Source organism: Dicentrarchus labrax, unplaced genomic scaffold (genome assembly GCF_905237075.1).
Source record: "Dicentrarchus labrax unplaced genomic scaffold, dlabrax2021, whole genome shotgun sequence".
Taxonomy (NCBI): domain Eukaryota; kingdom Metazoa; phylum Chordata; class Actinopteri; family Moronidae; genus Dicentrarchus; species Dicentrarchus labrax.
Window position 1 is genome coordinate 26,316,788 of NW_026136718.1, and position 137,559 is coordinate 26,454,346.

Consider the following 137,559-nt stretch of genomic DNA (forward strand, 5'->3'; position numbering starts at 1 on the left):
CATTCACGCCTCTCATTTCTCAAACAAACATCTACTATGTAAAACAGATCTTTGAAGGCAGTGAGATATTACACAAGTCAGGTTATCGCTTACAATGTTTAGCATTCTATAACATGCAAAAGTGAAATATAATCGTGGTATATCGCGCAATAAATGTAGCAATCGTTCCCAGCAGAGAGGGGCTGGAAGCGTTTGTGTTGGTCAGTGAAAGCAAGGTTTCCTGTTTCTGGGTGAGCACGTGAAATCACCGCTCCGCCCACATCCCAGTTCTCCGTTCCTGTCCATCCACAGACACTTTACCCACCCCTCCTCTGGCAGGCACACAGCAACAGGCAGGCGCTCAAGCGACTGCCACTATTTACAGGAGGTTCGGTGACTCTGCACTGATCAGTCGGTACCCTTATCGATCGATAATCCTCCCGGATCCTTCCGTGACACCGAGTTGCCATTTTGTTTGGAACAACTTAACAATAATCTTTACACAATGCTTTTAAAAACCCAGGTGGCTAACGTTACACATCTTGCAGGCAGCAGGAGACACAGCGGGCTGTACTTTTTGCATGAAAGAAATAGTTTCGAGCGCCTTTCTCTGCAGACAAGCGGACAGTAACACGTGTAGGCAGTGTTTTGACCAATCAGTTGTAGAGGCTCGAGCAGAGGGTATAAATTTGAGGCGGTTGCCGTAGAGACGTCTGCCACTGAAGAGTTGAACGCAACAACCCGTGATATCGCGCAAGGTAATGCTAGCCCGGTAATGCTTAACTGAATGCCATGTTTTATAAACTTCAGACTTCTATTGAGGCGGTTGGTGTATTTCTACTAATGAGTGAATCCTTAGTGAAAGCTGACATAAGTCGGCAAAGAGCCCATTCAGTTAACGCAGCCACATCCGAAGAGCTAACGCTAGTACCGTTGGCTAACGTTACGTTAGCTGTGATGGGTGCTTTCGTGAAGTGATTCTTGAGTGAAAATGCACCGGATAGGACATAACGTGGGTAATGTTAGTTAACACACAACAGTACAAATGGCGCTAAGGTTAAAATAACTAGCCAGCTAACGTTAAGTTGTTGCAGTACCGACTGGCAGATAGCTAAGCTAGCTAGCAGGCTAAAGTGGCCAGCATTTTTCAGAACCGCTAATGTGACTGCGTAGGTTACCGTTACGTCATTTAAAATAACTCGAAATTTCAGATCGAAACTCTGCTAACTACGGTTCACCAGCTCCACTGCCCTCTCTTATATCATTACTCAGCCATGTTAAAGTTAACGTTAGCTAATCAAGCTAAACCCATCGGTGGGCGTGGTGGTGGCTTCACGTGTTGGCCCGTGTACTGTCAACAGTGCAGCATGCAGCCATGCTTTCTGTTCATTTCAGAATAGACCATAATGCAGCCCATCACACTATGTGTTTTGTAGTACCTAACGTTAGTAGTAATGGCCGTTATTTTAAAGGGTTTAATTGATCATGGGAAGCTGAGTATGTTTTTAAAGACAGCTTTATGTATTGACATGTCTCCTTCATTCTAGTTATAGGTTTAAATATGCTGGTTCTATACTATGAATAGTTTTCATAAGACGCATTTTTTTGGTCTGTTCATTGGTGCTTTACATTGCTCAGAGACTGCTGAAGCCTACATTTTTACAATGAACATTTTGTCAGCCATGGTGATGTGTACCAAAAGAGATGGCCTTGATCATCAGGTTGTTTTTCTTCAGGCTGAACAGTGAAAGTGTATTTTGGTGTGTTGAATCTTTGACTGGAAGTGGAGTCAAACACGTTTATATTTGCATTATGTAACTTTTAAATATTTTATAGTGAGTTCAACAGTGATTTAACCCAAATTAATAGATTGATTTGGAGCTAACTCTGGATAAGTGGGTTTTTCAGACAAAAACTTTTTAAGCTCTGCAACAAGTGATTATTTGCATTATCCATTATCTATCATGTTTTCTATTAGGCTATGCCCTTCATAATTGTCATTACCATCACGAATGATGGTGCTTTCATCTAAGAAGCTGGGACCAGTAAATGCATGGCAATTTAACTTGATAAATGACAAGAAAACAATGGATTTTTAAAATGGTTAATTTTGAGTACTCAGTTCATTACTTGACAAATTGTTTCGGCTGTAGTATGACCATCAATATAACTATGCTTTGTCATAATCCATTTTCTATGAAATAACTGTGAATGTCCAGTAGCATATGACCCGTAATCTTGCAATTGAATGACAGCCGACAGTGTGACCAAGACGTAGGAGGTCATCATTTAGTCGCTGGAGTGGGGGTCATGTGCTACTTGAAGTTTACTTTGCACCTACATGCACTCAACAAAAACAAAAATATGGTGAACAGGATTTACTGGATTTATTCATGTACCAAAGTATTGTTTCATTTGTCATCTTTAAAAAATAAATAAAATGGAAATACGATACAGAACTTGCAATGTAAATTTATTTGGGCTGGGTTTCAAGTGAATGTAAATTGATATGTATGACACTTTTGATTTTGAAAGTGACAAAAATGGCTCTTCAATACAAAACTTTTATATGTAGTTGGTTTTTGAATGGGATTGTAAGGACAAACTTGGGTACAATTTTAGAAGTACAAGAGAAAACAAAACATTTTGGAATAATATTAAGAGTGTATATATAAAACATCTTTCAGAAATGTATTATGACCCCAGGTAGGGCAAGAAGAGAAAAATTCAGAAAAAATGGCTAAATCGTAAATCAGGTTTTAAACTGGATTTTACACTGTGGGATGTACAGATGCTAAGGACTGTAAAACAATCCCCAGTATCCTTGAACCACTTTGTACATAATTATATAGCACAAACATTGTTTATGGGACATACTGTCAGTTAGTAGGGCATTACTAGGCACATCCTTTATTACTGTTTGAGTACTTTACCCTTTGAAAATTAGTGTTTGCTTGAAAATAATATATAGTGGTCCCCTTTTTACTGAGCTATAATGCTGAATGGGAGAGATGCTGTAGGTGGCAGTATTGCCCATGTTTAGATGTTGAGCAGGAAAGCTGCCTCTCTTGAACATCCACTGTCATTTTTAAGCGTGTTGATTGTTTCAATATACTGTTCATGTCGATCTGTAATTATGAGTAAGCAGTTTTCTCACCATGCCAGGTCAGAGGTTGGAGACGAGCGCTGATGTTTTTGTGCTTCACCGTTTTGATTTGTTCCAGTGGATTTCAACCTGCCAGTGGGTGTTTTGGACCAGTTGTTAAAGGGCATTATAGCACACGATGCAGCCCATCTGCAGTCTTATTGATCCTCAATCGGACTGTTTTATGAGAGAGAGCTCCTAAAGTTGTACCTAATTTAAACCCTAAGCTGCTAAATGCCTTTAGTTCAATACAAACAACATAGTTTAACTTTTTAATGAAACATCTGGTATAGTAGTATTTTAGGGTAGTAGCTTGATTTTTTTACTTTCAAATTTAAAACCACAAATGAGAAAATATGAATAACTTTTTAGAAGCCTTAGAACTTATTTTTAAATTGTTCAGTAATTTCCTTCCCCTTCACCTATGTAAAATATATATGTGGAAAGGGTTAGGAGAGCAGGTTTCAGAGCTTTATTTGTTGTTTGGCCACAAATAACAAAGATGGTAGTAAGCTGTATAGAAACTGCTGTTTGCTTTTTTCTATGAATCTAAGTATGACGTTAGTAATGGATATAATGGGCTGATATTTTCAGAATATTGTGCTTTCTTGTAGTACTAGAATGTTTAAGGGGCCCTCCTATGGGATGACAATACCAGCACTGGCCCCAAGTCAATTTGAGACACCTGGTATAAAGCCCTTTTGTGGCTCCAAGGGAGCTGTGCAAAATTGGATAAATTGCCTCAAGTGCCATACTTGAGTCAGCGTATGTTGCAGCTGAGGATTGCAAGTTGTGAAAATGAAAAAAATCAGGATATGTGGAGTTTGAAAGAAGTGAGATTACAAGACATCTGTAGCCCACTCCTCATCTCTGCTATCTTTTCAAGGCTACATTAGCCACTGCTAGCATAATCCATCTAAATGTTGAACTGAACTGGCAGCAGCTGCATTGCGGGTGATATAGACACCAGGTTTTAGAATGTCAAATATAAGACATAAAGGCAGAACAGGTTGCAACACTGATGTAGTATTAAGGAGAGACTGTGACCTGAATACTTATTATTTGTTTTTTTTTTCCAAAATGTCTCCAATTTTCACTTTTACTGAAGCACTGGAAACTACTCTCCACTCCTTGTTTAGGGAAACGTGTGATGAGCACTAGTCACAGCAAAGCGCACCCTTTGGACAACACAATGTCTGATGTGAAAGTCTGTCCCACTGTGAGTGGAAACCCCCCTCCGCCGGAGGTCATAAATCCTAAGCAACCTGGACGTGTAACCAACCAGCTGCAGTATCTGGAGAAGGTGGTGATCAAAGCTTTATGGAGACATCAGTTTTCGTGGCCCTTTCGCCAACCAGTTGATGCAGTGGCACTGCATCTCCCAGTAAGTAAAAAAGCATCACAACCCTACTCTAAAATGTGTTGGTGCTGTAGTATTTCAGTGTTTGAATCTAAAATTAGGTGCATCCATCCTGCACGCTTTGTCTTGATATATAAGTTCCATTTGACTGATCTGGGAAGGAAAGACTTCAGTGTATTCATGTCAGTGTCTTTGTTGTCTTTCAGGATTATTATACAATTATTACAAATCCTATGGATCTGAGTACTATTAAGAAGCGTCTTCAGAACAAATATTACTGGCAAGCACTTGACTGTATACAAGACTTCAACACCATGTTCACCAACTGCTACGTGTACAATCAGGTAAGAACACTTTGTGGCGCTGTATAACACACAAACGGGTATGTACAACTGCAAACTGCATCTCAAACTGCCTGCGCAGAAATAATAGACAGAAACATAGCTATTATGAACTTTTCCAACGCAAAAGTAGGTCTGTGAATGGACCGCTATTGCTGTTCTGTCATACTGTAATGCTGAAATTCTCTTAAAGTATTTATTTAGTTTAATGGTATGATTTTTGTGTCCACAGCCTGGAGACGACATTGTTTTTATGGCACAGAGCCTGGAGAAGCTTTTTTTGCAGAAAGTGTCCCAAATGCCTAAGGAAGAGTGTGAAATTGCAGCAATCACCATAAAGGAACCATTGAAAGGGAGAAAGATGAATACAGGTATCTTCAGTCCCTTAAGATGTGGTCAAATATTGCACATTTCTTTTTTTAGAATTAGTATTTCAGATTTTTGGTCTATACCGTATAACTGGATTTAACATTTATCTTGTTTGTTTGGAACATTTAATTGTCCTTGTCAAATATATCTGCAACCAAAAACCCTGTCTCCGGTTCACCGCTTTTCCTTCCTTGGAGCACTTTTGTTAGGTACTGACCACTGCAGACTGGGAACACCCCACAAGAGCTGCAGTTTGAGATGCTCTGACCCAGTCGTCTAGCCATCACAATTTGGCCCTTGTCAAAGTGTCTCAAATCCTCATGCTGCCCATTTTTCCTCTAATACATCAACTTTGAGGACAAAATGTTCACTTACTGCCTAATATATCCCACCCACTGACAGGAGCCATGATAACCAGATAATAAGTGTTATTCACTACACCTGTCAGTGCTCACAATGTTATGGCTGATCGGGGTATATTGCCACGTTAGAAGTTTGCCTCTGCTAATTTGACCTTTTTAAAATGGTATCTGATTCTTGTGTATGTGTTCACTTTACCTCCTGTCATGCAGGTGGAATAAAGCAAAGATCCCTTGTGTCTGAAGTTGTTCTCCAGCAGACAGTGACAGTCATTCCTCCTGATGTGCCTCAATTTATCCCTCCAATCCAGCTCTCTGCACAAATTGACGCAGTAAGAATTTATTGGTTTGCAAGCAACTTGTACACTATACATACTGATCCATAGCTCATTCTGTGGTGGTATGACCAACACTATGTTCATACCACACTACAATAAATGCTTTCTCGTGTTGGATTCTCATTAGTGAAAGTGTTTCACAAACTTGAATTATGCTATGAGCATTATTGCCAAATACTTATGTTAAATCACATTGCAGATTCCATAGCCTGTTCTTTGAATCAAACTTTTAAATGTCAAAATGCTAAAGAAATTGTAAATTTTTTTCTTTCTCTAACTTTATGTAGTGATTTACTGTTTCTGTGCAACTTTTTACTAAATATTCAGATTAAAAAAGGTTTTAAGAGGAAAGCAGACTCCCCACCCTCCACCACCTCAGTTATAACCAGCAGTCAGGCATCCCCTGCTGAGGATCATTCAGCGCCCTGTACATTATTCTCCAGGAGAGGCAGTGGAAGGCCCATCAAACCTCCTAAGAAAGACTTACCTGCCTTTGAGAGTAAGAAGGTCAGACTGTCTGAGCAGCTCAGGTACTGCAATGATATCCTGAAGGAAATGCTCTCAAAGAGACACTATGCGTACGCATGGCCCTTTTATACCCCTGTTGATGCAGTTGCTTTGGGCTTGCACGACTACCATGACATCATAAAGCAGCCTATGGACCTCGGCACCATCAGAGTAAGATGATTATATTAAGTATATAACTTTGATGATTATATTGAGTATATAACTTTGTTCTTTCAAATAATTTGAATCATAACAAAGTGTTATTTCCTCAGAAAAAAATGGATCAACGAGAATATGCAAATGCAAAGGAATTTGCCGCTGATGTCCGACTGATGTTCTCCAACTGTTACAAATACAATCCACCTTCACATGAGGTGGTCTACATGGCAAGAAAACTGCAGGTATAGATTTTCTTTTGTTGTTCCATCAAATCAGTATAGCACAACTTTAAGGCACCACGTGGAGCTAAAATATTGTGAATATCCTTAAAGCCTAATAAATGTGTTTAATGTATTTTCCTCTCAACATTTGCAGACCCATTTGGTATTGTTGTATTGTTTGCATCCATGTTTGCTTGTTAGCAGGCTCCATCTTCCTCGCATTCATTGGCACTTTGCTGCATTTCTTGGCACATTACCACCACCAACTATTTATCGGTGCAATAGTGTGAAACCATCTGCAGGACTGTATATCCAGTGTTGTGAAAGTCAACACATCACATAGCTAGCTCAAAATTCAGTTCACACAGATTAAAATGAACTAGTTACTGTTCTTAGTTCACAATTTTGAATTAAATTCAGTCTCAAAAACAAGCTGCTTTACAAAATGCTGTGGGTTTGATTTGGGGGGAGGAACTTTGCGTCATCGTTTCCTGAAGAAGTCAGCTTTCCAGTATTTTGTGTTCCTCTCTCTTGACGGATGTGCCAATGTGATAGCTGGACAGTTACGCTTTAGTATAGATCCTTTGAGACAGGTATGTCAGTATAATGGTTGCAGCAGGAATGTTTGAACAACCTCTCTATAAGTTTTTAAGTGTTGTTGACGACCAACAGGAGTGTTTCACAGGTGCACCAGTACAATGTTGCTAAAACAGTGACCATTTTTGTGGGGAAATCGTCCCTGTTCTCTTTTCCTGTGTTTGCATGCTGAGAGTATGGATGTCTTCAGTGAATGTGTTCACTGTTTTTTCGTTTGATTGTTTTCATCACTGTGTAATATGGATTGGGCTTTATGTAACGAATTCTGGTAAATGACAAAATGCATTGACATGTCCCTCTACTGTTTGTGTGGATAGACCTAGGCCGTCCCTAAGTTGAAGCATTAGTGTCATCATTTTAATTTCTATTACAAAATACTCCTGCACTGTTTCTATCAACAGGACATTTTTGAGGCCCGATATCTGAAGGTTCCTCAAGAAACGGAGGGTTGTTCCATGCCTCCTCAGCGAGTTGACAAGAGAAAAGGAGACAGAGTTGGAAGTCTGTCGACCTCGGCAAGTTCTGAAAGTGAAAGCTCGTCAGAGGCAGAGAGTTCATCCGAAGAGGTGGCCTCACAGCTGGCCAGTCTAGAGGAGCGGGTTGGTATATAAATGCCAGTAACCGTGCAAATGGCTTTTTAAGAAGTTACTCACTTGACTGCATTTTACCTAATTGTATCATTAATGGCTGGCTTCTCAGTTGAAAGCTGTCAGTGATCAGCTGAAGAGACTCACCCAAGATCCCATGATGAAGCCAAAGAAGAAAGCCAAGTTGAAAAAGGAAAAAAGAGCCAAAGAAAAGGATATCGCGAGACTAAAGCACAAATCCTCAAAATACAAATCTATTGTAGAAAAAATGGCCAAAAGCAAGAGCTCTACTTTGTAAGTAAGCCCCACTTAATCTTTTGATATGGCTTATATTTTATACTTACGTTATTACGAAACATGTACTATGGCTAATATTAGATCCTTTGTGTGAATGTCTAGGCATGGCAGACACAATATTCATGGAGCGTTACCTTTAAAATGTGAGGGTGAGGTCCCATCAATACCAGTGACCTACCAGGAGAAGAAGCAGTTGAAACTGGACATTGACAAGCTGCCTGGTGACAAACTGGGCAAGTTGGTGAACATCATTCATGCCAGGGAGTCCTGTCTGCGCGATTCCACTCTAGAGGAAATTGAGGTTGACTTTGAAATTCTCAAGCCTTCCACACTGAGAGCCCTGCAGAGGTTTGTTGCAATATGTCTGAAGAAATGTAACAAGAACGTCTGCAGTAAGTACAGTTCAACCCTGCTTTGCTTAAAGTCCCACTCCACTCAAAAATCTTGTTCATACAGTTTGATCTTCACTGTTTGAATGATGTATGTGCGGAGTTTGATACTAAAGGATGTTTTCACATTCATCTGCTAAAAGTGGTAAGTTTCTCTTTTAAGGAGTGGGGCCTACGAGCATGATTTTTGATATCATAAATAGTTTAGATGTCACAGATGCCACCAGAGCACATCCACTGACAATGGACCTTACAGTGAAGTAGAGACTTCTTGTGTCCAGCAGGAAAACTTGAATAGAATTTGTATATCCACAGATTCTGGAATTTTTAATGAGGTAGAAGGAATAGATAACTTTTTTTTTTTTAATGTGGAAATTAAACGTTTTTGCTGAATAAACATATCAGACACACATTATTCTTCCAAGCAGACTATTTGTATAAATGTCTTAATACATGTCTGACAAGGATCTTTAAGCCTCCCTCTCAAAGCAAATGTAGTTTTTTATTTTTATTTTTTTCAATTAATTTTACAGATTAAATCTAATGTAAATGTTGTACTTCTTGTAGCTTGTCCTTGCAGTTAGAACGGAGGGTTATTATCTATTCTGTCTGACAGAGAAAAAGCTGGTGAAGCCCACAGGAGGAATGCAGACCGGAAAAGTAAAGGAGACTGAGAGATCTCAAGTTGCCAGCAAAGAGCAGAAACCGATTAAGAAAAAAAAGCCACTAGGTAAGAACTGAATGTAATTAACACGGTTACGCTTCCACGTATGAGCCATCAAGTGTTAAAATTACTTTTACACTCAATTACTTTTTCTTTCTTTCTTTCTTTCTTTTTTTTTGCAGCTAAAGTCATTGCATCTCCTGACCTCAGCTACCCTTCACGCCTCAGTGAGAGCAGCAGCAGCAGCTCGTCATCCAGCTCTGACAGCAGCAGCAGTAGTAGTCATTCTAGCACTTCTGATAGCAGCGACTCTGAATCAGGTTAGCTGCCCTCCCCTTAGCACTCTGCCCTCGCCTACCTTTTGTTTTACCCTTACCTTCTCTCCTTTTTTAAAATAAGAGATAAGCCACGGGCCAAATTCACCTGGGTGCCTTGCTACTACGCTTCAAATCCCATGGTTGCACTCTAAATATTAAATGGTTTCATATTTTTGCACATTCATCAGGTGTTTGCTCTTTGTGTTTATTTCACACACACTTTTATTAATCTATTTACATGTCTGTCCCAATGACACCTGACACCATTTTTTAGTAAAATATTTGATAGAGTGGTTTTATTGTAGTGGACTTTCATTTATGCCTGTATGCTGCATCAGTGGCAAGGGCATTGGATAAGTCAAGGCATCAACTAAAGAGTGAATTAATATCATAGTTTCACTGCCCTCTGTGGTTGAAAGTTTCAAGTTTCTCATTGAGTCCGTCCGGTGCAACACAAGAAATTCAGATCAAACTAGGCATTGCTGATAAAATATGAATCAACATTCTGTTACTGCATTAACTATTTTTCGCTTAGAATCTTTTCAGAAACGTATTTTAGTGTACTGTTTATCTGTAATACAAGAAGGTTTGTGACCAGGGGCCGATATATTTTCCTGCTTGACAACAGAGCCAAAACCAAGCACAGACCAACTTGCAGTATGTCACCCACCAGCTCCATGCTTATATGCTCAAATATGGTCACTTCTGGCTCCAAAAAAATCTAGATGGCAACAGCCATAATTGTTGTCCACAAACCAATGCGTGACGGTGCATTTATGTACACTTGGGGTATACACAAATAAGGGATCTCTTAAGGGCCAATATGAATAGCAAGCAAAAACAGTTTTATTCTACCTATAGATATACGAGAACTGTTTTAAGACAAACTTGAAAACAACTGAAGCTACCCTTTTAAATTGCACTTCAGTATTTGTAACTTTTTTGTGGCATTTCATCCTCTTGGATGAACAGCACCATACCTCCTAGCTGCATTTACCAAACCATTCTTTACGTTACACAAATATGCTCACAAGGTTTAAGTATTGTTCCATGCTCTGCTCAATAGAGACCTTGTATGGAACACTTGTCATCTTTTCTCCAACCACTTTGTAAGAAAATCTCTGCTGTCTGTGCAGTGGCATAAAGCAGGTTCAACAGTTTAAAAGCATTTTACTATGGTGCTGTGACCTATTGATACATCTATCTATTGATGATATTCACGTAATTACATAAAAATCAGAGATCATGATTTTGGTGGAGTTGGGGTGTGTGTAGCAGGTGAGTGGTGGTATACTGAAATCTAAATGGTTAACAGAACAAAAGGTTCACATAATGTTTGTAAATAGTATATTGTCATTTTAGAATAAAACTATTAAACAGTTGAGTTGTATAAATTAATTATACTTGAAGTAGTTCTCTGTTGTCTGTTATCTCTCGTTTTTATGTTCTTTGGTGTTCCGGAAATGGTTGATTTTTAGAAACTGGTGTAAATAGTTTAACATTACAAATGATTTTGTTATTATCACGTACGCTAAATTACTAAAGATAAACCGTGTGAAAAATGTCTGTCTGATTCCTGTAGACCATGAATTACTAATGTGCATGTCTTTCAGTGCCAAAAACAAAGAAGCCGAAAAGCAAAGACTCTTGCCAAAAGGTTAAGACGAAGGTAAATACATTCAGTATTTGCTTACTGTAATCAAGAGATTCACAGAAAGGCAGCCTTGCTGAATGAAAAGTAAGTATGTAATTTCTTCTTAAGTCAAGGGTGACTCGCACTGCCTGTAGTAAGCAGATATCGGGGACTAAAGATTTGACAAAGGCCTCAGTCAAGGCTTGTCACCCTCCTCTCGCTGTGCCGTCCTCGGTAGCAGAAACCAAAGGGCTCCCAACACACCCTAATACAGACCAGACCTGTGATGAGCTGACTTTATCACCTCCAGGTACTGATTACATTTATCCTTTTATGTCCCTCAAGTAAGTAATAGCAAAATTAAAATTTCTCCAAAGAATCCATTCTTTTCACTTTCACTAGTCAATTTTTCAAATGCATATACTTTTCTCTTCATGGTGCTAAAGGTAAAACCTCAGATGCACGTTTTTTTATTTTTTATTCAGCATTATCTTTTCATACTTTCCCACTTTGTAGCAGTCCCTTTCAGCAACCTCTGAGACCTAGTGCCACTCCAGCATCAATGCCTCCTAAAAACCCTGTACCCACAGATCAACTCCATCAGCTTATTGAACTAAAACCTCATTGAGGTTCCTTATTCCTCCTTCACTGCCAGTGGCTCCCCATTATGAATAGTACATCTAGCGAACCTTCCTCTACCACCGCCTGTTCACCTCAGGCTGCCTGTTCCCCTGTAATTGTCCTATATGCTCAGTGTCCTTCAGAAACACAAGTTCAGGAAGTGAAAACTCACTCTTTGTTCTAATAGGGCTGAACAGGAAGGTAAGGGATCCCCCTCCCATTGCTGTTGGTTTTATATATGATGCTCCTTATCTTTCCTTCAAACTCCATCTCATTCTGCTTCTTCCTGCCTTCAGTTGGTTTTACTGCACACTAGCTCTTGTTGTATGTTTGTCTATTGCCTTTGACATAGTTGTGACATGTTGAAGATCAATATTTGCCATTTCCTTTTTGACAGATTTATCTGCCCTTTTATCCCCAATGGCATCTCCTGGAGTTTCACTGGACTGGGCTGCAGCCAGATTTGAGGTACTTCTGAAACTGTAACACTCCACAAACATTGTTGGCTTTGATGGTTAAAAAACTGGTGACACACTTGAGATGACATGTTATTATGAATGTCGTACCTTTTTTAAATGACTCATGTAATAATAGGATCACACAGATCTGTTTATTCATCTGTAACGATTATATGTGTGATTTCTCCTTACTGTTGACTTATTGTATCATTTGTGTGAGTTACCTTAGAGTTAAATGAAACGGCTTGAATCAAGCATGTTGTTCTCCATTTAACTGGTTTAACACATTTGGACCATCAGTTTAAAAGGGTTTGGTTTAGGAAGCATGACCTATAATAGCAGACTGACTACATTGCTGTAAACCATTAAGGACCTAGACGTTAAAACTAAATCTCACCTTTCAGCAGGGCCCAGTGCTGTCCCCTCTGAGAGACAGCCCACTGCAGTCCAAAGATGAAACAAGTAAGTCACTAGAAGAGCCTTACTTTGACATCACCATTTTTTAACATTACTAATACAATATTTTTAAAGTTATTATGGCAGATTTCAGATACCCTGAGGATTTTCCTGACAGTCAGGTGACTAATGTGCCTTACACCAACTCATCAAATAATTCTACCGAAGAGGAAAAACCACAAATTCCCAAAAAGGTTGGCATTGTTTAACTAAGCTCATTACTAAAAAAATTTAATATCTTGTTCTTGAGTTGTCGAAGAATATTTCTGCAGATCCGGATGCAGGGGGAGGGTTGCACCAACGAGGATTCTTTACTAATTACTATGGGGACAATATATAACTTTTAAAAATCTAAACATTGAGACACAGTTCCTATTTCATCCTATATTTTTTTATTTTATTTTTTATTTAATTTGAAAGTGCATATATATATATATATATATATATAGTAGCAGTTCATATTTACATTATTCAGTTTATCTTTCTACCACCAGAGGGTATCAAAGTATTATCGATGATAATTAAATACCATTTGATGTTTGTTTTTCTGCCCTCTAGAGGCCATAAATCAATGAATAAAGGTCCAGTGTGTAACATTTAGGAGGATCTATTGTCAGAAATGGAATATAATATTCATAGGTGTATATATTCATTAGTGTATAATAACCTAAGAATAAGAATTCTTTTGTTTTCGCTCCCTTAGAAGGAATGTTTTTATCTATGGAGGCCGCCATGCTTCTACAGTAGCCCAGTACAGACAAACCAAACACTGGCTCTAAATAGGGCCTTTCACATTCTTTTTGAGTTTCGTTTCTCCTACACACTTGGAATGGGAAGGTGAGGTGAGGGCATTGTAATCTGCAACTACACCACTAGATGCCACAAATTTCTTACAAACTTGACCTTTAAAGTTAATCGTAGTTGGTGCTACCCCCTCCTACCACATTTGACATTAATTGCAGATAAACTTGAAAATGATCTTATTTAGGACATTGTTCTGAAAAATGCTGAGTCTTGGGCGAGACTGGTGAGGCAGTCAGTCACTCCAACTGCAATCAAGTCCTCAAAGGAAAGCTTCCAACAGTTCCGTAAGGCTGCCAAAGAAAAGGAAGAACGTGAAAAAGCACTGAAGAAGAAACAGGTGGACGGAAACAAGGAGAGGGAGGCTCCTGAAAAGAGGAGGTATTTAGCAAACGCATTAGATCTGCTTCAAATTTTATTTTTTTTATTAATTTTACAGGCTAAAATAAATGATACACAAAAAGAGAGCGACTTCCAGTTAACAAGTACATTCTTCTTCTAGCTTACCAGGCCCATGTAAAGCAGAAGCAAATCCACAACCTATTAAAGAAGATCCTGATTCACCAGAGAGCATTTGCACAGAGGCTACCTTAGAGGCACTTAAAGATGTTGAGCAGCAGTCTCCCATAGAAACACAACCTCCAATCACACAGTCCTCAGTGGATAGGGAAAGAGAGATGGCTCGTAAGAAGGAGCAAGAACGGCGGCGGCGAGAGGCTGTGAGTACCTTCATCCATATGTTAGGGTTATATTGTTCTAGTATTAGTAAAAGGGCATTTTAACAACTGCTCTGTGGTTTACTTCTCTCTTTTATAGATGTCTGGTATTGACATGACTATGCAGCGGGACATCATGACTACATTTGAGCTTAACCTGGACTAAAAAAACAACTGGGATTAATTTGGGATTTAACCTGGGATTAAATGGCCGTCTGTGCAAGACTTCTGTGTGTCGTCTCAGAGAATAACTCGAGCTGATAGTTCTTTCTTGGGCGCAAAAGACAACTTCACATCAGCCTTATGTACCTTATGTATGCTCTTGAGACTTAAAAAATAAAATGTTAATTGTGAAAAAAAAATCAATAAAATGTAAAAGGGTCTTGCCCTTAATTTGTATTTCAAATTGATGGTTAGTAAATGTCTACACTGACACTGTTGAATTTGAGAAGATTGGGATGAAGCACTGTCAGAATTCAAACCGTAATCAAATCTTTTGTGCATGTTTTTCTGTTTTCACATTTGGATGAGTCCTTCCACGGCTGACACTTGTGTGTGACAAGCTATGCATCCATACACTGGAGTTAAAACGCCACCTTATTTTCTTGTTTGCTGAAATGTGCAGTGTTGTTTTGTTCTGTTAAGTTATGATGAACCCCTACCACCATGTTTTAGTTCATCCTCACTAAAAAATAGATACTAAATATAGACAAAACACTGGTTTATATATATGTTACATGCACGTGTGACTTTTTTCTTTAGAAAACATTCTTGCACAGAAGTAAACTCAAATTTTGGACAAAGATTGATAGGTCCTTGTCAAAGTTTCCAACATGGAATGGAATTGATTAATGTCTGTTCCTTACTTGCTTGACTACTTGAAAAAATGCCATACATTGTGTTTACTGCACACGCACTGCACTTTGTTGTTCATACAGTTCTGGCTGTTCCAAAGTTGTTTATTATCAACATATTCTGTATGTTACAGTTTGTATAAGCTAAAATAAATAAGTTCTTTCTTTTTTTCTTTTTTTTTTTTTTTTTTTTTTTTTTTTTTACTCAAAATAATAAAGCTATTTTCACTAAGCAGAATGCATCACTTTGTCACTACATCCAGTTATGATGGCTGTGTAGTGCAGACACACAGTAACGCATCTGAAGCAGGTTCTTTTCCACAGCCCCATCTAAGAATGGTGCGTGATCTGTATAGAGCTGTGAGTATGTATTTTTATTTTTTTCTTACTCCGTCCTGCAAATCACTCCACATTTTGTTGGGGAGCCCTATTGAGGACTTTTGGAGCCTGGTTCTGCCAACTTCTGCAAGACCCACACTCGGCACAGAATGGTAGTTCCTACAATTATTAGTGATATTTGTTTAAATCTTACTGTGTTTTTCCACTGTCCTGTAGGTCATCTCTTAATTACAAACTAAGGTGACCAGAGCAGGCTAGAAGCAGCAGCAGGTGATATACAAAGGCAAGGAGGAAGGCCTACTTTCTAGGATAGTGAAAATCAAAATGGAGTCAAATGTTTGTAGTCATACATTTTGTTTCATCCAATTACCAAGCAGGGATGGAAAGAACACAACAATATTTTACTGAAGTAAAAGTACTGTGAGGATCAACTGGGAAAGGCTGGCTGGAATTGCTTGTAAAGGGCAAAAATGCCTCGCCACCCCAGTTTGGTGTCAAATGCTGTTCAAATTGTCTAAAGCTCAGCTGTGGCCACATTTTAGACTCAGTGATATTACATTTAATGAAAAAAAAGACTTATTAAGAAAAATGTCTGAAGATTTGGAGATAAAATAATTTGATTCCTAATGCCACTTTTAGACACTTCTATGCAGTGCTTTACTAATGTTCCACAATAAAACAATGTTTTTAAGTTCAAATATCTTCATTTGGGGGCTTTTTCCAAGCAAATATTAATATATATGATTGTTTGCAATTAAATATATGTCTGCCACCCTACCATGTCTCCATGCCACCCTCTTGCTACCCCATGAATATTTGTCTAGATCCATCCCTGGAGAAGAGTAGAACCCATTTTTGAAGTTTCTAATTTATTTTTCATACACTGACTGATGGTAGGAGGAAAAAGGGCATTTTTGATTGTTATCCTTTAATTTCTTTTCACTCTCCCATTTTAATTATTTAAGTGACAGCATTACTTATTAATGAATGCAATTATATGTTCACTTTATTTTGTCAGCTCCGGGGATCCATATTCCGGCGCCGTATGAAGGGTTTAATCAGTTAAAACTACGTGTCCAGTCACGTGAGGGATTAGGCTAATCTGAAGTTGGTGCTGTGTGTGTGTGTGTGTGTGTGTGTGTGTGCGCGCGCGTGTGTGTGTGTGTGTGTGTGTGTGTGTGTGTGTGTGTGTTGTCTCGAGTTGTGTTTTCTAACAAAATAATTGAGCTCTTGGCTGTGCGTGATAAAAACGCACCTGTGACCGCATCACAACGTATTAATTAAAATATTAATGCGCTGCCCAGAAAAAACCGCAGTCATAATCAAGTCGCATTAGCAGGCATTTCTCGCTGAAGAACCGGTCAGTGAGACAATAGAAAGTGACCGGATATATTGTATTGATTAAGAGCGGAATCATTCCGAGCACGTGCATGTGGCGCTGTTGCCATAACAGCGGCGTGAAGCCCCGGTGCTTTGCAGTGATTTTCGGGGCTTCTCTCTCTGCCTAACAGCGCCTCTTAGCTGCGCTGAAATCTCTGTAAAGCTCCGCACCGAGTGGCTTTCTGCCTGCTTTTCGGACTTGCCTTGTATAGTCAACAACACCGTCTCCCGCTAAACAAGCACTGCTGTCACACGCAAGCGTGAAATCTGACGTGATGCTCTTGCCACCGTCCCATTCAACCGTTTGTTGGGATCCTCCCTTCAGACAGTCGTGCGTATGCGCTGGTAACGAAACAACGGCATTGTCAGAGCAGTGTTTAAACAGAAACGAGCGATTGACAGAGGGAAATCAATAGGCAACTTGATCGGGATTGATTTCCTGCGGCAATGTAAAGATGGCGAGAGTGCTCCACAACTTGCTGTTATTTCTTATCAGACTTGCGCTGAAAATCAGAGTTTTGGGGTATTGGTCGTTGATATACGGTTATTGTGCTCTTTGCACCATCGTAGCCCTGCTGAAACTTTGGTGGAACATCATCTTAAGGCCGACAACAACCTTCCAATGGGTGATTCGTGAAACTCCCCCGGCTTGTCTGAATGACACGTCCTTGGGAACCCACTGTTATGTTAGGATCAAGGTAAGACGCACACGCACATGCACTTAGACATGAAAGGTTTCTGGTCCCTGCAAGGGGGAAAAGCCCATTGTGTGTGTGTGCGTGTGTGTGTGTGTGCGCCTCTCTTGCTCGCTAGGATGTTACAGTGCTACAACACCTTGCTCGTGTCGCGTCGTGAAAAAGAGAAACAGGCCTGATCTGCTCACAGATCATGAGGCGTCTGTTTATTTTATTTTGCTGAGACGTTTTTCGGTGGAGAGAACCGTGTCTCGGTGTGCGGGCGCTGCGCTCAGGTGGTGCTGGAAGAACAGCTCCTCCGCCTCACGTCTCAACACGCAGGGTATATGAGCGGCGGGCTGCCAGCCTCTAACTAACAACCTCTGTGTTCAACATTATGTAATTAAATACTAAAGCATGTCTGCCACAAAAACCTACCGAAATCAAAGTCCCGTGCGTGTCAGCGGCGGAGGAATTACTCTTATAACTGACTCGGTGGAACTACTGCAATATAAACATTGACAAGTAAAAGTAGCCTACTGCATCTAAAATCTAAAGTAAAACAGGAGTAATGTCTACTTAAAGTATTTTAACTTCTGTGTAAGGCAATGCATCATATTTGATAAACTGATCACATGTTTTGTATGTAAAATCTTAATTTGCAAAGTAACTACTTACTATAGCTGCTGGGTAGATTTACTGCAGTGAGAAGTAGGCTACAGTATTTTCTCCTTAAACGTTGTGAAGTAGAAGAACAAAGCAGAAAAAGTACCCCAAGACTGTACAGTACTTGAGTAAATATACTTAGTTGCATTCCTCCAATGTCCAGTGGTATTTTAAAGGAACCACCTCATGGGTGCTGGAAGTAATAATAATAAAAATAGTTTATAAAGATGTTAAAATGTTCTCTTTTTTTACTGGATATACATGTGTATAGTCGTATTAATGTCAGGAAAGAGGTTATGCCATGTTGTTTATCAGTTTTATCCACTAAAAAGTCATACAATTTGTACAAAAGGTTGTTAATAACTATTAAATAGGCTATAAATGGCCATTCAAATGAATGCAAAAACCATAAATGTCGTGCATTTAGCATTAAGTATGACATCACTATATAGACAGACTTTGTCTCAGCACCCCCTCTGACTGATACCAGCGTCCCTCATGTTCTACCCTGAGCTGCAGGCAGCAGTCCCACACTTCTAGGTTAATTACAGCCAATGTTATTTTGCATCACCTGCAATTTGATCCTAAATGTAGCTGTAAAGCCACTATATCAAACAGATCAGGCTTAGTTACAGTGGCAGTTTATTAATGATAACTCAAGAAGCTTCCTATTAGTCCAAACGCCTTGTCTGTGACACTGGAACTTACACACTCAGAATGTGTTTTGCTTATTGTGACTTCGCTGTGCGGAATGATGTATGTGCAGAGTTTGACACTGCAAGGTTGTTTTATACATTCATCTGCTGAGGTTTACTGGTACTCTTATTCTGATGATATAATATTCTAGCAGGAGAGTTTGTGATGCACCGATTCTCACTTATGTGTTGATTCAGAATTAAGTAAGCCATTCCTGCATTGTTTTCCTCATAATTACATTATTAAGCTATTATTATTTCCATGCAGCTACAACCTGTAATAGTCATTTAAAAATGCTGACCTGTTCTATTGTGTGCACTAAGTGGCTGTGAAAAAGGCTGTCAGCTTGACGTTTATATGTGTCTTCTTTCTACCCAGGAGTCTGGCCTTAGGTTTCACTATGTTGCTGCTGGAGAAAGAGGAAAGCCACTCATGCTGTTTTTACACGGCTTCCCCGAGTTCTGGTAGGTCAAAGGGAAATCAGGGTGGGTGGGGGTGTAGTTGCGGTAACAGTATTAGCTCCACTGCACTCAGCAGCGGCCAACAACCCCACTGTAAGATTATGCTTGTTCAGTTGTTTGGTGTTTGTTACTTCGGTCACCTCTCTAAGATTTCCCCTGACTATGAGAAATGCTCGGCTGTAATTTTTGAGCTTTACTGCTAAAATCTCTCTGCGGTCTGGCTCCTGGGCTGCAGAAACAACTCCACGCCAGCGAGGAGACCTCACTCACTGACATGATTTGCCATCGGGAGGGGGAAAAGGGTCCAAAGCATTCAAGATCTCTTCCTCCTGATATGAAATGAAAAACGTAGTTTAGCATTGCTCCTGGATTGGGGCCAAAGAGGTTGTCAAGAGCTGTAAGCCTGTCCATATCTCTAATATACTATCTAAGCTGCTGACAGGACAGGGATTAATTAACAGTAGAGGGGAGCTCTTTCTGCCTCACTTGCTGTATTCTTCACAGGAATGATGAACTGTGCTGAGAGTGACATGGTTGGATAGAACTCTTCACACTTTTGTAAAATGTGCTAATTCCCTCTTAGAAATGAGAAAGAAGAGTGTGTGTGTGTGTGTGCAGAGGGAGGGCGGAGGGGTCCAATGGGCTTACTTTGCTTTAAACCTCATCTATATTCTAAGATCTTAGGGTTGAGTGCCGGGATCTTATACTGACTCATCAGAATCACAGTCAGGGCTCTGCATCTTGCTTCCCCCGCTCGGCTGAGGGCGAGGAGGAGGAGGAGGGGGGGATTTCAGTCCTGATGAGGAGCCTATACAGCAGACAAGATCTTCAATTAGGAAGTCATCCCAGTCCACGTGATCAGTGGGCAGACTGGAATCTAAAACAGCTTCTATTACACAGAGGTGACCTTCGCTCAGCTGGTAAGAAAGCTGAGTGCTAGCTTTAAAAAAAAAAAAAGTTTGTGAAGTTAGCTCGTAAGTATCTCAAATTTGTATGGTATGAGCACTTTTAAAAGGGGCACTCCACCGGTTTTGCATATAAAGTTGAGTTTAAATGTCATGGGAGGTACTGCTCAACCCAGCTGTATAATGTGTAGTGTGGCTCTAAAGGGAGATTTCTACAGTCTGAAAAATACCCCTAATGATATCACCAGGGTTGTCCGGGTTTGGGCTTAGAGACTCAAAATATTTAACTGAAAACCTGTGTTACAAACTGGAGGGGAGATGGAGGGAATATATATATATAATGAATTGCATTATGGGGAATGTAGGAACCAGTGTTATTGAGTCAAGATATCTCGACTTCTGCTGCATCGATTTTGACAGTTATTATTTTAGTCGGTCTCTTGCAAGTTCCCCAACTTTATGGTGGTGCAATACTAAATGGCTGGAGAGCTCTTTTAAAATGATAGCAGGCTGTAAAGCTGAGTATGAAAGTTATTAACAGAAATTAAGTCATCTTTGCGTCTGTTCCTGTTCCTCAGGTTCTCCTGGCGATACCAGCTCCGAGAGTTTAAGAGTGAATTCCGTGTTGTGGCCATCGACATGCGGGGTTACGGGGAGTCCGACTTGCCCCTCTCCGCTGAAAGTTACCGCTTCGATTACCTGGTTACTGACGTCAAGGATATTGTGGAGTATCTAGGTGAGAACTGTGTGTCTGGAATCTTAAAATATCTCCAAGGAGTGGACGCTGCTTTGACAGCAACTTGAGTCAAAAATAAACTTGTTTATCAGTCTCAAACCGCGGACAGCCCTCAGGCCTGCAGCATGGCATGACAAACTTCCTGTGACTCATTCCTACTGAACATGGGACAGATCCCACAGCCAGCTGACTGCATGCTAACACTAGCAGGAAGTTAGCCTGAGGCTTGGGCACACACCAGCATCCACTAATGATTATCTGGCCAGAATGACAGTTTGTGCTCTCTTGTTAGCTCATGTTGGCACTGTTCCCATGCTGTATAAGATAACCTGTCTTAGAACTGAAATGTCAGTGAAGCTTCTCTAATGACTCCAAGTACAGTAGATAGTGTCTGAGAGCTCTGTCTTTGTTTTCTCCTTCACACCTGTCATCTCGTATTCAAGCGTGTTGCAGCTACTGTTTCAGTGCTAATTACAAGAAAACAGAAATAATTCACATAGCCGTGTCTCGATTTTGCAGCTGTCCCCACTTGGTCGGTGTCATTTATTAAAAGATTATTCTGGTTCATTACAACTTGGGTCTGATTTTATAGTATTGCCATCACTCCAATCAGTTATAATAAACAAGTTAATTGTTGAGATCTGGGATGCAGAAAGGGGCGAAAAACACAAGTAGTCAGCTAATCAATCAGGTTTTAAATGAAATCCTATGTTAGCTGAACTTATTACTTTATATAACTATAACTTATTACTCAAACTGTGAGGTACTGTAGGCCTATTCGTCGTGCACAGACACAGTTGTCTTGTGTATAACATTGTGGGTGCACTTATTTTTGGTTCAACTGTTCAGCTTGTTTCTAATCTTTCCGATTATGTGACTGCTCATGTTTCTTGCTCGGCTGCATTGGTGCCATGTTGTCAGATATCATAAATTACTACAATACAACATTATCATAACCAATAGAAATGAAGGCCAAATCTACAAAACGGGAACCAAGTTATAATAAACCGCAATTGTCTAGTAATCCATTGATAGCAATAGGGTTGAAATATTATCATCTTATAAAGTTGTTGTGGCCAACGTGCTAGTAAACCGTTCCCTTTTTATGCATTTAGAACACACAACATAGGCTTTTATTTGGAGTTGCATTCATGACCATCTGGCAAGTGCAAAGCCAATATTCTCTCTCCTTTTAGCTCTGCTTTTGGTCTCCACCTTCTGCTTGTCTGCTGTTTGGTTCTGAGCTTTTGTTCAGACTAAAAACAGCCAGCCTACTGCATCTGGAAACGGTGTTGGCGAGAGAAGTGAAACTGAATCCAAACAGTAAGGGTTTGGGCTCAATGTTTTGTTTCAAAACCAAAGCAGTTAGCTGAAAGCAGCTAAAATGCTCTCGAGTCAAGGGGAAACTGATAATTGCAGTGATAATTCTCTGTCACATAGTGATTCGGTCCATTGTTATTAATATAATATTGAGTAGAGCAGCTTTAAGTAATGCCACAGCAAGTCTATGTTTCACAGTAGTTACTAGTAACCTAATGAAAATACAGCCCGCAGGCACCATAATGGCCTGTAAACATCCTCAAGCAGTTTTTGAACACCTTCCTTATTAAAAATTTACATTCTCATAGAAAGTGCTTTTGAGAGAGGTCTATAGTTGATGTTTTGTAGCTTCTTACATTGTTCTAGCTGTCACTGTTAATTTCTTAACAGGCTTTCAGGAGCAAAGCATTCAATAATGCATATTGCTGTGCAAATGATTCACTTAATGGTCATTTCAGTGGAAGTGAGAGGCTTGTATTGATCACATGATAGCTGCTGTACTTTGATCTGTGATTGGACTACAGAGCCCTGTTAACACCAACCCTTAGAGCCCACATGGTCCACATTGCAGACCACATTTACAGTCAGTGAATGCTGCGACACTAATCAGAGGTTTGGCCCTTACAATGCATAGCAAGTCACATTGCCCTTTCCTCATTTAAGCACTCACAGCAAACACATAAAGGCCGACAGCAGAAAAAACAACTACTCTACTAAGTAGCTCCGAGACTTAGCTATATGACAATATGTGATATCAATGCTGAGATGAGGCTTGCTAGTATGAATCATACCAGTGGGTGTAAATGGTGCTAGCACAGGTAAGGGGATTAGGTTGTAGGGATTGGAACAATAATGTGATCAGAATCCCTTCAGATGGATGCCCTGACCTTGATCTGCATTTGGCTGTATGTCACGAAATACATCCATTTGATGGGTGTAAATGTCTTCTGAGGAAGGAAGCCAGCAATGAAGAAACAAGCACAGTATTGATTTTTGGGCACAGACATGCCTTAACACACAGCACAACATCAGCATGAACATCCAGCTTCTATTGGAAATGTCTTCTGCTACAATAACAAAGCACTGCCTCATGTGCATTTGCTTTTCTTTCAAGGATACAACAGATGTTGTCTGGTTGGCCACGACTGGGGTGGGACCATAGCGTGGCTGTTTGCCATTCACTACCCAGAGATGGTGACAAAACTCATCGTCCTCAACTGTCCCCATCCGTCTGTGTTCACAGGTAGGATTTCACTATGTGCAAACAAATGGACCCTCAGACATAATTCTTTACGTTGTGAGAGAAAACCAATTTTCTTCATGCTAATCAGACAGACTCTGGTTTGGCTCTTGGATTATTACCGTAATTATTATTATCGTTAATTAGGAAGTAGTATTACTTCAATTTGATGTTTGCATCCATCTGGCAAATCCTCTTCTGCCTTAAGGGGAAGATGATGAGAAGCTAATTACAGGAGGCTAATGTGAGGCTGGAACAGCTGGTTTAACTGGTGCAAACAGAGAGGCAAAGTCATTGAGAGTTATCACATCCACGACCCTGACAAACTCAGCTTTAATTAATATTGAACAGCTGAACTTCTCCTTTCCTCTCCTCTCCTTTCCTCCAGATTACGCTCTGCGTCACCCGAGTCAACTGCTGAAGTCCAGTCATTTCTTTTTCTTCCAGCTGCCCCGCTTTCCGGAGCTCATGCTCTCCATCAATGATTTCAAGGTAGTGTGTCATGTGTGGGCTTAAGGCAGGTGTGTGTTAACGGTCAGGGACTCGTTTTAAGTGTTTTGCAGAGAAACAGAGAGCAAGAGTATTTTGTGAGTAAACAATAAAACACAAAATAAGGTAGAGAATTAAGTAGAATTGAAGTGGTGAAATCAGAAATGACCCAAAGAATTAGAAATATACTCCACCACAGTGTATATTGAAATAATGAAAGTAAGTAATGAAATTCAATGTTTTTTGTAGTACTTAAATGTTGAAGTGGCCCTCCTACGAGATGACAATAGCAGTCATGGCCCCAAGCCAAATGGAGTTTAAGACCCATGGCTTAAGGGGTTTCAAGGTCAAGGTTGTGTGTGTTGTGTGTTGTGTGTTCGTGCACGTGCATTGGTGTATGTTGCATGTTATTACAGTGTCAGGCTATTTTTAGTGTTTGCATCAGTGCGATTAAAAATAACCTGCTGTGAAAGAGGTTAGTGCTAGTAAACACATACAATCAACTAACCCTGTAGGAGATGTGGAACGATAGATTATTACCAAATCATGTAAAAAGTGCAGAGTTTAGGTTTTACTGGTTTTAGTAATTACAAATAAAGTACAAATAGAAAAACGTTTTTTTCTTTCAGTTTAATTCAAGGAATAATTTGACAGTTCTAGCTGAGAGTTAGATGAGAAGATTGATACCACTCTCATATCTGTCATTAAATATAAAGCTACAGCCAGCAGCCGGTTAGCTTAGCATAAAGGCTGGGAGCAGAGGGAATCGGTTAATACCATATACCAATATACCAATAACACATAATATACATTTTTTTAATCTATACAACACCCCCCCATTTTATACTTTTTATGCTAAGCTACGATTAGCTAAGCTAACTGGCTGCTGGAAGTATTTGGAAGTAGCAAATAGCATATTTCCCAAAAAGTTTAACTATTACTTTAATTTTCTTAAAGAACCAGTGTGTAGGATTTAGTTGGCATCTAGTGGTGAAGTTACAGATTTCTACTGTTTGAATACAACTCAGCCTACCGAGCTGGTAGGAGACACTACAGTGGCTGCAAAAGGCCCTTTCTACAATCAGTGTTTGGTTTAGAAGAGGACCCGCTCAGTCTGTATATAAAAACAGCTCATTTTAAGGTAACAAAGACACAATGATTCTTATTTTCAAGTGATTATACACTAATGAAAACATACCTATGAAAATTATATTCCATTTCTGACATTAGATCCTCCTCAATGTTACTGGACCTTTGAATCTAAATGACTTATTGTTAAGCTTTACAAGGCTTTTTTAATTTCATCTAATGTTCGGGGTGAGATGTAGTTTAAATATTTGCTAACTAAATATGCAGTTAGATAATGTTCCTTTATGCTTGTGCTAGAGGTTTCAGAAGCAAAAGCACAGCACGTAATGTCGTTGAGCCAGCAGTAAGTCAGGGCGCCAGAGCTGTGGCCCAAGGTCATGAGAGCTGATTTCACCACTGAAGTACCTTTTCTGACTCATATTACAGTGTCGTGGACGTCCTTCTGTAAATGTTTTCTCAATAATACTGTCGCAGTCCCATAAATTCACTCTGCTGTTTGCTGCTGTCTCTGCTGCAGGCTCTGAAGGCCTTGTTCACCAGCCGCAGCACAGGGATTGGAAGGAAAGGCCGGTGGCTCACTGCAGAGGACTTGGAGGCCTATCTGTATGCACTCTCACAGCCGGGAGCTCTGACTGGAGCCCTCAACTATTACAGGAATGTCTTCAGGTGGGGAATAGTTCACTCAACAAAAGATGATGATTATTATGAAGATTATGTCAAAGGTTTTTTAGACATTTTATATGGGGATTTAGAGTGGTGGAAGAAGTGTTCCAATCATTTAATTAAGTAAAAAGTACCAATGATGCAATATGAAAGTACGCATTGTGCATGTCACTTAAGTAAAAGTATTAGCAAAATGCACTTTTAAGTATCAAAAGTATTCATAATGCAACAACTGTTGCTGTTAGGCTGATATACATTTTATATATTATATATATTTATATTTTTTTAGATTATAATTACTGGCACATTAATGTGTAGGTACCATTTTACTGTTGCAGTTGGAACTAATTTGAACTATTTAAAAAATGGCTGTGTAGTTTTATCTCTAACTATATAAGACGAGCATTATACAGTAGCTGTTGGAGCAGGTATGCTGTTGCCATAGGAGACCACTGGTAAGGCAGGACTTTTTTCCTTCCACGTTTATTTATTCTGTTTTACGCTGAATATTTACAGCAACAAGATGCTTGTCACAATCAGTAGGCTGTCATGATCTAATAAAGAAGGTAAAATGAATGAGCAATACTAGCAGTAAAATAATGATAATAATAATCATATGAAATATTACATCAATAAACAACAGAGGAAGCAAAAAAAAATAAAGAAGTAAGGATCAAGTAAAACTAGAATAAACAAATGACAAAATAGGGCAAGCATCAGGGAAAAGATAACACTGAATGTGTCAAAAGGAAGCCTAAGTATGTATGATTGTTTAAAAAAACATAACACAGACAGAGAATTGTGTAAAAAGGTGCTAATAATATCAGAAAAACTCATCTCTGATCAATATTCACAGCAAATAACTTCCTGTCGTTATTGAGTTCACTGTTTGGGTTCATTGTACAGTTTGCTCTCTACTGTTATGCATTGAATATAATATGAAATATCCATATATTATGTCACATACTCAGGGGTTGAAAAGGTTTACTTAGTGATAGAAAAATGGCCCCTTAAGGAAAAAGGTTGGGAGCCACTAGTATAGTGTGATCACACAGTCACTTTATGTGTAAAACTTTGTTATATATTGAGTGTTGTTCATATAGAGACTATACAAAATGTTATTTATTGCAGTAATTTAGTAGCGCCATCTACTGTTGGAGCTCTGAAGAGGCAGAACACTATACCCGTCCCTCTGTCAAGGCCACGGTGCAGTCAAATATTTACATTTCCATATACCTTCAGTCTTGCAGTGTAAAACTAGCTGGCCGAGAGTGATCGGCACAAATCAGATCAAAGAAAGTATCAGTGCATGCTTCTCTGACATGTGAGCAGTACATGCATGGCTGAGCGCGCCATCTGCTCCCTTCTCAAGCAATGAGTTATCTCAGAATAGCTTTTATATGCTTACATAAAAGAAATATCACTGACCCATACCCAATTACACTCTCCACAAGCGCATACTGTACCTAAGCACAAGGGACACAAATACATTTTTTATATATATATATCCACTCATCCTGTCCAGAGTGGTGAGGGGCTGGAGCCGATTCCACCCCACACATAGAGCAACATGAAATTCCTACTGCAAATACTATAAGTGGGAATTCTGAAGACATGATAAAGCACAAATCTGAAGAAATTTTCAAAACTGGTCAAACTGTTTGGCTGAAAAGTGAATTTTCTCATCATACTATATTTAGTATTTGGACACATGGGACTAGAGTTTTTGTTTTCCTAAAATGGTAGAAAATGTCCCAGAATAAGCAGTAAAAATCTATGAATTTTCATTATTTCCAGTACACACATGTGAGGGGCTGCTATCTGTATTAAAGTTGCTATGAGAACGGTTATTAGTCATAAGTGCATCTACACTGCTAGATGCTACTTAATGCTACACACTGGACCTTTAAATTGTTCATATGGATTCCCTTTAAAATCTCTCATATAACAACATTTTGGATTCACTCAGGTTTTTCTCCCTTTTCTCCTTAGCTCCCTCCCCCTGAGCCAGAATCACGTCAGGTCTCCGGTGCTGCTGCTGTGGGGTGAGCGGGACGCCTTCTTGGAGCAGGAAATGGCCGAGGCATGCCGCCTCTACATCCGGAATCATTTCCGCCTCAACATCATTTCTGGGGCCAGTCACTGGCTGCAGCAGGACCAGCCCGATATCGTGAACACCCTCATATGGACCTTCCTCAAGGAGGGAGAGGGACGCAAAAGCTACAGGAACTAAATCCACAGCGAGGCCTCCTCCAGCACTCCCCTCCCCCGCCCTTCTCACTTGCCACACCCGGAAGCCTGGAATATGCCTGTGACACCAAGCAACATAGTGATAACGCAATCATTCTTTAAATTTTTCACATTTCAGATATTTTTTAACGGCAGTAGAGATAAGAATCAAAGCACACTTCACTGGAGAGGACACTGGGCAGTACGTGTGACACATATTCAAGATGTTTTTTGCACATGACATCCGCCTTAAAGTTTGTCAGTTACAGCATTACAAATGTGTGGCGAAATCTCCTTGTGACTTGTATTGTGTGGTGCCTTTTAACTTTCGAGTTGTCGCAGTGTAAAGATGTCCTGAGAGACTGGGATGTGGCGTCGTCTGCTATACTTGTGTTTCACTGGGTCGCTCCGCTCTTCTTTAGGCACAGTCCTCTGGGAGCCGTAACTCTCCCATTCCCTTTATCAGGTAGTGTTGTCTAAAGGAGTTTTCTTTTTTTGTATTTTTTCCTCAGAGATACTTGCTCAAATGTAGAGAATGTTGTTATCTTGATCTTTATGTATAGAAATGTCAGTGATTGTTGACTATTGTGCTATTTTGTATCTATTCCTACACACTGCATTTTGAAATTCACTGAGCCAGGTCTACACCATTTGATTTTATAAATAAACTAAGTGTCAATCTGTTGGACTACACTGGTCTTTAACATTTCCGGCCTGTTTCAAGATAATAATAACAGTGGTGTGTTTGAGGCTGTGCTTCTCATGCCCCCATGTGCTTAGTGCTGTCTCTGAACCGTCACTTCAGGCTTTTACACAGGAGAGATGAAAAAGACCAGAAATAGAACTAGTGAAATATAGCGCACAGCTGAGTGACACAGTATTTGACGTTGGTTATTTTGGGTCTACAAACATTTTTATATTATTTTAGGTTTATATTTATACCTTCCCCACATGGTTGCATGCCAACAGAAATGTTGATGTGGAACTACGCCGAGGTGTGTATTCATCAGTCTTACATAAACAGCACACAGCCGCACGCACAAATCAACTGCTGAGCTATTTAGACAAGACAACTTTCAAACCTGCAAAAACCATTTTGTTTTTTTGTTTTATTATTTTTTATACAAGCACTTTTTAAAAAATGTTTTGACAGAAAAGAGTGGACTAATTGTGTAAATGTTGTCCTTATTAGTGGCTTATTGTTTATAATTTATAAAGAGAGGATCAATTATTTATTAAACCCAAACCCCAACCCATTGGTTGCAACTTAACCCTATAAAGTATGGCTTATTAGAAAGTTATACTGATATTGCATCAAATCTCTCTGCAGTAGATGTCTCTGTCCAACCAGACTGCTCATCTTTTGTGGCTCCAATGTTGATTCAAACATTTACAGTTACATTTGCACTGACATCATAGGATTAGAGTAATGATGAAGGACAGGACATTGACATCACCCGCCAGCCAAGCGCAAGCTCTTTTGCTGCCTTCATGGCCAGTCGGAAATATCTGTTGTAGCAGTTGAGGGTATATAAATGACTCTAGGTGAAACTGGAGAATATTTTTGATGATCAGTGATTTCCCCCTTATTGTTATTATCTTTAGCTTTTTTAATAGAATGTTTTGTTTCATTCAAACAGAAATTAATGAGACTGAGTTTGTGTGACACTGTAAGATTAATTAACTAGTGCCTACTTTTTATGTCTATTTTCAGTGCATTTTCAGTGTGTTAAAGTCTTAATCCCCCAATCCATGCTTCACTTTATTTATCTGCTATAGCAGATAACTAGAATAACTATAATCTGGATCAAGGATTTTTAATGTCATTCACAACAAGGTTGTTGAAAGCTCCTATTATGTTACCTCCAAAACACACACACACACACACACACACGCACACACACACACACACACACACATATATATATATATATATATATGCTCTGAGACAGGAACTCCGCCACCAGGGGGCGCCTATATAACATAACCAAAAACAAAAAGTGTTTTTGTTTTGAAAGTTTATTTTGGAATTTCGAGACTGGTCGAAGTACCTGAAAGCATCATTTGAGGGCACGGCACCTTCCTCCTCACTGCGCAGGCGCCACAGCTTCCGGGCTACGGCGACCAACTTGTCCGGTCCATCTCAGTTTGGCAAACCGTGTCCTGGTGGGTGGTGGACAGCGTGCAGCAGTGATGTCAACAACATCGGTCAGTGGGTCAGCCCGTTAATGAAGATATTCCGCTTATGTTTGTTACCGAACCTCATAACAGCCCACTCTCGGCTGCTGTTCATTGCTGTAGCTCTGTGTCCTCCCCCAGGCAGTCAGGGTTTAAGGTTCAAGGAGACGACTAACTACTAACGACAGCCCGTGTTAGCTAGCGTTAGCATGCTAGTGGCGAGATGAAAATGAGAGTAGTATCAGAGCCCGTCTGCTAGTGTTATCTAGCTTACGGCACAGAGCAGCAGAGGCCGAGCAAAGACGTGTGTTAGCACAGGTATGTGTGTGTGTGTGTGTGTGTGTGTGTGTGTGTGTGTGTGTGTGGCAGAGTGTGTTTTATTCTGGACCAGGGTTGCTTTTGAATAAATGAAACTTGTCTTGAGAGAAACTGGTTATACTGGGTGATGTTATCAGTGGTGTGTCCTCCTGGAAGCTAAGGGAAGCAGGTCGTGTGTCATTGAAGCTATTGTTGTTTTAATAATAATACGCTTAAATCATTTTCTAGGTCATGTAACAGTTTATGTATTTGTGTCTGGTAGTCGCTGTCATCTCTTCCCATTTTAATTGATTTTTTTTCTAATTGGGAAAACAGCGCCTCTCCAGGTTGCAATGCTGCTAGACATGTCAAGTCACCTAAGGGCGTCCTCTTTATATGTTTCTATTTAGTCCTCTTTCTCTTTCTTCCTCTGCTTAACCAATTCACAGGCTGAGGTCTCTGTCTTGTCTCTGTCTTGTCTCTGTCTCAGAGAACGTAATGAACCATGATCACCACCGAGGCTGCGAGAGAGTTCCAGGCCAAAGAACGCAAGTACAAAGAGCAGCTGAAGAGATGTTTATCATCTGCTCTGTCTGCAGACCTAAACGGGTAAGGCATGTGACAGTATGGGCTGAACTGCAAAGGCCTGCAAAGGTTAAATGCTGATCAGTGGCAACTGTCAATAACAAAGACCTGTGTCTTAAAGTTTTCACACTGCAGTCAAAGCAACATGGGGCTTTCACTTTTTCTTGCTGCTTCTGCAGCTTATTTTAAGGGCGCTTGAATGGTCTGCCATCCCCCAGCCAGTAATAGTGAACCGGTATAAAGTACCTACTGGTAGATCCAGTTAAATCCGGGTCAGTGCTGTCATAGAAAACACCATTAACAATTGCTTGACAAAAAAATCTTGGCTCAAATTGCAGTTTTTAAGCTTTTAAAGAGGAACCACTCCATCGTTTTACTCATTAGGTTCACAAACAGTAGTAGCTTGTAAAAAAGTTCTATAATGCAGTGTTTTTCAAAGGGGCCCCCCTTGGGACTGACAAGGGGGCCTCAGAAAATTTGAGGTAAAATGCTAAAATAAAATAAAACCTAATTATTACCCTATTATAATATGTATTCTAATATAATTAGTAACAATATATAACATCAAAATCTCATTGTATATAGTATTGTCAATGGGTTTTTAAAGACGTCTTCTTCATCTCAAAAGGGGGGGCCTGGCCATAAGCTAATGCAACCTGGGGGGCCTTGGCATCGAAAAGTTTAGAAACCCCATAGTGCACTGGTTCCCAACCTAGGGGTCGCCAAAGGTTCACCGGGGACGTAGTGAGGCCTCCTTGATTGTCACATGTAGAAAGATCTATTGGCAGAAATGGGATATAATATGCATAACTATGTTTTCATTAGCGTATAATAACCTGAAAATAAGGACCCTGTTTTTGCTACCTTAGAATGAGCCATTTTTATATACAGATGCTGCCGGTTGCTTTCTGAGGAGGACACCATGTTGAACTGCAATGTTTCTACAGTAGCCCAGAACGGACAAACCAAACACGGGCTCTAGACGGGGGCCTTTCACGTTTTTTGCGAGTTTTGCAGCCACTGTAGATTTCTTCTTCATGCTTGGAACAGGAGGGTGAAACAAGTGAATTAGCTACACTGCTAGATGTCACTAAATCCTACACACTGAAAACTTTTATAAAGTATATATGTAGTAGGTCTACATCTCACTATTTCATTCATTACTTGTTTAGATTTAGACTAAGTTTAGATTATTATTTAAGATATAAACTAATAGATGTAATAGAACAATGGCCAAGTGTCAGGAAGAATAAATCCCTGAATCTGTTGAAAAAGATGCATATTAGGTGATGACGATGATGGAAATCAGGTCAGAGGAAAAAGGTTGGGAACCACTGCTACCATGTCCTCTGTGGCTCTGGAGGGTTCCAAAGTCTGAAAAAATAATGATGTCATCAAGGTTATCTCAGCCCTTACTGAGAAGGAAGGAAGAAACCTGCATTAGAAACTGGAGATGTGGGGCATTTAAGAGGCAGGGAGGTCTATTGTTTGCATTATGGGAACTGTAGGGTCCAGCCTCGTAAGAGTATGATCCATAGTAGGAATAAAAAGTCAGGATATCTCCAGAGGCTGCTTCAATTTCCACCAATATTTTTTCAAATTATTTTTTGTAAATATGTGGAATATTAAATAATCCCTTTAACCTCATCTTAAAGTTCTTCTTTTTGTTAATTTTAATAATATTTATTTGTATATTATTTAGACCTCCACCAAAGGGTTAGGGATAGGGTTAATAAATACCATACACCAACATTTGACCAAAAAATTAAATTCCCTAACTGAGGAAAAAGGAGTTGAGGAAATGTTGTGTGCTAAGCAGGTTAAATACAGCTTTTAGTCACAAAATATGTCCTAGAATATACAGAGTTTTATACCTTTGTTACATGTGATAGTATTAAAATATCTAAGGCTGGTGTTTTTCCTCAGATAATAGGATCAGTGGATCTGGAGTATGAAACTCTGCATAGAGCAAAGTTACAGTAACTGTTATCACACAAGAAACAAGCTCAAGTGGATTTGAGCCTGTTCATTGGGTTTTAGTCGACAGGCATGTGAGTGTCCTCGTTGCATGAGTGGCTCATCAATTTGGGCACTTTTCATCAGAGGGTTACAGTAATGGACACAGTACCAGCATTTGAACTCATACCACTGCTCAACTGGCCTTAAGCTGACTGATTTCTGGGTCACCCAGATCAGTCATTGAGGCGGCGCGAGAAATAATGATGGGGAAGACGAAATGGACTGCCTCAGGACTGTGCTTGTGTTGTTCTGAAGTGGAAAAGTAGGCCATCAGATTAATCTTTGAGTCTCATAGATCGTAGAGGTTGGTTAAGAGAGCCTTTGTTTATTGTATATTTTCTATGTTGGCTTTCAAACGTACTTTTAATATGAACATTCTGTCTAGTTAATGTCAGTGCATTCCCACTGATGGGGTTCATGCAGGATTTGTCCTTTAATCAGTGAGTGAAGGTGAATTTAGCGTGGCAGGCCTCTGACACAGTGTGTAATGTATTTCCTTAGGTTGCTGCAGGAGGAGCTGGAGGCTGATGTTTCTCTGTATGCTGCCTCGGGCTCGCTCCGAGCACACAGAGCCGTACTGTTGGCCAGAGCTCCTCATGTTCTTGTGGGACAGACGCACAAAGATCCCACCATCATTCACCTGCCTGGCTATGAGCTGTCCGGGCTGAAAGATTTCCTCAGGTAGGCAGTGGGTTCAAGGGATGCATGTTTATATATTTTTTCCATTTCTATTCTATTTATCCCTGTAGAAGAAAGCTTTCATATTTTTTCTGAATACCATTCAATAGTTTAACATAAAGCCTTAACTCTGCTTTGTACTAGAGGATGTAAAGAGACACATTTAACCTACTCTCTTAGTGTTACAGTTGCACAGACTCTCTGACAGAGGGCGCCAAGCACTCCATCTTTAATGTGCAGGATTTGCTGGTGTTTGCATGTTTATTTCAAGGAGCATTGCAAATGCTGCAGCTATTTAATAATAAATTGTGCATCGTATTTTCATCTTAGTGTTGAGACACACAACTGCTAAACTGAATGAGTGTTTATAATCATCTGCTGTAAGTGTAGTGTAGCAGTTGTGCAGTTTTCCTCAAGGCTCTGCAGTGCGGTCTCTTAGACTGCACAACCCTTTGATCCACCGATTTGTGTCTCATTAGAAATTTAAAATTAGGACTAGAGTAAAGAGGCGTCCTTGTTGGGTTACACTAGCATGGAGTCTAAAAGTTTGTTTAAAGCTCCTTTTACACATAGAAACTGATACAGTGCTGAGTTCAGGTATCCAGGCGAGATAGACGTGGTTGGCATTCACAGGTATCCTATAAAACTGATTCATGTTGAACCTGTTTATGCAGAGCACAAACATGTTTCAGGTTAGCTTTATTTTCTGCTTAACATGACAGCAACATACTGAAAAATCTAACCGTGTGAACAAAACAAAAAGTGACACAAAACAAAATTAGTTGATTGATTAATTGATTGATTCAGGCAACAGAAAATGAATTGAATATCTTTTCAATGCCAAACAATTGTTGGTAGTAGCTTCTTAAACGGGATTATTTCAATTTTTCTCTTGTTTTATATGATTGTACATTGAATATCTTTGGGTTTTGGAGTCTTGGTCGGACAAAATGAGGAATCCATATCCACCTACGCTCTGGGGAATTGTGATGGTCATTTTAAAAATCTTTTTGACATGTTATTCACAAAACATGTAATCAGTTAATTGTGAAAAGAAGAAGAAGAAGAAGAAGAATTGACAATAATCTTTAGTTACAGCCCCAATGAGTTGCTCAGTGATTCCAAAAGGCCCTGGTTTAGACCCTCTGCTTCTTTATACTGAGAGAACTGGGGATGTTTGTGCACATAGTGAGGTTGCCCCAGGCTGGGTTTGGGTATCACTGGAAATGTGACTTTGTTTTATTTTGTAGTTAATTTGTATAGGGACAAGTATGTAGCATAACCAAATGCCACACGCCACAACATTTATAGTCTAAGATAACTTGCAGTGCCTGACCATAAGAGTTACATTTGTTACCAATATCAAAACAATGCTCCTCTCAATTCTTTGGTTTAGGAATATAAACATGTATAATGAATAGACAATTTTGCATGTAAAAATATGTCCATCTTCTCACTGCATAAGTGTCCATGGACACAATTTGGTTGGTATCTAGAGGTATACGGTAAAGGACTGAAACCCAGGCTTTCTCCAGGCTGCCTCCCTTTGCAGATGTGCTGGGCACAACTGATTGGGGACCCAGGACTCACTGGAGGCCTGAGATACCTCAGCTGGCTTAGCAGCATTTGAAAATCCTGCTGTAGGGTCTGGAGGAAGCTGCTGAGCAGAAAAGGGATGTTTACGTTGCTTTGCTCACGCTTTTTGCTACATGACCAGGACAAGCAACTCGATAATGGAAAGATGTATAGACAGTGATCAACAACACACTTGGCAGAACAAGCCAGGATGCTACAGCGTGTTTCACAAGCAGATTGCCTCTGATACGGAGTGACTTTATAAGGTTACCAGTCACTTTATAAAATGCTTCACTGAGAAAAACAAAATCCTTCACATTTCAGGTGCCACTGAAATCACAGTGCATAAAATGAGACTTTCATTTAAATAGTTGTGAAAGGCCTACCTTTAATTAACCTTTAGAGTCTCCCCCCCCTGCAGGCGAGTGTACACAGCAGACCAGAGAATGCGCTCGGCTGAAATAATCCCAGACGTGGAGGGCAGAGTGCCAGAAAGTAGTCCGCCTGTTCCCGACCCAGCAGACCTTCATAGTTTCACTGACTCAGGTAAACAGATCAACGCGCTTTTCCATGGAGGGTTTATTCTAGGTTATGTGACCGTTCAGCTGCCCCCTCCCTCCCCTTTCCTCACATCATGTCATCTCAGCCATAATCCACTTAAGAGTTAATCGCATTAGGATCTCTGTTGTCGTTACTGCTAATTGCAGCATGGCCATGCTACAGATAATGCAGCTGTGCTTTAACAAACTTTTTTCCACTATTTATAGTATTTTAAGTTAAGTGGCTCAATGATAGCATCCTCTGCTTTCTCTCTCTCTCTCTCTCTCACGCACTCACTCACTCTCTCACAAACACACACACACACACACACACACTCCACACACACACACACACACACAAATACCTATCTTATGTGTCTTACACACTCACACCCTTTCTCTCATCACTCTCTCCCTCCTGTCCCTCCTCATTATCCATCTCAACTTCACTCCAGACGTTGTTCTGGAGCCAGCCTCGGGCCTCGGAGCTGACTTGCTGGATCTGTACCAGAGGGGAGAGCACTGTGACATCACTATTGAAGTGGCGGAGCAGGTCTTCTCCTGCCACAGGTAGAACTATTTTTAGTTGCCTCCCTGCTTCCTTATTCATACATTTGTAATCAAAAAGCACTTTCTGTCTCTTAAAAATGACACCATCACACATCTGCTGTTGACTCTTGCCAGTGTGGAGCAGTGGTGGGTGGTCATTCAGTGATGCAGAGGTAGTAGTAGCAGCTGGTAACCATGGAGACAGGTTTCTCCCAGCTCGTGCTCAGGGGAGCAGCCAGCCAGCGAGAGCTCGTCAGAGAGCAGGAGCTCGGCTGTTTTTTGTTACTCTGCAGCAGTGATCTGTATAACAGCTGCAGGGCCCGACACCCATACTTCTACTTTACTGTTAATGTAATGTTAATGTCTCTTGAGATGCATTATCCCCTCACAAGAGACTACATAACACATAGTCACAAAAATACAACATTTACATATAGCATATAGCGCAGTAGCATAGGACCAACAGTCACATTCTGTAGGGTTTTCAAATGAACATAAATAATAAACTAATGCAAAAAATATTCTATACTCTCACCGTTTTCTCAACATCATGGCTTGTAAATGTATAGTATTTCTTTAGGCATAGTATTTATGGCAACCTGTATATAGTCAGTGGGTAGGAAAAATCCCTCATTTCAACAGCTGCCTGAGGGTCTATGTGCCGGTGAACATTCTCCATTAGCCTATAACCACATTTTTATTTTTAACTTCACTTCAGTGTCTCAACAGCGGACTCTAATCTGCTGTCTGCTGACTTTGCTCCATTTGTGTTTGTCTATGAGAAGGGGAGAGGCTGAAGCATGATAATCAACACTATGGTCTTTATCCCGGGGCTTGTTTAATGCCTGTTTTTTTTGGTACATCAAAGGATTTTTCTTAATAGCGTTTCAGGCAGCCTTTTGCAAAGTGTTCATAATGCATGTTCATGTCTCTGACCCACTCTGAATTCTAAATGTTCATCTATTGAGAGTGCATGGCTATGTGCTGGATTTTATGTATCTGTTGGGTGTGGCTGAAACACCTGAAATCAATAATTAGTAGGGCTTTTGGCTGTATAGTGTTGCAGCTCAGAGGTATTGATTATGCTAGTGAGAGACCAAATCTCATGAACTCGCCCATACTCATGAACAGGTGACATTCCACAGGTTGTAATTAGCAATTTACGACATGTTTTGTGCAGAGAGAAGAGTTTTTTGAATCGGACATGGAACACTTGTACAAGTAAACTTATTATTATTACTTAAAATATTCACAAAAAAAATATCAAACACTAAAAATAAAATGTAGAGATGAATGGATGACACAATCAAGCCTATGCTGAAGTGAGTCTGATGCATGCATAATTCAGGACAGATAAAAGTGTGGACTGAACAAGGTGTTTATCTTGGAGAAAGAATTTCTAATAATGAATATAAAAAGCTGGTATGAGTTTGTAGAAGAAAGCTCACTTCTAACCAAGGTTGCCACTTGGATTTGTTCCTAAGAAAGCAATATATCTGCTACACAGGAGTAGAGCTTGGCAGTGAACTTAATACAATATCCTTGTATTGATATAATTTATTATCTTTTTATCATGATCATAATATCGAGGTATGTTTTGAGTGTAGTCAGGCTTTTTGAGGCTTTTCAGAACTTGTGTGTTGTGAGTGTTCTATCTCAGACTACAGCTAGAGCAAATATGTTGGACAACCCTTACTATAAAATCACATTACATGAGTGTTGTCCAAGGCTTATTTAGTGTGTAGTTATTCATCTGGAAATGGTTTTTCAGTTCAATTTTTGGAAAATATCATACAGCATCACGTTATACTCAGATGTGATATAAATGACTATAAAATTACTTATTATTTTTAGATCATTTTAATCAGTTCTGTTGGAAGAATTAAAGGATGAAAAGGAAAGGTGTACAACCCAAGGTGTGAGGTAGAGCAGAGAGAAATGTCATTACAAAGTTGCTATTGCAGAATTATTGCGACTGACTTCCATCACACGAAGGCTATATTTCTTTCTACAAAATATTACGCAAAAAAAAATTCAAAAATGCATCTCACAGTACTTTCTAATGTCCGCACTCTGTCTATGGGTCTCAGACACACTGGTTCCTACTGAAGACTTAAATCTTTCAGAAACAGGTCACAAATATACTGTTACATAAAAAGAAAAAATAAGTTATTTCCTTAAACACCTCAGTAGCAGTATATTTCCATATCAGTACAGTACAGTCTTGTGAGTCAGGCACAATAGAAACACTGTCTCCAGAGACTACAGAACGCACACTATATTTTTTTGTCCTCCTGCTAGTCTCTTCAAAACCACTTAAACACACACAAGCCCGTTGGATGACATGTGAAATATTAAAACAGTGGGTGGATCTGACATGCAACTGCCTGCTTTATTGGGTTTCTAGGGCAATCCTGTGTGCGCGGTCTCAGTACTTCCGAGCCATGCTGAGCGGGAGTTGGATGGAGAGCTCCAGACAGTGCATCACTCTGCAAGGGTAAGACTGGTGCCTCAGCATCATCCAGCAGCAGGGATCAATAATACACCTCCACTCCTGGCCAAACAATTCTACATTTCATTCCTGAACAATACAGCTGGATTACTGCATGTGCTGCATCAATTATTCATGCCTTGCAACAGAGGTGGCTCTGTACAGTATGGGGTTTCACTCACAATGCCATGTTTTAACTCCACATACTCAAACACACACACACACACACGCACGCAGCCACCACCCACTGCCAGCGGAATCTCAAATGGCTCGCTCAGATTTCTACCAAGCAAGGTTGCGGTGTTTCCTCTGTGAGGTACATAAATGTCTTTTCATCCAATGCCTGTTGAAGAGCCCTCACCGCCACCACCCAGCACCCCCCCACTACCACCCGCAGTCTTCTTACAGAGCGGCAGAGGCAAACGAAGCATTTTTTTTCCTCCAGGGAGAGACGTGTCACTCGCCTCAGCATTACTGATCTGAGGGTAACGGGGGAAGACACGGCTGTCAGAATGGAGAGTGGCAGCAATGATGGGGGGGGGACCTGTGAAGTGGTCCTCGGGCCACAGTCACTGATTGCTGCATGATATATGGAGTTTGTTTACAGCATTCTTAGTTGTGTTTGCATCGCTTCTGAAAGAAATATGCAGTATAGACAAAACATTCACATAGAGAGTGTGAGGCTGTGATGGGGGACAATACCATATGTTAACTTGACTTATGGCTTGTAAACAGATTCTTTTGCTAACTGTTTCAGCTTAGGGCCAGATGAGATGGAGATCTTGCTCCAGTTCATGTATGGGGCTATTGTGGATCTGCCACCTGGAGCCAGTGCCAGGTACTGTGTGTGAACAGACTGTCCAAAATTAGAATACAGGCCCAGAAAGGAAACTGACCTGTATTTGGTGTCTCCTGTCCCACAGCCAGGTGGTGTTGGCGGCAGACATGTTGGGTTTGGAGGGGCTGAAAGACGTGGTGGAGATGGTTCTGACCCGAGACTACTGCCGCTTCTTCCCCAAGGTCAGCTATATAGAAGGAATACTAGTGAATACCTTAAAGGGGGATTTCATAGGCCTATACCTTTCTATATGTACAGTGCATATGGTTTCACATATGGAGCATTTTTGATAAACAAATTAGACTTTATTAGACCACCACAGCATGTAACCAGATAAATAGATTTAATACCTACGTAAACAATGTCCTTACATTAAACCTGCATGATTCCTGTGTACTGGAAAATATGTTGCCTGTTCTCGCAACAGAGTTTATGAAGCAAGAACAGGTTAATAGCAGTCTGCTTGAAATTAGGGACTATCGCGGACGATACTGACCTTATTAAGTGGATTGGATATTAGCTGTAAAGTGATTGATCCACATTAAGTACAGTCTTTGTCATAAAAAAATCTGTGTTTTAAGTACCACTTACTAGGGCTGCATGATATGGTAAAAACATTATATTGCGATTATTTTGACAGATACTGTGATTGCGATATGATTCATGATCAGTGTGGGAATGATCATTTTTGCATTACAAATTGAATTTTCACTGAAATATAAATCAAAATCATAATGATGTGACTTTTGTTGGTGTCTGTACCAAATAAATGTTTTCTTAAATCTGTAGAACAAGATTTGTAGGCCAGGCCATCTCTGCAGAGCTACAGTACTTCATTATAATTCTGTTTTATCATATATTTTAAATTTATCAAAAAATTTGCAGCTTCTACGATTTTCATATTGCACTTGTCTATACTGCGATTTCACTAATATTTCAATTAATTGTGCAGTCCTAATGGTTACATTTATTCAGGGCCACAGAATGAGATTTTAGCACCACAGGAATCCCTAGCCTTACAAGTTACCTTACATCAAAATGATTCACGGAATGGCAGGACGGCAAAACAATACATCAATACATCATGCATGATGATATGCTGAAATGGTGATGCTGTATTGTTTATTTAGTGTATATTATTTTATGTAATTATTTCAATATTAGCTTCTTGTTGTCCAGATCCTAATGCTTTGGACGGCAGAAAGTTCAAATATTTTAATGCCATCTACCATCACCTATATTCTCTGCCGGCCTCACCTAATTTTACCATCCTGTTCTTGTCCACCAAAATGATATGTGCTTGAATGTGAATGCAGCATGTTCCATGTAGTGAGATATACAGAAATACATTTGGTGTAGAGAGCACTGGTATTGGATCACCACTCGGTACTGGCAGAGGCCCTGAGTTCAGGTGCCTGGAACCCATATCAGGAGAGAAAATGTTTGATCAGTGCATCCTTGAAAGGTTGATTCACATAGCACCAATTCTTACTGTGAAGTGTCATTATTGCACACACTCAAATGTAATTGATTCTAAATTATAATTATAATTTTCCTACTAATAATTTTGCATTTGTAGTTAAGTCAGATCACTTTCCTTGTATTCCAGACCAACAGTGATTTAGCAGTATGTGGAGTATGACAGCTGAAGACACCAAGAACAAATCCCATGTTTATTCCTTTGGCTTTACACTTACTGATTTTGTTTGGTGCCTGCATGCTCAGTGTCAACAATAATGTTGTCTCACTCCTCTGAACACTTTTTCATTCCCATTTTACTATGTGCTAGTTACTAGTTACCATATTGGCTGCTGTACATCACAGAGCCTATAACTTCCTTAAATAATTGTATGAATATAAACAGCTTTTCTGTTTTCTCTTATGTGTTTGCAGACGATTGACGGGGTTCAGAGAACAGTTCTTGAGTGTCTGTCCCTCACACACGCCTTAGGCCTTCAGAACCTCCACATGCTGTGCAAGAGGTGAGTGTGGGCACTCAACACTAATTCCACAAGTTGCTTTTTTATAAATGTGTTGCAGCTTGAAAATTTAAAATACCTTATGTACACAGTTGGAAAAGACCACATTTGAATTTATTAACATTTTTAATTGCTGTCAAACTCGACCTCAAAACTTAATTATTGATGTAGTTTGGAAAAAGTGCAGCACATTCCAACCTGTTGCCATTCTTGTGGCTGCAAGTTACATCTACATCTTGTTGCTAGGTAACCAGCATGTGGGTTCACACTTCTGTGTAATTAAGTACCTTGGGGTCAGGGTTAGGTAATGTGGTGTGCTTTAATATGCTTTAAAACACCACCCTGTTGTAATGTAATTGATATTTGTTATCCTATTAATTCATTTCCCCTTAACCTTTTTTTCACATTTCTTGATTTTTTTGTTTGTAAATAGGTTGAATTTAAATGAAGATATGTCAAGCTTAAGGCACTTCTAAAGACACTAGTATATTGCACTGCCTTGAGAAGCTTCCTTGTGCCGTGCAATTGGATCCGTTTTTTCCATTCATGTATCATGTATATTTCAGTATGCACAGCTTTTATCACATCCTTTCTATACAAACTCTTTCTCTATGAAGCTCTATTTCACTTTGAGTTTTTCTGTAGCTGATACTTCTGCAAGCTGACTATGCTCTAGCACACTGCAGTGAACGGGCAAGAAGTGTGTGAATGTAGGTCAGGGGGATAGGATGTGTGGAGCGAGGCTGTGAGCTGGTTCTGATTTGAAGTGGTGTGTGCGTGTGTGGGGAAGCAGCCTTTCCATGTTGTGTCTGCTGAGTCTGATGAGTCATGCGAGTGTGACGGTGAACCGAGCTGCGCTGCACTGTGCAGCAGTGCATTACTGACCTTCTCATCCTCAGTCATTCTGTTGTTCCCTCGACCAAAGCTCTGCCCACCACTGCTTAGAGCCTCCGACCCGGAGACTCCTCTGGGTTACACTGCAGAAACACAGAAAAGGCCTCTATGAGTTTGGTCATAGACACTGAAATGTCCTGTTAAAATGAACCCATCCAGCTACTCTTTGATGTTTATTTTCAGGTGGGTTGCAGATCATTTTGTGAAGAGCTGGTGTGAGAGAAACTTTTCACTCTTGTCCCCCGAGCTGCACAGAGCCTGTCTAATGGCTGTAACTGAAACCATGGTGAGTTCCTCCCTCGCAGAGTCATCAGCCATGCTGTATTCATGTAATTGCACAAATACCATCAACCCATTCTCCAGTGTTTTTTCCACAGGAAGGAAAGTCAAACATGATCTAATCAAAGATGACCTTTATTAAATTCTCAGTTATTAAAGAGAGACTAATTTAGGAATATGATGTGGATGTGGACAGAGTGCTGGGGAGTGCGCCGGCCTCGTAATTGATAATTTAATCTCGAGTCTGTCTTTCATCACTACAAAGGAGGTGATGCACATTCTGTGAGTAAAGCAAGACAGATTGTTCACTCTTGGCAAGTACTGAAATTCAGAGCTGGCCAAGAACCATTACACAATTTGGGGACTCCCTCCCTGATCAATAAGTCTTGGGCAGAAATAAAAGAGTGCTTTTTGTGTGGGATTGTCTTCATTTGACTTTATTTTGTGTTCTCACTTAGAAGAGTGTCTTTAGCTGATAGATGTTTCCATTCAGACTGTGCAGAATGCAGTAACCATGCTCTGTGGCACTGAGCAGTTGATTGGCAGTCTCCCAGAAGTCAAGTGGGCCCAGCAGGTGAGGAGCCTCGCCACAGAGCTGCAGGAGGAGAGTCTCGGCGTCATTGTCCAGCATCTCCCCAGAGTCATCCGCACTCAGGCCTTCCAGGAACTTTGCAGGGTAAGGCGGTGGTGTAGCCACGCTAAAGCACTAATGACCTTGGGAACATTCAGTATAGGTTTCTATGGTGTTCTCATTGTCTGTTACATGTTGGTACAGAGGGAAGAGTTTACCCGAGAGCCCACATTGTTGAAAAAGCTGTGTTCAGCCATCAGAGAAGGTGTGACTGTGGACAACTGCTGTGACCTTTTCACTGCTGTGTACGATCTGTGTGGAGATGACATAGAAGAGGACACTTTCCCGGAACAGGGAGGGCAAACACAAGAAGAGGTGAGATGAAGCAGACTCTCTCTACCGAACCCTTTGTCTCTTCAAAATCAGACATTATACTGTGACCATTAGGCTGTGCTCACACCTAATTATGTAGTTTCTCATTAAGTCCTGTTCATTAAGGCCAGTGAGAACGATGCCAATCAAAACCTGAATGCGGACAAAACATCCACATTTAAACCCCTGTCACACTGAACAAAACAACCCACTAACAGCTAGTGTTTGACTTCAGTGGGAAAGGGTACATTAATTCCAGAGTCATATAAGTAGCCATGGGTATTCATTGCGCGTAAATAGCCAGGAACATTAAGTATTGTCGTCTATGGGAACAAGATGCAACAGCAGTTTTACTCTTCGTATAGTGGTAATACAGCGGGGTGAGAGAGCTTTGAAAGAGATACTGAAGTAAAAGATACAAAAAAGTAACCACTGTAACTGTCACTGGCCTCCATGCAGCTTTCTACTGTTTATTAACCCTGGTTTATATTGCGTTTGTGACATCGAACGTGACACATCAGAAAAAAACAGACTCATCCACTGGCAATGGGAAAGGAGTCAGTCGTCTATTTTGCTGGGGTTTACCTGCATTTCAAAGACCCGCATATAAACACTAATGTTGGTGTAAAACAAAAAACAAGAAAAAAAGGGTGTAAGAGAAAAAGTTGTTTTTGTTCTGCGACTAAACAAACTATTGCAGTTTGACAAATCACTCTCAACCTACTAGCTTTTGCCAGGGCTTTTAACCACTTCTACTGATTTTCCTCAATGCACTTATTTTGGACTAACTAATTCCAGCCATCAGAGTTCTGTCTATCTCCATTTTCAGAAGAAAATTGTGAGATTTGGTTAAAACTTCTGAAAAACAATGATATGAATTTTTTTCTGTCCCCCTGTTGTTATTTAAGACAGATGAAGGCCATTTTCATTTAATGCTCATATCAGTGAGTGTGTTTATTTGTGAGCATAGTGAGCTCTTTACAACGACTAGGGGAGAGACTTTCCAAGTCACTAGAATCATTTTGGATTCACCAGTGATCTGAATGAATAAGCAACCTTTTGGTCCCCTTAACTTATGTTTGTAATAAGACAGTTTGAGCCCTAGGCAGACTAATATTAAACAGCAACAATGTTTTTTTGTTGTTTTTTTGTATGGACCAATTGAAGCAAACTACAGGTGTGAACACAGCTTTACCTTTCTGTTAGAAGTATTTGCACTTTGTCAGTTTGTCTCTCTCCTTGAACCAGAGTTAATTGAAAATCCTTTCTAACAATTATGTGCTTTCATTTTCTTTATCATCATGTGTTCTACTTCATTCTGAATGCAGGTTAGCATACAGCTTTGGAAGAGCAAACTCCACATTTACTTGGCTTTTCAGACCAAAGCAAGGACCTTGGGGTAAATATTTGTTTAGGGTTGGTCAGTGGGTCAGCATGAGTTGTCTCCAACATGGCTTTGCAACCCTGCTCCTAACCAGGATGGGATATGGGTCTGACACTGCTTGGCTTTGGTATGAAAGGGTGGACAAGGGTTTTTGTAATGACTGTTAAGTAACATTTTTATAACCCTATAATACTTTGTGGTGGGGACTTCTTGGGCTTTCAGCCATGCATTCAGTTTTTCTCAATCACAAATATACTTGAATATTATTGTATACTGTGAATTGTTGTATAAATTAGCAAATTAGGAACCAAAAATCCTGCAGTTACACCACTTGACACTGTCTGCCATGTGGAATTTCACTTAGTACAACAGTACAATTAAAAAGGACCACAAAAGAATTGAGTTCACATTTTAGCGCTTTGTCAAGATGAAATATGATGAGCTCTGAAAATGTAACCTGTTTAAATTAATTATTTTGTGAGTGTCATTTATCAATGTTTACAGATACAAAATTTTAAATTAGTGTTGCCCCTCATTATATACACAGAAAATTCAACTTTTCTGGGTTGTACATGAAATAACTTCCTGCTACTGTGTGAATTTAAAGGTGCCCCGTGGAGTTTTTTTGTAAGCAAACAAAAGTAATGTTTACATTCAGTGATTATTTAGGTATTTTAAATCCTGAATTGTTTACCTCCATGTTGACTTGCTAGCAGTCTCAGTCTTTGTCCCTGCCTTAACTGGTGCATTGCTGCGTATATACCTATAGATCAGTGTGGAAACTATTGGCAGGAGTGTAAATTGTGTCACACATGTACATGTGAGTGCCCATGCACATGCAGGGACCCACTCATTGAAAAACTGCTCCATAGCTCTTCTAGAGGTCTAAAACTCCACAGGTCACCTTTAAGAACACGACACAAATGACGCAGCTACCCTTTTAGCCAGTGAGTAACAAGAACGTCATCCCTCCCTTTGACCTGTAGCAGTTATGGTTATTCAGAACTATAAATGTTGGCCTTTTTATTATTGCAAGTATGTTTATTTAAATGCCAGAATGCCTCATATCCTCACTATCCAGTTCTACTCTTCACCTTGGATGTCTTTAGATATCAGTTTAAAGTGGCTGTATTGTTATTATGAAACAATGCATCAACAAGTATTGAAAGGTTTGCATATGGCAGTTAAGTATAAAATTTAAATTGAACAGTTGCAGTTATGTTCAGTATTGGTGAAGAGACTTTAAATCTAATCAGTCAACAGTTAACAGTTAAGAGAATACAGGCTAACAAAGTCTATTGTGTGAGCAGGCAGGTTGGGCTTAAGAGATGACTTCCAGGGGAAAGTGACCTGGCTGCGCAAGTTAAAGCGCATAACCCCTGTAAATACCGTACAGTATGGCAGAATGGATTAAGCTGAGGGAGACTGTGATGCGTGCCAGCGGCCTTCACTAATCTGGGTGTGTGTGTGTGTGTGTGTGTGTGTGTGTCTGTTGATGTGGGGTGTGTGGTTAGTGCAGAGGAGGAGGTTGGGAGGAGCTATCTTCTTCCAGCCCTGTTTTTATAATCAGGCGTGGAAACAAGAGTATGGGCATCAGCCGCTGACATCACTGATTTCGCTCAAGGGAGCTCAAGTGGATTCTGCAACAGAGATAGAGGGGGAGGGTGGGACAGAGAAAGGGAGGGAGGAGGGAGGGGTATTTGTTGCCATGGCGAAAGGTTCTTCAAGCAGCTGCTGATTCGCCTGTGCTGTAGCGCACCCCTTTCCATTCTTCTTCTCTCCCTCTCTCTTCTCTGTGTTACCGCCAGCCGTTCAGGCGAGAGATTTGTACGCTACGCGGTCGACTGTGGACCTTCCTGCTTCAGACCTTCTACGCGGTCCGCCACACGCAGGGATGGGACAGCCTGTCTTCCAAACACAGAGAGAGGATACTGGCAGGTAAGGAAGGATATTCTTGTCTCTAGTCACACACGGGATATTCATACTGCGGCATGTGTGGATCTATGTGTTTTTTTTTCTCTCTCTCTAACCCAGCCTAGTGCTGAAGCAGTGGCTCTGCATCATTACAGATGAACCGAAGCCCTTGGAGCATATGTTGTTGGCTGATTCAACACTTGATGGCTTCTTTCTGCACAGCTGCCTAACTCATTTATTCTTCGGCCTGTGCTGCTGTTATAATTGTTTGTTTTATGTGAGCTACCTTTTTAACTGTCTCGGGCAGATGAGTGGATGCTTACATGGTAAATGCACCAGACGCGCCATGCTTGTTTAAATGGGTGGGAGTGGAAGGCAGGATTCCTATCTTTGAGGGTCTGCACATGTTTAGAAGCTTTCACAAATACAAATAATGTACTCTTTCCTCACTGCTACACTAGTAATGTGTTGAAATTCACTGCATGAATAATTGATTTGGCTGGTATCAGTGTGTGCCTATTACTGGTACATTTCTTGCCAGTGTAATCGGATTCCAGGTCTTACATGCAAACATTACAAATGTACTTCAATGAATAGAGTTTAATCATTTAACTCATTTAATTTTGATTAAATACAGTAAATCATAAGGCTCTGAAATTGTTTTTATTTGAAGAAATGGTTGTGCTTAGCGTGGAATAGTCCTTGCCCGACATGGCTGACTGATTAATCCATTGATTTAATGTTTGTTTCCTAGTGTTCAGACAACCAACGGGTAAACACAGGGTGTGGAAATGAGAATTTGTGAATGAAAAGAATGGCTCGTCTAGCTCACATAATGAAGGACCCAGGCAGCGTGTTGGGAAAAAAAATGCTGCAGCCCTTTTCATCTGTGTTATGCTTGGTCTTGAATCATCTGTTTTGCAGGCAAAATACTAACTGGCTAATTGATGATTTTGTCTTCCTTTTATCCTGTTCTGACAGATGCTATTGATAAAGGGGACAATCGAAGACTTGGTAAAAAGCCTGTATTCACTAGCTCACAGGTAATATTATCATCCAACGATGCATTAACATTTGTTCTTTCAGTTGTATTGATCACTCAGAACTCTGACTTTGACTTAGCTGATCTGTTTTAGTTCAGATAAACTCATGTAAGTTTGTGTAATCCCTGACTGTGATTACAGTCTGAGTCTGTGGCCATCAGATGCCATATGTCATAAATGCCCCACCCTCACAGCAAAGATACAGTATGAATTGAGCTGCAGGGCCTCTCTAAGCAGATGTATAGCTAAGATAAGCCTGGCTGAAGTGATCCAGATAGGGACTGCCAAGGTGTTAGGCATGAGTGGTTAAGAGCTTTGGAGCTCCCACAGATCTCTCAGGAAGTGGTTTGATGCAGCCAAAACAGGAACTTTGCCTGTCTCTAGGCTTTTTGTGCTGATTCTCTGAACCTGCAAGACGCAGTTCACTGATATAATTGTTCCAGTGACACTAAAAGGCAATTATGAATTCCCAGTTTAAGTTGATTTGTGAAAGTTCACAGAAGCACCATTTCTTCTATATATTCTATACATTCTAATATTTGAAAGTAATAATAATAGACTGTTTAGAGGCTGAGGTGATGTTAGACAGCATCTTTTCTAGTGGTACGCTCCAGTGGCTTGTGGTAATCTGCACTGATGTTATTCTGTTTCATATGATTGCGCTCTGGTTATTTGCTGATTAATCCAACCTTACTTACAGTTACATCACTAATGTGGTTGTATTTTTTTCCTGCAGTCAAGGGCTGTAAAATGCCCTCCATCTGCACCTGAGAGTCCTCGTGTGCACAGGACCCACAGGGTGTCTGACAACACAACTTCTTCCTCCCGTAGTGCTGCATCAGCCATGAAGTCTGATGGACTGGGGACAGCTAACAAACAAGGTGATGGTAACACATCCAAGACAAAGAATGTGAAAAAAACAGGAGACCGGAGTGTAGCAGCAAAAGCAAAGACAGCATCAGCTGGCACAGCAGTTGTCAACGGCACAGGAGCTGCCGGAGCCAGGCGGGATGTAGCCAGTGCCAATGGCCCCCGAAGCTCTCAAGGGGCTAAAGAGCAAGAAAAGAAGCCAAACCCAGGTGCACGGCCTAAAACATCTCCCCCGAGCTGCACATCTACAAGCCAGACAACGGTAATGAAAGCTCAGAAGAGCTCAGCGGGAAAGGCTGACAGCACTGCTGGCACCACCCAAGCTCAGCCTAGCGTTTCATCCACATCGGGCAGCGCCTCGCCAGAGAACGGTGCCAGCAGCCCTCGCACCGACACCCACTCCATCCCAGGTTTACACTCTTTATTGACTTCTTTACATTTCATCATTGTGACTGACACCAATTACAATATAGGACATCGCTGTAGCCAAGCTGAAATGTCGCGCCAGGCATAATACTGTAGCTGGGGTATAAAAGGACCTGTGGTCTAATTAGTATGATAAATGCTGTGCTATGGCCAAGAGGGATTTTGGGAAGACAAGGGCAGTGTTGTGTATGAATGTTGATTTATCAGGAAACAAAGCACATGAGGCTGTCCTTGGCAGCCTGCTGGTATCAGTGTACAAACTTACAGCAGAACAGCAGAGGTCAAAGCCTTATACAGCTGCCTCACAGGGGAGTGTGACTGATCACTTTGAACTTTTGTTGTGAGGATGGTTTTAGGGAGGTGGGGTATTCCGGACTGATATTAGCGTCAACGGCTAAAGTGGGCCTCAGCTGTCTGCCCTGCTGGTACAAGCGCAGCATGTGTCCCTGTACCGCACCCTGAAAGTGATCTGTGAGCTCACACACTAACAGCACATTACCCTACCCCTACCATGTGTCTCTGCTACCCTGAAGATTATTTGGTTTATTTCATTTTATTGTGTATAGGACTTATGTGTAGTCTTGGTGGATTTTTTTGAAATCTATCTCCCCTGACAAAACTTCTATTTACAACATTTGTGCATGTGGTTCATTTTCTGTATTTTAGGTGCAAAGCCCAGACACCAGGCTAAGGCGGTGAACAAATCCCCTCTGACAAAACCTCCTCAGAAATCAGATACAACAAAGACCAGCAGGTGAGCTTTACTCCTAGCAGTATGGTGCGTATAATTGTGGTTTCTCCTTGCTTCTTGTGTGTTTAATGAAATGCTAGGTGTAACATTCAAAGGCTGTCTACATCCTCTTGGATGTTCACTGTGGGTGAATCAATCTTAAGAGCTATTAACACTAAATGCCTCAGAAAAATGTAACTCAAGTGAAGGGGAGATTCTTTTTAGGGGTTCAGGGAGCAAGTCAACAATCCATCAAGCATTTTGATTGTTAATAATTTCCTGTACACAAGCCAACATTAATGAATTATACAACTGCAAATGAACAGTACTCAGAAAATAAAGGACACATTTTGAGATATATCTAATTTTTGCGACAAATGGATTGCTTACCACTCTGGCTCTGCCTGGCAATCCACAAGTATAGTATTATATGTAAGTCCTACACAGACACAAGCACCAAGGGGCAGAGGAAAGAGTTGTGTTAAAACGATTAAATGGTATAAATGATCTCAGAGGATGGATGAAGGGTGTGGAACTTGACTTGCTGAAAATATATCAGAAACGACTGAGCCCAGATATAGATCATGAGAATCCAAATCTTGACGCATAGCTGATAAATTTCTGCACAGATTCTTTAAAAAAATACACAAAACCACATTCAGTGCATCAGTTCATTCAAAACATTCAAACAAGAAAACATGACCCTGAAACCACTGGTATTACTGTTTGTATTAGGTTACAGCCTATACAGCTGCAGTCTGAACTTGAATGTAGTCTAAACAACAAGTGCCATGCATCCTCACTGCAGTTTTAACATGCCAGGCCTAGTTGCAATATGAGCTCAATGCCAATATATCCAACCCCATTAGCTTAAAGCATTCAGGGAATGGAAACAAAACAAACATACCTTAGACTGCACGCTAATGTAATGTACTGTAGGACAAATAAGATGGGTGTTGCAGCACAGTATCACCTTGTTGTTTTTTAGGCCACATGTGGCTGTCAGGGGGATAAAAGCAGTTGTCTAGTGTTTTATGACAAGCCTCTTATCTGTCCTTCAAAAGTGTTAAAAATACCCATTTCTACAATCAGCATCATTCAGAACTCCATCTGTCCTGGGAGCATATTCATATTTAATAGTCTCCCTGGAAAGAAACCATGCAAGTTAGCCAATAAATAGATGATAGCCTAATAAAACACATTTTGCTTGCTTCTTTTGCAAAGATGGCAACAATTCATCTATGTAATATCCACATTTTATGCTTCTGGATTTTGGTGCTCCTGTCTGCCAATGTTAGTTGTATAATTGACGGGTAACATTGAACTCCCCTCTAAAATTACGTGACAAAACTGTTTACTTTCACATGATGTATTTTTTAAACCTGGCCTGTAATATTATCAAATATCATGACAATCCAAGGTTCTATAAAACTGTACTAGGTAAACTCACTATAAGATGTCAGATAATAAATATGATATGAACAGATATAAAAATCCATCAATCTTGGGCACACACCAAAACTATAAAAATGTGCTTTCTGTTCTCTTGTTCCTAAAGTGAGATTTAGTTCAAAACCAACTTAAAACCAGGGAAGAATGTCCTTCACAAGGACACAGGTGACAACTTGAAACTATTTGCATTGATAATCAGCCCATGTCTCAGAGGCTTGACCTTGACTAAATGGGAGAAAAAACTTTGCTGCTCCCTGCTGGTGTGAAATATGAATTCATGATTTACTGTTCCTGCAGCTCCTCCTTATAAATATTTATACTGATAATGTGAGCCAGAGGTATTAATAAATTGGAATATTGTGGTAGAAATATTTGTTGTTATATGGTTTGTTGTCCGTTTTACCAATCACAGTCCCAATAAGCCAAGTGTGAGAGAAAGTAGCAAAGCCAAGACTGGTGCTGCAGAGAAAGCATCTACTGGAGTGACAGCAGCAAGAGCAGACACCAAGGGAAGAGGCACACCAGACCACCATGGTGAGCTGTTCAATGTCTGCTGGATTCGAATGTCTGTCAATATACTATAGCAATGTATTAACGTTCTGTTCTGATTTTGGTTTAGTCTCCAAGCATGGGTCCTCTGTGAAAAAGCCAGCTTCCCCCAGGAAAGAAGACAGCAAGGACGGGTTGAAATCCTCAGCACCAGACAAAGCAGCTAGTGAAGCTTCTAAAAAGAAGATCACAAAACCCGTTTCAGCGACTGGAGCCTCGGCTAAATCCAGTGCTAAACCATCAAAAGCCTCTTCGGCCTCCTCCAAGCAATCTTCTGTAGTAGCTGCCAAGTCTGGACCAAAGCCAAAGAGTACTACTGAATTACCTATGGAGAAAGCTTCTATAAAATCTGGAGGCACTTCTAAAACCTCAGCTGCTGCTGCTGCCTCCAAGAAGTCAGGAACTAAAGGAAAAGAGGCAGTGGGTTGTAAAACTGAGCTTGCTCCAACTGAAAACACTGGTGGTGTTGCAGTTCATAAAGATAGTACAGAGGGAGCACACTCTGACCAGCCTGCAGCACACACACAGCCAACAAGCCAAGGCGGAGGAGATTCACTTAGCCTAGAATCAAGCCCTAAGCAGAGGCTCCAGAAGACAGAAATACAGTCAGCAAATGGTTCAAATGAGACCAGTGTCACACCAGCAACTAACAACATCCCTCATATCAAATCTGCTAATAGAGGCACTTGCAAACAGTCTTCAAGCGGTGTCATCCCCGCTCACATCGGCGGAGGGCAAGTTCATGAGGTCAGCTCCCTGAATTCTCCAAGAGACACTGACCGCCCCGTAGATACCCCCTGTAGCATGGGTAGCACTGACACTCCCTTAGAGGACTCCTGGAGCGGCATCCACCATCAGGTCAGCCCAGAGTCTGAGACTGGCAGCACACACACCACTTCCTCTGACGACATCAAGCCCCGCTCAGAGGACTATGATGCAGGAGGCTCGCAAGATGACGACTGCTCCAACGACAGAGGCGTTTCCAAGTGTGGCACCATGCGCTGTCATGACTTCTTGGGTCGTAGTAGTAGTGACACAAGCACCCCAGAGGAGTTAAAGATGTACGAAGGTGGGGCGGGGTTGAGAGTGGAGGTGCGGCTACGCGGGCGAGAAACAGAGACCACCAGCGAGGAGGAGGGAGTAAGACAGCGTCCTCGTTCCTGGTTGCAAAGAGATGAGGTTCCTGTAGAGGAGGAGCACTCGGAGGTTGAAGCCACAGTGACTGTAAAAAGCGTCCCCGACCACCAGCTCTTCTCCTCAGAGGAGGAAGACGAAGACGAAGATGAGGAGGCAACAGAGGATGAGAGGTCTGAAGTTGAGGTGATTCCAGGTCAGGCTCCACTGCCACCAACTGAACCCTCGCCACACTTTCAGGGGATTGTCAACCTAGCTTTCGACGACGAAGGCGTGGACCAGGAGAACGACCAGCCCGACTACCAGTCGTCTTCTAACTTCCGTCGCTCGGTGTTGCTTTCTGTTGACGAGTGTGAGGAGCTGGGCTCAGAAGAGGGCGGCGTCCAAACTCCACCTCAGCAGCATGACGACGCTGTGACTCCCTGTGATGTTTTCGAGTCTGACTCTACAGTTACTGGCGACCAACAGAACCACCTGCCGTGCCATCTTGAAAACGCAGGTATGAACCACAAACAACATGACGAGGAAGAAGAAGAAGAAGAAGAAGAAGAAGAAGAAGAAGAAAAATCCTCCATATTCCTTACAGAGATCCAGGAGCCCGTGCAGGAGGAAAGTAATCACATCCAGGTGGATGGAGTGAAGTCCAGCGGGCCTCTCCTGGACGCTGACAATAGAGACCTCCCTCCCCAGGAGCGCCCATGCCACCTGGATCTGCGGCACACTGAACAATACAACGGAGGGCTGCGCAAAAATCACACCAATCCCTCAGAAAGCAAGAAAGCTGATTTACATCTAGACTTAAATGAGCCTCAGCTGACAGGGGAGTCTCCTGTACATGCTGCACAATCTCCAGCAGGTAATGTATGATCTACGGACCCTCCCTAGACCCCAAATCTGAACCCATCTCTTGTCCCTAAACTCCATCAGTGAAGGTTTACTTTATCCCTGCAAGATTCATTCTCCTCTGCTCTGATTCCTAGACCTTACCTACATCCAACAAACACCTATCCCTCTTTTAGAAAAAGGATATCATTGAGCATACTAGTTTAGCAACTAGTTATAAATAAAGTTCAAATTCAAATGTAATCAGTGGTCATCATATTTTCATAGCCAAAAGCTTCCTCTCATTCCAACCCATTGATTGTGTAGCTGTTGTAAATTTGAATTTGCAACATCAATATCCTTTTAAAGATGGAGATTGGTCTCATAATAACAAATAAACTGTACATTTTAAACAACTGAACTACCTTTAGTCAGAGGCATTTAGGCCTTGGTAACTCAGTTTACACAAAAAAGGGGAAAACTGATTATAGAATTGTATTTGTCAAAAAGAATCTGCCTTGTGACAAGGCTTGTGACATAAGTATACCAATGCACTTTTATGTACATAAAAATAAGATTTTTTGATTATTTTTGTCATTTCTTTTATGCAGTGGAACAGTCGTTGGCCTTTTTAAGCCATAGATAATTTGACATATTCCGAGGTGCTATATATAGCATTTTAACATCAATATATCGTTGCCAAATTAATAGTGGCTTATTGGTATAATTACTATTATGGTTAGACCACTGTTGAGATAATGTTATGCCATGCTACTTACACTGATATTGATAAAATTAATATTTAGACTACACTACCTATAAAACACATTGCTTCTTGTCTCACAAGATGTTGCTACAGTAGCTCTCTTCTTTCTTCCTTGCGTTTTCTTTAGCTTGATTGTAAAGGATAAATATGTTTGGCTTTTCATTTATTACACTTTTGCCACTTTAAGAAACACAAACCTGCACCCTGTGCTACACTACATCAGCTGCAGTGCAGCGTCACTAGACGCTTGACTTCTCAGTGATGGTCTTTTTGTTTCCAGTAATTTTACTAACATCTCAAAATTAATTTAAAAGATGTGTTGATGTTAAACTACCATATATAGCACCTTTAAAATTTGTGTTCAGGTAAATTACAAGCAAGTAATGCTTTTTGTCAAATTTCTGTAGAGTGAAGCCACTGCTTCTCAGAAAAGTGTGTTATACTGGGAAACTTTTCCCTTGCATCTCCTTGCTGTTTATTTTTATTGGAGAATGTACCTGTTCCTGAGTTGTTTTGTTTGTTATTTTTTATTTTTGCACTGCACACATGCATGCCACTATAAATTAATTTGTCATTCCCCTATACCATCCATCATTTTTGTGTTTGTTTTTTTTATTATCCATTACCTTTTGTCATACCCAGTAGACTTGTGTCTAGATACATAGACTTTTTAAGAAAACTGTGTTCTGTTGTCTATAAGCTTTTGTTCAGTAGGTTTGTGTAGTGTCAGTAGCATCCTCTGTAAAGTATGTGATGTGTATCTAGAGCAGCTGTCATTGGTTCTGCCATGTCTCTCTTTTTTCACTATCATATTCAGAAAAAGAAATCCCACTGCACCATTACTGAGGGTCTGTCCCGATGCAAACATGTCAATTATTTTGTTGTCAATATCAAACAGCGATCAGCTACTTCATCGTTTGCCTTTTTGAAATTGTTAAAAACAGAAAACACAAAGAATGTCAAAAGAAACTTGGTGGTGTTTCATCTTTTGTGCTACTAGGTTAAAGCACTGTTGCTTGCGTTTTACGTTTTTGTGACAGTATTTAAGTATGTTCGTTAGGTCTGCCCGTTCAAAGACCTGCACGTAAATCTCAAAACACATCACTGTTACTGACAAATGCAACGTTCACTCGTGCTGGCAATGCATGGCTTACTTTGTTTGAACAGGTGGATAAAGAGATGCATTCAGAAAAGCATTCCTCTGTGCATTACCTTTAAGGCAACTGTGCCCTTGTCATCCATTTTTGAAGTACTTGGTGAATTGTTAACTAATTCATTTAAAATTGGTACTGATAATGGTATTGCCATCTAGCTGACCATAATGTGACTCATCAATCACTGTCACTGCTTTCCGCACTGTGCTGTCCTCACCTAACTTCACTATGGAATATCTTTTAAAGGTCGCAGTTGCATTAAGCGTAAACTTTCAGTAATCAGTGTTTTATTGTAGTAGGCAGTGACTAGTCTCTGAAATGAAAAAACAACTGTGGAGGAGTATACCAGTTTGTCATTTTGCAGTATTGTCAATTGTTTTTAGGGGACAATGGTTGTGACAGATTGGATCAAACCTGCAAACATGACCGCCGACCATCCAAAGCCCTCTCTCCCATTTACGAGATGGATGTGGGAGACGCCTTTGAGCACTGCTCGGACAAGGACAGGAATGTTAAACTGAAGGCAGAGAAGGAAAAGCAAAGAGGGGACGATGACAAAAGCAGCGAGTTTGCAGAGCGGGACTGGAGCCTGCTCCGGCAACTTCTCTCAGACCACGAGTCCAATCTGGGCATAATAAACCCTGTGCCTGAGGAGCTCAACCTAGCCCAGTACCTTATCAAGCAGACACTGTCCCTTTCACGTGACTGCCTGGACTCGCAGACCTTCCTGTCCCCAGAGAAGGAGACCTTCAAACGTTGGGCGGAACTCATCTCTCCCATGGAGGACTCCTCCACCAGCATCACAGTGACCAGCTTCTCCCCAGAAGACGCTGCATCTCCACAAGGAGAGTGGACCATCGTGGAACTGGAAACGCATCACTGACTGCACAGAGGAGAGCCTGCCGAACAGTCAACGCCTTCACCATGAACTTTAAATGTCTTTACATCAAGTTTGTCTTAATTTATTATAATTTATAAAATGATTCTGTCTTTCTCTTTTTGACATTTATTTTTTCCCAGACTCTGCAGAACTCTGGACTTTGCAGCAGCTTATTTGCATTCCCCATTACGCCCCCTGGATTGTTTCTTGAAACAAATGGGCTGTTATGCATGCTGATATTTTTGTATGTTTGACTTGTTAAATTGATGTTGCTTCGAAGCTCTAGAAAAGAATAGAGTAAGAAAAAACTTTCTTTCTCATGGCAGTCTTCTGATAATATGGTTGACTGAAGTTTCTTAAAGAAAAATAATTTTGGCCTACTGGCTTGCATTTAATGTCATACTGAAAATAAAGATTTGTGTTTCTGGAAACAATGTGTTCCTCACTGTCAAGTCATGGAGTGATTATTTGTTTTGCGGACACAGATTTATTTACATGGAATTGGGTTCAGGTTTATTGCTTTTTTGTAATTTTGTCAATTTTTCCTCTTGGCTTTTTTTATACAGCACACAATAGACCTTTTAACATTACTCAACAGACTGTTTGACATGACATAGCTGGAAAAGCACCACTGTAATAGAACCTTTTCATAGCAACCATTTTGACATGAAATAGGGTAAACACAGGTGTTACCAATGGCACTAATTGAGGTCCTCTTTTATTCAGGTCAAACAGAGTCAGGATGCTGCTATTGTGCATGTTGGACCAGAAAGGCTCTGCTACACTAAATGGAACAGAACCTTAATTGGTATGATTGGTAACATGTTGTTACCCGGATGGACCATGGATGCTGTGAAAAAGGTCTATGAATAACAATTAAAATGTGCTCACTCGTTTGGCCTGCAAAGACAAGACCAAGACCAAGAAATAAACTCACCTGTAGAAAAAAAATACGTGGCTCGTTCCAGGCTTTTACCATTGGTTTTGTTGTTTTTAATCACAGAGCAGCCAGAAAGTGTCGTCACATGATACCGCAGCGGCCTCTCGTGGCGTCCTCACTAAACTGACGCTCGTGCTGCGTTCAAGCTACAGAGGCGGTTGTCTCGTGCGAATGCGGCGCGAGTACGGTATCGATACCACGAGCCGAAATCAGTTGGAGGGTGTCACTATCAGAACTGCGCTGTTAATTTAATAATGGCGACAGAAACGACTTGTCAGTGGAAAACAACAGTTATCGTCAGCACATCACTCCGGGTGAGAGTTAATGACTCTTGAACTGTCAACATTTACAGTTTGCTGAATAAAGTAAAGGATATGGTTTTGCTAGCTATCTAGCTAACGCAAGAATTGGTAAAATATTACGCATTCAGTCTAGCTGTGTTGGCACTGTTAATTTATTTCTCTTTATTTGTTTTACTAGAACCATGATACAACCAGGATGCTCAGCGCGCAGCTGCACAGAATCAGGTTTTCAGACAGTGTTGAGTCCGGAGCGTTTATATTTCCTCTGTCAGGTAAACCTGCGGTACTTCCTCCTGTTAGATACCCCCATAACCTTTTAACATGGGCTTTCTAGACACTTCTCCAACACTTGTCTTAGCGTATAAACCCAGTATGCAACAGTAACTTAACACAAACAGTATCTGCTTTAATTAGCAGTTATTGAATCCTTACCTGAACTTGAAAACACAGACTGTGTATTTTTAATACGCCTTTCTGTAATGGATGTTGTGACCACAGCAAGTCTCACTGTAAACAAATGATGTCATTTTGTGTACAACAAGAACTTGTGACATTTATCACTTACTTGCCTAGGTACTGCATTTCTGTTGGTTGACCCTGAACACCTCTCAGGGTGTTTTGAGGAATCTGGACTCATTGAGAGGATAAAGAAATTTGTGCAAGTACACCGGAACAGCTTTCTACTTCTGCACGCCCCATTCAATGGGACAAAGGAACTGGAAATATTGACTTTGATTCAACAAAGGTATATAAATGGCTGCATTACAAATTCTATTACGTCTCCAAGTGTGTTACCCCCTTGTTTTGCTGTTTGACTTAGTCGTTTTTCAACTTTTACTGGGGCACCCACCCCCACCCCACAATGTTTATCAAACAAGTACAATGATGGGGAAGAAACTAAAAAAGGGAATTCAAGTCTATTTTTAGTGAAATAAAGGTCAGCCCGACAGCATCCGCAAACTCTTTTTGTTTATTTTCCCTGCATAAATCATATTCATTCAACCTAGTTTCACTCCATATTTTTCCCCTGCTCATCCACAATCCCCATACAGTTGCTTTATGTCCCCCCCCCCCTGGCTGACAGTTTAAGAACCACTGCACTGATGTAACCAGGATTCAGATTTATATGATTTTTCTAGTTCTCATAATTGAGGAAGTCTGTTTCTCTTTTAGATTCTTTGGCAGCAACCTCAGGATCCTGCCTGTGCGAAACAACACTGAGATTGTCCAGGGAATGTTGACAATTGCCAAGGTAAAGATGGAGGCAATGCACAAGCATATTATTTGGTAATTCCTGATAATACATTAGACATGCTGTTGTTGTCTTGTGATACTTTGAAGTAACCAGAGGCTCATCTGTTTGCAGGCCACCAGTAAGCCCCTTGTAGACAGCATCCGGGACCGGATGTCTCTGGCTCGGGCTCACGTCATTGAAAGCAGTCCTGTGTGGGAAATGCTAAGAGACATTCTGTAAAGCTCAGCAGGTGATCCAGCATGTTTTCACAAACACCTCTGTTGCTTTTATTTGATGAAAACCAGTACAAGCCTTACTTGTTGAATACAAAAAGCAATAATATATGCACATATGTTTGTTTAATTTTTGACAACAACTTTGCCATAGAAAAAAAATCACACTTTATTTATTAAATGCAATGTTTTTTATCAGTAAAACAGAGCAAATAAAATAAAACACTGTTTAGAAAAATAACTCGGTGGTCCGAGGTGAAACTTGAGCACACCGTTTAGTTTGGGATTCTCAGCTTTTCCTCTGTGATCTCCTTAATACGGACGATAAGACTCTCCATCAGGTCAAATGTCACCAAAGCACTCTGCAACACCTGTGACACACAGGAATATTCAGCTTGCTACTCTTATCAAATCAAAAGGGTAACTATTAGGAAAGAGAGTTTCTGTACCTGGTGCTGGACCTCTGGGGACATATTGGACTCATGTTTCACCGTTATGCTTTTGACTAATCTGGTGGATCTAGCTGCATCTCTGGCTTCTGGAGGAGGAAGACAGAGATAGTTCACAGTATGAAAACAGGCTATTGTACCACCATTTATGCAAGGTTATTCCAATGTCATTTTAATGCACAGATTAGCAGCTAATGCCTACCTTTTGCTTTTAGCTTTTGATCCTCCCTCAGTGCTTTCAGTTCAGCAGAGTAATGCACTCTTGATATGCCGATACACACGCGCAGCATTTTAAGGTATTCGTCTTTGATCCTGCACAGCTCTTCCCACACATCTGTCTGAAAGTAGTAGGAGTAGTTCATCAGCTTTCGATATTAACCAGGCTGGCTGGCAGAAGAGCAGTGTAGTGTTGAATTATTAGACTTACGGTGCTCCTCAGTTCTTTGTCTCTGAGAAGGAGATAGCGTAGAAGATTCAGACTCTCCATTATCCTGGATGAACAAAGATAGGGCATTACTTAGTGGCTCAGTCTGGATGAAGTATCTCAGTTCCCACATTTACTAATTTTAGTTTTCCATGTATCTTACTTAGGCCAAAAATTACCAGAGATACATGTCTAGAGTTTGCATCTAGTGTGTGTGTGTGTGTGTGTGTGTGTGTGTGTGTGTGTATTGTGTGTGTATGTATATATTATTTTTTTTTTTTTTATTATTATATATTTTATTTTTTTTATTTATGTATATGTATATGTGTATATATGTATATATATATCTATGTGTGTGTATGTGTGTGTGTGTGTGTGTGTGTGTGTGTATATGTGTGTGTGTATGTATATATGTATATATGTATATGTATATATGTGTGTGTGTGTGTGTGTGTATATATATATGTATATATGTATATGTATATATGTATATGTATATATATATGTATATGTGTGTATATATATATGTATATGTGTATATATATATGTGTGTATATATGTATATATGTGTGTATATATATGTATATATATATATATATATATATATATATGTGTGTGTGTGTGTGTGTGTGTGTCTTGGATAGTCAGACTTGCTAAGGGACTCCTGGCAGGGTGCATCATGGCAAAGTTTTGTGCCATTTGGAAAATATTATAAATGCAGTGGTTCTCAAACTGTTAGGCAACCCCCTGGTGGTGCATAGAGCCACTGCAGGTGGGGTGTGGTTGATTAGTGGAAACATGAGTGAAACTAAATTGAACGCATGTGATTTCAAATTTTAAAAAAAGTTGGGTGGTTAACTTTTTTGGCTTCTGGAGGAGGGCACGCCAGAGTAAAAGTAACAAATGAGCAGACCTGTCTGATAAACCATTGTTCATGTTACTTACCTGTCCATAGTGTTAAGCAAATCCGTCTCTGCACCTTGTGGCAAACATAACACCAGTCCCAACAAGGAGAGAAACTCCTCTCCAAGGAACCATTTATTGGCATTACCCGGCTGGAGGAGAGTAATCACATATTAAACAAAGGCAGGACATTTTAAATTCTTATAAAACATAGTAATTTGATGTTTTTAAGACCAACTCAGTCATCTTTTATCTCACCTGCATAGAAAAATCTACTTGATTCCTGATGTTCTTCACTATATAACTCTCTACTCCTGCATGGTTGCTGGTTTTTAACATGCACCTGCAACAGAAAATGGGACTTTGTAAATAGACCTCAGATCAGTATAAGATGTAGCTGCTGAAAATACTGACTGCTGACAAAGTTGAATAGACTGAAATAAAATTCCTTATGGTTTTTAATATCGGGTAAAAAGTCTTAAATTAAACCTGTTGAAACCTGCAGAATCCCTGCTAGAGCACATAACTGATATGTAGATGAAAAGTAGGGTAATGTATGTTTTACAACACAATTGGATGGAAAACAGCTGTCATTTAAACTAGGAAACATTCAAAATTTTATGTGAAACTATTGTCTATAAGTAGATAGCAATATATGTAGAAGTTTCTAAATACATTTCATGGTGGAATATCTTTGAAAATAAATTTAAAGCAAATACACACTATCATGTGCAAAATGTGAATTATATTTACACAGTCAAGTTTGTAAAAGCATATAAACAATATATGATGTATTTGTGCCATTGGCATGCATCTCACCTGAAGAACTTGTGCTTTGCTTCAGCATCTAATTTATTGATGAAGAGCTGGAAAAGCTGCAGTCCTGATTCTCTCTGAGGAAGTAGTGATCATACAAGAAAGAGAATTCAACAAATTAATGTGTCTCACAGTATCACAGACAGAGAATACATTCCTCTCATCAAACATAATTGTATACTCACCAAATGTTGCATTGGGCAGTCGGTAAGAAGGTGCCGCAGGTTCTGTGAATGTCAGTGCACCACAGGTCACTGATTGGTCATAAGTACCCATATACTGTAGTTCATTGACTTGGATCTACTACATCTGTAGGTCACCATGCCAATTGGCCCATTGTGCTTACTGATATTCTAGTCATAATAATTGTAGTTGTAGTAGTAAAGAGTTTTTGCTTTACATTTTGTGAAAAATATTATATTTACAAAAAGCTTGATCCTACAACCGATCTACAGTTTGACTATGATAAACCAGTTTAAGTGTCATCACCTCAAAATTCAGATATGTATGTAATGGTATGTAATAATGCAACTTGAACTGTAAAACTGAGCCTGATGACTTGCTTGTCTTACCCGTGGCACACTGTAGAAGCTCTTCAGTTCCAGTAGACTCACTGGAAGGCTGTTGTCCTGCACACTCTCCAAGCTTTTTGCATACAGTGCCTGACAATACACACAAGCTAAATTACCTCAGTTTTCTGCATTCGCACTTTGTCTAATCTCATCTCTAAGAAATATTTCTGCATGTTGATGTAGCCTTACCAGTCCTTTGAGCAAGTGTGATTCCTTTTTGCTGTTAAAAACACAACATAAATTAGGAAATCAATCACTTTAAAACAAGAATTATATTCAGCTCATATTGTGTTGACAGCGTACCTACTGAGTAGTTGATTGATGTGTTCCATGTTGCACTGAAGAACAAATACAGGACTGGAACAGCAGGAAAACGGTACAATGTAAATAGTTTGTCACAGTACAGTAACAATAAGGCATTGTTTATTCTGTGTGTCGGAGAATTTGCATCATCGGTCAGTTTTAATTTCACCTGAATACTGCTGGAAAGCTGTCTATGGTGATGAGCTGGACAAACAGTAGATAGGCCAGACAAGCTCTCGACTCCTTGGACTGACTGTTGTCGGTCTGTTTCTTCAGAGAGTTGAAGAACAGGAGCTCTGAGAGGGACTCTTGGATTGCCGGTAGCGTGACCTGATGCATGGCAACATTGTTAAAGTAATAAAAGCACACTGAAACATCGCACATTGTTCGACTGCTTTCCCATTGAGAGAGAAAAGGAAGAAAAACTTGCTCTCACCATTATCTCTGTTGCAAAGAGCCACAGTGAGGATCTTCTGTCTCTGTTCAGTTCAGCCTCGAGCAAAGGATCTCTCAAGCTCCTCATGCAGCTGCAGGTAATCAACACTAACCCTTTTACAACTGTTTTAACATTAGTGCTTCTACTCCAAGATGATTATTTTAACCTCCATTTAAAAAAAATAAAAATAACATCTGAAACTGAACTAGCTAATTCTAATTGTCTTGTCTAAACTAAAATAACACGTTTGCTTTTTATAAGCTTTTCTTTACTACAACAGAAATAACTACACTAAAAATGAAAATAATATAGCAAATATTGAATCTATTACTATTGAATATAAATAATAATGATAAAAATAAGCACATAAAAAAACTAAAATAATAATTTAACACCCAATTACTGTAACCCAACCAAACGCAGAGACAGAAACCTACAACTTGAGGAGCACAGTCCTCAGCTCCTCATCCTCAGAACTGGTCATGTAGTTTCCATTTTTCCTCTTCACCTCCTCTACGAATGGCTTTGTGAATGCAGCCATGGCGTTGCAGCAGCGACACAGACCGTGCTCATCATCCTCCTCCTGCTGCTGACTGTAAGGTACAGGCAGCCGGGACAGCTGCTTCTGCAGGGCGGACAGAGCCAAGCCCAGATAGGTTGACTTTCTGTCCTCCAGCCGGAGCAGCACTTTTTCAAGACACAAGGTTGCTGTTAGTTAACATGAACATACAGCAGGGGGAGCCAAACACCTTTTTTTAAACAGCTGCTTTGGCTTGATCAGTAAACCATCCATGAATACATCTGAAGTAGTAAGCAATATAAAGGCTCATCAACTCTTCATTCATTGTGCAACAGTTGTCAATGTCATTGAAAGTGTAATTGTGGTGCTTTTTTTCTCTGTGGGTTGAAGATGTGTGATAGCATTGCATCAAGAGTTGTGTTACCTGTTTGAAGATGTGGAACAAGGGCTAAGATGGTCTCAGAAATGGCTCCTGGGTCAATGTTTTCAATTAGTTCCAGCAAGCTATGCAGGAGTTCATCTGGGCTGCACGTCTAGACAACAGAGCCGACATTAAGCATATTGTAAAGGAAGCATGTCCCTTTATAAAGATGAATTAGTGGTACCTACCTTGGTCAGATATGTGATGGCAGCCTGGCAGTGATCGAGACCCTTTCTCTTTCTAACAACTTCATTCACAAGAGGTGCCATGAGAACACAACCCATAGACTTCACAATGCCCTGAGTGCAAGAGGAAACAATCATCATACTTAATCAGTAACCAGAGAAACAGATGCTGTTGCTGAAGGTTTGCCCAGCCCTTCCTTCCCATTTGCATGCGTCGCTGCATAAACAGGTGCATGCAGCAACAACTGCAATTTCACACTTGGTTAGCATAAATACCAACTGCAACTTAAAGTGTGCTATAACAGATTGAAAAAAAAGCGTGATGATGTGTGCTAGGAGGGTATCTTCAAGATGGTAGAGCTGCAGAGCTTCTCTAAGCCACCAACGCCTACAATTAATGGACCTAAACAGCAGCTCTTGGTATATGCATGTAGAAAATGTTGGATGGCTGAGAAACTATTTAATTTCCTAATATTTTGTTGTCTGGAACGAATATTATAATTTGGTACTAATTAGAGGGGAAAAATACTAATGTCAAAAATAAAGGTAGCATTAACTCCAAAGTAAATATTAATTCATCATATATATTAAATTGTATACTACAATTTTGACATTGTTGCATGTTCAGCTAAACTGTGTGCACTGACTGAAACACTCTAGGTTACACGATTAATTAGAATTTATCAATTAGATGTGTACAAACTGAACACTGAAAGATCTCATATATTCCTATAACAAATCAATAAATTCTGTTAAATCTTTTCTTCAACAGAAATGAATTATTTGTTTTCCTGATATTTTTAGTAACCTTTTATAAAATGTATTTTATATATATATATGCTTCTTTTTTGACAAATTCAGTATTGGTTTTCTAATACAAAATGTGACTATATCTTGTGGTCATGTCTTCAAAGGTTAGATCTTAAGTAATAATCTTAACTTTAAAAAATAACAATCTTATATAGGTTTCCTTCACAGAAATAAATGAAACGCTGAAAAATAGGCCTACTATGTGTTTTTTGTTTAGATTTTCTTATAACCCTTATAACAAAAAAAAAAAACTATGAAGGCCTTGCGACTCACAGTGAAGCTTTGGCAACCCCTAGTGGGTGATAGACATTCTCTGCACTGCCTGTATGTCTCTCCATGTCCAAGTTTCATCCTCTGTGTCCATGTTCAAAGCCAGGGATTTCTCATTTGGTAATCAATCATTTGAACCCCTAGAGATTGTTTTGGTCTCTGAGAGAGGAAGGAGTAAGAAATGACACATGCTTCTAAAAGTAAGCTACACACGACTGCGCAAAGCGTGGAGAGATGGGACAGCCAAGGGCACTTAGAGGAGTGCCGTATTGAGGAGGGTTATCAGTGGAGCGAGAAATCTGACTGAATATCTGCTTGTTTCATCCCCACACCTCCAGGTCAAGAGGCCAGCAGACGCAGAGTAGTGGCTGCATGTTCATGTTTAGCATAGTTGGGTAGCAGGGAAGTGGCTGCTGCTCGCTTCAGTGGCTGTTGTTGCTCAGGAGGCTGCAGTGTGACTGTGTTTGTGCTTTTAGTGCTGTTTGACAGATTAACACTGTCAATCTACTGTCACTTCCTGTGTGTAAGGTGTGGCTACCACTAGTTTGGATATAGAGCAGATCTGTCAGTTGTGTTGGTGGTGGAGGTGAAATACCTGGTTCTTTTCATCCTGAAGGAATTTCAGTAGTTGTGCGCTGTCACACTCAGTGAGACAGGTGGATCCCAAACTCTTGAACTGCTGGTAGTCCTCTGGCTTTAAATCGCCTTCTGGAGTATCTCTCTAAATACGGAACATACAGAACACCCATCAGTTATCACCATATGTCATCAGATTTTCATTCTCAGAATAAACCGTAATAAACATTTAATGAAATAGATTTTAGGTCATGTTAGTGAATAAGCAGGATGGTATGAGATACAAATATCCCAGCTCTTGTTCACTTTGATGTCAGCAACTAACTAATAGTTGTTATTTGGTTGGTTTCAAGTACACTTCAAAAGTTCAAAAGTCCCCCTCCCTCAAAGGTCATATTCCATGGCATCATTATCAGAATCAGAATCAGCTTTCAAGGAATTTGCTCTCAATATACCTAAACAAAAATAAACATAACAGCTAAGAACAAGGACAACAAAGCTGAACAAATAAAGGAAATGAATACATATCACATATGTGAATAAATAGGTGTGTATATATAGATATTCATAAAAATATATATTAAAAGCACCAACGACCAACAACATAAATAAAAACTATATACAAGCCAAGTTCTTTTGTTAATTGTACATTTACAAACCCTATTAATTATAGTTGATAGTTGAGTATGATTGCCTCAGTTACATTGTACTACAGAATATTGTTGTCTTACCCATCTCTGTATTATGTCATTCACCTGATCTTCATTCATCATCAGTGTCTCCTCGGCCCTCACTGGCAATCCTATTAACAATATGTCTTTATTTTCAGTGCGCCACAACAGACGCTGCAGCAACTATACAGTATCAAAATGACCAAATGTGTAGCTCTCCTGGTGTCTCGAGGGAGAGAGAGATTCAGACATAAACCTCTTATCTCCCTTTGTGCTCAACGTGTAATAGGATTAAACCAGAGCTTTCTGTGTGGTCACAGAAAATATGGAGCAGTCTGGAAGGATCCATTCAGATAACACTTTGAGTACCTTAAAACAAACAGTGCAATTCACTTCATATACATGTTTAACCATTACTGTGGAATGAAGCTGTCTCACCTTACAGTCAGCTTGTCTTTGCCTTAAAGACAAATCAAGTAAACTTTAAATGACTTTAACCACTCTTCAAAGCATGCAGAGGTGTTAGATTGTGTTTCCCCCACCGTTTCAGCAGTCATTGCTTTCCATTCATTTTACTTGCGTATTTAAATCAAACTGTATGGACTTGAAGGTTGTTAGGCTTTGGTGGTTGATGACAGCACATGACGTAGTCCTCCTGAGATGAGCTGTAACATTATCTAGCTTAAAAAAACGCTTCCTTCTACACGATACGGTTGGTGGGAGTAGTTCGGTAGAAAGAAAATAGCTCCTACACAAAACTGCTCCTAACAAGGTCTGTGGATTATCTGGAAGAAACAGGTCATGATTTCTGTAAAGAGACGTTGCTGTTGTGATTCAAATGTACTTTTTTGGCACTATGAGCACAACAAGTAGAGTGCCATCTGGTTCCATTATATTTGAGAGAAGGCAGACTCTTCGACTGATATCTCCAAAACTCAGAAACTAACACCAAAGCAAAATAGATAGATAAATAGCACCAAATTACCAAAAAGTTTATTTTTATTTTTATTGCAGGGCAGTTTTAGACTTGTTTTAGACTGAACCTATACCTAATAAACTGGCCTCTTAATGTAAAATGCAATTTGGGAAAATGTCAACAACAACAATAATGTGATGTAAACATGATTTGTGGTTATTGCACAAAAACAAGTTATTGCTATGTTCTTCAGATCTATAACATGAGCAGCACTGGTCTGAGCCTTATTGTAATTTGAGGCTATATTAGACAAATAAATCCTCCTTCTCTATATAATTAAATGGAACAGCCTGTTGTACAGAGAAGGATTAAGAATGCCTCTCCATGATTGCTTAATGACAACATACTGCTCCTCTGTGTCAACACAAAGGCTTCAAAGGCTCGGATCATGGTTTCCCCCCAGTGTTGGTGTGCGTGTGTAATATAATATAAGTACAATCACTGACTTCCTGCTCCAGCTAGACAGCTTCAGTAGAGGAGCAGCTCAAGTCCTGATTTTAGATGAATAGGGAGAGGAGCGTGTTTGAACGGTCGGATTTAGCTGACATCTGCCGCTCAGGTTTGCTCTGTGTATTGCTGTGTGATGAAAGCCTTAGACAAAAGACACAAAGCAAACACAGTGTACAGACTGCCACTCACTCCGTGTTTGTCACTGATTTTGTCATAGGTAATTGCTGGCTGATGAGGTTTTATTTTGACAGCGGTTCAAGGTGCAGGAAATGCAAAAGTAAATAACACCTAGGATCAGTGTGTGTTTATGATGTTGCTTGTCTTCTTATGCTTTCAATTGCTGAAGTGCAGCAGATCGAATTAATGTTTTTGTAACTGTTTTAATCAAATTAAAATAAATTATTTTTAATACATATTTCCTCAGCAAATGCTTGTCTGCTGAGGAAGGCTTTTGAAAGCTCCAGAGATAGTAAGTAACTAGGTGGGCTTTGTGTTAAGATTAAAACAAAACAAAACAAAACAAAACAAAAAGAACTTTTATGCTCAATGAAATTTTATTTTTTTAATCATTTTTAACTCTGAACGCAACCATGTGTAGTGAGGATCCTCAATTTTCATTTATGACGGCTGTAGCCTTTAAATTAATTATATTCGTTTAACATTCATGGTCATGGATACAAAATACTGAAACCATGCCAGAAAAAAAGGGAAAAGTAGTTCAGCTTACAAGAAATAATACTGCTCCATATTAGTACCAGTATTGGATCTTTTATTTTTCAGTGCAGTCTGATGAGGGAGTACAAGCAGTGATCACTTTCCAACTCAGGAGGGCACTGTTTCTCTGGAGGGCCATATCTGTGACTGTAGAATCAATCTATGGATGAAATAAGTTTTATACTTAAGCACAAGTAGAAATACCACAATGTAATCCTACTCCATTACATGTAAAAGTCCTGCATTTAAAATTACACCTAAATAAAAGAACATAAGTATTTCTCTGTAACCTCAAAAAAAACACATCTTGATTGAATTTAAAACTCAAAAACTCTATTAATCTGCTTCATCAGTAGCGTGTGGGTGTAGTTTGATCTGATTTGATTAACAGTAACCAAACAGCCCACTATCATCAGACTCTGATTAAAAATGTTGCATAATCCAGATTGATGCAGATCGCCCTTTCCCAGCTATGCCCCACCTACTTCAAACCAGTGATAAAATAAATAGAGAAAGCTCTCATGTGAAATAACCCAAACTGATTCACATATATTGTTGTATTTCTATGTGACTTTGTTGTAGTATACTGACTTGTGTACAGCTTGGCTTAAATGTTTTGTCACAACCTTCTTTTAGATTTGCTTTGGTCTGATAATGAAATGGGGAACCGCGTCTGGTGTGGCCATTGATGTATATTACTACCTGTATCATTGTGTCAGGAGGTAAAATGTTCCAGTGTGAAATCTGACACACGATCTGAAGCTTTACACCTGCAGTTTATCTTAGAGCAGCAAGTAAATTTATGTGGAAGCCCTGACTAAAGTATCCATTTCCATTATATATCCTGAGCAATCTTCAGGTCAGGTGAAGATACTGTATGACAGTCCGTGTGCAGTCTAGGCATGTGGGGAGCGGTCGGCGGTGTTTAGAGGCATACATTTATCTCAGGTCACTGATATCACATATCCATTTATATTTAATTTGCTGGACGACAACAACACAGTTGTGTAACAAGGTGTGTAGAGGATGGCCTTGTTTAAGTTCCACCTGCAGTGAATGAGTTCAGGATCATAGTTTTATTCATTTGTTCAATTAAATTTGAAGGTACAGTTATTTATTTAAATGATATGTCCTTATAAAACACAAATATAGTGGAATTACTTTTGTTCTTTCATTGAAGGAAGCAGGAAATGAACAAGACTGACTGTATCATTTCAGTTGTGCAGCAGATAGTGCAGTATTTATAGAGCAGTCTAGTATACAAACAGGCAGCAATCCTATGAGAGCGAGATAAAGCCCTCTCCATTTTCCCTCTCCATCCCATATTTCCTTGGTGACCTCTTAGAGAGCAAGAGGTTCTAAGTGAACTATTTATCCAGTCGGCTTCCCCCAGAGGCCTCCGCAGACTGCTGCAAGCTCTCCTGTCTGCCCAAAACCTCCCCAGGCCCTGCTGTGCTTGTCAAGAAAAACTGCCATGTTGAGGGCCTCTCCCATGGGTCCTGCTTCAGCTTCACTGCTGCTTTCTGAGGCGGGCAGTTGAATTTGATTTTAAGATGTTTTTGTTTTTTTTATTCAGTCCAGATTTGCTTTTTGTGATTGCTGCTATACTATTTAAAACGTTTCATCATCTGAATTTGAAGAGTCAGTTCACCCAAATCACACCAAAAAATATTTTCTTTTTTTTGAGCTGGTTATTAAACACTCAAAACTGCAACCTAAAGAATGAAATTACAGAAAAACTACTGGATGGAATTTTGTCCTTTATGTCATCTGGGTGTTAAAGGGGTATATGTGAAAGCAGTAGTGTGACAAGTATTCAGATTCAGCAATACCATAATATGAACAGACTCCATTACAAGTAAAACTCCTGCGTTCAAAATCTTTCTTAAAGCTCCTATGAGACTTTGTTGATCCTGGCACCCCCTGTGTGTGTTTTCACCGCCTTGTTTAATTGATTTCAAAATCCAATGGAATTCGACCAGCAGCAGGCATTGAGAATAACTATATAGAAATAGGCTTCCTCTTCTTGCTGATGGTGTTGTTTGTTTATGTAGGTCATATAAAGGCATCAGTGTTAAATTGAATTAAAATTGAATAAAATTGAATAAATTGTTTCATAACCAGTTAAAAACTGCTTGTAGTACATTTAAGTAAAAGCACAAATATTATCAGAAAAATGTAATCATAAATGAAATATGCAAATCAAAGTTGTGACCTCTTTCAGAGTGCTGTATTACGATCATAGGTTAGTCATTGTGTCATATTTTATATTGTGGTAATATCTAATATCTAATATATTGTATGCAAATGTTTTATTTGCAAAGTATCTATTGATTATAGCTGTCAAATAAATGGAGTGGATTAAAGGGTGAATAGTGGTGGAGTTTAAGTCTAAATTAGCAATAATAAAAATAAATAAAAGATAGATATTAATTTGTTGCTACACAAATGTCTGATTGCCTTGCTAAGTGCTATGCTAATTATCTTAAATGGGTTCACCTGTGTCTTTGCTGGTCGAGTGGCTTCTGTGCTGCATATGAGACACTGCTGAAGGCTGGGTGACAGCAAATGTTTTTGTCTTCTTTTTCTGTGAATTAGGTGACTTCTTGTCACCCCTCCTCTCGTGTCAACATTAGCTGAAAAGCATTGAACAATTACTCAACTCAACAGCACTGTTGTTTTTCTATTTACAAAGCCCAGGTTACTCCGTATAATCCACAGCCCTGGGTAACAAGGATGTTTCTGGATATAGACATTTCTGTTGAGTTTTCAAATGTTTCAATTTGGCAAAAGAATTATTATCACAAGAAAAAAACACAAATTAAGTTCCATTCACCTCAGTAGGCATTTTTTCACAGGAGACATTTTGACATCAGCGTCAGTGTTACTAATAGCATTAATGATGGCTCTATTATATTCAGGTGTCCCAGTGAACCATGACAGAGAGCCAGCATGCACAATACCAGGACCCTAAAACTAAAATGGAATTCAGTTGTCATTCATTTTATTATTTACACCTTGGTTTTCCTACTGTATATTTATTATTATATTTAATATTTATAGTCCTGTTGGGGTGGTTGCAGTAATCAACCTCAGCAGGTAAAACTGAAACTATCTGCATGGCTGGATACCACAAGTAGAAAAGTATGTGTCCCAGTGACATGGAGGTCAATTATCTGTTTCTTCTTCTCTCACTGATGGTGCTAGTCTGGAAGTGGAACTAGAAGCAGAATATATTTTTATTGTGAAAGAGATACCCCAGTGAACTGAGAGCTAATGGAGATGGTGGTCTCACAAGGGAAAATCTTGACCTTGGCCCCTTTTTGTAAAAGCTTTGCCCCTGTAGCAAACAATTGCAGGGAGGGGCTGTGGGGCTGCACTCTGAGCGTGTTTTGTGAACATTTGTTTGTGCTCTGGCAAAGGCTGTTGCTGCAATGTAGTGCAGTCTTTTTCACATCTTTCAACATGGCTTAAAGCTGCTTTATCTACCAGTGTACTGTGAGGTGAAAGCTCCCAAGGCGAGACAAAGGCCCAGGCCGGACGCCTCAGTCTTTCCTGAACTGCAGCATCTGTCTGGTTTCAAGCACCGCTGGGGGAACTACATCAACAAATCCATACTGCCTGGACAACGCAGACTTCACCACCGCCTGCTCAACCTTTTGTAAATCGGCATTTTGATGACAATTCCCTGTGTCGAGTTGTTCCCAATCAATACACACAGAGCGGACGCCTTAATAGACACAGATAACTGCTGCTTGCCCGCTGTATCTCTGGGCTGTAGAGACTGACACCCTGTCTGACTCTGATCAATAAGTGGCGCGTGGCGCACTGCACAAGCTCGGCCCTGCCCACTCTGCTATCACACACGGGGCTTGGTTTCCCCCGGCAGCGGGGAAAAACTGCCCAGCAACTCCCCAAGGTGGATGAATCGGAGATGTTACATGTGAACTGGCTGTCAAAACGATTTTGTCATCTTCCCTTCTCTCCGGTGTTTAAAGATGCTGACACACTGTGTTTAGGGTACCAATGTCTTGTTGGAAGTGATGGAGGCTTTTAGCCTTTTTTTTTTTTTAAACTCCCTTTATCCGTTTAAGTGTTCACTCGAGTGTTAGAATTTCTATTTCACCTGCCACAGATGTCTCCTGGCACTTCCTGCCCACTCACGGCTTCCTTTCAGGTCATCTGATCCGGACTCTTCTTTGAATTTACAGACTTTACAACTTTATATGGAATCTTTTGTTTCACTGTTATGATGGTTTTTTTACATACTGTATTAGTTGTTAATTTTCTAATTCTCTTTATTTTGAGATTACGTAACATATTGTCATTTCGCTTTGGGTTAATATATCCAGAAAATTACACCAATATTTTGACACAACTAATGAATAGTTATTTTATATTTATCTCAGTTGATGAGAAGTGAAGTGAATTTTATCAGTGAGCAGTCCTGAGTAAAGATAAAAAACACTAAGTAAAGAAGGCCAGATCAGATTCAGCTTGGGGTCATTAATGTTTCAGAGGATGCCAGAGGGAGAATGGGAGAGTCTCTGCACTGCCGGGATCCATTTCCTTTGACTGTGGCTTTGTCATTTTGGATCAATCCCACCGTGTGCAAACCTATTGTAAAGTGGCTCGTCTCTAATGGATTGATTGGCAACAAAGTGGTACGTGATAAAAAGAACTAGAGATATTGGGTTTTAAAGATAGGTGGGGTAATGATTCAGTGCCACCTAATTACTGGAATAAATAGGAGGGAATTAACTAAAAATAGTTGTTAACACCTTTTCTCCTGCAGGATTTTAACATATTAGTATAGTAATTATTTACCTCCTTTCTCACCTCATCCTCCTCAGCCATGGCCCAGTGTAAACCTCTGGGGCTGTGGAAGTACTTACCACCCTACTCCTCTATGCTGTGATCCCCACAATGGCATTACTCCACTTTGATCCTGCTGCAGTTTGACACATGACCACACAGACCCCTGAATGGGCATTAGCGCAGGCTTCAGCAAACCCAACATCTGTGCCTCCCAGCACTGCCACTGCTCAAATCATTCATTAAATCAGAACACAAAAAGTAACTTTACTTGAATGCCTCAGCATAAATATTTGATCATGGCTGAGAATAAATCTTTGTCATTTTGTTCTCCTTCCTCCGGCTGTGGGCTCCTCTTATAGATCTTCTTGGCCTCGCTCTCTCTTGCTGTTTGGATATAGGCACATGCTTGGCTTGGTCATTTGTGAAATGGATCTTATGAATTTTTTACAAAGATTCATAGCTGCAATCAGGCCTGGTTAAGGGGGATGACTGTATCACAAAGTAACATCTTGTGCTGCCACGCTCGCTCACAAATCATATTCTGTTTGCATAGATAATGTACACTGAAAGAGGTTTTGTGTGTTTATTTGACAGAGCTACTAAACATTCCTCTGTTATAACACATCTTACTACTTAATTAACACTTTGGCTACACGACTGTGGGTAATACTGTACATGGTTTGTTTATTTATGAATAGAGTCCCTTTAGAGTGTTCTCTCATTAATTTGGAAGTTTTATTATTTCACAATATGGAATTAGGATTTAGATTACATAGATAACTAGATTTAAAGTGGATTTTTTTTTTACATGTAAAATTAAGTTAAGTGATTTCAATTAATTACAAATACAACATGCACAAGTATTCACCCCCTCCAAGTCAGTACTTAGTAGATGCATCTTTGGGAGCAATTACAGCCTTATTATTATGTGTGGATAGGTCCAGGAACCTTTCCACTTTTGTTTCATCTATAACCTGACTTGTTACTTTTAAATACCCTTGGCTACACACAGGTGATCTCCATCTAACTGTGTGACCTCTAAACCCAATTGATTGCACCAGTGAGGATTTAGGTATGTCCTATTAAAGGGGTTGCTTATGCAAACATTTATATTTGTAATGTAGAGATCCGTTTGTTAGCGGGTCTGTTAATCAGTGTCATAAAAGCTGCATTAAATCTACTCTGATTCAATATTGCAATACATTTAAATCAAATATGAAAGCCTACAATAGGGGTGAATACATTTTATAGGCACTGCAAGTACATTGTAATTTTGTGTGTTTTGCACTTTAGACTGGTTGGATAATTGAAATCAGCATAACTGTTGAACTCTATATTGAGGGTGTTTTGAACTAGAATTTCACACAGTGTGTTGAGGGCCCTGTATTGTTTTTAAATTTTCAATAAAAATGAGGGATCCACGACCTCATTTTTAGTACTGATCAGTATCTTACTTTAGATATATAACATGTCAAAGAATGTTTACTGAATACAAACTGTATAGGTACTTTTCTTAAAATAATGCAATCTAAAATTGGAAAAATGTATTATTTAAATCAAAACCTCTCTGATAAGGGTTTAAATAAACAAAAGGGAAAATCTGAGTAGGAATTTTGTGCCAAATTTGATATGTGACTTTTTTTAATCCTCATTTCATGGACGCATTTCCGTATGACAGTAGTATTATATTGTAGCAGCACAGCCTTACTCTCGCATTACCTGTATCACATGCAAGGATTTGTGCATGAATCTCACAGCTTTACACTCTGCACAACCAATTGTCGGCGATGTAACACCTTTTACGAGTGAACGAGAATATCTGCTACACACTAAAAGGCTACAAAGCTCTCTTTCTTGTCACATGTTCAGAAGATTTGCTTTTCATCTTTTCTTTTCCCCTGAAGAGAAGAGAATATTGTGTTATGAAGCCTTTTAGCCTGAGTGGATCCTTTTAATGTCACGTTCAGGATTCATTTGTTATTAGACATGACTTCAGATAGAAGACAAAACCAGGCCAACAAGGCAAGAGCGTGATCTAGGAAGCAGAAGCGGTAAAAGGATTGAACACAGGTTCTTTTTGTATATTTGAAGAATATAAAATGATATGTGTAAAACCACCCAGAGAGCAGGGGGCTGTGACACTGACACAAGTTCTAAGTGAGCGGCCGGCAGAGCAGCCTTTTTGCTCCTGAGTGACAGCTCACATCCAAATTGTGTAGTGATATGTAATGCTAAATGAACCGGATAAACATGTCTTTAAATGAGCGGACAGCCTTACCCCCCCCCAATCCCAGCCAGCCCCCACACATCCACCCCCACACACCGCCGCCAGCCCTCCATGGACTCATGCTGTTCAGGGCCCCAAGACCCTCGGAACAGAGCCCGGCTAATGGAAAGCTTTCAAGGCGGCCAGAGAAAAATGTCGGCTCTCATTTGGCCTCCACCATTTTCTGATGTCACTGGTGTGTGTGTGGTCACAGCTTTAGAATCACACACACGCACAAACACCTCAGGACACGCCATTATAAACAGGAAAACTGAAAACAACAACACTGTCCACCCCACACAGACACCTGCATGTGCTTGCATGAATGTGTCACGTAAAGAAAATGCTTTATACAACATGTCAAAACAGACAATGAACAATGAAATACAAAAGAAAACAGGAAGAAATAGACAGTACAAGCCTAGAAACCAGTGGACTGGATAAAATAGGTAAACTAAAAGGAATTTATTAAATTCAGGCTATACTATAAAAGTATGATTTGAGAAATGATTTTAAAAAAGGTTGTGTATAGTTCAAAGGTGTAGCTAGTTGCCTGGCCATGCAATGCTTTAGAGGCCTAGTGTGTAACATTTACAAGGATCTGTTGACAGAAATTGAATATAACCTTAAAAGGAATGTTTTCATTTCTGTATAATCACCTGAAAATAAGAATCGTTTTATCTACAGATGCCACGGGTTGCCTTCCATGTTGAACTGCCATGATTCATTTCGGGGCAACCTTAGTTTGTGAAGTGTGAGGGGTTTGCGATCTGCAACTACTCAAAAGCTGAGCAATCAAATTTTTAAAATCATTTCTAAAATGAACAGGCAGTGGCAGCCAGTGTAGAGAAGCTGAAACTGGTGTAATATAATTCCATCTCTGAGTTCCAGATAAAAGCTGCGCATTTGGTACAATCTGTAGCCTGTCTAAAGCTTTTGGTTTTAGGCAGGTGATCCATCCAAGATGAGAAAAATGAAGGGGTGTGTGTGTGTGTGTGTGTGTGTGTGTGTGTGTGTGTGTGTGTGTGTGCGCGTGCGTGTGTGTGTGTGTTTCACTAAATTTAAAACCAAGTGTAGGTTGAATCTTTGCTTTGTTGGTAAATTAATAAAAAGATTGAACTATTCTAGTCAGTGGGCTTTATTGGAAGGTGTCATCAGCATAAAAATGAAATGAGAAGTTAAATAATACCCATAGCATCCTATAGTATTGAAACTAAAACAAAAGAAACCATTGAAATAAATTGCTTTATGTGTAAAAAATCTCTAAAACAATATAAAAGTGATAAGCAAACCTTGTCCTTGTCCCATGCCACACTGTAAAAGTATATATATATATATATATATATGGTGTGTAAAAAAGGGACCGGGGGAAGTGTGGCACTCCAGGAGGAAGCTTGTTAGCCCGGAGAGGCCGGCTCTGCTCTCCCCACACGTGTTGGGCCTGTCAGCTGCCTCACTGATGTCTCTTGTTATTATTTTCCTCTCATTCTACTGCCTTTTCTTTGCCGAGTCATGAATAATTTGTGTCTACGCCTTGTTGCTCGATGACAGCTGTGCAGTTGGTTTTGCAGTCTGTTTTTCAGATCAGGTGAATAATGAATAAGCCTCTGCAACAAAAGAGCTACGTCCTATATGAGCCCTGCTTCTCTTCGCCTGTCCCGGCTTAGCTGGCGTGTCAACCACCGGGGAGGGGACAGGTGAGCAGGAAAAGTCTCTCTGATGCAGAAAGTTTCCTACATGAATGCAGAATGTATGAAAACGGTTTTATTTGGATCTTCCAGGAAGTTTTCCCCATCTTTTCCTGCATCCAAGCATATTAATCAGTGCTTTTTCTCAGAATCCTACCGTTAGAAATCCACTATCTCTCTCAGGTAATCTCGCTTTGCAACCCGTCAGACCTGTGTGAAATCTGCTGAACGAAGCGTGAGAGCAAATACCACATTATTATTACAATATACACAGTAGGTCTGCTCACCCTCAGGCCAATAATCACATTTGTTCTCTCTCCACAGTGTCCTCACTACCCTCTCTCTCGTGAGGAGATCAACACATTAATATGATCATTCACCAGATGTTGCTGATTCTAGATATTGACGCTCAGCTTGCGTGGGTGTGATGTTGATCTCTCTTTTTTTTATCTGTGAGGTATTGCATGCAATATTTTAATCAGAGGATTTCCTTTAGTGCGTTGAGCTATCACAGCGGTAGATCAGGAGACGGTTTCAAAAATTGTTGCGGCTTGTTGGCCTACAGTTTTTAAGTCCCATTTCAAGAGTTTGGTTTTGGTACATGAGAAAAACTATATTTGTAGGTATTTGTAGACTCTTTCAATCCAATTCCATCTGACAATAAAACCTACAATAGATATTCTAACTCAAGTCCAGATTGGAAATTCAAAATCAAAATGAAACACCAAAGAGTGTCTCTAAACTCTCTCTTTTATTATTCATATGTAATTTTAGATTAATAATGAATCATCCAAAACCACAAAACCCAGACACTGAACTTTCTAATTGCACAAATATGTCTGTCAAGAAAAATCAACCCTGTCCATACCTCTCGGGTGGATGCATGTGTGTTTGTGTGCACAGATGTGTGCGTTTTGCACTTACCATGACGCAGGCCTAGATTTGAGCCCTGGACTGCAATGCTCTGATTACTCGCTCACTCGAATCGATTGAGCCATATTCTATTCATATTTGATATGCCTCGGGGCAGTGGGGTAATGCTTTAAAAAAAAAAAACGACCCATGCCCTTGGAGGAAATCTGGTCAGCCTAATGGTTCGTTTGAAGATTTTTCATCAGAGAAGCTTCTCTGAGATTGTTCTCTCAGAGCAAACCATGCAACACCTTATTAGGTCATCATCGGTCGCATACCATTTGGTTTCAGAATAAACCATTGTTCAGGGGCTTCAAAAAAAGTTACAGGAGCTTTGTGTCAAACGCTTAGTTGCAGTCTACCTGTTATGCGCAACAGTGAGACTTAAACACCTAAAATCGGGCCGATGGCTTGGGGCTGCCTCAGAGTGTTGAAGGCACTTAATGGCAAACTCAGCTTCATTCCAACAGGAGGAAACTCCCCTGTGAGCAGATTCAACATCACTGAGTCTAAACAGAGAGTTTGCCCTTTTCAGATCTCTGCGACGCTCTGTAATTTCCTGTACAAGCTGCACATTTCCTGTTAAGTGAGCCACTCTCTTTTAAATGGCACTTTTAACGCATATTTTTAAAACTAAATTTCAAATTGGAAATGTGAGGTTGGTGCACATGATGTTTATATATATTTCAAGAGAATAAATGTCCAATGCAGCACCGAGGTGCAATGCTCTGTTAAGTTGTGCTCTAAATGAGCTCGCCTTTTCCTGTTCTCCTTCCGTCTGCTCATCTTGGGGTTTAAAATATTCAGTACTTTCGCAGGCCTGGATGTTGTACGATTTTGGGGGAAGTGAGGCAGAGAAAATCCTTGTGAGTCAGTGATTTCAATCAATGTTGAGGGAAGACGACTAACTGATTGTTCCTCTTTTTTTCCCCCTTTGCCTTGTTCGAGTCAGAGAAAATGAGATGATGAATCAAATGATGGCAGTAATTATTGAGACAGCTGCAGTGAAGGAGGGTTTTCTATACAGAGTATGGCTTGAGTCTAAAGCATCCATACAAAGTACCAAAGTGATGCAGGTTAAGTGAGAATGATGGTGAAACACTATTCATTCATTTGGTTTCTGATGCGGTTCATACAAATATACCAATATTGATGATAATTCTGATATTGATGACGATATCATATAAATAATCCAGCGCCTCTTACTTTCCGTTTCTTTCTGCCCACGCTTTGTGGTTCACACGCCAACATAGTAGGCAACAGTAATGCACCTTGAAGCTGGGTCCCAGCTGACTGTAGTTAATTTGCCAAAGAGACAAAACGCACAATAAAAGTTAAAGATGAATTCATTTTTTTCAAATTTTAGATGTTGCAATAATATTGTTGAATTGAATATTATTGAATGCTTTTTGGCCTAGAATATCGTGGAGTGCAAATCTGATATTGTGGCAGCTTAGTTTATACCTTCTGATGGTGACTGAATTGAAGTACCACCATACTTAATGTCCATATTCTACCACTTTCTTTAATTTGTTGAAATTTGATCCACTTTATTGTCAATATTTTAATAGGATTTATCATTGTCTGATTTTAAACTCTACACCCTCATGTCCTGTAATCCACCAGAGACCTCAGATTCAAGCCCTTTCACAACATAATCATAATAAAACTCAACACCAAGCCCTCAGAGGATCACAGCTGCTGCATGTGCTGCCTTCTCTGCCAGCTTCCTGTTAAACTCAAAAAAACAGCCATGAGGGTAAAAAACATTTGGTTAACGGTTAAATCTGCTCAGACTGTTTAAGGTTCAAACACATGGCTGCAGTGGTCAAAACAAACAGCAGCCGCGGGGGCCTCTGGGCAATCACAATCACGGCAGCAAGAAGTCCCAGCCCTTTGTTTTTGTGTCGGCCTCTGGCTTTAATTAACCTAAACAAATATCTTATTGTCGTATTGTGTTGATTTGTTGGTGGAAGATTATAATAAAGCAGTTTAATCGAAGGGTAACAATAAAATAGCGCGTAATAAATGACACTTGACGGCCTGTGGGCTACAGAGGCTGCAAGGTGTCAAAAAAAGCCCAATTATGGCGGTGAGTTAAATGACCAGTAAGTTGACTCGTTTTATTCAGTCTCAGGAGATTTCCCCGCATCCCTCATTTGGAAAAGAAATCACCTTAGATCATTTCACTTTTAGATTTTATTGCATTTTTATTTTTATTTTATTTAAATGATAACCACCCAGAAAATAAAAAAAAAACCTGGAGGGAAAAAAAAGATATTTTAAAAAAGTTCATTCTGACAATAAAATGTGCAAAATGGAAAAGTGGAAGATAACAGCTTGGTGAGTGAGGCAGCAACCCTCCTGTTTAAATCACACAGAGAGAGGAGGCTGTTTTGCCAGCATGTCTCCGAACTGAAAACAAAATGCTTCTGTTCTTTGGGAAAGCGCAGATTTTCATCTCTGTCCGCTTTTATTGTCGATCCGGTTATTTGACTGAGTACAAATATTTGGGGTTTAAAACCACTTGAGCTGCTTTATATCACGTGACAAGTTGATTTTATTTTTTTTTTTATTATTTTTTTTTATCATGCTCCGTCACATCATGTCTCACAGTTCACAGCTTATCTCTGGTTCTCTGGGCCTGTAGAACAATCTGCAGGAGGGTGGTAAAATATTTAGTGTTGCCGATGTCTTCTAGCTGCAAAATGTCCGTCTTATTATTAAGTCTTTCTTTAGTAAAAATAAATAATCTGAGATAACTATATATATTTCAAATACACCTTCACATAAAGTCTTTACAGAGCTAAAAGTGGATCAATCTTGAGCCATGAAATGTCCTCAAACTGAGCGATTGGGGGGAAAAACGCAAATGTCTTCTGTCTAGAATGTCTCTGTCAGATGTCCTCACTCGTTTCGGGACTAATAATTTAAAGACTGTAAAGTCATAATACATGACATGATTGTTGCGGTGGATTTCGCCTTCACTTGAGTCCGTGCTGCGTCTCTTTGTGCCGCCTCAGGTCCACTTTTCTCTGGAAGCCTTTGCCGCACAGGTCGCATCCGAAGGGCTTGTATCCGGTGTGTTTCCTGCTGTGTGTGATGAGGTTGGAGCTCTGGCTGAAGGCTTTCCCACACACCTGGCATTTGTGTGGCTTCTCACCTGGAGAAACCAAAACACACATTTAGGAACATTTTAGTTTCTCTTGAACTATTCTTATTTTCTACGCCTTGAAGATTCCGGACTTTTGCGCACAAATTACGCACAGATTCTCAGGAACAGCAGACGTTCCAGGAACAATTCTGTGTTGAGATACAATCTGCCCTTTTTCTCCACTTGCCTGTGTGGATGAAAGTGTGTTTCTTCATGTCTGACTTCTGGTGGAACCTCTTCCCGCAGTACTGGCACGGGTACGGCCGGGTGTCGGAGTGGATGAGCAGGTGCGTCGACAGAGTGGACGACCTCTTGAAACTTTTACCGCATATTTTGCAGTCGAAACTTCTTTCCTGAAACGTGAGCAGAAGGCGGGTTTAGTCGCGACACTTCACAACGACAGAAAAGCGGCCGGACAACAAGAAGCAGATACAGAAGAGGTGTGAACTGCAGGATGTGGTTTTTAAAACGCCTGGCAAGTCACCTGAGAGTGCACAGCTTTGTGTTGTTCCAGGCTCACTCCGTGTCCGAACGTTTTGCCGCAGATTTCGCACGCAAATGGTCGGGTGCCGCTGTGCGACCTGCGGACGTGGACTTCCAAACCGTGCGGAGTAGAAAACACCTGGTGGAGAGAGGAAAGAAAAGAATTAAGCTTTTGCTTGAAAAACATATATTTTTGGTGAAGAAATAGTTCATTCCAGTTCGGGAATAAAATAAAGAGGTCAGAGGTCAAGCACAGAGCCATTTCAGCACTGTGTGTTCTCCTAAAGTCACATTTGGATTATTTGATTCACAGGCTGCAAACATTTTTTAGTGTTCTTTTATTTTCAGTGACCACCACCTGCAGGTCAGAGGCTGTGTAACCCATCATGCATTTATAGGATGCCCCTCCATCCTCACCTTGCTGCACTTTACACACTTGTAAGCACCATTGAGGATCAGACTGGAGCACAGCAGGTCAGACTGGGCCTTCACATTGTGGGTTTTTCTGTGCAGGCCTCCTTCAGGGAACAGCAGAGCAGCAGCGTGCTGCCTGTAGTCCCCGAAAGCCTCCTGGCCCAGAGCCCGGTCTGCGTACAGGGCAGAGTGGGCGCTCCTGTCCCCGTAGAAGGCCATCGCCGCCGGGCCCCTGTCTACCTCCACGCTCTGCTGCACCAAGGGCCTCAGCCCGGGCCCGTAGCTGCTCCAGGCATATGGCCGGAAGGGAACGGTGAAGGGCTGGGTCTCGTCCACCAAAGTGGACAGGGACTTCTCAGAATCTACTGGAGAGGGGAACAAACAGAGGCCGGATGAAATTTTAATGAGACCTGTGACATGGTTGAAGCGAGGTGTTTTCTGAGGCCCCACAGGGCCTGACAGGAGTCATGCAATGTTCTTTTAGTAGTTACTGTTGGGGAAACCAGGAATATACTATAATAAATAAAAAATAAAAAGTGTTGGAATAAAGTTCTTTGAAGGCCCAGCACATTTAAACTGCCGAGACAAAAAGTAGCTTAAATGTTTAGTTGTGAAAGGATACAATGTGACAGCATTCTTACCAATAAAAAGCACATGAAACATGTAAAGTCTTTATAGAGCGGTCTACTGCAAAGGCCGCTTATATTTTTAAGTTACACACATGAGATCATCGCAAATAATTCAGGAAGTAGCCTATTATACTGCTATAGTTTCCAAAATGTGTCTGCGGTGTTTCCTGTTAATAGCGAGTTTATCACCTTATCTGTGTTTTTTTTTTTTCCTCCTTAACGTCTCATAGTTGCTTGATCATTAAGCAGTGTGTCTGTCTGTGTGTTTACCCGGTGATGCAGAGGGGGACGGAGGCCTCCAGAAGTCCTCGTAGTCCGTGGAGCGACCGCACAGACTGTCGGTGCAGCTCAGCGGGGACTTCGGGGAGAAATCGGCGGCGTCAGCCAGGTGTGAGTCCGGAGAGAGGCCGTACCTGTCCACCGACAGCTCGGTGTCTTCTGGGAGCTTATCAGCGTCTGAGTGGACACACGGAGGACAGTCAGCATCTCAGCGAAGAGGAGGTAAGAAAAGCCTAGTGTTGATTTTAAACGAATACCACTGCACAAATATGTAACTGCTATAATTATAATGAAGGTGTGGCACTTATATTATGGCTCTGGGAGAAATGTCCAAATATAACAGTATTATTAGGTGTGTAAAATCACAAACGGGTAAGGTCAGCATAATCTGACTTCTAGCAATAATACAATATAATAAAAACAATAAATAATAATAAAAAATGCGTCTCTATTAATATATATATATATATATATATATATATTTCGTTAGTGTGAAACCTCTACCGTAAACATCAGAAATTGCACTTTCATTTTTGTTTCGGCATTTTTATAAAATTATATATAATTAAAGGCCCATTTTAATAAACTGCACTGGCGCATTTGCAGCCATTTAAACTGTAAAATCAGATCAGTGAGAGTTGTTTGCATGCACTGTCCCGTTGTTTCATAACGGATTATACCTTTAACAATAATAATTCTCCTGTAAAATCAAAAATGTTTTAGTTTAAATATATATATATATTTACAAACGGAATAATTTTGCACAAACCTGAGCATATGCGCTCCAGTATAGCGTCCAGCCTGCTGTAGTCATCCTCCAAACTGCGGGGCTGGTGGTAGCTGTGCGCCTTCTTGCTCTTCACCATGAAGGAGCGAGGCATCTCTGATCTGAGAGCAGACACAGGGGATGGTGATGATGATGATGATGATGATGATGATGATGATAATCCGGCTGTAGAGAGGCGTCCTCGTCTCGCTCTGAACCCTGCAAAGATTTGATCTGCACTGGTGGCGGCGAGATGCGGTTCCAAGTGCTTTAAGAGATTTCAACCTGACGACGGAGCATGCGCACAGCGTCCCGTCCCGCCTGCCAGGTGTTGTGTGCGGACAGGTGTCACTGCAGCGGCTCCTGCGCTCACTGCACTGCAAAAAAAGAGCCGCCTGCGGTGTATTAGTATTAGTCAGCTGCCAGTGTGGTTGCAGGTAGCTGGAAAAGAGTCTGCAGCGGGGGCGACTTCTTCTCACACATCTCAGCTAATGACGAAGTGCTTAGCTTTTGGAAACACCCGTGGAATTATTAGGAGTTATTTTCATTTATTTTTTTTATCTTATTTAAAAAAAATAGAAAAAAACATAAATCCGGACTTTTTTTTGCAGTGTTGCGGCCCACCGCCCGGAGCTGCTGCCGCCCCCCCACCCCACCCAACCCCCCCCAGATCAGGCTGCAGATCGTGTCTCCAGGAGCCCGTGGCAATCAGGAGAAGTGATACAGGCCCTTTATCAGCTCCTTACTCAATCTGACAGGGGGAGAGGAAACGCGGAGGCGCACCCCAGGGTGTCAGTTGCTCAGAGCCTGTATGTATACATGCAATGGTAAAATAAAAGGGTGGGGGAAAGTCTGAACCGACAGTAGCACCTCATGCTTAATATAGATTCACTTAGAAATGTAGTTTCAACATTATAGCCAGCACATCCCCGCAGTGTGTTTGCTCGGATTCTTCCTAAAAAATACAAAGGAATAAAATAAGATTGAACTATAATAATATAGTTAATAACTCCGTATAAATCCTGACTGAGTTCAATTCAGAGTTTGTCGGGGCTCCGTCCCGGTGTGCTGCTCAGCTGGGCCTCAGACTGTTATTATGTGACAGACACTCTCCGTCCTCGAGCCCGCGGTGGCAGTTTCACGTTACCCTGGGTATTATGCTCAGAAGAAAGACGCCCATAACAGAGACAATTTGTTTTCTGTTCGCCCAGGACGCAGATTGTAGCGCCGGTTAAGCGTCATTACGCACCGAACAATAGGACAGGAGTCGTGCGTCCTTGTGCCTTTTATCCGCTGCAGGTGCAATGAACGAATCCCCCAAAAACCATTAGAGTGATAGTGATAGAGAAAGAGGAACTCTGATTATCATAAGGAAAAAAAACACCATTAATGTTTGATTGGAACTGAGTGTTACTGAACGGAACTGTCTATGTTTAAGATTATTGTATTGTAGTTTTATCAAGAGTCAAAATGAAGATCATATTTTTAGGCCACAGAGCTGCATTTTATATGAACTTAACATCTTCTACACCCAAGTTTACTTATCACAATAAATCAACTCATGCCAATTCTTCCACAACTGTAAATATTTCAGTGTTGAAGACTTAGCGTGAGGACAATTTAAGTGTCAGGGCAGTCGGATACAGGCGAAACCAGCCTATCAGCACACTGAGGACAGGAAATCAAAGCGCCACATGCCCCGGCTCGATTAGACTCACAACGGCCGTAGCATCCGGACACCGTGTTGGTGAAGATATGAAGCCTGAACCGATAAAAAAACAGAATCAGCAGACAGGTCCTGCTGCCCGGAGCCAACCGATAGGCCCGGAGACAGGACGCTGCGTAACAGTTAGCAGCTGTCCCACCATTACAACAAAGAGTTAAACAAAACCCGAATAACAACAACAACAACAACAATAATAATAATAATAATAATAATAATAATAATAACAAAATAATAATAATAATAATAACAATGACAGAAGTGTTTTTATTACCTGTTGTTCTGCAGGTCCATGTGTGCTTAGTTTAGTCCACCGCATGGACATAAATTAATTTCATTATTGTTTCTGCATAATTTGGTCTTGCTCTCTATTGAAATTCCACCTTAAAAACGCCTCCACATCTGAGAACACCAAATGATTCATGCCTCCCACAATGGCACCACACTCTCAGATTTTAATGCGCTCTTACTATGCGGAACGTTTCAGGACACACGTACAATTTGGACAAATATAAGGTTAGTGAAAATGAAATCTACTCATTGAAAAAAACCTGTACTAATACAGGTATGTCGCGCTGGGGTCATATCTGTTCAAAGGAAGGGGGGTTTAGCTCCAACTCGGGTTATGTTAGTTGTAAATTCAGACTTACCGACTGAGGCCGAATGATAGAAATCGGATTTATATGGCATCCGAATGAGGCACGACTCTGTCTCACAGCTACAGCAATGAGCTGAGGTTGTCTTACAGGGTCCAGGGTCCAACCAGCCTGCCAACATCTGAATGAACTAAATGCACGTTCAAAATATCCGCAAACATCCTCAATCACTGCAAAATAAAATGAGTCTCAGCTCACAGTAGCCTGACCAGCACAGCCAGACTCTGCTAAATGTCTAATAAAAAACCCATCTTAAGCTGCATTCAACAACACAAACCTGGTTAATCTTTCAGTGCCCGAAGAGAAATGCTCTTTTTAAAATGTGGTTTTCTGCATGAAATGATTAGTAGTTGAGGCTCAGCTCTGAAACCGCGAGAAATCACTTCCTGAAAGCAGTCAATCTAAGCAAAGCATCTTCACAAGAGGAAGGCAATGTTGAGACCAAACATCCCACATGTGTTCACAGTCATCTCAACACATCTCAGTCTGCCCCGAAGAGGCTCAGGTTAGAGGTCTGCTGCCTACGTTAAGAAGACACGTCAGTCAAGGAGTGTATCAAACATTTTATTGTGAACTCATCACACACACACACCAATCTCACTTAGTCTCCAGAGTGTGCCGACTGCTCCATAGTGTTGCCATGTGTGTCCTTTACTGCACTGCAGACTCTGAAAGTGCCATAACGTGTTCCTCTCCCATACCACACAGGGTATCTTGTTCATCAAAGGGACATTATCAAAGTCAGAACCTTTTCTGTATCCTGGGCGTGACAGCGGCACTCACTTCCAGTCTTTCACTGAATACAGGCGTTAGTGTTCAATACAGACATTCAGAGAAATTCTTACACATCCAGGTCCTTGTGTGTGAAATGGAGTGGCCTGTGGATGAGCACAATATGGTGCTTACTTTGGTAACACTGGACAGCTCCTGATTCCTCTCCAGACTCTGTTATAAAGTGTACAATGTGGTGTTTGTTAGCTTTATCTCCCAGTTCAAAAGTTCCCTAGGACCGTCATCCATTTCCGTGCAAATTTGTGATACACAAAACATATGGTAGACATTACTCATGTTTGACTCATCAGCAAACGTGCGATATGTGCTGAACTGACTTACTGGAGGGGGGGTGAGGGGCCTCATTTTGAAAGTAAAGCCGCTATCCTTTCAGAGAATTCAGCACAATAACAACAGTAGTTGCGCTGATGAATCATGTTAACTTGTCTGAAAACAGTGAGCTGAAGTGTTTTAATGAGGAGAGAACAGTTTTTCTCTTCTCAGAAACAGGATCTGTTAACATATTAAACTAACTTATATGTCCCTTTTTTCTCAATTGTACAATATATTCTAAACATCAGATATGCAATAGATACATATTTTCAAGTTCAAAAGGAATTGAAAAAAATACATAATACACATTTACATATCTACAAGTATGCAGATGTCACATTGACCTTTAGTACACCAGCCCTGGTGAAAGGCATGCAGCATGTGCTAAGGCCAAAAAGTCACGTCAGCGCTGGTTAATAGCAGCCTCTGACCAAGTTCATCAAGACAATAGATATATATATATATACACACACACACACACACACACACAGCACTGGTACAGTTCTGCCTCTGCACAATGGACACTTAGTAGTAACGGCATCAATACAATTTTTGATGTTCATTTATAAAATGCTTTAAAAATATAAAAACACATTGGATGAAGAGTGTAATATAGCGCAAAAGGTTTTATTGCACAGTCTCTTTCTCTGTGTTGTACCTACAGCAGGGGGCCAGAGGAGTGACAGACACACCCACACCCCTCCTCTCTCCTACATCAACCCCCTACAGCCTCCTCCTCCTCCTCCTCCTCTGGTCATTGTGGCCCAGTAGAGTTTAATACGCTCCACTTTATTTAATTCTCTGCTTCTGCCAGTGGTGCTCAGACAGACGGGTGTTTGCTGCCCTCAGGAAGAAAACAAAAACTACAAACAATCTAGATCAACTAAATCTTTAAGTGTGATTCTCATGATATGAAATGATGGTGCGTTTCCTTTCGGAAATTCAGAACTCCAGATCCAGACTTCCCCTCTGAAGTGGCTGCTGGAAACACCTCCTCTTCCTCAGCAGGTGCTGACGGCCTCTGTCCCAACTCTGGCAGCCCAGCGGGTGCTGGTCACACGGTGGTGGACTTGTGGCTGCTGCTCTGAGGTACAGAGAGTCGCAGGGCATCCTCATCCTCCTCCTCGCTGTCGGTGTCCTGGAGGTTGGGGCGCAGTCTGATACGACCCCGGCTCCTATGCTGGGAGTCCTGGAGGGTGGGGTCCTTGACTCCATCTTCGTCTGAAGACTGGTAAGAGCCATCATCCCCCACATAGTGATTGACAATGTGGATCCCATCAAAAGTGGGCTGACTGGCCAAGCCCCTCTGTCCTTTTAAGCAGCAAATCTGTGAGAGAAAGCGGGATGAGTATTGGCAGCAACGCAAAGTATGTTCAGTCCTGCATGCAATAATGAGCCAAACAAATATATGTAACTCCCAAGGGTGAAAACAAAGACCAACAGATATAACACATGCTAACTGTTAAACACAATGGTCCAGTCTTTGGCAGTCAGTGATATTTAAACACTATCACTGGCACAAACACAATGAGTCCTTTCATAGATTAACATGCAGGCACCAATTCAACCAAAAGGGAACAATGTAATAAGGTATGAGCTGTGCCTGAATTCCATACTACATACAGATTTAATAGTGTACAGTTGTGCTTACTGTACACTTTTGCAGTGTGAATGAACTACACACTCTAAACTTTCTTAGAATCAGTATGTAGCATGGATTTGGGACCAAGCTATTGTATAATAAATATTATTATTAATTATATTCATGGGTGAGGCCTAGCTCCATTTGCTTGAGAGCCAGTTCTGAATGTGTCCTATTGAAAACTTGTGGAAAGTGGCTGTACTCTGCAGTTTGTCACAGGTGGGCAGTTAACCCAACATATATCTGCCAAACCAACCAGTTAGTCCTCATCCTCCAAGAGTTTTCTCTTATAAAACCTTATGAAGCATAAATCTCACCTTCATGTGGTTTGTTCAAGCAAGTTTTCAAGTACATCTATAACTACTTCGCCTCTTTCTATTCTCCCAAGCTGGAATAGCCTTACTGCCCCTTGTGGCTGTGGGGGGCAAAAACACACATTGCAAGTACTGTTGAACTGCAGTTGTGGTGGGTGGTTTTTTTCTTCCATTAGCCACAAAGGGGAGTAATGAGATAATTCAGCAACACTCAACTAACAAACTTTGACAAACCATACAAAAATGATATCTATAACTTCTCCTTAGTGTTTTCTAGCAGCATGTTTGGGTTTTACCAGTGAAAAGACTACAAGGATAAGGACTAACTGGTCGGTGTACATCAGGTTAACTTCCCCACCTCCAGCTCAGAGCAGCACACGTCGCTCTCTAAACATTTCTATGGAAGCATCCAGAACCGTCTCCCACGCTGTGAATTAAACAAACCCAAATGGGGCTAGGGTGGCGGGGTTACACGATGGTCAGGGATAAACCACGGGAGGTTACATTGTACATCTTTACCAACTCACCTGAGTCGGCCTGCCATGAAACAGACAGACATGTAGGAAGAGATGCATTCAGAGGCCAGTTGAGAGCACAATACACAGTAAACAAAATCATAATAGGCCTTCACCTTTCTAAACTGTCTACCTTCCTGTTTATGCCATGCAAAAGGGAAATTATGATGTAATCAACATCCGACTAGCAGTAGTCAGAATTTCCAGAAATATGACTGAAGTATAAGTGAGGAGGATGGTGGGACTTGTTACTGAGCCACTTGCTACTTTCAGGTTCGCTCACTGCAGACACACTCAACTCAGGATGACCACCACACGAAAACCAGGTGAGAGGGGAAATGGGTCTGTCACTGCATTGCCTTGATGTAGAGTGAGAAGAAGTTGATGCATGCAGCTCGACTGAACCACAATTCACCATCTCTTATTGGTCACGTTTTTGTGTTCTTCCTTGTTTTGATTCAGTAAAAGACACAGATATCAGGATATGATGTTCTTCCTGCAAATAACTGATGTGCTGGAAGACAACAAGGACCCCTATCTGCAGTTTTAAAAAAAACATCTCCACAAAAATGATAAAGTTCTTAATCTTTAATAAGTAGAAAGTCATCATTAGAGGACACGTGTTCAACCCATGACACTGGACCTTTTTGCATACTACATGCATCCAACAAAAGAATCCAGAGAGGACTAAACAAAGAATAAAAGTGAATGTCTACGGTAGAAAGATTATCCGACGTCAGTAAAATGTACCAATAATCACATTTTACTTGCTCTTTACGATTAAATCTTCATTCATAATGCTTAACCTTGAAATGTAAATCCATCTTTGTTACCTATCTGGGCTCTGCTTGGTAAAATCTTCTTGTAGAAACATCAGTAGGCTATGTCTGTGAAGGTATCTGCAAGAGGTGTAAACTCCACACAGGAAGTCTCTGGGTGTAGTTAACACTTGTACTAATCTGTTAGCCTCAAAGTAAAACCATATCTGAAAGAATGTTGTGAAATCTTCTGAAATGCTAGATCAAAGAAAAGGCAACAACAAAATCTGAACCTCTACAAGAAGAAAAAAAAAAAGCTGCAAATTAAGTCAATTTGAATACTAATGAACCTGACGCTTAGGTGGTTCACAATGCTCACCTCGTGTTTTAGCTCTCCTATCTGGTCTTTGAGGTCGCGGATGTACTGGCTCGAATCTGTGTGGTTCAGCTGGCCTTGGACCTTTCCTTCTTCTTTCTGTTGGTAAAAGAGAGCATAAAAATAAGCGACGGTACTCAGTGATACAGCTGGCTTTTCCTAAATACTGATATTTTGGCAGAGTGATTAAACTTATATATATATATATATATATATGCAAAAACCCATGAATACCCAGGGATATGAATGGTTGTGAACTACTGTACAGACAGGACAAACACTGGCAGGTACTAGAGCCCCACTGCTAAAAAAGCATCATCACAATGTGCCCTCCATGTGTGGCAGGAGACCAAAGTGACAGATGTCAGGGGAAACACAAAACGTTGTCATTTGTGCTTGATTTCCTCCTGGGGCCCTGGGGAAGAGGCTGGTTGTTAGCTTTAACAGTTAAACAGCCCATGTGATGTTTACATTCCTCACTGAAGACATCTGCACACAGTGGAGACAAAAACATACTCTATTTCAAACTTCAATCACACCCTTGAACCTGCCAGTTCTACAGTGAGACCAGTGCATGGCGCACAGAGGATTTCAAACCACAGGCTACAACACGAGACAAAAAAGGGAAGATGTGTACACAGCACACAGCAAGGGGTGGGGTGTCGAGGTAGAGAGGTGACACGAGTCACAAGTATAGATAGGTTTTCTGATTCCTGTGGTAAGGTGGGGTTGAATATGGCAGGTCCCAGTAGGGTTATTTTTCACACAAAGGAGTCTAAACAAGTGAGATTATTCCAAGAATCTGTTGTTTTTGAGGTTTCGTCGCTCCAAAACACTGCAACGATAATGGGCAGGCAGTTAATGGGACTTCCTCGTGTTCAGCTGCGTGAATCAACAGGTGTCAGGCTGTGGCCGGGGACGTCAAACGTCTCACAGAAACGTCTTCCTGACATTCCAGCACCCTAAAAGTCTGTTAAACTTTACTTCTAACAGCAGAGGAGTTAGAAGGAAAGGGGGAAAGGGGGGCAACTACCTCTAATGACAGAAAAGTTCAATTTGTTTACTGCACCAGCCGCAGTGAACTGAGCAGCTGATCTATTCTCGACCTTTGATCATCACAAACATCACATCACATATTGAGCTAGTGAGCAAAATCACAGCTCATAAAGACATTCCCCGCAAAATGCACTGGAATTTGCGTCATATGCATTCACAGTATTTTCATTCTGTCTGTGTTTCTTGATGTGGCAAGACGTACAGCTTATTTTGAATCTGCCAAGACGTCTACAAAAGGATGTGTGAAAATGTATGATTCATGTTACATTTTTATTATGATTAAACTTTTAGTGTATCAACTTAGCTACCTCTCACTGAAGAGCACATATGATTTGTATACATTTACTATTCCAAGTGCCAGGATGAGATTTTAAACTGTTGTCATTTGGCTGTTTTGAGCATATTTACATCTGTGAGATTAATAATAAAGATACATTTTCTCCAAACAGATCACACATGAAACTGGCTAAAAACATTTAGTATAAATCTCTGAGCATGTCATAGAAACCTCAAAATAAACCATGCATATCACCTTTGGTAGAGTCTCTGCTTCAAGATGAGAAACCACTTCCTATCAGCACAGAGACTGTGGAGCTGTGGCGTTAAACAGAGGCTATGACTGTGGTAGCGAAAGAGTCCTACACACACAATCCTTTCTAGACATCTTAGTTTCAGTGACAACGTTTGCCATCATTATTTTGCAGGTGTTATCGTTAATTTATATCTGTTCGTTCAATCACTGCGTTGTTACTATAAACGATAAAGGTACACGTCACCTTAATGTTCTGAGTGACTGACTCCTTGATATGTGCGTCTGCTGCGTCTTCCACACTCACTATTGAGACTCAGACAAAGCTAATCTGATCGTACGGTGACCTGTCACATCATAAAGCAAGCTGCAAACTGTCACCATCAACATGCGTCACACCATCTCTGACGAGCAAGGCAAGAAACTGATTTTCTTTTTTTTTTCTTTTTTTTTACATTTTCTTGTAATTGAAGCAGTTTTCACCCACAACTTATAGAGAGGGTAACCAAACCACAGACCAAGAAGCCAACACTGGCACAGTGATTTTGGCTCAGACACAAGTTCGATTTATTACCCTGCCTGCTCCTGAACACATTTTATAGACGCAAATCATACAATAAAAAGAAAAGGCTTCTGAATATTATTTACATACTCAAATGAGAGTTCATTACGCAGATTCTAAAAGGTATGAGGGCGGTAGTGGTGAATTTCTGGTGTTGCATGTTTTTGCTCCATCACTTAGTAACAAAACCTCAGACCACACTGTGTGATCATGTGTGCCTCTGAAGGGGAAAAGGGGGGAGGTTTTTTTGTAGGTGTCATACTTATAAATAGTCCAGGCTGTGAGCTTAGATTATCTGAAACACCTTAAGCTCAGGAATACATTTACAGCAGTACTTTAAATAGCATACTGGGCAAAAGTCACAACTGTTTCCAACAGACCTGTCTAAAACTCAAGTCAAAGTGGGCCAAAGCTTTTGGTTTAACGCTCAGCTGACACTGAACCATGATCTGCAACACTTTACTTCTCCTCTCTTTGTCTTTATACAGCAGCCTCCACTTATGAGTCCCCATAGGAGCAGTTATAGATGTTGACAAATACATTAATAAACATATATCTGCTTATATCTACATTATAGTGTTATAAAGTCAAACATTCCAACTGAATTACATAATATAAGCAATAAATACTATCCATGCTATATTAATCAGTTTTAGCAATAATGTTGATATTAATACTACAGATGTATAAAAGGATGTCTAGTATAGATATACCTGGCACCTTGAGATAATCGCCATCAGCCGATGCCTACTCTCACATGGCCGATAAACAAAAAGTGTCAGCAGACACATCTGCGGGCGGCGTTGTCAGTGTGGCTACTGATAGTGAAAAAGTTGTTGGCGTAAATTTCCTCAGTCACCACCATCTTTTCTAAATGTTAACACGTTTCTCCTACATTACAAATCTAAAACCGTTACTGGCTAGTGTTATATGTATACTACGTTAGAATAACAGTTGATTTCCTTCGCTTCTGACATACTGGAATCTACAGCATAAAGCAATGTGTTTTTATGTTTCATTATTAAAAATACCATCTAAAACAACAAGTTACTGCCTGAGATAACCATGTATATCAGATTGTAATGTGCATGGAATAATGGAATTATACATGACTTTTCTTTGTTTTCATTTCACGGCATTATACATGAGCCATCGGAAGCCTTGCTCTCTAAAAATTTTTTTTAATAGGCTTAATTTGTTTCATTAGATTTTCTTATTGCCCGAATGTAGCTGTTGTTGACAGATAACATGAGTAGCTCACAGGCACACAAAGTGACTGAAGCTGACGACTTACTTTTCACTGCAAAAAAGCCTCAGTGTGATCGGAATCAGAACTATAGAAGCGTAAACATAGCGGCCCGTCTGGCCGAGGCTGAGACATCCATCCAGTCCAGATGTGGTAGGACTTGAAAGGTGCTAATCACTGACTGTCAAGAAACTTTCCATTTTACAATAAAACACTGCAGTGTGTTAAGCCATACAATAAACGCACCTCTGCTACTTGCAGTACTGACTGGAAGGGAGGTACTATTAATACAATCACTGCTTCTGAGATTTATACTCATAAGTCGTCTATTTTTTAGAGATTTTGTTCCACATATGTGGGTTCAATGCCAAGTATGTGAGACACTTATTCATTTGTAACATATTACAGTCTATTGACTCATTTAAAAACACATCCAAAAAGGCATCATGTAAAAAGAAAAGATTTCTGACATATTTATAGGCCTCAAAAAAGGGAACCAAGCAGAAATCAATGACACGTCTCATGTCCAGCTTTTAGTGTAAAGTCAACCCAATTTACAACCAACCGTTTAAGAAGAACAGAAACCACAACAGACTTAAATCTTATGTATCGTCAGCCACATTATTATTCCATTGCAATTTAAAATGTATAGATTCACATTCATCCCCTATAGCCTGTTTACACACAATAACAGTATCTGTCGCCACACTCACTGTTCATAATGTACCTTGACTCATATGGAGAGTGTGGTGTTGAGCCCACAAACAAGCCTACACCTACTTATGATTGGCTTATAGATAATTTTATCTGTTATCAATCAGAATAGTGGAGTGCTGGCAGTGTGAGAACAGGCCTGTATTTGTTTTGGTCACCCTTGTTGTGTGTAGCGTTACATTTGTTTGGGGATAAATACTGGATTCTTCACTCGCACTTGTTGAGACTGGTTCATACAGGAACTACGTTTATATGCAAGTCTACGCAGCTTTGTTAAATGTCATTAATCAGTGAAGTTTTGGGCTCCGGCCACAGTTCTAAAAAAGTCTGCTTTTATCTTGAATTTGCATGAAATTTAAATAGAGACAAACTATTTCCAGTCCTGATATACAGTGAGCTGAAAAACAAGGCAAATTTTCTCAATCACAGCACATTTTAAATGCTTGCATAGAGATTTCAGGTTTGGAATATGTGTGGAATAATATGTAAATTCTGATTTAAGGTGGATTTGTGCCATTACAAAAGTTTAGATTAGTGAAATAAGACAACATAACTCTGTACTGTACTCTATACTCAGCAGAGTCCGAGTGACTGATTTCCTGTTCTCCTTCACAAGTCTAATTAGCTGCCTGTGCATTAAAGCACCTGAAAGCTTGCTTTCAAATATTAGCTGTTCCTCTGCATATACATAATCGAAATATTCTTCACAAAGTCAAAATTAGGGGGGGGGGAAGTGAAATAATTGAGCTAATCTGCGTCACCAAGACTGCGTGGGTGCGGTTTGATCAGATTTTATGTCTCCATGGCAACAAGCAAACAACACATCTATCACATTCAGATTTTGTAAAATTCTGATTGGTAGATGTAAATGTGAGTGTGTGATCTCAGCTTTTTTTCCCCCCATCAGAGCCCTGCCTCTTTCATATCTCAACTAGTGAGAAGAGCTCAGACTTAACCACAAGTACAGAAAGCCATCATGTAAAATATTCATGATAGTTCAAACTTGGCAGCCTGTTGTTAAAAGTTAGACGAGAAACATACTGATCAACCAAACTGTCTTCCTCACATCAATGAAAACAAGAATAAAACTTTCTCTATGTCTGAAGGAATTAAATTTGTGGTTAAATGTGGTTTGCGAAGGCGTTGAGGAAATCCAAAGTTTGATGCAGAGGCAGGAGTGTGATGTTACAGACAATCATAGAGAGGAGTGTGTGTTGGGACTTTACCTGAATCTCAAGCTCTGAGATCTGTTGCTGGAGTTCAGCCATAGCAGCAATGTTGTCAGCTTCCCGCAGTCTCACTGCCATCACCTCTTCCTTACTCTGCAGAACAACAGAATGACGTTACTGATAGTTCTACCGAAGCCCCAGTAGGTGTGATACCAATACGGTAAAAATATGTTCAACATTCGTGTAATTTCTATTTGTGTATGTGTGAATCTTTCAGAGGGAAATTCCTGACAGATTGTCAGCTATAAAGAAATCTAACAGCATCAGAACACACATCATAACGAAAAACATATTTCCTCTTTCTGGATCTGGATATTGACCTCATCAATTTTACATGTTAACAATATATACTACTATATTTTTTTATTTCATTTACATTATGCCATTTACATTATGCACAGAGTTGTACCTTGCATTCAATCTCAGCTTGTCTCCGCTTGATCTCTTGGAGTTGCACATGCAGGTCTTTATTTTGCACCGTCAGTGTTTGCACACACTCCTGCAGACAGCGACTCTCCTGCTCCGCCCGTCGCAGCTGGTTACTGTGAATCTGATTCTGTGTCAGAACAGGTGGTATATTGAAGGAAAAAAAAAAACATATTTTTTTAAATGATCAATTCAATCCAAAAGAAATTGAGCGTTAAAACTGGATGATGAGAATTGCCTGCAGTGCTTCACATGCAAGTATCTGAGGTGTTTAGAACAGATGACTGCTGCCCTCTGAAGGATACATGTGAAAATGCAGGTAAAGACCACACTGGAAGCTCATTTAGATCCACCTTACTCCACACTACTGTATACCTTTGATTTCCTATGATTAATGGCATTATAAGGACAGAAAACAAAGAATTTGCACCACACAGCCTAATGTGGTCAGAGAGCTGATGTGACCTCTGACCTGCGTCTCCATCTCCAGCATCCTCTGTCGCGTCTCTCGCAGCTCTGCCTGGACCTCGGCCTCACGCAGCCTCACACTCATCAGCTCGTCCTGCAGCTCGCTCACAGTGTTCTTCCTGGGGCTGTCTTTCCAGCGACCAGCGGTGCGTGCCAAGTGGCGCTGAGGAGAGGCGGTACAGTCTTTCCATCACATTTTGCAAAAAAAGTGCGACAAAGATAACGTGTTGATTAAAAAGTCCTGTGTGCTCACCTGCCAGTGCTCTTCCAGGTCTCTGACTTGCTGCCTCAGTTCTTTCAGGCCAGTCAGAGCCTCCGCCTCTCTCAGCTTCACCCCTATCAGCTCCTCTTGAAGACGCGCCACATTTGTGTCATCCGGTAGAGATGTGTTCCTCTAAGGAAGGTGGGTACAGTCATATAGCTGGGTCACATAGTAATATAATTTGTCTAAGATTTAATCATAGGCATCATGTCTGAATCAACACACCTTCTCCATATCCAGGATCTTGTCTTGCATCTCCTTGAGGGCACACTGAGACTCTGCCTCCTTCAGCCGGGCCTGCACCAGCTCTCTCTCCAGCTGCAGGACGGACTCCTCAGAGTACCGTGGGGCTCCCTTCTACAATAGGACATGTGCGTGAAAGCAGGGCTACAAACGTGGATGCCTGTGTGTCGTCAAGTTGGCATTTAATGAAGGACTAAATATTCAACCTGCTGTAATGTAAACCAGGGTTTCAAAATAATTCCAGTCTAAATAGGCTCAGCTAAATCATATTTATTCTCTTGGAAGAAAATACACCTCAGTGCCTCTTGAATTCAACCTTCATTTCAGCTGACATCAACCATTTTGCCTTTCACATTCACATGAATTATTCATGGATGCTCATTGTGAAGCAAGATAGCAAATTATGTAAAACAATGTAACGCCGGCACATGATCATCTGGAATCCAGCCATCAATAATTGAGAATGTTAGGTCAATAGATATGCAGCGAGAGGATTCTGAGAACAGGGTGCAGTGTGTGAAATCTACCAGCCTGTGAGACAACTGCTTACAAATTCATGAATGCATTTCGGAGAATGCAGAAGACTGTAAATGGTGGCTGAACTGTGTAGTGCACCGTGTCAAAATTTGAATTCATGCATGCCAAAACAGATCATTAAAGCCGATGTGCAAAGTGAGAAAATCCCTGCTCTGCCACTGTTTGGATCTTGTTGCTAGGGAATACGTGCCAACTGGGCGGTGGCGGGGGGGGAGCAGATAACCGTGACACATGTCAACTGTAGTGATACACATTTTGACTGGCCCAAGTGTCAGTTCTAGCACACCGCATGATCTTGAAATGGTCAGCCTGAGGTTTCAGTACTGCACAACACACAAAATGATCCGGGAAATATCCCAGTCCCTGTCAGGGCAGGACCTGAGCCAGTGCAACCTGCCAGCTGGGGACTCTGTGGCCCTCCTTACCGCGTGTGGCTGCTGCTGCTGTTGCTGCTGTTGCTGGAGCTGCCTGATGGTTTTCTTGGCCTGCTCCAGCTCAGCAGTGGCCTCCTCGCTCTGCTGTTTGACTGTGGCCAACTCCCGCTTGACCAGGTAGTTCTCCTCTGCCTCCTGAGCTCGGGTCACTTGTCCCTTGGGACATAACCAACCGAGGGGGGGGTGGAGTGAGCACGACAACAAGTGAAAACGAGAGGGCGGAATGGGTGGGCAAATCAGAGGTGAAGATGAGGGATTGGGTTTTCTAAGGACATGCTTGTTTTAGTTCTAGCAATGTGTGATATCTATTTAAATCCTTAGCTTTCATCAGCATGATTTGTGATTCTCTCACTTGGTCTGCCACAATGTGGTATTTCATGCACTTATCCAACACTGTCATCAGTTATAATCTGGTTTAGATCATAATTCAGAGAATCATCAGAGTTACTTTGATCCCACATTATTACTGTCTTTCATTGTGCTAATCATAAGCATGCAATACTAAAGAGAGAGAAAGAAGAAGAAGGGTGCAACAAAATCAGGGTAAAGAGAAAATGAGGGATATACCTGGATCAATCTATCTGCCAAGGAAGCACTTTCCTACAAAACAGAAACATCAACAAGAGACAGTAGAGAGACAATCCAGAGGACAGTTTAAAGCACACACAAGAACAACTGATTGTTTTAGAGAAGAAATGCAATGTTCATTTCCCCTCCAGAAATATTTGTTTACAGATGGTTTACATTCAGGGGTAGAAAAGGAACATTGCATGCAGGTGTGGTGAAAAAGGTGCAAATAAGCTGTTGACACAGTGAAAAACAGGTGGTGCTGATAACACAGTGACAGGTTTCAGACAGGAAGAAGCACAGGACAGCTCTGGTTCTAGCAGAGAGTGAAGTATGGTGCAGCAGCAGCACAATGACAGAGCTGTGTGTGTATCTAAAGAGAAGCTGAGGTTCATCCAAGCTTTTGAACAGTTTGCGTTAATGAAGAGTTAAAAAGGTCCTGGGAGTTACGTGACAGGGACGGGTCAGAGAGCAGCAGCCTCCAGCTGATTTTAAATAACGGACTCAATTAGACCACAGTGTTCCATCCTGCAGGCGAACGCGGTGGAGCGGACACCCTTGCTATCCATGGCAGACCTCATGCATGGTGCCTTTACCTGGCAGCAGTAGTGCCCATTCCAAATGACACAAAGAGGTGCAGAATGATACAAACAGTGCAAACTTGGCATGCAGTGCTTTGTATCAACAGCATCAAGCAGCCACTTTCACATTCCAAACAGGCTTGTTACAGTCTTTGCTTCAGTTAGTGGTGTCGGGTGAATTTTAAAATTCACCACAGGAGGTTATACGAGCCACACAGACAGTCACCGTGACACCAAGACAACCTGAAGACCAAATCCAGCTTCAGTTTCTGATAGTAACTTTATCTACAATCAGAAAGTTCACCATACAGTACCAGTCAACCAGCGATGGTTTATCATGTAAACGGACGACTTTCAACTAACACAGCACAGTTAGTGAAAGACAAGACTCCATCAATAGGAGGAGATGCATGATGTATGAGCATACACAGCTGGGTGGGTTAATGTAATGTTGATGAGCAGGGAGCGGTGTCTGATTGGTTTGTCTGGTGACGGAGCACCTGTGGCAAACACTCATGCACTTACTTTCTCTAGTGTGTCTATCCTCTGCTTCAGGAGCCTGTTCTCTGTCCGCAGCCTCTGCAGAACAACAGGTTACAGAATCAGATGAAAATACGCATAGTTGAGCCTTCAGGACTTTTAAACACTAAACAATCTGCACACACCTTTATCTCCACCTGCTCCTCCATCTCTTTAGTTTTGATTGTAGTGTATTCTTTCTCTAACCTGAAAAAAAAAATCACAAAGAAAATCAAGAAAATGAAGTAGTAATAAAATGTGTCGAGCATGGTCCAGGGTATTGAAAAAAATAGAAGCACAAAAAGTGGGCCAAATGTCATAAACATTCTGTAAGAGAAAAAAAATATTTTTTTTTCCTCGCCTGCCAATATTTTGAGATTTTAAAAAAATATTGTACACATTAAAACAAGGCAATGCTTTCATTTACAGGGCTGTCATTTCTGAATAAGTTCCAAGAAATCTCTTGTTAAGTGGTTTTATATATTTTGGAAAATAGAAACAGTGTCCGAGTAATAAACTGACTTTCAACGAAATAATTTAATTTAAGTGTGATTTTAAGCCATAGAGGATTAAATTAAGCTTTTGACATAAACTAGCAAACTGTACTCACAGATAATATAAAAAGCTAAACGTTTAAAGGTTTTGTAGCCTTCATTAACTTTAATTTGATTTTTTTTACATACATGTGTAAATATATATACACAAAAATATATATGTGTGTGTGTGTGTGTATATATATATATATATATATATATAATTTCTTTCCCTTTCCAGGCACCCCAACTTTAATTAATTCTAAATATATTCATAAATCTTATATAATATAATAATTATATTAATTCTTACAAGTCTTGAATACTAATTCTCAACATCCCAAAATCAGTAGACGCAGCCATACAATTGATTGAAATCACAGATGTTATGAAATAGTTACAGAAAAGTTCAAAGTGCTAAGTGGAAACCCAGAATATTAAACATTCATGAGTGCGTCTACATTTCCAGGGTCTTATGTAGAAATAAATGCATCAACAAAAAGAGAGGTTAGTAGGTGTTGATGAACTGAGAGTTGTGCTTACTTTTTCATCTTCTTGGCATTGTATTTAACTTGATAAGCAGCCTGGATGACCTTATCTGGTCCACTGTCGAGCTGGTGTGGGATGACCCTCTGAAAGTGCTGGAGTGCAGTAAGGAAACAGAAGCAGGATAAGTGCCACACAGCTGCTTTCAAACAACTATGCACCCTGATGTCTTAGTCAGGTGTTTCTCTGACCTCAGAAGCACTACATCAAATGTCGGCATGTACACAGGTACAGGCTGGGAGGGCACATGTATCAATTATCTGGGTGTGGTAGAGGTTCCTCCCATGAGGGTTTTGCACATCTTGCACCAGAAATCTGAGCTGACACGTTAATGTGGATGTGATATACCTGTAACATTCCCTCCATGTCAAGCTGGATTAGTTCAGTCTGGTTCATCTGAAGAATGGCCAGTCCCACACGAAAGACTATCTCCAGACCCTGAAGAAAGAGATCACCAGTAGTCACAGAAGGATTCAGGTTTTGCAAGAATAAATGACGGCTAGTATGCTGTGAAATGTATTTTAAAGTGGAATGAGAATTAAACGTTTTCAAGGGAGTGATGAAACAACTCACAGTAACTATTTAATGTGCACTGTAGTGTTTGTTTTCTCCAACAGGTGGCGTTAATGGATAACCTTTTCTTAACAGTTTTCATTTCGTCTGTATTATATATGTAATGTAATCATTCTTAGAGCAGCAGAAGAAATCTTTACCTCACATCTTTTCTGTGAAAACGACAATGTAAGGGCTCAATGGTGTTTCACATCTGCATTTTAGACTTCTGGTCTGAGACTACTAGCCTCAGTGACATACAGTGAGTGCAACAGCAGGACACTGTGCAACTACTAGATCACAAACATTAGACAGAAGCTAATGTGCAAGTCAAAGACAAATCCCTGAGAGTATCTCTTTTACAAAATGAGTAAATGCAAGCTAAATAAATAGAATGACAAATATACTGATTCTTGATACATGTACCTAACTACAGGATGTCATTCAAAGCAGGTGAACTGAACTACAGTTCCCTGTTAACTAACCTCACACATGAAGATGTCAAAGATCCTTGTGGCAACGGGCAGAGGGAAGGAGGTGAGAAAGATGGTGAGGAACCAGGAGGAGGCGTACATGGAAGTGTGAAAGCTCTGAGCCTGGAAATGTATATGCAGCTCCGGGAGTTGCTCCTGTGAGGCAAAAATATATCATATGGATTCACACCATTACCACTGTAAGATGACTACATTTTGACAATCCATTGCAGCAGTCTCACTACCAACAACGAGGCCTCTACCTGGATCATACACTCAAACTGGTACATGCAGAGTCCCAGCTCAGCCATACTGGGTTTGAAGAGCTCTCGTAATCTGTAGTCTTGCATCAACTTGACAAACACACAGAAAGCCTCCTCTTCTGGCATCTAGAAAAATAACAGGATGACATCAAACCTCAAATCGGTCTGTTATTCAGTAAAACATGCCAAACTATTTGCAGGAAGCTGGTGAATCAGTGTTTGTATACATGTGTGGTGAAAATGGTATTATTACCTGCATGAGTAGCAGTCCTACAATGAAAGCACTCCCTTGACAGTAGCCAACTTCACGGTCAACCAGAGAATATGCCTGAGGTAACAGTGATTAGCTTTGGATGAGTGATGGTCAAGAGTCAAACCTGTACACACTTCAGTTACAGTTTTTACCCTGAAACTAATGTTAAGTCCCTTTTTTATTTCTTATCTGTACACAGTCAGGTTCATGAAATGCAGGACTTACCTTCATGACATTGAAGAGCACTTCCTGGCCCAAACTGTCTTTCTCTTTGAAGAATTCATGTTCAGGGTAAGTGCGGGCGATGTCTCGGCGAATCAGCTTCTCGCAGGGTGACGTCATCTTCAGTAGTTCGGAGTACTGATCCTTGATGGGCATATTCTGGGCATTGCACAACAGCTGCCATACTATTGCCCGAAAGTGGTGGGGAACCCCTTTTCTAACAAGATCCTGTGGAACAAGAAAAGAACAGATACTCTGAGAAATGAATAATAATCTACCTATATTTTAATGACATTTATGACAATTTAAAAAGAATTTGGGACTGTGTTGAATGTAGACAAAAGTGTAAGAAAACACATTGGCAGCCTGTGGAGAAAAAGAACAGACCCTGGGATGGAGCCACAGTCATGTTTTGTGCTCTAGTATTTATTTTCCCATTTCAGCACAGTGTGCATCTAATAATAATACAATTTCCACTGCCAACTATGATCTTGTCAGTGAGGCACTTTTTTACTGTGATTTGTTTCCATATTACTGCTGATACAATTTGATTAAGCAATTTCCTGTGCTGACGGGGAACACTGGTCTTTCCTGCTGTGATGGGATTGTCTGTGCGTGTCTCTGTGTGCATCTGGTCAGTCCAGGGTGCATCTGGAGCAGAGGTCCACCCACACAGGCTTTCAGCAGGGGATCCCTCTTCCCTCTCAGAGGTTACACAAGACAAACCAAGCTTTGTGTTGGAACAAAGCACCGTCTCATATCTCGACTGTATCTGAGCGAAAGCTGCTTTCTGAGGCGCACCACCACTTTACACTAATGCTTGGTGACAGGCTCCAACATCGATATCATGTACATCAGTAGGGCAGTAGTGGGTCTCAAAAAAATAGAAAACATGAACACATCAGGGGTTTTGCTGACAAGGACAGAAAAGTCAAAGTTCCTTCCTTCATGCAACAGAAACGTTTCTCTGTAAGCCAAGGGGAAGAAAACATCACATTTGTGGAGGCCTCAGCAGTTATGATTAATATCCTAGCGGCAGCCATCTGGTTATTACTACTTGTGGTAAATTACATAATAACACCCATGCATGTTCACAGGTCCTTCGCAACACTTCCCCATTTACACACAGTGGCAAGAAAAACAGAAACCCTGCCCATGCAGAAGATGTTGTGTCCCATTTGCATATGTGCAGCTTCATCAGGGTCATGCAACAGCAACTCCATATCCACACTTGTTTTTCTATGTGAACGCATTACAGATAAAAAGGTGCTTTAAATGGGACTGTGAGAAAGGCATGATCATGGGTGCTGCTTTCGGGTGTCATCATGACTGGAGAGCAGATGGGCTGCAATTTCAAATCTGAACAGTGAACGGACTGTGAACGTGCTCCCTGTTGGGATTTCACTTGTTGCAGGGATACGCAGAAGAAGAGATTGATGCAGGAAGTGTGCAAATCGGAGAGTAGTGTGTGAAGGCATGGACATTTTTGAGGGGGAAATAAACTTTTTTTCGTCGTGAAGGCATTATCTCTGTGATCGATTATTCTGGGCTTTCGGTGAAGTGAGTATGAGTTGAAAAGGCATGCTGTTGTCACGTAAGGGCCCTGATCATGTTGCACAGACATTTTAATTGCATTTTGTGTCTGTTAAGAGGAGCAAAAGGCACTCTTTAGGATATGCCCCCAAGAAGTGTATTATAACTAACTGGGAGCTCTGGCCATTAGCTGCAGGATCTCCAGTTTGCTAGAACCAATTCTGGTCGTTCTTTTTCCTATCGACAGTACTCGGTGACCTCTGGTAATCAAGACTAGGATAAAAATCCGCCGAAGTTCCCCTTTAATAACACCCTAATCACACCTTCAAACATTTGCAGTTGCACCAAACAGCTGAACATAGGAAACTACAGCTTACTTGCAGAGTCACTGCCATGACCCGGGACTGTTATCACAATGTTATCCAAAGTCCTGAAGAGAGTTTTTTTATTTTCTGGTCATTGTGTTTACACACATTTCCACTGTTCATGTGCAGGTTAAATCAAACTGCCATTGACAGTGACTGGGTTATAGGGTTATCACAAGACTTCAGAGAGTAACTGTAGGAACAAGCAACCTAAAATTAGCTTCAAATGTCAAGAACTAAAATAACAAGTTCAATGACAACACTACAGGGTCACCAGGGACAAAGATAGCCTTAGAAATTATTTCTGGACCAAGTAAACATTCAAACAGATAGGACCATTGTAGCATTTGGGCCACAGATTGATACAAATACCTGTGAGACACACATGTATTACAAGAGAGACTGTAGATTTTTCATCATGTTTAAAGACGTTTACATGCAGAAACAGAATCATTGAAGCTCCCGTCTCTTTCTTTGAAACCTGGAATACTGTTGTTCTTGTCAGATGGGCAGTTATTAAAATGCAGACAAAAATTGTCTTCAGTAGATGCTGGGTCAAATGTGTCTCAGTAAGCTCTTAATACAGTATTGGTAAGCTCTTAAGCAGGTCTGCACGAGACTCGGCTGATACTTCACACAGGTAGTCATGGGCACTCGTCTCACCTTAAGCTGCTTCTCCTTTTTCTTGCGCACGTCCTCCCACTCATTGACGATTCGTCCCCACAGGATCCACGAGTCTTCCTCCAGGTGGGAGAGGTTGGAGGAGGCGGATGAGCTGGACACCAGGGAGGAGCCACTGTTTCGCCTGGAGCCATTCATGGAGCGTAGCGACTTGCTGTCTGTCTCCAGCAGCCTGAAGGAAAGGCAAGACGTAGGATGTACTGTTAACACTGTGCACACACACAACATTTTGTTATTGTTATCAAATGTTTCTTCTCAACAGATACTATTTAAGAATACATAGTTCAGAACTGACAGAATATCTAGATCCTTTACAAAAATGTTGAGAAATCTAATACAAAGTGCTACTTAGTCAGTTAATATGTTGCTGCTCTATTGTCTCTGGTGGTGCTTTGAATTGTCAGTATTAGTATAAATATGAGTCAAATTCAATCAGTGTAAAATCAGGCGCACCACACATTTTGAAGATTAGTATGTCAAACTAAAATATTTACGAAACAAGCATGTGTATCTGTGATGCAAAGCTAAAAGAGCCCCAGTTCCCTCTCTCTATACCCCTCTCTCCCTGTGTTTCCAGCCTGTCTCTCTCTATACTGTCAATTGTCCAACAAATTATCTTTTTTAAAAGGAAGTGTTCTAGTCCAGGTAGTGAAAATATAAGACTGGCAAACAGCAGCCTTAATGGCAAGGTAGCTTTTCCAAAGACAGTTTTTTCAAGTTGTGTTGAGATGTTTAGCAGGAGCCAAAGTACCAAAGCTGTCACTTTTAAAGGCTGGAAGAAATCAATGTTTACAGATGAATCAAAGTTTAAACTTAACAGTTGCAATAAGCTCACATGTAATGCCAAACTTTAACAAAATTACAGTGAAAACATGCATGTGGAAATATTTAGGTGTGACAGTGTGTCTTATTCTGGAGTTCATAACCTGTACTGAGAAGATAATTCTCCAGGAAAACAATTACAAATCTAGGTTGTGCCAAGTCTGTTTGACATCAAAACCACAACAAGTAGTTCTAATAGCATTGCCTTACCCCCACCCATCTCCAGACCTCAACTGAAGATCTTTACCAAAATTTGAAAAGAGAAAATACAAAAACATACAGGACATCACCAGACATACATGGATGTGCTAGAAGAGTGGAGGGATGCTAATATGAGTCCTCAAATTCTGCTTATGCCAGACATTTTGCAAGCTGTGACTGAGGCAAACCACAGCCAGTGTTAAAATCAAAGCCGCCCACATTTCTAGCTGCAGTGCTACAAACGGAAAGCTTATTTAAAAAGCCACTTGGCACTAATGTATGGCAGCTTAATGACTGTAAAATAACCCACTGCAGCACAGTAGGGCTGCAACTAATGGTTATTTTTCATTATCGATTAATCAATTAGTTGTTTGGCCCAGAAAATGGTAAAAAAAAATGCTGATCACTGTTTTCCCAAAGACTAAGGTAACTTTCTCAAATGTCTTGTTTTGTCCACAGCTGCAAGATATTCAGTCCACTGTCTCACAGGACAAAAGAAACTAGAACATATTCATATTTTAGAATTAAATTAAAATGATTCACAACAATTAATCAGTTATTAAAATAGTTGGTTATTAGTTGACAACTAATCGATTAAACGACTAATCGTTGCAGCTCTACAACATAGTGACTGTCACAGCCTGATCATTAGCAGTCAATTAGCAATGACTTATCCTCTCCAGATGTCTAAAATTAACATCTGATTCAAGCGTTGCCCAGACACAGAATAAAGCTATGCATCAGCTGGTCCAGTTATCTAGAGTGTTCATCAGCAGTCACAACAGGATTATAAACAGGAGGAATTTCGGTACATTTTCAATAAATGTAAGTCCCCAAATTCCTCTTATTCAAATTCTCACAATAACTAGCAGGTTAATACTGACATTAAAAACAACACCTTTGTACTCGCATTGAACGACTGCACAAAAAGGGATGTTCAACACTTTAGGGAAGAGGGTTGAAACTCATTTAAATTCTGTTGTCAACAGCTTTAAGTGGCTAAAAAAACCTACAACAGATCTGTTATAAAAGCCACAATGAATCCACTGGAGGTCAGTAAAATATTTCCTTCATCATCATGTATATTTCATCAACAGTCAGCATTTAAAGCTAATTGCTGGGGATGAAAAAGAAGCAAGTTAATCTCTAGCCCTGTATCACTCTTATCAGTTTGTCACTGGAGTTAATGACAGAGTGACCTGATCAAGGATCAGCGTGCAGAGAGCTGCAACTCCCAACACTGTGCGGCACCAAGGAGCTCACGACAGACACACAAAAGGCTCAGACACCTGATCTCGGAAAAAGGCCGGGGCCTCTCCATTGGAGCCTGTGACGTCACCCAGGGTGCTCCCAGAATGGCTAGGGTTGCAGCCAAATTTGGGTCGTGTGGGAGGGAGTGAAATGGACGACCAGAAAGACCAGCCTGCAACAGAGTTTCTTCACTTGTATTCAGCTCTGACGTGGAGCTAAAAAGTGGATAAAAGGAACATCTTTTAGCTAGAACTTGGCAGGAATTGCCAGATTTTCAAGCATTTCAGTCAGCTACAAACGGTTACAAACACTGCAGTTCCAGGTTACACATGAACCTGAAGGTACTTGCACCTCTGCTAATAATTCACCAGTAATCAAACAAGAGTCTGAACCTTCATAAAAGTAAAATAGGAAAAAACTACAGAGAATTATTTTTGGTCAAGCAATATTTGCCATGATTGTAAGAATATTTTGAATAAAATGTCGAGCTAGGACACAAAACACATCTAGATGCAAGTGTCTGACTGATTGCAACATCATGACAATTTGCAGTTTGTTATAGCCAAAGAACAAGCCTACAATACTATACACCTTACCAAGATAAACTCATGATGTACTCCTCATGTTTCTGGTTTCTAGGAATTCTCGAGCAATGGCATGTCTGACTTACAGATTGCAGCAGTCAGTGTGAGACTTCCTCGTCCGTGTGATACTACTGAACGAATGCTTGTGCCTTTTATCTGCTCTGTAGGGTACAAAGGCCTCTCAAAACACACAAGCACTTGCTAAGCAAGTGCAGTGTACCATACACATGAATACCAATGTGCTCCCTCCTGTTGCATTTGTCTTGTAAACACCCCAATGACAAAATGATAAGATTTGTGTGTTCCGCAGATATCAGTATGCGGTTTAGAAAGAAGAGACTGCATTGTCATTCAGAAGCAAAGCGTGGCAGCAGAGAAATGTGAAAAGGCCCAGCTGTGTGTTGGGGTGGAGGCAGGGGTCGAAGGGCAGGTGAACTATGAGCCCCTCGACTCGACTTCTTTTTGCCAGATGGTAGTCTGCACAGAGCTTTATAAAGCACATTAGGGAGAAAACGAAACATTTCCCTGGTTGGTTTTGATCTCGCCTAATGAGGGAAAGCATCACACAACAAGTGCCACTTGGCATTCTGAAGCAGTGGCCGTTGTGGGCGTACCGATGAGTCACCGACCTCTGCATTCAACAGAGCTTTGCTGTCTTCTTTGCTGTGACACAATCCCGAACTCTGAACTGCGTGCTCGGTTTCCATGCTGACGCAGAGTGCACTAGCCATGGGTGAGAGTCACAACAGAGGAAGAATTCTCAAAGTTGGCAACCAAGGATGTGTTGCGTCATCTTCTGACAGTACTTTAATCTAATGTGAACAATGTGCACCTCGGGGACAGCACACAGAATACAACTTACTTTACAAAAGACTTTTACTGGTCAGTGTGAGGCTATTGTTACCGCTTATGACCAATAATTAGATGTATGTAGTAGTATATCTACATCGTACCAAGTTACATGACAACTGCTCCAACAAGTTCTGGACACATTCTCTGGTCCAGAAACAACTCAAATCTGGACCCCTTTCTTGGTTTTAATTAGCAAACTTCAGATAACTCAGTAAAACTATTATTTGGAACAGTGGCCTGGAGTAAAACTAAAGCAGTTCGTAAACTCTGTCATAGGTGGCCAAAAGACATATTGTGTGAATACAACCAACATGCAAGTAGGCTGGACACCACACAGAGTGAAACACTGAGGAAGAAGAAAGGAAGTAACCAAACTTCTCACCAATTTTACAATTTTATTGGATATCTCTCTAAATATGTGTAGATACTGAAGGCTTTGATTACTATAGGTTTTTTTATCTTTTTTTTTTCTTGGCCCCACAAAATAATACAATATATGTCATAATCAGCATGTAAATCGTTTTTGTTGTGCAAACTGATAGTAAAAAGAACAAAAAAATAAAAAGATTTGCCAACAACTTTAACATTGCTTCCTTTTCAAAACAAAGCATTTTAAAATACTTGTATAAGCACTATAGACTGACATAAAAGAGTATTTAAGTATTCTAAAATATTCTATTGCCAGAGAAACAAATGAGATACAGCAGTTGTTTCAGTTATCCAACAGTATAGTGGTCTATGAATAATTCATAAAATACAAGAAATTAAAACCGGTCTACCGGTTCATTCTGTATATCAGCACTAAAAATCAAATGCACAATCACAATTACTAAAATGTGATGATTTTATCTTTACTTTCACTCTCTTATAAGCTGAAGCGTGTGTCGTCTACCCAACCTTTGTATATTTTATCCCAGGCAAGGTTAAGCCAGCGGATGAGCAAGTCTCAAATGAGGCCGCAGCCTAGTGAGCCAAACATCACACACAGATGAAACATCTTGAAACCAGTCAGTCTTGAGTCTTCACACTCACACTGTATTCAGGTTACCACGGGCTAGGGCCAAATGACAACCAGCAAATAAAAGGCTGACGACAGATCAAAACTGACTCACAACTTTGCCTTTATGGGTTCAGCACACTGATAAAAAGCAGACAAACCCTCAAAGAACAAAAACCCCAAATCTTCACCAATCAGCTAAACCCCCAAATCCTCCAGAACCTGACAAACTGGAGGCTTTCAATTTTCCTTCAATCATTATTTTACTCTTTGCATTCTCCAGTTAGCTAGTTGACATGTCACAACCTGCTGGACGTCACTCTATGTGTGTGTATGTGTGTGTGTGTGTGTGTGTGTGTGTGTGTGTGTGTGTGTGTGTGTGTGTGTGTGCGGGGATCAGGAGGGGGATGGTCGGAGTATGTAGAATGACTGTATGGCAGTCAGAGTAGTGCAGGTTTGTAAAGAAAACAAGCCACGGACAAATAATAATAAGATAACAAGTTTATAGTGACAATTGAATAAAAATATTATTTAACAATACACAAATATTTGAGGGAAATCTTTATATAAAAGTTATGAACGAAAGGTAAAAAATGTACATGAACATCATTTTATTATCATTATTATTGTTGTTGTAATTATTAATATTATTTTATAAATGAAGTTAAAAATCAATTAATAATTAAGGAAAATATATAATAAACAATGGTGTCTGCAACAGGCCAGGAGCAATTGGAAGAAGCTAATGACACCCTCCAGCTCTATCACATTTCTGAGTGTGGTAATCTGTCTACTGGTGACAAGAACAAGCTGCATATCATAGTTTCATAGTTCAAGCAGGAATTAGATACTTAAATAAATATGTCCTTCATTGAAACTCCTTAGAAACAGTCTGAGCTTCTTCCCTAAAGACTTGCATTTAGGTTTTCACGGGCCGAGTCAAACGCGGTCAAACTGTAACGTATGTACATTATTTTATTAATCACCTATCAACCTTCTCACTTCACAAGCAATTAATTAATATGTTGGAAGAAAGTCAGTGACAGCCTCAATTATCTCACATTAATGACTGTCTAAGCAACCAGAAGAGATATTCTACACTTTCACACATATCTGAATGTTTTAAATATTTGACAAACACAGCTCCTATGATTGCCTGACTGTGTAACTGCAGTACACATGGTACTGGCCTCAAAAGCGGTCAAGATGATGGGCAGAAGAAGCCTCAGAGACGTGCTGCCTACCTGTTCTGCTCCTCAAGCTTGGCAAGCAGCTCCACATCGTCGGGACTGAGCTGCGCAGGCGAAGACGGCGAGAGGGCAGGCGAGGACAGAGACGTAGAGGAGGAGGTGGTAGTGGTCTGCAGGGACGTGGGCGTGGCCACCTGGCTAGCCATCTGACTGACCGTGTGGGACACTGAGTTCTTCACCCATGAGAGAGTAGAACTCAGCTTACCAGCAACCTTGTCTGTCGCCACCTGCAGAGGATGGAGAATACCTATTAATTCAGTAATAACACATAGTCTCTGTTTAGCTATAGGTTTTTGTAGCATTTATTTAGTATTTGTACCCTCTTTTACAGAGCACACAACTTCTTAACTTCTCTCCCTGTCAATTATGTGAAGCTTACATTGTTTACAATGAAGGACATATTTATTTAAGTATCTAATTCCTGCTCGAATTATGAAAGAGTTCCACCGTTCTTATCTTGCAGCTACTGAACATCATTATAGCCTGACACCTTTTAGTGCTTCATTATCAATTTTGTTAGAGCTGGACCGGTAGCATAGAGCCAGCAGCCAGTATCGGCTGGGTCAATACAGATGCTTAGTTTTCCAACTCAGCATTGGCAAATTCATTTGTCTATTTCTGGTTCCACAATCAATACTTTGAATGACTTCTTTGTTTTCCAGTAAATTTCTTTTGAGTAAGGATTAAATGACAATCAATGGTCGTTGACTTGTATTTTTTAAATTAATTTAATTTAAAAAGGAAGATGCAGATTTTTATCCTACTAAATTGACACATTTCTTTACCTGTAACTTTTACCAATGGACTGTACAAGTTACACTGTTACAATTAGTGCTGAGCAATGGCCAGTCTACAGAAATATTATGTTACTATAAAGTGCTTGTTGTTGCATAATAATTATGTTTTTTTTTCTTCTTTCTAGATTAATTCAAACACAATCCCTGCTATTACAAGTTAAATAAATTGAATGTGGAGAATCTTCTATACATTCCTACCTGCTATTCCAAATGATCCAAAATCATTGGCTTTCAGCTGCTAATATACTCCATGAGGAAATCCAGTATGTATTCATTCAGAGAACACCAAAAAAAGAAAAGTCTATCAAACTGAAATGTCATTAACGCGTTCTATCCTGCCAGTAATCCATTCTCCTGAACCTTCGACCAATTTAATGACACACTGCTCTGTAGTCATATGCTGATCATACTGTCAAGAAGGGTCAAAGTACTCCACAAAAGATAGGACTTAACCTTAGGTATCCTGCTGGGTAAAACAGGAAGTGGACCTACGCACTCAGCAAAAAAAAAAAAAAATCAGATTTCTACCTCACACCTGAGAAAAAACAGACCGTGCATTTGGTTTCACCCCAGCAGGAAGTCTGGATACTGCCACCAGGCAGGAAACCAATCATTTCATGCATCGTACTCTAAAATGATGAGTCATTTCTCTGTGAGTATCAGGTCTACAGAGGGCTGAAGACATAAAGGAGAAGGAGAGAAAAACAAAGGAGGTGGAGGAAAAGATTGTGGTAACTGTGGTGAAAGGAATGTGCTACAGTACAGACTGAAAATATCTTAGCTAAGCTTTCTTTCATCCTCCTGTACACACAGAAACACAGAGTGACTTAACTGTTACCACACAACACAGACATGACAGTCTTTACTGGTCCAGTGTGTAACATTTAGGAGGATCTATTGGCAGAAATGCAATAACATTTATAGGTACTATCAATTGTGTATAGTCACCTGAATATAGTTTGACATTATATCAAATCAAATCAAGTTTATTTGTATAGCCCTTTACAATAGCCGAAAGGTACCCAAAGTGCTTTACAACAAAGCCATGAAACAATACATAACACATATATAATATACAAATACAATTTAAAGTGCTGTAGTGCTGCAGCACTGCAGCGTATTAAAAGCCTTCCAGAAATGCACAGAAAGGAGCAGATAAAAAGAGTACACCTAAGAGACAGTACTGTCCTAGTCAGAATTAAATGCTAATCTAAAAAAGTGGGTCTTAAGCTGCGATTTAAAAAGGCCGAGATCAGTAGTGGTGCGAATGTCAGGGGGCAGTTTGTTCCACAGTCTAGGAGCAGCGACGGCAAAAGAAATTATTATATTATTATTATAGTTGTTGAATGAGCATAAGTGAGACACGAATTTGTGAGAAATCCTGCATGAATGCAACCCTCCTCAAGTCAGAAAGCCATGCTTTGGATGATCATTTTTTTGGTACTAGTACCATAAAGCAAATAAACTAATACCTAAACTAATTATGAATATAGCGAAGAAGTAATGAAGAAGTTTTAATATATAAAAGCTGTATATTACTGTATATTACATTACACATTCAATTTCGGGGGGGAGAGAGAGAGAGAGACAGGAAATACACCAAACCTTTACTGTTTTTATAACAACACCCTGTTCCTGAACTGCCGCTGTGGGGGGGCATATTTACTAACCTTCATCATCAATATGACATTACAACTAAACTAACAAATCCTACAGGGTGGCTGCATCAAATCAGCATGGATGAATAATACCATGACCCTGAAGCTATAGAGGGAAACACTCCCATATGACAAATACTGTGATATTAATACAAGAAAGCACCTTCACTACTTTTGTTTTTTCCATACAACTCAGTACACCGCTCACACAAACTGCTCACACAAACAGTAAGTAAACAATAATGAGTCTGAAAATGCAGGCTGCATTTACCCACTCAGGCTGTCATTAACAAAAATAACAGGATCCACACCAGAATAAAGAATATAACCAATGGTTGTGTGTAGTGCAGACTGACTCAGATGCTGATCAGCACATTTTTCTACTTCAACAGCAGAAAAGTAAAAAAGTAAAAGCATAGTCTATAGTCCAACATATTAATACATCCAATTATGCCACAAAGAATTAACAGAGTCACACTATGACCAAACAGCACAATAAATATAGGCCATCTAATCTTCCCTACAGCCACATGAATACAAAAGACACCACTTAATGTAATTATTGCATTTTAAAAGGATATCAAAAAAGAATGAGATATGCTTTGCAAAAAGAATCACCAATGTTACTAATATGGGAACATTAACAAAACTGCTGATCCTGAAAAACTGCACCCCCCCAATTTGCATGAATGTTTCTCTTCACCCTGCTCAACTCTTTTTGCACCACTGAGCCAGGCGAGCATTGTGTCTGTACTCTCTCTTTGAAAGCAAAGAAGAGAATGTAAGGGAATGAGGTTTCTTCACAGACTGACTCCCAATGTGGGATACCATGCAGAACTAACTGGGGAGAGAAAACATGACCATGTAGACTAAACACCATGTGGACTCAAGTGAGGTTAGGCCTGGACCTTGCCTTGTTTATGTGTGCTCTTATTAGCTCTGATTAAGGATGAACATGATTTGAAATCCTGGAGTGCCTTGATCCAATTTTGTACTAACTACTGACTAAAAACGATCTCACTACCACAGTCAGGGAACAAAATATGAGCAAACTAAACTTCAATCAACTCAGTCCAGACAGGGGAAGGCCATGCTGGCCATGAGAGATACCAATGTCCAGGTGGCCTTAGAAGACATTCCTTCTGGCAAGCGCAGCCAACTGAAGCAAGGCTTCCCTATAAATCCTGGATACAGAGATTGTTTCTGCTTTTGTTTGCCAAAGAACTCAAAAGGGGCCCTGAGATGCAGCGCGCATAGCTAATGAAACCCACAGCAAGGAAAGAAGAAAGCCTCAGCTAAACAACTTCAAGACGATTGGGGAACTGAGAAAGACCAAAGGCAGAACAGAGAAGCATTTCCTTTCTCCTAATTCAAAATGCACAGCGCCCAACAGATGCCTCACACTGCTGTAAAACAAACCAGCAAAAAGACTGACACAGACTCTTGAGCATGGACAAATGCAAAACTACAAGATTCAGTCTATAAGGTCTTTACATCCATCATCTGAGGTGAAGAAAAAGACTAATTTATCTTTCCTTTTTCCATTTCACTTGTCTTTCATCACGTGCCATTTCTAGGCAATGAAGAAGAACAAAATCGTCTAGCCCAGCAGGTGTTGGCCATCTTCAGGAAAACATGCCGTCCATGTGCTGTGTGAGGGTATTAAAACACAGGCCTGACTTACAATAACACACTCACACTGAGGTAGAAAGGCCTTTCACTTCACACACAGAGGGACGCTCAGATTTTCACAGTGTACAATCAGCATTTCAACGGTCCTGCTGAGGGCTATTCTTCATTATGCAGCCACAAAATGAGACAACAACTGGCTAACATTTTACACTTGGCCTACAAAAAATGCACTGCAAAAAGTAACCTTATGGTAGTGTACGAAATTAAATGTTTCAATCGATCACGCCAAAACATAAATCTCAGCCATAGTGTGACAACTATAGTAAATCTAAAACACCAACTACTACACAGTCATGAGTGTGAGATCTCCATTGTCTATATCAATGACTGGTATATGGTCTTCCACAGGCTACTTCTAGATACCTGAAATATGCCCATATGTGGTGTTACTTGAAAACTTCTTTCACTTGCACTTAGTTTAACAGGTGCCACTACAGCTTCTAAAAGTCCCTCAACTGTTTCTTTTCTATTTACTGTTTATCCATTCTCACTGAAACTTTCAGTATGCGTGATAATTCAAAAATAATACAAGTGAAAAGCACATACAAAGCATAAGACAAATACATACGTATCTTCTGCTCCCTTCTTAGTCCCAAAAGATGTATATTGTAACTCCCTAATGTGCTGTATCTTGAGGCTGGAGGTCAGAGTAAAGCTAGTGAAGCTTTCTGTCGTAACCTCAACAAGTTCTGACAAGTGTATCCTCTGACATGGCCACCTCTGCTCTCAAGAGACAGCTTGCTGACTAACAAAAAGGAGAAGAGTTGTTCAGTGTTAAACACAGAATCATCTGGCCATGACCACCACCCAGGAAACACATTTTACACCAGGGCTGCAACTAACGATCAATTTCATCATCGATTAATCTGACAATTAGTTTATCGATACATTGTCTGAGAGGCTGAAAACAGCATTCGACTAATCGGTTATTCTACTAAACGCTGCAGCTATATTTTACATAAACCTGCTAATTGAAGCACTGTGGCTGAATTCTGAAAGCAGACATTCATTTAACACTAATCATCCAGGTTTGACTGGAGCCATTACTTGGCAGAGGAGTAGTGAAGCTGAATGCTTTTAGTCAAGTGATGAGCTAAATACATTCGGAAGCACTAATACTTTACTTGAGCATTTCCATTTGGTGAGAATGAATACTTTAACAGTGAATTTGATAAGCCCCAGGAAGGTCCCGTTCCTCACAGTGATTAATGGAACACGTTTAAAGCTGTATTACTCAATTGTGGTTGGTGTTGGTCCGCCTCTTACTATCAATAACCCACATCCAATTTTCCCAGTTTACTGGATCAACATGCTGTTAGATACAGTATCAAGCCACGAGACAGCAGCATCGGCCTTCATTCCTCTCTTGACACTTTAACTTCACATAATTATCAGCCCGGCGGTGCTGACTACTTCCTGACAGTGCAGTAAGCAGCACTTTCTGTAGTTTTAAAAGTGTGAAACTTTGCTGGGATCATCGTCCACTATTGGTCACAGAGCTGAGCTGGTTCTGCAACTTGCAAGTCACTTCTCCGCAGTTTATCCTTGGCTTGAACACTGCCACTGCTGAGCAGTTTAATTCCTCTGTTTAGGCTACACATCATGCTCTCGCCTATCAAAAACATTCTGGTTTACAGGCAGTAAGTTAACCAGAGGACCGACGCATTACACACAGAAGTCTGTTATTCCTTTTATGGCTCGCTGCTGTTGTGAGCTCAAATGGAGATCTAGCATCAAATGCAACAGTGTCTTTCTTCCACAAATTTGGACGAACTCGACGTGCTAACAGCAGCGATATGTACTAGATGAACTCGACATTAGCAAACAGAGAAAAACATCTCATCTTCCATTAAATTATAAAGTGTTTCCAGGCGATAGCTGGAGTCCTTAGCCAGCCAATTAACTAAGTAGTTTTCCATCACTAAACATTCAGTGACAGCACTGACAAACAGCAATAAAAGCTAATATTGCGACTAACCAAACTCAAAAGTTCAGTACTGACACCGTCCATTTTCTAAATGTAATGTCAGACCATTAAGACTGATAATTCGCAGTCGTTTTATGACTTAGTGTCCATTCCAGTAAATAGACAGAGCCCGAAAAAACAAGGACATCCTTTACCTTGAAGCGTTTTCGACCAGCCGCAGCAAACGTCGTCTGCTTCCCATGCACTTAAGTATAGTCCTACTATTATAAGAAAAAGCCTGCTTTTCTGACACTTTACCCGAATACATTAGCTATTTTGTCAGACTTAGCATAGCTAGGTTTCCACTTGAAAGCTAGCCAGTGTTAAGTTAGCTAGCTCCCATTGACTCCTCGGTCCAGCCCATGCAACCGTATAATACGTGTACACAAATGTCTGCGGAGCTCAGACAGACGGCGGCGGCCTACCAAATGTTTACATCGCACGGAGCATGCGCCCTCAGCTCAAACATGAGTCAACACTGCCACCTCGTGTTCGTGATCTGAAACTACACGTCAGACACATTTCACTGCTCCTTTCATTCATTCAGAAAGAGGAAACACAGCATTTCCAAATAAACATTAGAAAATGGGTGTGATGGGTGTGATGGGTGTGATGGGTGGAAGGAGAAGTAGATTATCCTTATCTTAAAGTATCACACTGATATTGGCTATGTGGCACACTCTATACAGGGTTTCTGCAGGTTTCAACTGGTTAAATGTAAAACGCTTTTTTTTATTATGAATGCAATTTTAGACCTATTGCAGGTCTCTAATAGCAAAGAAGAAAGAGGGATATGAAGAATTGGTTTTGTTTGTAGTAGTTACAGCACAATCAATACATTTCCCCCCAAAACACATTAAAAAGCGAGACTGAAAAGTGCAACTTTATAAAGCAACATTAAAATATTAATACAGTAATTTGTAAGACCTGTCAAAATCATATTAAAGACATTTTAAGACTTGAAATTAATATTATTGGATTTTATACTTTTTAAGACCCCGCAGTCTATATATAGTATATAACCCAATGCCTTGTGATGAAAGTTAGCAGTCTAATGTGAGTCAAGTAAGTCATCCTGGTTGGACCGTAACAGCATCACTGCCAGCAACTGTATTTGCTTTGCAAACACATGAAAAACCTACTGATTTGCCCTAACAAGAGCACTTTCCATCCTTGGAGGGGACTGCTTGGTATATGTCACTGAGGTTATCAAGGGGGCTTGTCAGTATGTCCCATTACTGATATTCGTTTCAGTTATGACCACAGCGCCTCCTGAAGGCTAAAGCTCCCAAAAGTTCTTAGCAATGATCAGAATAATATTAACCTACACTGTGATTAAAGTGACCTCTTATTCTGCTATCTTTTGTTTCACACACACAGACCAGTGAATGGATGGTTCATAGATTGGATGACATCTGTCAAATTGATAAGTGTATTTATTCAATAGGAATGCAGGTATAGAAACTGTTACAACAGCCTTACCTATTTAGACATTTTACACTTTTTACACTCCATTTTAGTTCATTTCAAATTCTTAATCACCTCAATCCATTATGTTTATTCTATTAAAAGTTGGCAGTGATCTCAGAACAATGGGTACATGGTATAATGTAATGTGGTCAGGAAACAGGAGGGGAAAAAAGGGATCATCTCAGCCAAGCTAAAGTCACTCACACTTTCACCATGTTTACTATGATAGAATCACCTCACGTTGAGATTTTATTCACCTTTTTTTAGAGACATTAACAAGTCAAGTAACAGACTACTTGCAGTATACCTTGCTGTGTTTCTGCCCAGCACTATATGAGTGCTTCCAGTCTCAAGCTTTCTGTAGCTCTATCTAATCAGTATCTGATCCTAAATAACTTACCTGAAGTTCATTGTTGAGAGAAAAAATGTTTGAGCAGACTTGAGGTTCAAACTGTTGTCTCCGTGCTTCTCAGTTGAGGCATGTTGTCTTCATAGTAGAAAATACAATTAATCCAATTAATTTATGAAAATGTCCTCCCTGTGTGGTTAGTCCTCGCAAAATGAAACTGTAAACCTAAATAAATATATAACAAAAAATGAGGTTAAGTTATGTATAATGACCTAGAAACTGACTAGAAGCAGCACTGCTTTGTCTAATAGGTTCACACGCCTGTCTCTCATTGAGCGAGAGCAGTCAATAGAAACCCACGGTGAAGTAACCACATCATAGCAAAAGTGCTCCAGTGAAAATGTGACTAAACAGACAGCCTTGATTCACATACCAAACCAATCATAAAACCTACTTTTCAGGTTTAACACAGGAGCAGTGACGCATGTCTATTGTTGTTTGTCAGACACTCCTCTGCTCATAGAAGAAGCTGAAAAGCAGCTGACGTTGTAGGCCAGAATTCGCAACACAGTGGAGACTGTAGGCCACCCAATCTGATCCACTGTCACAACAATCACATCTCAGTCTGTCAGATATAAATAGCTAGCTATGAACACACAGTGAAATAGTAATTCTCAGTAATGAGGTGGTTTATGAAGACTCACTAGGGGTCCAAAAGAATAAAATAGAGTGAAAATAAATGCTGCAAAGTATTAGAATATTAGAAAGTGACAGGTTATCTTTTTACAGTAGCTGTGTGTTGGGAAGGTCAAAATCATTATGTGGCAGGCGCATCAGGTATAAAAGTGATTTCAGTTATTTAATTACTCAGTTAATTATGAGTAAACTGGTATTCTTTGCAGTCACACCCATCTGCTCCAGATACATTCTACTTATGCACCTTTTAATCCCTGCTAATTAATTGCTAAATACTCTATGATACTAGAAATTATGACATTTTATTAAATTAGAAAAAAAATAAGATACATACATACATAGTCTGTTTTTTGTTTGAATTAAGCTCTTGCAAAAATGCCCCAAAATATGGTAAGGTGGTGATACGTTTGGACAGAAGATTACAGACATGGATCTTTGACAAATTAGATTTTTGTATGATATGATATGATACACAAAACTGGATACATTTACATAAACTTGGATACCACTATATCTTTCTGGATACAGGTCCTTTTTGTCTAGGACAAGACTAATCTGGCCCCCTTTTTTCCAAAATGATATAGTAAAGAATTTTCCTCGTCTGACTAAGTCTGTATGGATACATCTCATTGATGATGTTGTTTGTTTTGTTAGTTTTTTCTCCTCTATGTCTCTTTAAACATACAGTATATTTCTCTATAATCATTGTTTTGGTCATTTTTTTGCAAAATTGATATGTATGCATGTATCTACGTAGGCTTTATATACTGTATGTACATTGGCATTGGAAGGGATAAGCTTTAGGGATGGGGAAGGGGAATATAAACTCTATTAATAAAAAAAAAACATAATTCATAATTGAAAAGCATTTCTGGGTTGGCAGGTTAATGATCATTTATTTCTGTTTTCTGAAAAATGAACCATTACTTTTCTATGTTCATCTCATCTTGAAAGGGTTGAAAAACCAAGAGGTGGTAGATTTGTGTTTTCTAAAGGAATATATTCCTTTACCTGATTTTAAAGGTCGGCTTCACCTAAATGACAAAAAAAAAAAAAACATATTTTCCCACCTATCATTATTAGTATCAATGCAGATTGTTCTGTTTTATTACCAACCTATTACTGTGAAGGTAAATAGAATTTCTTCTTCTCACAGCATTGAAATATTGAACTGAGCAGTGTGTTCTCAATCCATAGATTCAATACACAGACCTTTAGCTGTAGACAATCTATTACAAATTTTATCCTCAGAAGAAAATAAACCTGGTGAAAACTGTTTACAGTAATATCTGTGGATAATTTAACCAGGACATTGTTTCTGAAATGGGACATTATATACATATTTCAAAATGTTCTTTTTCAATGCTGTGAATGCATTCTCCTCCTTTGTGTTGCAGTAACATTAGAGGACCTAGGGGTAGATAACATCTTTACACATTGCCAGGGAATCGATCTGCCACATACAATACTGTTAGTAGGTGGAAAAATCTGTTTTTGTGAAAGCAAATATACGTTACTTTTTTGCGTAGTAGTTTGTGCCACACATTTTACCATTGCTTCTCTATTTTAATTGAACCTGTGCTGTGAGCATGCCCGGGCAATACATTCGTCAGGCAGCCACCACAACACACTTGACCTTTGTGTATGTGCAAAAAGGCGGGTGTCACTCACACAACGACAGCGTCATCATGGATAAACCTCCCAACCTCCCAACCTCCCAACCACTCATCCCAACGAAGATGGCCATACTTAGGCAAACACACGACACCGACAAACTCCACCACCAAAACAACATGTTTTTACTTGTGAGCTATGATTGCACTTTTCATGAATAATGGGGTATTTTATTTTTGGTTTTTGGTTTACGTATGACCCGTGAACAAGTGGGCACTTTTTGCAATAAACTCAGTTGAGTGGCATTTTTTGCTGGCTTGTGACTTTTTTGTATTAGCTATTTGTTATGATTTTGTATCACTTCTTATAATCAAACTAGATTTCTCCCTAGGGAAGCTTTGCTGTGGTTCAATTTATTCCAGTGCAAAGAGTAATTGGTAGCTTGCAAAGTTATTCTTAGCTTACCCAACACTGTTTAAAATCAATAACAGGGAGGGCAATTTCTGCAGAAAGTGTGGTCTGATTGCTAGGAGCTGAAAATCAGTGCGTGGAAAAGCTGCAAAAGAAGGAGCATCAAAGGCACAATGAACAGTTGGAAGAGTCACAAATTGTTTGTAAGAAAGCAAAAGAAGGAAGGGAGAGGTGAAAGAAAAAAAACACCCTAAATTAGGGTTGGGTGGTGATTACTGTGAGACTAAATTCCTTTGTCACCCTTTGCCATATTGTTGCCATGCCATGGTAACTATCCCTTTAATATCTATGTTTATATTTATTACACTTTTGGCCATTGCCAGATTTAAATCTGAATCAGACTTTTTCCTGGTTAAAAGAAAGAAGAGTGTTGTTATTTAGGTAAATGGCCGCGCCAGCTCGATAGGGGGCAGAGTGTTAAACCTCTGCAGCATGGCGTCTCTGTGGCTCATCCTGTGACACGGTATTTACTGAGCATGCGCATGGCAATCTTCCTTTTTCCAGTGCAGCGGAGTCAAGCCCCAGTCTTTGGCTCCGGGCTCCTTCATAAGGAGACAAAAAGACTGCAAAATGGTTTGTAATTCGTCCCAATATGTGCCTACATGCATACCTAAGACATACATTTTGTGCTGTGTGGTGTCAGACGTTTGAAAACATGCTGCTGATGTTCAGATGAAGTTAGATTAAGTCCTGCTAATGCTTACCCGGGTCTGCTTAAACGTGGCCTAATGGCTGCCTTCACAAACTCACTGTTTCCTTTTATCTGAAGACTACTTCACTGTGATGTTTTCATTCATGTGTGACCTGTGAGTCTCTAAGCTCACTACCCCCGAATTTCCATTTTATACAGTTTACCATTAGCTTGTTTGCTTATCAGCTACCCTGTGTAGCGGCTATGCTAACTCCAGTCCTTCATCTCCATTGGCTCAGCTAGCTAATGTTAGCCGGGTCCAACGTTACCCGGTGACAGTGACAGCCCAACTTCTGGACAGAGCAGCTCAGAAAACTAACGTGGAGTTCCCTTTTGTTATGTTGAGTGTTAATCCTCTGATGTTAAGTTGATGCATGTCCTCTTGCAGGGTTTTGTTAAAGTGGTGAAGAACAAGGCCTACTTCAAGAGATACCAGGTCAAATTCAGGAGGAGGAGAGGTGAGACACCTTGTTGTTAGTCTTCCTCCAAATGTTTAGGTTATTTGAAGTATCCGTTTTAAGTGATTCAAGTGTTTTCCTTCCAGAGGGAAAGACCGACTTCTTTGCTCGCAAGCGCCTGGTCGTACAAGATAAGAACAAGTACAACACACCCAAGTACCGGATGATTGTCCGTTTCTCTAACCGGGACATTATCTGCCAGGTGAGCATACACTGAGATGACCCTGTTTTTATCTAAAAAGATGAGGCTCGGCTTCTTTTTTTTCTTCTTTACTTGTGAACCTCTTTGAACAGACTAATTCTGTGAAAAAGTAACTGCAGATATCCATTTCTGACTTAATCGAGCATAGCCAAAACAAACATGGTCAGATCGTGAGTATTCAAATTATTGTTGCACATTTTATGGGGTGCTTCAACATGACATCAATCTGAGCTACTTTACAAAGTGTGCCAGTAGTAGAAATATTGCCTTGTGAAGTACAGGGTCAGTGGTCCAGATTTTTTGTAGTCAGGGTAATGGATGGGTTGTAAATTCATGATTACTTGTTGTGTTGCAGATCGCCTATGCCAAGATTGAGGGTGATATGATCGTGTGTGCGGCCTACTCACACGAACTGCCAAAATACGGAATCTCCGTGGGCTTGACGAACTACGCAGCAGCCTACTGCACTGGTCTGCTGCTGGCCCGCAGAGTACGTATACGCTGGGTTGTGAGCGTGTGTGTGTGTGAGAGAGAAGAGATTCAGGGTTAATGAATGGCCTTTGTTTAACCCAGGTTAACCTTTTCAGAATAAGTTCTCAGCTATAATTGTGTCATTGGGGAAACAATGTTCTGCATATGTGAATTTACATAAACAGAATAAAAGTTGTTGGCAGCTGAACCATATGATCTTCAATCTCAAATGTGGCAATTTTCTGTCCTCAGCTGCTCAACAAGTTTGGCCTGGATAAGGTGTACGAAGGCCAGGTTGAGGTGACAGGCGATGAGTTCAACGTGGAGAGCATTGATGGTCAGCCTGGTGCTTTCACCTGCTACCTGGATGCTGGACTTGCTAGAACCACCACAGGCAACAAGGTGTTCGGTGCCCTGAAGGGGGCTGTGGATGGAGGCCTGTCCATCCCACACAGGTAACCCGTCCCACTTCCTGTCACAGGTGTTGAATTTTATTGAATGCTGTGTGTGGCAATGATGGCTGCGTGGTGGGGGGGGAGGGTGTTCCAAAAGTTTTCATTTGGAAGGAATGATGCATAACACCTTGCTTGGCACAGTTCAAGTCTGTAAATGATAAATAAGTTTAGTTTTTTTATTTACAGAAAATGTCAGTTTATTTTTTTCATTGAAGATATATTGGCATGCCACAGTAGGAAACACAGCTGTTACTAATATAATTAATGATGGCAGGATTCCATTTAGGACACTTGAATAGAACAAGGCATTGTTGATGCCTGTGAAAAGTCAAAATGTCTGCTGCCTATTATGGAAGTCAGTGGTAATGCACTTTGGTTTCTAATTGACACTCAAAATCAGTTGCCTGCACACTTTAACTCGTCATTACTGAAACAGTGAGGTTTGCTGTCAGAATTGTAGTGTGACGAATGCAGGTTAGGAATGACAGATGACAGTGTTCACTCTCAGCTGGCAAGGTGTAATGTGAATGTTTTTCAAGACATGTTGAGACTGCTGTCAGAGTTCGAGCTATGATCAGTTTCAACTAATCAGCCAACTGCTTAAACACTGATTACTTTGCATGAAATGGGCCTTGAGGAAATCACGCTGTCCATTAGATTATGTACCCTTTCAGACAGACGCAGTGATGTGGTTTTAAAAAACAACACAGCAATAGTCTATTTGAAAGGGTTAATGTGCATCATCCAGCCCTCTTCTACAGTCCCCCTCCTGCCTACTGTTCAGGCAATGTCGGTCACACGCTGCCCACGCAGGCATCGCTATTAGGGTTTGAAATAACATGATACTGATAAGTCCCATCTGTAGAGGGGGAGGGAGTTACACGAATGGGTCCAACGCAGGATGAATGCTCAGGCTGAAAGTTACCTGTTGAATCAGCTTGTCCGCAAAGAGGGCTGTACATTCTGGATTCGTCAGCCCTGACATCTTGTCAAATGTGTTGCAATAAGGAGATAAAATATATATGCATTTACAGTTTACCGTGAATTGGATATCCTGTATTGCACTGATGCACTCACTTGAGCTGATGTGTACCCTAGCAGTACTAAGACATTCTAAGAGTAGATCAATTGATGATGCACAGTAAAAAATGTCAAGGCAATACTAAAAGGATACTATAAAACATGTTTGCACTCAGTAGCTAGATACCTCCTCAGGGAACTAAATGCCAGTTGTGTGGTTGCAAAAATCAATATAGTGAATTTAGTTTCCGGTAGTTAGACCGTCCCGTTTCAACGTAGCATAAAAATGCTATCTGTACCTGAATACAGTATGCATTTCAGTTGCAGTGTAGTGAATCTGCCTGGCCACATGTGGACGTAGTGTAGTTTATATTCTCAGCCAGGTTTAAATTCAGTCGGTACAGTTTGCTTGCATTCATGAGAGAATAAGTTAAAAACAGCAGCTGACAGGTTGACAGCTGACATCAAGCCTGCTTGACTTTTGCCATTTTCACACTGCGATGATCCAGTCAGTGTGGACGGAATACAAATGAGAATTTATACCCAGTGTGAATGCAAGAGCCTGGTGAGATGTTATGATACAGGTGTAAATGGGGTGCATTTTGAATTTAATAGAGCAATTTTAATGATTCATCAGTAAGATGAATTGTGCACACCATGTAATACTGTGTTCATTGTGCCTTGACATGTCTGAAGGTTCTGCATGGTGATTTTAAATGTCCGTTTGTTTCACTGAACATGCTTGAGATTTACCTTGTACCCCCCCTCCCTTTTTTTTTCCCTCTTTTTCTTGCCACCAGCACCAAGCGCTTCCCTGGGTATGATCCAGAGAGCAAGGAGTTCAACGCTGAGGTCCACCGCAAACACATCATGGGCACCAACGTGTCTGAGTACATGAGCTATCTGCTGGAGGAGGATGAAGATGCTTACAAGAAGCAGTTCTCCCGCTTCATCAAGAATGGAGTCACCCCTGATTCGGCAAGTCCTCTTTATCTGTTGTTAAATTGCCTTTCCAGTCTGCATTACACTGTATCTGGGAGGCAGATGGTGTTCCTGAGCTCTAATTGATCCAGTCAGGGACATGTATACAATGTTGGACCAGGACTCCTTTTATTTGTGATGTTTTGAGATGTGCCCTTGTGTGAACTTATATGGTCGAGGTAACAGGTTCCAACTATCAACTGTCTCATTTGTGACAAATTTCACATACGGTCAACAGTAATTCCTCATGAGTCAGAGTCAGGGTTGTGGTGCAGTGACCGCAAAGTATAAAAAGCACCAAATCAATCTGAATTTGGTCCAGTCAATACTTGTAATGATCGTCTTGTACCCTTTTTTTTTTTAAATAACCAATTAATTCAGCCATCGCCTCAGTGTAATTATGCAGTGGGTCTATTTGTCCAAGTAACTCATATTAAAGTTGCCTGGAGAACATCATAATCCCAATGACAGAATAAAGTTGAATAAGATGTTTAATTCATACACACGCAGGCCTTGCTAGCTTGAGGTGCGGTTCTGATCTGTCCCTCAACAGGATTAGAATAGCCTCTTAAAATAGCATGGCATGTCCTTAAACTAATAACTTTTCGACAAGGAAATCCACTGATCAATCATAATAATCCCTGCCTTTATTAATTACTACATAAAAGGCAGAACATTTTCCTAAACAAGGGGATTTTGTGACTTGTGCTGCACTAGCTGTGAGCACAGGAGAGGAGCAGGGTGTGTGGCAAGCTAGGTGGAAGATGCTTGGTTGAAGATATGCCCTTAATGGCCCACCAGTGGGCAAGAAACATCTCAGAATGCTTGTTAAATGTATCCTGAAATATGGACTATGGATGCGGCGTAAAGCTAATGCAGTTTTGAAGTAGCATTACAAATGTCTCGTGAAAGTTAAAGTGAATCTTTTGAATTTATCTACAAAAAAATCTTTAAACAGTATTTATCATGCATGTGAGTGAAGAATAAATTGTGCCCACAAATGAGATGTGAAGTAAATTTGACTGGTTGCCTTTCTTTCAGATTGAGGAAATGTACAAAAAGGCTCATGCTACCATTCGTGAGAACCCTGTCCATGAAAAGAAGCCTCCCAAAGAGGTCAAGAAGAAGAGGTGAGACACGTAGACATCTTAAAAATATATTTTTGAACTAGTCTTTACACAGCAGCTCTGCTACGAGTATTCCAAAAACTGCAAATGCTAATTGTGCTCGTTTGTGACCTAGGTGGAACCGTGCCAAGCTCTCTCTGGCCCAGAGGAAAGACCGTGTCGCCCAGAAGAAGGCCAGCTTCCTCCGGGCTCAGGAACAGGAGGCTTCAGACTGAGGCGTCGGTCTGCTCTGTTCCAGATACAGAATTTGTTCGTAATAAATCTATCGAAAAAGAGTCAATCCACTGGTGTACTTTGTCATATTGCACTTCATGTATGCTTTATTGGCAGCACAGAGGCCTCTTGATCCCTTTTTTTAAATTTGGGGATTTTTACTTGTATATTGTAGTTTTAATGCATCCTAACCACTCAGTGGCACTGTGGTTTATAGGCTGATTTGCATTTCAGACACAAGTTGTCTTTTTGAGTGGGTTTTGTCTAAATGGCAGCGGTTCAAGTAAAGGTGAATCAAAGTCACAAAGTACTAGACAAGTCAAATTTATTGATTTGTCATGGTTTCGAAAAATTGCACTTGCTCACTTTGCAGCAGTATATTAAAGTTTACTTATCACATGATTTAATATGAAAGTAACATTCCTTGACAACTGCTTCAGGATAAAATACATCAGTTATACATGTACAGGTGAATACAAGGGGAATTGTATACTAGTTTCCACAGTGAAAACAGACAGTCTGATATTATTTAAAAACTTTATGGGACAGGAATTGGTCTTTGTGCCTCTGTGTATTCATTAGGAGTCTTTAGTATGAGAGATTTTCTTCCATAGCAAAGTCTTGAGATTATTCAGAATTAGTGAGTGCTCAATTTCCATCTGTTCTGCTGACCCTTTCAGTGCGATGCAAGCGTACAGCTGCTTCTCAAGCTCCTCTCTCACATCAGATGGAGCACCTCTCAGAATATAGTCCTTGAGTGCTTCACAGGCTTTGGCTAAGTTTGGCCTGGTGACCTCGGGTGTGCAGCGGTGCTTCGTGAGGTCACAGGAAGTGAGGCAGTCTGCCCCGTAGAGACAATCCTCGTCCACATCGCAGCGCTGCTGCCTAATGCCTTCTTGGAAGACTGCTTCAGGAACAATGTACCGCGCATCCATCACCTTCAGGTCATGGCGATCGTTGTAGCCGAAACTGGTGGCGCTCACGTCACACATGAGGAAGCTGCCGAAAGTGCCGTGGAAAACATCCTCCACCAGTTCCAGCAGTCCAATTGAGATCTTGGCCTTGTGTGGCCAGGAGGGCGTGAACCACTGGTCCATGCTTCGACGCAGACCGGCAGGAATCCACACCTCTATGATCCAGGGTAGGCTGATCCCGTACAGCGGAGAATATGGCACCTTCTCCATCACATACAGGTCTCCACAGAAGCCCAGTAACTTGGGCGTGTGCTCTCTGTCTTGCAGAACTAAAGCTAAGAGGAATTCATTGAGCTGCAGCAGAGCCCACGTGGAGCGAGCCTCAGGCAGTGAGATGTGACCATCCTTATTGGCATCTGTTATGGATAATACCTGGGTTGCCAGGTCTGCGAGGTTGGCCTGATCCCCCACTTTAGCCTGTAAAGAATGAAAAAGAGTTTAAGACAAACTCTGTGTTGAATTCTAGTCTATCCAGTGTTTAATGAGTGCTTCCTGACCTTTAGGTGGTTGAGGATCATCTCTCTGAACTTCTCCACAGAGGTCCCCTTGGTGGGCTTGTTGAAAGCCGCAGCCTCCTTCCTTGGCTCCATCTCACTTCCCAAATCATAATGAGGCGCCTCTTCCATCTGGCACTTAATGACTCCCTCCAGGTCGCCCCAGCTCCCTGAGTACACCTAAAATAAACAAGCTAGGCCTGAGGTGCAGCTGGATTAATGACAAGCAGACTGAGAGGAGTGTGTGATTTTAAAGAAGACTGACCTGGCTGTTGGGCTTGGCAGTGAAACACTTCCCCAGATAAAGCGTGTCTTTCTCACACAGGCTGCTGCAGGCAGAGCCGTCAATGATTCCTTTTCTGTATTTGTCACACTGAAAAACACAAATAGCAGTACTGTAAACTCGCAAAAAGGAAACAGGAATAGCAACTCAATATTATCTGGAGTAGAGAATATAGGACAAGGTCTGGATGAGTTGATGTATATGAGAAATAAAATACTCACTATTGAATTTTTGCAGTCGTGCCCACGACACAGCTCTGTGTAGGAAGAGTACTCTACGTACACTATCCAGCTGCCCACGAACACTGCCAGCCAGGAGAAGAACAGGTACTTCATACGTAGGTAGGAAAATCTGGCCTGTTGGAAACATTTCAATTCTTTTTTAGAAGGAATAAAAGCTTGAAAATGACATAAACCCTGCGTTAAAGATTCAATAATATACAGGTCCAGTGGTATAAGTGTTCTAAATAGGAAAACTTTCCCAATACTCCATAAATTATTTGTAATGCACTCTGTTATCTGTGGAGGTTTCAGTGCATTAAAAATGGCCTGGGTGACTTGAGGATGGAGTTGTTTTTAATCATAACGGAAATTAATGAGAGAACGAGAGCCATGTTTTTGCCTACGGCTGGTATATCAGTTCCTTTTTTCTTTCTTTATTAAAAGTTTTCCAGCAAAGCAGTGACCTTTGCATTGACCTGAATATTCTTACAGGCAATGTTAGGTCTGGGGACTTGCACAATACAGGACTGAATAAAGTATCAAATTTGATGTCCCACAATCACCACACTAGCACTGATATTGTCGGATTTCCAACGTTTAAAGTTGCTAGGGCGAAAGTTGCCTATTTACACATCCAGTAGACACTGGGCAAAACATTAGCATTCTTGTCACACAATAAATGTAAGTCTAATATTGATTCTCCGTATTTCATTTAGTTTCCATTTAGTCTGCCACCAACCAGCTACCCCACTATGTTCACCCCTAGTCACTAACTTTGTCTGTTTGCTCTCAATTGCTGTGCATGTTGATTTTATCAGAGCTTTCTTGCCAAAAACAGCTGCCTGCTATGTCCAAAAACAAAAGAGAGTGATCTACAACAGTAAAGTGATGGGCTGTAAAACCAAAACAATGCAGAAAGACACTAAAACGCTGAGGGGGAACTGCGGAGCCGGGGGATAATTCTCGGTCAGACATTAGACACACTTATTTGATCCACTGTTAATATCAAAATACTAATTAATGCAGCTTTAAAGGCCAAGCTGAACGAGAAAAGTATCAAAACAGACTAGAAAACGCCAACATTCAGCTCTGTTCTGACGTAGCTGTTACAGATATCAACACAGTGAATTCTCCAAAGGTAAACTGCTGATATCACAATGAAAACGTGATAAATGAGACAATGCTAAACTTTTTAATTTACTTAATAAACAGTCTTATCTAAACTTAGTTCACTTGGAAAGACTAACAACTCTGGCCAACATCTTTGGACCATTATTAATGATACTGACTATATTATTTCCCCAGTATGTGGTCTTTCAACCTTACAACTAATATAAAACATTTTTAATTTAATTTTTTAATAATTATAATATAGATAGCTTTAAGTCAATATAATAATCTTAATTTATGTTTACAATAAAGTCATTTGGCTATGAGTATGTAAGTGGAATACAAATTAGCTCCAAACTGAGCTGTATCGCAGACTACATCATTAAGGCAATTGCTTCTAAATAGGTGCTCAGTAATTAACAGTAAATGCTGTTTGTGGCCTGGCACGGCAACAGTGGGACATTTAGAGTGACTCCAGACTCATTACCTTGTCTTGATTTTCTTTCCAAATCCCCAGCTGACAAATACAGTCTGCTTGCATCCATAATGGCATTCCTCCAATTGGAGAACATTAGAGAAAAATAGCAGACTTTTTAGCAGTCCCATTTTCCCATCTATGAATGATTTTTGCACTCAGGGCTTGACAGTGATAGACTCCCCCTGCTTCTACCCTCTGCCCCTTTCAGTTCCAATTTTCTTTATTGGCATAAGTCTCTATATCCCCCCCCCCTTCTTCTTTATCCTCTCTGTAACAAACTGCGCTCCATCTTCCTCTGGGATCTTTGTGACCCAACTTTACAGTTTAACAGAAAATATCTCGGTGGTCAGTTTGCTCTTTTACTATACACTCAACCTAATAAATGAAAGCAAACTTAGAAGCACAGGATGTGAGGTTTATTTTCAATGTTGAAGAAAAAGATTACATTTGTATCTGTCACTAAATGGATCTTCCATCCATTTTCTGCTTTTGAAACCACAGATAATGCAGAAATCAAGCTTTCAGGCATCCTCTATATGTGACTCTGCAATCTAATTTCGGTCCATGCAGTGGGTTTTAATATCATTTTAGTCTATATTATCTTATTGCTTTGATGAAAAAGCCTGTGAGTATATTTCTTTGCCATTGCTACCAGGCCCAGGACACAGAGATCAGTTTACATCTGCTGTTACACAGGATTGTATTCAAAAAAGATATTCTAATCTTTCTAAGACTAAATATCTTCAAACCTGCATTCGCACACTCTAAATAAAACACTGACACATAGCTAGGCTCCTCTATGGGAAGCTGCAAATTGCAACCAACTGAACATCGCTTGTGTTAGTATTTGACGACCTGGGAATGAAAACGAAAAGATGTGTGTAGGACAAACGAAAAAAAAAATAAATAGTGCAAAAGACACTATCTAGAGCCAGTGTTTGGTTTGTCCGTTCTGGGCTACAGTAGAAATATGGCAGTTCAACATGCTAGCCTCCATAGAAGAGGACCCGCTCCCTCTGCAGATAAAAACAGCTCATTCTAAGGAAACAAAAACACAACGATTCTTATTTTCAGGTGATTATACACTAATGGAAACATACCTATGAATATTATATTCCATTTCTGCCAATAGATTCTCCTAAATGTTACACACTGGACCTTAAGGTTAGCTAATATTAGCTAAATGCTAGCTAACTAGCTAGCTAATCTACATCTAGGTTAGCTGGCTAGTTGGCTAACGTTTTGCTAACATTAGTTAACTTAGGAAGGGACTATATACAGTTGAAACCAGAAGTTTACATACACTGTATAAAAAGACACATACGCTTTTTTTTTCTCACTGACATGAAATCAGACAATCACTTTTCCTGTTTTAGGTCCGTTAGGATTACCAAAATTATTTCTATTTACTAAATGCCAGAATAATGAGAGAAGGATTTTTTTAAGACAATTTTTTATTACTTTCTTCAAAGTCAGAAGTTTACATACACTAAGATTACTATGCCTTTAAACAATTTGGGAAAGCCCAGATGATGATGTCATGTCTTTGGAAGCTTCTGATAACATTTGAGTTAATCAGCGACACACCTGTGGATGTATTTTAAGGCACAACTGAAACACACTGCTTCTTTGTGTAACATCATGGGAAAGTCAAAAGAAATGAGCCAAGATATCAGGAAGAGAATTGTGGACTTGCACAAGTCTGGTTCATCCTTGGGTGCAATTTCCAGATGCCTCAAGGTGCCACGTTCATCTGTTTAAACAATTATACGCAAGTATAAACACCATGGGAATGTCCAGCCATCTTACCGCTCAGGAAGGAGACGGGCTCTGTGTCCCAGAGTTGAACGTGCTTTGGTCCGAAATGTGCATATCAACCCAAGAACAAAAGCAAAAGACCTTGTGAAGATGCTGGCTGAAGCTGGTAAGAGTGTGTCTTTATCCACAGTGAAACGAGTACTGTACCGACATGGGCTGAAAGGCCACTCTGCCAGGAAGAAGCCATTACTTCAAAAGAAACATAAAAAAGCCAGATTACAGTTTGCAAATGCACACAGGGACAAAGACCTTAATTTTTGGAGACATGTCCTGTGGTCTGACGAAACTAAAATCGAACTGTTGGGCCATAATGACCATCGTTACGTTTGGAGGAAAAGGGGGGAAGCTTGCAAGCCTGAGAACACCATCCCAACTGTGAAATACGGGGGTGGCAGCATCATGTTGTGGGGTTGTTTTGCTGCAGGAGGGACTGGTGCACTTCACAAAATAGATGGCATCATGAGGAAAGAACATTATGTGGAAATACTGAAGCAACATCTCAAGACATCAGCCAGGAAGTTAAAGCTTGGGTGCGAATGGGTCTTCCAAATGGACAGTGACCTGAAGCATACTGCCAAACTGGTTACAAAGTGGCTTAAGGACAACAAAGTCAATGTTTTGGAATGGCCATCACAAAGCCCTGATCTCAGTCCAAGGCATGTGCGAGCAAGGCGGCCTACAAACTTTGCTCAGTTACACCAGTTCTGTCAGGAGGAATGGGCCAAAATTCCTGCTAACTATTGTGAGAAGCTTGTGGAAGGATATCCAAAATGTTTGACCCAAGTCATTAATTTTAAAGGCAATGGTACCAAATACTAATGAAATGTAAAACTTCTGACTTTCAAGAAAGCAATAAAAACATTGTCTAAAAAATTCTCATTATTCTGGCATTTAGCAAATAGAAATAATTTTGGTAATCCTAATTGACCTAAAACAGGAAAAGTTTAATCTAATTTAACGTCAGAGAGAAAAAAGAGATTGTGTCTTTTTATACAGTGTATGTAAACGTCTGGTTTCAACTATGTTTTTATTTTTCAACCATCTTCAAAATTTGGTCCTTTTCAACATAGATGAGCCCAGCACATAAGACCTGCTCAACTGTTATTGGAGCATAGAGCAGAAAGGGTTTGAGTTGCACTGGTGCCATTTATTTCTAAATGATTACCACTCACATCTTTGATTCCCATCTGCTAACACCTCGTTTGTCTTTTCTGGATTCCCATCTTAATTGCAAGTCTATAAAAATCTATATATTATATAGCCTATATTATGTAGGCCTACATACAAACCATCTTACTACACAAACACCTCACAGAAATAGAAAATTATCAATTATCAATGACAAGCCATTCACTTAAATATGATTTCTGTTGCTTTGTTTATTGATTGGTTTACTTACAAATCTGACCATGCAGACCCACAGCAAATTTAACAGCAGTGACCACACAAGTAAGTGATGCGCGTACCTCCCATTGATTTTTCCGTAGGTAAAATGCATCAACAGCAAAAGCATTATGGATATAACAATCTACCGGGGAAACAAATGTATCGTCGGCCGTTTTCCAATCGATAGTTTTGTGGCTTTCATTTCAGCTCTGGCCGGTGCATTTCTGTCTCTGGGATTATGTATTGACCCCTTTGTGAAGGGAGAGAGTTGCACAAACATGGCTAATGAGGCGATATTGATTGTGGCTACTGTGACAGCTATTAATTAGAGACTGACTGGGAACTGTGGCTGTATGCTGAGGTGGGCGGAAAGAAACGGTCTGTCTTGATCCGGTTGAACTCCTTCCTCTACACCCACCCACTGCCCTAAATGTTAGGGAGCCTGTGTGTTTAGACCATTTTAACCTTGAAAGGTCTCTGAAATGACACACAAAGAATCAAGTGCATATTGTACGGTAACAAAGTGCTACCTGATGTTGAGCTAGTGAAGCAGAGAGGGGATTAAAGCTGATCAAGAGCAGCACAATGCTGTTCTGACACTTGGTTTTTGCAGCCTGCACATTCATCCATTATGCATGATTATAAAGCTATCCCTCAGCGGTTGCCGGTTAATGGGCTGCTGTGCAGAGAAAGACATGAAAACAGAGAAACAAAAGATGGAGAGGGCTGAGGGGAGTGAATGACATAGAGATATTTATGCAGATTTTGCCTGATATCACTGGCAAACAGATAATACAGTATGTGCATGAAGAGTGATCCACTTAACATGTTGAGGAAAAGAACCACCCTGGAGAGTTTACGCGCCAGTAGCAGTAGCAGTCCAGCATGCGTCTCCACTTGTCTGCAGGAAAAAGGATGCCACACTGTCTGCACAGACACTACAAAGATCTGACTCATCACAGTCCAGACAGCAGGCAACCCCCCACCACACACACACACACACACACACATACAAAGCACACATTCCATGCTGACTCAATCCTGCGACATTAACACATGTGAACATTACTTTATCAGCAACTGTCCTGTCTGTCATGATGCTGTAAATGGAACAATCTAACATCAAGAGCATTCACACACAAACAATGCACAAGTAGCGCAAGCACGTGTTATTCCTGCAAGGATGGCAGTTTCCTGTCAGGGGAAACCCCCTCCCATATCTGAAAAAACAAGTTAGAGCTGTAATGTGCAAAAAATCCTTTTATGGGGCTGGTGAAGACTGATCTCCAACATAAATTTGGTGTTACTCAACATCAACTCAGCTAATAGGTAATACATATAATAATAAATCATTAAATGAAATGCAGACAGAATTATTAGCAGTGATATATAACTTTACTTTATTGCTGTCTGTGATGTGGAATGCATGCCAGAGGTTTTGTTGCATTAATATGTGGAAGCAGTTGTGATAGGGCCAACTAAATGTCAACAGTTGGCAGTTTGTGCAACTTATTTATGATCAGGAATTAAAGATGCTGTTCCATCGTCTAGAGAGAAGCTTGTCGTTATCTCAACTTCTGAATCAGAGACAATTTTCACCATTTAGGTAGCCCTCACTCTCATGAAGGTGGGAGACCCCTGCTCTATATGACCTACATAAACAAACAAGACCATGAGCAAGACCACTGGCTATTTCTACTGTTATTCTTAATGCCTTCCACCAGGCTGGACGTGGTCAGATCATATGAAGAGGTGGTGGAAACACTACACCTTTTGTCCACAGGGGCTGCCAGAATCCACACAAAATGAAAGTTCCCTGTTGCTGCTTTAAATATAGGTTATTAAAAAGTAATGTAAAATACAAAAAATGACAACATTGAGACTTTTAAAAAAAAGATTTTAACATGCCTCGGTCATTGTTGAAATTGCGGCCAAAAAGTTATTTCAGAACGAGCAATGGGGTTTAATGAAGATGAGTCTCTATATAT

General features: G+C 40.4%; 9 protein-coding genes and 1 long non-coding RNA gene across 31 annotated transcripts in view; 6 read left to right on the forward strand and 4 right to left on the reverse strand.

Annotated features, from left to right (window-relative positions):
- Window positions 1-291: 291 nt before the first annotated feature.
- On the forward strand, window positions 292-15,410 carry brdt (bromodomain, testis-specific). 5 transcript variants are annotated; one of them, XM_051377162.1, is made up of 20 exons: window positions 292-737; window positions 4,233-4,508; window positions 4,691-4,828; window positions 5,058-5,196; window positions 5,767-5,885; window positions 6,219-6,569; window positions 6,671-6,799; window positions 7,777-7,974; window positions 8,075-8,256; window positions 8,362-8,651; window positions 9,265-9,378; window positions 9,495-9,632; window positions 11,243-11,298; window positions 11,392-11,572; window positions 12,281-12,351; window positions 12,746-12,803; window positions 12,873-12,991; window positions 13,786-13,979; window positions 14,101-14,317; window positions 14,415-15,410. In XM_051377162.1, exons 2-20 carry the CDS (start codon window positions 4,275-4,277, stop codon window positions 14,478-14,480), a joined length of 2,994 nt encoding a protein of 997 aa, XP_051233122.1. In that variant the 5' UTR covers window positions 292-737; window positions 4,233-4,274; the 3' UTR covers window positions 14,481-15,410. The 5 variants fall into 5 exon arrangements, with proteins under 5 accessions (XP_051233122.1, XP_051233121.1, XP_051233125.1 ...); XM_051377161.1 differs by having other exon boundaries at window positions 4,264-4,508; XM_051377165.1 differs by having other exon boundaries at window positions 4,264-4,508; window positions 12,885-12,991.
- Window positions 15,411-16,980: 1,570 nt separating this feature from the next.
- On the forward strand, window positions 16,981-28,736 carry ephx4 (epoxide hydrolase 4). Its single transcript, XM_051376112.1, has 7 exons — window positions 16,981-17,585; window positions 19,302-19,387; window positions 20,868-21,025; window positions 23,460-23,588; window positions 23,974-24,077; window positions 25,681-25,829; window positions 27,819-28,736. Exons 1-7 carry the CDS (start codon window positions 17,343-17,345, stop codon window positions 28,057-28,059), a joined length of 1,110 nt encoding a protein of 369 aa, XP_051232072.1. The 5' UTR covers window positions 16,981-17,342; the 3' UTR covers window positions 28,060-28,736.
- Window positions 28,737-30,150: 1,414 nt separating this feature from the next.
- On the forward strand, window positions 30,151-57,475 carry btbd8 (BTB domain containing 8). 2 transcript variants are annotated; one of them, XM_051376107.1, is made up of 19 exons: window positions 30,151-30,263; window positions 31,021-31,139; window positions 33,636-33,815; window positions 35,809-35,933; window positions 36,382-36,496; window positions 38,883-38,972; window positions 39,724-39,804; window positions 39,890-39,986; window positions 41,698-41,786; window positions 42,861-42,963; window positions 43,450-43,632; window positions 43,732-43,902; window positions 47,092-47,221; window positions 48,179-48,240; window positions 48,977-49,520; window positions 50,203-50,290; window positions 52,131-52,252; window positions 52,338-54,257; window positions 56,527-57,475. In XM_051376107.1, exons 2-19 carry the CDS (start codon window positions 31,036-31,038, stop codon window positions 57,024-57,026), a joined length of 4,704 nt encoding a protein of 1,567 aa, XP_051232067.1. In that variant the 5' UTR covers window positions 30,151-30,263; window positions 31,021-31,035; the 3' UTR covers window positions 57,027-57,475. The 2 variants fall into 2 exon arrangements, with proteins under 2 accessions (XP_051232067.1, XP_051232068.1); XM_051376108.1 differs by having other exon boundaries at window positions 30,203-30,551.
- Window positions 57,476-57,545: 70 nt separating this feature from the next.
- LOC127349989 (protein SPO16 homolog) lies at window positions 57,546-59,973 on the forward strand. The gene is made up of 5 exons (XM_051376113.1): window positions 57,546-58,277; window positions 58,444-58,537; window positions 58,839-59,010; window positions 59,439-59,517; window positions 59,632-59,973. The coding sequence occupies exons 1-5, from the start codon at window positions 58,218-58,220 to the stop codon at window positions 59,737-59,739; spliced, it is 513 nt and encodes a 170-aa protein (XP_051232073.1). The 5' UTR covers window positions 57,546-58,217; the 3' UTR covers window positions 59,740-59,973.
- Window positions 59,763-67,748, reverse strand: LOC127349986 (glomulin-like). Of its 3 annotated transcripts, none has more exons than XM_051376110.1 (18): window positions 67,173-67,735; window positions 66,437-66,562; window positions 64,765-64,875; window positions 64,580-64,688; window positions 64,073-64,322; window positions 63,636-63,726; window positions 63,369-63,529; window positions 63,200-63,253; window positions 63,086-63,116; window positions 62,897-62,986; window positions 62,510-62,551; window positions 62,328-62,401; window positions 61,767-61,851; window positions 61,551-61,660; window positions 60,609-60,672; window positions 60,384-60,519; window positions 60,182-60,270; window positions 59,763-60,103 (listed from the first exon to the last, which is right to left on the reverse strand). In XM_051376110.1, exons 1-18 carry the CDS (start codon window positions 67,188-67,190, stop codon window positions 60,008-60,010), a joined length of 1,737 nt encoding a protein of 578 aa, XP_051232070.1. In that variant the 5' UTR covers window positions 67,191-67,735; the 3' UTR covers window positions 59,763-60,007. The 3 variants fall into 3 exon arrangements, with proteins under 3 accessions (XP_051232070.1, XP_051232069.1, XP_051232071.1); XM_051376109.1 differs by having other exon boundaries at window positions 67,149-67,488; XM_051376111.1 differs by lacking the exon at window positions 59,763-60,103 and having other exon boundaries at window positions 60,384-60,515; window positions 67,149-67,748.
- A 13,354-nt stretch (window positions 67,749-81,102) lies between these two features.
- On the reverse strand, window positions 81,103-87,437 carry gfi1ab (growth factor independent 1A transcription repressor b). Of its 4 annotated transcripts, none has more exons than XM_051376335.1 (7): window positions 87,294-87,437; window positions 84,641-84,759; window positions 83,863-84,048; window positions 82,967-83,328; window positions 82,551-82,688; window positions 82,254-82,419; window positions 81,103-82,075 (listed from the first exon to the last, which is right to left on the reverse strand). In XM_051376335.1, the coding sequence occupies exons 2-7, from the start codon at window positions 84,750-84,752 to the stop codon at window positions 81,897-81,899; spliced, it is 1,143 nt and encodes a 380-aa protein (XP_051232295.1). In that variant the 5' UTR covers window positions 84,753-84,759; window positions 87,294-87,437; the 3' UTR covers window positions 81,103-81,896. The 4 variants fall into 4 exon arrangements, with proteins under 4 accessions (XP_051232295.1, XP_051232296.1, XP_051232294.1 ...); XM_051376336.1 differs by lacking the exon at window positions 87,294-87,437 and adding an exon at window positions 87,011-87,286; XM_051376334.1 differs by lacking the exon at window positions 87,294-87,437 and adding an exon at window positions 87,011-87,286 and having other exon boundaries at window positions 84,641-85,032.
- A 129-nt stretch (window positions 87,438-87,566) lies between these two features.
- evi5b (ecotropic viral integration site 5b) lies at window positions 87,567-120,779 on the reverse strand. Of its 9 annotated transcripts, none has more exons than XM_051376327.1 (20): window positions 120,460-120,779; window positions 112,471-112,703; window positions 106,502-106,691; window positions 103,944-104,168; window positions 103,719-103,793; window positions 103,466-103,591; window positions 103,215-103,358; window positions 102,526-102,615; window positions 102,175-102,272; window positions 101,245-101,305; window positions 101,105-101,158; window positions 99,999-100,031; window positions 99,423-99,587; window positions 98,443-98,574; window positions 98,209-98,349; window positions 97,960-98,118; window positions 97,471-97,617; window positions 97,059-97,154; window positions 91,729-91,824; window positions 87,567-89,447 (listed from the first exon to the last, which is right to left on the reverse strand). In XM_051376327.1, the coding sequence occupies exons 2-20, from the start codon at window positions 112,620-112,622 to the stop codon at window positions 89,175-89,177; spliced, it is 2,457 nt and encodes an 818-aa protein (XP_051232287.1). In that variant the 5' UTR covers window positions 112,623-112,703; window positions 120,460-120,779; the 3' UTR covers window positions 87,567-89,174. The 9 variants fall into 9 exon arrangements, with proteins under 9 accessions (XP_051232287.1, XP_051232285.1, XP_051232288.1 ...); XM_051376325.1 differs by lacking the exon at window positions 120,460-120,779 and adding an exon at window positions 118,745-118,978; XM_051376328.1 differs by lacking the exon at window positions 120,460-120,779 and adding an exon at window positions 117,192-117,347.
- On the forward strand, window positions 89,444-91,396 carry LOC127350088 (uncharacterized). Its single transcript, XR_007880516.1, has 2 exons — window positions 89,444-90,917; window positions 91,054-91,396. It is a non-coding gene; the product is annotated as an uncharacterized LOC127350088 (long non-coding RNA).
- Window positions 120,780-123,612: 2,833 nt separating the features above from the next.
- LOC127350220 (60S ribosomal protein L5) lies at window positions 123,613-128,874 on the forward strand. Its single transcript, XM_051376624.1, has 8 exons — window positions 123,613-123,762; window positions 124,269-124,338; window positions 124,425-124,540; window positions 124,896-125,030; window positions 125,264-125,466; window positions 127,287-127,464; window positions 128,509-128,597; window positions 128,710-128,874. Exons 1-8 carry the CDS (start codon window positions 123,760-123,762, stop codon window positions 128,807-128,809), a joined length of 894 nt encoding a protein of 297 aa, XP_051232584.1. The 5' UTR covers window positions 123,613-123,759; the 3' UTR covers window positions 128,810-128,874.
- Window positions 128,875-129,115: 241 nt separating this feature from the next.
- The window catches only part of LOC127350219 (divergent protein kinase domain 1A-like), a 10,126-nt gene continuing 1,682 nt past the window's right edge, over window positions 129,116-137,559 (reverse strand). Inside the window, exons 2-7 of one of the 4 annotated variants that reach the window (XM_051376622.1) lie at window positions 136,176-136,472; window positions 136,102-136,119; window positions 130,780-130,914; window positions 130,541-130,648; window positions 130,279-130,455; window positions 129,116-130,198 (exon numbers count right to left, since the gene is read on the reverse strand). In XM_051376622.1, coding sequence (XP_051232582.1) covers window positions 129,386-130,198; window positions 130,279-130,455; window positions 130,541-130,648; window positions 130,780-130,914; window positions 136,102-136,119; window positions 136,176-136,193 — 1,269 coding nt within the window. In that variant the 5' untranslated portion in view covers window positions 136,194-136,472 and the 3' untranslated portion in view covers window positions 129,116-129,385. Of the gene's footprint in view, window positions 130,199-130,278; window positions 130,456-130,540; window positions 130,649-130,779; window positions 130,915-136,101; window positions 136,473-137,559 lie in introns of all 4 variants that reach the window. The other 3 variants (XM_051376623.1, XM_051376620.1, XM_051376621.1) reach the window with 3 other exon arrangements.

What these genes read in the sequence shown, in the direction of transcription:
- gfi1ab (XM_051376335.1), bottom strand. Translation starts at nt 84,752, where the DNA reads ATGCCTCGCTCCTTCATGGTGAAGAGCAAGAAGGCGCACAGCTACCAC. An exon ending in ACTGGAGCGCATATGCTCAG is followed by an intron (nt 84,049 to 84,640) that starts GTTTGTGCAAAA and finishes GTGTCCACTCAG; the next exon opens with ACGCTGATAAGCTCCCAGAA. An exon ending in GTCCCCCTCTGCATCACCGG is followed by an intron (nt 83,329 to 83,862) that starts GTAAACACACAG and finishes TCCCCTCTCCAG; the next exon opens with TAGATTCTGAGAAGTCCCTG.
- brdt (XM_051377162.1), top strand. Translation starts at nt 4,275, where the DNA reads ATGAGCACTAGTCACAGCAAAGCGCACCCTTTGGACAACACAATGTCT. An exon ending in GCTGACTTTATCACCTCCAG is followed by an intron (nt 11,573 to 12,280) that starts GTACTGATTACA and finishes CCTTTTTGACAG; the next exon opens with ATTTATCTGCCCTTTTATCC. An exon ending in AACCACAAATTCCCAAAAAG is followed by an intron (nt 12,992 to 13,785) that starts GTTGGCATTGTT and finishes GATCTTATTTAG; the next exon opens with GACATTGTTCTGAAAAATGC.
- btbd8 (XM_051376107.1), top strand. Translation starts at nt 31,036, where the DNA reads ATGATCACCACCGAGGCTGCGAGAGAGTTCCAGGCCAAAGAACGCAAG. An exon ending in GAGGGCAAACACAAGAAGAG is followed by an intron (nt 43,903 to 47,091) that starts GTGAGATGAAGC and finishes TGTTACCGCCAG; the next exon opens with CCGTTCAGGCGAGAGATTTG. An exon ending in GATACAACAAAGACCAGCAG is followed by an intron (nt 50,291 to 52,130) that starts GTGAGCTTTACT and finishes TACCAATCACAG; the next exon opens with TCCCAATAAGCCAAGTGTGA.
- ephx4 (XM_051376112.1), top strand. Translation starts at nt 17,343, where the DNA reads ATGGCGAGAGTGCTCCACAACTTGCTGTTATTTCTTATCAGACTTGCG. An exon ending in GGATATTGTGGAGTATCTAG is followed by an intron (nt 21,026 to 23,459) that starts GTGAGAACTGTG and finishes TTTTCTTTCAAG; the next exon opens with GATACAACAGATGTTGTCTG. An exon ending in TCTCCATCAATGATTTCAAG is followed by an intron (nt 24,078 to 25,680) that starts GTAGTGTGTCAT and finishes TCTCTGCTGCAG; the next exon opens with GCTCTGAAGGCCTTGTTCAC.
- LOC127350220 (XM_051376624.1), top strand. An exon ending in ACCGGGACATTATCTGCCAG is followed by an intron (nt 124,541 to 124,895) that starts GTGAGCATACAC and finishes GTTGTGTTGCAG; the next exon opens with ATCGCCTATGCCAAGATTGA. An exon ending in GTCTGCTGCTGGCCCGCAGA is followed by an intron (nt 125,031 to 125,263) that starts GTACGTATACGC and finishes TTCTGTCCTCAG; the next exon opens with CTGCTCAACAAGTTTGGCCT.
- LOC127349986 (XM_051376109.1), bottom strand. Translation starts at nt 67,190, where the DNA reads ATGATGAATGAAGATCAGGTGAATGACATAATACAGAGATGG. An exon ending in TGTTCCACATCTTCAAACAG is followed by an intron (nt 64,323 to 64,579) that starts GTAACACAACTC and finishes GTCTTGAAAAAG; the next exon opens with TGCTGCTCCGGCTGGAGGAC. An exon ending in ATCAATCAACTACTCAGTAG is followed by an intron (nt 63,117 to 63,199) that starts GTACGCTGTCAA and finishes TGTTTTTAACAG; the next exon opens with CAAAAAGGAATCACACTTGC.
- LOC127349989 (XM_051376113.1), top strand. Translation starts at nt 58,218, where the DNA reads ATGGCGACAGAAACGACTTGTCAGTGGAAAACAACAGTTATCGTCAGC. An exon ending in TCGTCAGCACATCACTCCGG is followed by an intron (nt 58,278 to 58,443) that starts GTGAGAGTTAAT and finishes TTGTTTTACTAG; the next exon opens with AACCATGATACAACCAGGAT. An exon ending in TTGACTTTGATTCAACAAAG is followed by an intron (nt 59,011 to 59,438) that starts GTATATAAATGG and finishes TTTCTCTTTTAG; the next exon opens with ATTCTTTGGCAGCAACCTCA.
- evi5b (XM_051376323.1), bottom strand. An exon ending in TGGCAGATAGATTGATCCAG is followed by an intron (nt 99,588 to 99,998) that starts GTATATCCCTCA and finishes TTATGTCCCAAG; the next exon opens with GGACAAGTGACCCGAGCTCA. An exon ending in TAGGAGAGCTAAAACACGAG is followed by an intron (nt 89,448 to 91,728) that starts GTGAGCATTGTG and finishes TTTCTCTCACAG; the next exon opens with ATTTGCTGCTTAAAAGGACA.